Source organism: Sorex araneus, chromosome 2, assembly GCF_027595985.1.
Source record: "Sorex araneus isolate mSorAra2 chromosome 2, mSorAra2.pri, whole genome shotgun sequence".
Taxonomy (NCBI): Eukaryota; Metazoa; Chordata; class Mammalia; order Eulipotyphla; family Soricidae; genus Sorex; species Sorex araneus.
Window position 1 is genome coordinate 55769824 of NC_073303.1, and position 143034 is coordinate 55912857.

Below are 143034 nucleotides of genomic sequence, written 5' to 3' on the forward strand. Positions count from 1 at the left end.
AGTTATTTCAAGACCAGTCCTACCATCCCTCATATCTGCTGAAAATACAATTGCTAGGCAATGTGTTTTGTATTGCTTGTTGTCACTGTCACTGTCACCTCCTTGCTTATCGATTTGCTCCAGTGGGCACCAGTAACGTCTCCATTGTGAGACTAGTTATTACTGTTTTTGGCATATTGAATACGCCACGGGTAGCTTGCCAGTCTCTGCCGTGCGGGTGGGATACTCTCAGTAGCTTGCTGGGCTCTCCGAGAGGGACAGAGGAATCGAACTGGGGTCAGCCACGTGCAAGACAAACACCCTACCTGCTGTGTTATCACTCCAGCCCCTAACAATATCTAAGAACACAATAAATTATAATAATACACTATAACAAAAGCTATACTGAGAGGTTCTCCCTTCCCTTTATTTTTCACCTTCTCTCATAATATCTTATTGTTTGTAGTATTTTCAGGCCCTCACTGAAACTGCAGAAAGAGAATTCCCAGGGGTGAGTGCTGTGTTGCTCTGGCTATGTCTCTCCTATGTCGCCCTCCTTGTTAGCCACGATGAGCTCTGAACCAGTTCTGTATCTTTTTTGTTATTGTTTATTTTGGGTTTTAGGGGGTTATACCAGGGAGTGCTCAGGGAAGCCATTCCAAGCTGTGTTTTTAGGGCCAATACAGGTGGTGCTCTTGGGAGCACTCAATCCGAGGGATCCAAATCAAGCCTCCTGTGTTTTCATCCTGTTGAGCTAATCTCGTGGCAGTGGCTGGGTAGTGGCTCTTCAGTGCCGCCCTCGAGAACATCATGCGATGACTGGAATCGGAAGGAATAGGAGTGAAAATAGACGGTCGGCAAATATACCACCTCCGCTTCGCTGATGACATCGTTCTCATAACACCAAACATTAGCCAAGCGGCACAAATGCTGGCCGACTTCTACCATGAGTGTGGAAAGATCGGACTGCAGCTGAACCTCAACAAGACGATGCTCATGAAAAACGAACTAGTCCCTGAAGCTCCATTTGCTCTCAATGGAACGAACATCTCCGAATGCAGCAGCTATGTGTACCTGGGTCAAGAAATCAACATGAGGAACGACTTGGCGCCAGAACTGCACAGGAGGAAGAGAACAGCGTGGAATGCGTTCAAGAGCGTCAGAGAGGTGGTTAAGAGGATGAAGAACCTCCGACTCTGGGCACATCTTTTCGATTCCACTGTTCTTTCTGCACTAACATATGCCTCAGAGACCTGGGCCCTACGCAAACAGGATGAGAACGCTATTCAGGTATCCCAAAGAGGAATCGAAAGAGCCATGCTAGGAAGGAGTATCACGTCTCACTCAAGTGAGAGAAGGAATCCAGAGTTCTGACCTATGTTGAGGTCAAGAATCAGGGACGCTCTCTCATTTTCCAAGGCATCAAAAATTAGATGGGCTGGTCACTTAGTGTGATTCAGAGACGACCGCTGGACTAGAGCTGTTACCGACTGGATTCCACAGGTCGTCAGAAGACCGCGTGGTCGCCCATTAACTAGATGGTTAAACTTCTTCATCAAATCCCTGAATGAACGATTTGAGGCTCTTCCTGTTCCTGGAGCAAGCAGATATCATTGGGCTGCATTTGTACGTGACAGGGACAAAGGGCAATGTTGCTGGCACCCGCTAGAGCTAATCGAAGATCAACAGAACGACAAGTGATACAAGTGAGCTATTCTCTCTGGTCCTCAAGCTCCACATCTTTCCTACCTACAGATTTCAGTTTAAAGGCAACTCAGCCATTCTGGTGTCCAAAAGACCTAAGTAAAGTCATCAAGGCATTTTATGGGTCCACAACTGTGTTATCTGGTTAAGGTTGTAGCACTGTCATCCTGTTGTTCATCAATTTGCTTGAGTGGGCACCAGAAACGTCTCCATTGTGAGACTCGTTGTTACTGTTTTTGGCATATCGAATACACCACGGAGAGCTTGTCAGGCTCTGCCATGTGGGCGGGATACTCTTGGTAGCTTGCCGGGCTCTCCGAGAGGGACAAAGGTATCAAACCCTGATCGGCCACATGCAAGGCAAATGCCCTAACTGCTGTGCTATCGCTCCAGTCCATCTGGTTAAGGTTAAGTTAAAATTTTTTTTCTAACTTTATTTGAACACTGTGGTTTGCAAAGTTGTTCATAATATAGTTGTTTAGGGCATTAAATGTTCTGACACCAGTCCCACCACCTGTGTGACCCTCCCTCTCCCATAGCTCCAGTTTCCTACCCACCCCTCAAACCTACCCCCTTTAGCAGGTACAAAATACTTTATTTGATATTGCTTATGACAAGAAAATGGTAAGTGAAATAACAAAAAACAAAATTAGTAAAAGAAAATCTGTGAAAATTCTGATATGTCATCATGATGTTATTAAAGTCATTATCTGAGGGTTTCCTGAGCTGTCTGTTGCGATTTGAGTTTTCCACATTGTTTTGCTTTGGTCAACTTGGTGGATCTAAGAAACAGAATAAGAAGGAATAATCACTACATTTATTTAGCACCTATCTCAAGAGGCATTGTACACCCCCGTTCAATCAACTATCTGTCAAGCAGCCCTGTGATGCAGTGATCTTTCAGATGCTGGGCAATTGCCCCTCATATTCCTCCAAACTTTGTAGCAATTGCTGTTCGGGGGGGACTCAGGGACCTGCAAACTGGCAACTTATTTAAAACAAATGCTAAGAAGTGGACATCCCTAGGCCCTGCTGAGCTTTCTAAGGAGTGGGAGGGTCGCTCTGTGCCAGAAGATGGAGAAGAAGGCCAGGAGTGAGGGAGGCCCTCTAAGGAAGAGCAGAGTGCAAAGAGCACTGGAAGCCAGGGAAGTCAGAGAGTTTACTCTGGCAGAGTGTCGAGGCGGAGGAAAGAGGTTGGAAAAGGCATGAAGACTTAGGAAATCTGCATCAGGTGAGGCCCTGACCTTGCATGGGGTTGACGCGGGTTCAATCCCTGGCACCCCATATGGGGTCCCCTACGTACCACCAGAAATGACCCCTGAATACAGAGTCATGATTGTCCCTGAGCATCACCAGGAGTGTGGAAAAAAGATACCTGTGACATCTGGAGTTCTATTTCAGAACAGTGGGAAGTTATGGGAAACTACTAAAACACCATAAAATGGGAAGGAAGGGAAGAAACATATTCCAAATTGTACTTTTGAAAGGTCACTCTGGATATAAAGTAGAACATGAATCCATGAATAAAGGTGGGACCAAGGGAGCTGGGGGGCCCCGCGGTCAAGGGAAGTATGATTTACACAGTGCAGCAGTAAGAACAGATGTGAGGAGGAGGGGAGAATTACAGGTAGGTAAAGGTAAGTCAGACTGGAGCATTCGACATAAAAAGTACCAGAAATGTTGTAGCAAAAAATATCACCGGGTCGAAATTCAGTTTATCTTCACATTAACATTGCAGAAGAGAAATTTGTGCTTCTGCTTATCCCACAAGAAAGCCAAGTCTCAGAAAGAATATTCTGGAAGTCTAAAATCACTCAGCAATTAAGCAACTGGCCACCAAGTCAATACTCCATTTCATCATGCTGAAGTGTCATTTCAGGGCTGACTCGATGTCTCATTGCTTCTGGAGATCTGGGCGTCCGTGAAGGTGCCAGACTCAGCCAGAGTCATGCTCAACTGCTGGAAGACACAAAAGCTCAGCTGCTGGAAAACTTCATGAGTCTGGAGTTGCCTGGCTCCCGGTTATGGCATAGTATCCCTTCAGCACCAGACCTGTTGTGGTTTCCCCAAGTTGGAAGGAAATGACCGTGCCTTCAACTCCAGTCCTGTTCAGTTGAACGACAGAAAGGCAGCCTGTAGGTGAGGCAGCACCCTTGGCAAATGGGCAGTGGTCAAAGAAGCTGACAGATGAAATTTCACAGTCCTTTGAAGCGTCTAGTAGAGCAACTCCTGTTTCCTAATAAGCCTTAGCTTTTATCCACTCTGTCTTTAAGCAGAAGGATTTATCCATTTACATTTAAAGTAATTCTTGATACATTTAGGTTTTTAGTCTGCCAACTTTTTATTGTGTATACTGTTATTTCATATGATTTGTTGCTCCTTCTTTGGCTCACATTTTCATCTGGGTCAATAAAATCATATTTGGTTCACCTTTCTATTTCTTCTATTAACTTCTTGGTTATGTCTTTTAATGGGATGCTTTTTCTAGTAGGGACTTCTAGCCACAAGAAACAATACTATCTAAACTAATAATAGTACCTAAAATTGAAAAATATATATGAAAGAAGTTTTTACATATTGACAATCACCAGTCTATAACACCCAAGAATAGTAGAGATAAGGACCAGGAGGTTTGACCTACGGCTTGGAAGCCTCACATGCTGGAGGAAAAGGGAGCTCAGCCAGAGAAAGGAATACCAGGTAAAGGGTGCTGGGAGGACCCGCTTGGGTTGGGAGCTGCCGAAAATAGACTATAGACCAAACACAATGGTCACTCAATACCTGTATTGAAAACCACAAAACCCAAAAGGAGAGAGAGAACAAAAGGGAATTCTCTTCCACAGAGGCGGGATGGGGAGGGAGAGGGGGAGGGAGGAGGGGGAGGGGTACTGAGATTATTAGTGGTGGAGAATGGGCACTGGTGAAGGGATGGGTAAACCGATCATTGTATGACTGGAACATAAACACGAACAAGTATGTAAAAAAAAATTTTTTAATTTTTTAAAAATTTAAAAATAAGAAGCGGCCAGGCATTCTGGTGAGCAACGTGGCCCGGAAAATGCTCCGGACCCGAATTGGGGCCAACAATACCGGGGAGCCGGAAGGAGGAGGTGCAGCCAGCACACCTTCTCCAGATGGAGCCCTGGCGACACTGAGCAGCAACTAACATGGCTCCAGGATTCGGGACTGGGACACATCCGAGCCGCGGGGGGGCACTGGAGTGGGGCGGCACCAGCCCAAACTCCAAGTGGTCCAGGCCGCCGGAAGTCACGCCCTCGACCCACCCTTGGCACCATCTTGCCACAACCAGCAGTGAAGTGGCCAGGCATTCTGGTGAGCAACGCGGCCCGGAAAATGCTCCGGACCCAAATTGGGGCCAACAACACCGGGGAGCCGGAAGGAGGAGGTGCAGCCAGCACACCTTCTCCAGATAGAGCCCTGGCGACACTGAGCAGCAACTAACACGGCTTCGGGGTTCTGGACTGGGACACATCCGAGCCTTTTCTAAAGCCTGAAAACATACAATCTTTTAATGGAAAACTAATTATCAAATGCTTCCTTAGTAGGGTTATCTTGTTGGGGGTATAACTCCCACAACAATAGTAAGTTTTGTGTTGAAATATGGAACGTAATCAAGGTGAAGAGAAAATGAAGTGAAATTCATCAGTTATACAGTTGGGGTGGGGGGCGGGGGGTATACCGGGGATTTTGGTGGTGGAATATGGGCACTGGTGAAAGGATGGTGTTTGAATATGGTATAACTGAGACATAAACCTGAGAACTTTGTAACTTTCCACATGGTGATAAAATAAAATAAATAAATAAATACAATTTAAAAAAGGAAAAAAAGAAAAAAGTGCTTAAAATGTCTTTAAAGAAAAAAATTAAAAATAAAAAAGTAAACATTGAAAAAAAAAGAAAATCGCTAGTCTATGATACCTATTGTCCAATGTTTTCCAAAATTGTTTGTCTCATGTGTTATATCAAATTTTAGAGAAGTTTAGAGTAAGAGAACAAGTCTCTTCGCTGAATTTTGTTATTAATAATAGCAAATATTGAGCAAGTTTTTGCATGTTTGTTATTTCTCAGTATCTGTTGATTAAATTGACTTGATTGGAGTCACGTGAAGGATAGAATAGCCTCAAGCTTATGGAGAGGCTATGAAGTACCTCTATACCCATGAATAACCTACATTCTTCCAAGTACCTTGTACTCTTCCATCAGCTCCGAGAGCACAGTCAGGTGGTGAAATGGAACTAGCTAGGCATGTTGTCCACCAGTACTGAGTGAGGAAGCGTTCGTGGTCAGTTCCTAGGCCGGCACTCTCCCGTGATGCTCTTGCTCTCTGGCTTCATCCTCCCAACAGCCACAGCGACTTTCAGAAGAGGAGACAATTGGCAACCTGACCAAAGTACCCAAAGTGTTTGATGCAGGTGAGTTTGTCTTCAAATATGGAAAGTATCAAAATAAATGAAAATCAAGTGGATCCTGTCTCTGCTGTGTACTATCTGTTCCAAAGAACTATTTCAATGTAAAACAATTCATAAATAAACAAGTCCACATCTGTGACATAAATGAGACCTTAAAGACTCCGCAGCTACTGCCATTGATGCATCATGAAGGCAAAATGTGCGACAAGAGTGTTTTGCTAAGTCATCTTGTTAATATTGTAAATGGGTAGAGTAAGCCTTCTGATGTCATTTCTTTTTTTCTTTGATTGGTTGTGATCATCCTGCTGATTTAGTGATAGAGATTAAAGTCTAGACAGCAGCTGCAAAACGCACATACACTGCGCACAGGAGAACACCAGGTCTGATTGAGGAAGTAGTCAATATTCATCAACACTTATCATCCTCTTATCACCCTGACGTATCCTAGGAAGACGAGAATTTTACAACCTGCTCTCTCCATATTCATTTTTCTAGAAATTTCTTACTGCGCACACTAACCAAAGACATAGTATAGTAGTGTGGAAGGTCATGCCCGATCTATTAATAACAGGAGGCTGAAAGATTCCCCAATGGGAATAAAAGAAAAATAACCAAGATGAGAGGCTGATGAGTTACTTCTTCTCTGCAAGGTTACTGCAGTTGCTACTTGATGATGGAGTTCTATTTCTTGGCATTTGGGGTGCTTCAACTGGAATGATTATCAGATGCCACTTGGCACTAAGTTTAAAGATGACAGTAAACCTTGATTAACCAGAAATATAAACGCATCTAAAATTTTTTTTATAGCTTATGCCTTGTGAGATAAAGCATTGGGTCATAGGGAAACCAGATTATTTTAAGAGCCATTTAAAAAATTACTGTGCCAGCTATGGTCTGGGGTGATAAGCAGACTTGGCTGTGTTTCCTTTGCATTTTCCAGAAGCCAGGGGGCTGGATACTGTGACTACCTCAGGCAGTAAAACAGCTTTCGTTTTCAAAGAGAGATTCCATTTTGTTCAGAATATCATACTCACTAAATGACTAAAACAGAAGCACCCATTTTGAGCAGACTCTATAGCAACAGAAAAAGTGTGTGGGCTAACCCATTAAGAAATGAGATAATTTCATCAAAACATCTCAGCCTCTCCACAATCTGTCTCCATTATTTCCCAAAAGCAAAGGGAAATTTTTAAATGTCTACATGGATGAGAGATAAACAATTCCGAGTGGGTGAGTGTCCATGATTCACAGAGGACAGGGCTTCTGCTGAGGAACCACCACTCCCTGCCCCCATGATCTTGAAGCCACTGCGGCTGGTTTGCGTGCTCTGATAGAGCTATGTTTATTGTGTGTCATGCGTTTATTTATTTATTATCAGCAAACATGTTTTGAACTGGGATTCTGGAGATAGCTAAATGAGCAAATGAAATGAGATCACAGTCCAATTCGCAGTCTCAATTGATAGACACACTGGCAGGGGCTAGAGCCACGAGCCATATGGACACGATGGTCTCTGCATCTTACCTCCCGGTGCGCGTGGCTGAGAGTAAGGTGTGATGGGACAGCTTCACAGAAGGTCACTGGGGCTGGGTCTTGAATGACAAAAGGAAGGTCTCAGGCTCACAGAAGAGCATCAGGGGTCCCTCTCTGACCCATCTCATCAGGCATTCACCCAGCCCTGTGTCCTGGCCCAGGGGGGTGTCCTAGGCAGAGGCCACACGAGTTGTCATTCTCGATACTAGTTTTACCTCTTGTCCATGGAGTAGGAGGATGAGTGTTCGGAGAAGACCCCTTCAGGCCATAACCTGAAAACACAGCTATTAGTGTGGGTTCTGCCTTTTGTTAGGACCCAGCCTCTGAAGGAGAACCCATGCTGCTCTCTTCCTAAAGCCCCCAAATAAAATCTGTTTTACCTCCCTTGCTGGAGAGACAATACAACAGGGTCGGCATTTGCTTTGTAGGCAGCCAGGCCCAGTTGGGTCCCCAGCACAAACACAAGCACACCCCCAGGAGTTATCCCCGAGTTATGAGTAAGCCCTGGACACAGCTGGGTGTGGTCCAACCCTATCCCAACACACACACACACACACACACACACACACACACACACACACACACACACACGCTCAAAAGGCTTTCCCTGACAACCTGTATTGCCCCATATCCAGAAATTATTTCCTACCCATCTTCCTATTTTGCTATTATTTTACAGTGGTAATGATTTTTAGAGGATGAGTTACTTCTGGTGATTAAAGATGTCTAAGGGCAGATACTTGGCTCATCACCTCCATCACTAAGCATACAGTACCTAGTGTTTATCACTAAGCACACAGTTCCTACTGTCCTTCACTAAGCACACAGTACCTAGTGCCCATCGCTAAGCACACAGTACCTAGTGCCCATCACTAAGCACATAGTACCTAGTGTCCTTCACTAAACACACACAGTACCCTGTCTGGCACATTGCAAGGCCATTGAGCCCTATGCACAGCCCTTGCTCAAGGGCAGGGAGACTCGAGTGCAGAAGGTAAGGGAGTTTCTGGGGTCCCCTTTCAAGCATTGTGGGACTGTCCCTGCTGGTGAGGGCAAATTTCATACCTGAATTTTTGTCCCAAAGCTTACTCAATTCTTCACTTGAGTTCTTCTTCTGCTCTGAAAAAGAGGCTCCCCCAACCTATCCAGGAGAAGCACTGTGAGGCATCGTTCCAACTGACTGTCAAAGCAGTGAGGCCCCGTCTAGCTCATTTCATTTCCACGGGGTGCTGACTGCTTGGTGTACCGTTGTATTTCTGTAGAACATCTGAAGATGACCTGGGTTTGCCACGTACAATATAAACACAAAATTGCTTTAGACAAATCGAAAGGATGGGAGGATTACTGTAATTTAAGAACCGCGATAAAATAAGACGAACATGGTATTACAGTGCTGCGACAGAAGTTATTGGAGAGAGAACACTGCTGGCACTAATGGAGGTTAAACTTTAATTCTGTTAGACTCTACTTTTGAGGCCGTGAAACAAACGCTTATCTGTGAATGCACAGATTTGCCAGGGCTATTGAAATCGGTGTTAAACAGCCCTTCCTTGAAGAAAATCCAGGTTCCAGCCTAATCTTTAAAAGAGGAACTTGTAGAGTTTTCTTTCACTCAGCCTCATGTTTGTTGCGTGTGCTTGATTCCTACTTAGAGAAGTGAGAGTTATACGTGTCTATCCCGAGGATGTAGGAGTCTCTGTGTTTCATCTTTCTGCATCCCTTGCTCTGAAGTTGTCTTTTTTGGATGTTCACTCTGCAAGGAATTTGGCAGGTTGAGGCGAAGGGGAAACATCATATTCAGCTGATTCTTCAGCTTGGAAGTGATTAAGTGGATTGAAACTAATTCAGGGCTCTACTTTACTTTTTTTTTTTTTGGCAAACGAGCAAAAATGCAGATTTGTACCAGACAGATGTGTCAGCCAGTTAGCCCCATTCCAGAAGCTGAGGTTCACTGAGCAGTGCTCCAATTAGTGAGAACATCCTAACAAGTATATAATTATTCTGGAACCTGTTGAGTATTCATCTGCTCTCAATTTCATTTCATTTAGCCCAATTCAGGCTGAACTTGCAGCGAACTCTATCATTTGAAATGGAGATCTTTAGATTGGCACAGTTATGTATTTGATAGACACTTTGGGGTGGTGGTCAGAAAATTGCCATGGCAACGCTCATGATTTGTATTCTAATGGTGTCTCTGAGTGATTAGACAGATGTATTGGCACTGTAATCATGGTATTTGCAGTATTCTTTAATAGCATCATAGTAAAATGCTTCAATTAAAAAAAATCCTAACTCTAAAGGAAAAGGAGTAAGTAGCCCAATAGATCCTTGATTTATCCAACATGTTCATTCATCCGTTCATGCAGCAGTAACCTGTCAATCAAAATTCAGGAGGCATTGGAGGCTGAGGGAGGAATGTTAAAGAGTTTTTGAATGGAAGAAGACACAACCCTCCACAATGCGGTGGGCATTAGAAAAGAATAAACTGGATAATACAAGAGCACTGAAAATTTACCAACCAACTCATGGGAGAAGGTTGGGAACTTTTTCCAGAGAAGGTGTATTTAAGCAGTCCTGAAGTTTCACTTCACTTGTATCACTTGTCATCCTGTTGATCTTCTATTTGCTCGAATGGGTGCCAGTAATTTCTCCATTCATCCCTGTCACGTGCTAGTGTAGTGCAATGGTATCTGCTTGCTCCAGGAACACAAAGAGCTTCAAAACATTCATTCAGGATTTTGACGAAAAAGTCTGACTATCTCGTAGGTAGACGGCCACGAGATCTTTGAGATCTTTTGACATCCTGTGGAATCCAGTCAGTCACAGCTCTAGTCCAGCAGTCGTCTCTGAATCGCATTACATGTCCAGCCTTTCTGATTTTCGGTGCCTTAGCAAACGAGACAGCGTCCCTGATTCTTGATAGTCGATGGAGGTCGGAACTCTGGATTTCTTCTCTCACTTGAGTGAGATGTAATACTCCATGCATAGCTCTTTCGATTCCTCTTTGGGATACCCAAATAGCGTTCTCATCCTGTTTGTGTAGGGCCCAGGTCTCTGAGGCATGTGTTAGTGCAGGAAGAACAGTGAAGTCAAAAAAATGTGCCCAGAGTCGGAGGTTCTTCATTCTCTTAACCACTTCTTTGATGCTCTTGAAGGCATTCCACGCTGCTCTCTTCCTCCTGCGTAGTTCTGATGCCAAATCGTTCCTCATTTTGAGTTCTCGACCCAGGTACACATAGCTGCTACATTCGGAGATGTTTATTCCATTGAGAGCGAATGGAATGCCAGGAACTAGTTTGTTTTTAATGAACATTGTTTTGGTGAGATTCAGCTGCAGTCCGACCTTTCCACACTCTCGGTCGAAGTCGGCCAGCATTCGTGCCACTTGGCTAATGTTTGGTGTTATGAGAACGATGTCATAAGCGAAGCAGAGGTGGTGTAGTTGCCGACTGTCTATCTTCACTCCCATTCCTTCCCATTCCAGTTATCACATGACGTTCTTGAGGGTGGCACTGAAAAGTTTTGGTGAAATGGTATCACCCTGCCGAACCCCTCTATTTACATCAATGATCACTTCCTTGTAGAATGGTGAGATCCTGGTGGTGAATATGTAATACAGCTCACAGAGTTATTGAGCTTGAAAGCCCTGTTTAGCTAGGACTTCGATGTCCACTTCAGTCTCAACAGAATCGAAGGCCTTCTTTAAATCGATGAACGTTAGACAGAACGACATTTTGAACTCTAGCGAAACTTCAGTGAGTTTGGTCACCGTGTGAATATGGTCGATCATGCTGAATCCCCTTCGGAACCTGACTTGCTTGCATGGTTGTCCTTCATCTAGTGTTCTGCCTATTCTATTCAGGATGACTCGAGTGAACAACTTGTACAGGCAGATTGGGCGATAGTTATCGATGTTGTGGATGGTTAAAAAAAGTCCTTAAGGTTAAAAAAAAAGTGTCCAGGGCAAATACTCCAAATGTTATGAGAGGGGTATGGATCCAAGTTTTAAAGATGCAAAAACAGAAACTCATGAGAGGGTGGAATGTGCATGATTGCATGCGTTGCTGCGAGCATGCGTGTGTGCAAGCGTGCATGCTTGTGTGTTTATGTGTGTGTGGGGGGGGGGGGTTGTCACCTCCACATCTCAGACCGTCTGCTTCCCATCCAACTGTCCAGGCCACCTCAGTATCTTCTGAACCACACGACCAGACAGTCATCCCACCTCACATTGCTCAGACTATACCTCCAGCCACTGTAAACGGGCGGGGAAGGGAAGAGCAGCCCCCAGCCTCATCCCTCAGGGGCTTCCATCGGGCTAACGACAGAGTTTTGCCCTCAGCATAGCAGGGACACAGCCAACCCAGGAGGGGAAGCATGAAGAAGCCCACCAGGCTCAGCGAATGAAAATAATCACACAGAAACCTATCGACCAGCTCTGTAAATTCTCCAAAGGCTTCCGTGACCCCATCGTGAGGCGGTCTAATGAGTTCAAAGAAATGGTGACGCAGATGTCACTGAAGCACAATAAAGCATGTGAGTGTAAATAAAAAATTAAATCAGAGCACTGGAAATAAAGGGGGTGGTAGGAGAGATCAATAGCACCCTTGCACGTGGCTGACCAGGATGCAGCCCCTGCCTCCCACATGACCCCCCTCGCATGACTGGGCATGATTCATGGGTGCAGAGCCATGAAATGCCTGAGCATTGCCTGGTGTAGCCCCCAAAACCAAAAATAAATTAAATTTAAAAATGAGAGGGTGGGGGGAGGAGAGAGAGAAAGAAGACAAGTGCCAAGTGACTGCCATAGAGGTGGGGGGAGGGGAGCCCGTAGCGGGAAGGAGGGAAACTGGGAACACTGGTGGAGGGAAATGTACACTGGTGAAGGGACCATGGGTGTTGTAACATTGTATGACTGAAACCCAGTTCTGAGCAACTTTGCAACTGCGTGTTTCATTGTGATCCAATTTAAAAAATAACAAAAACTCAATAGAGACCCACATCCCATAGCTATTGCCCTGTAAACAACAGCCCAGCTTCACAGTGTCACAACTAATCTCAGAAGAGATACAAGCCAAACTGCTGAAATTCACACACACACACACACACACACACACACACACACACACACACATACACACAAATCATCAGGGACAAGAGAGATAGAACAGTGAGTTAGACACTTGCCTTGCACGTGTCCAAACCAAATTCTATCCTATTATGGTCCCCCGAGCATCTCCAGAGGGATTCCTAAGTGCAGAGGCAGAAGTAACCCCTGAGCATCACCAGGTGTGTTCCCCGCCCTAAAAAAGAACCACCAGAGTCTCTGAAGAACAGGAAGAAAAATTTGATGAAAAAACATTAAAGATATTCTAGATAAGAATTTCCCAGAGTTGAGTGATGCAGGCACCTAGATCCAAAAGGTCCAAAAGATGCCAGCAAAAATAGACCCAAACAGAGAACCTCTGAGACATATTATACTCATCATGGCAAAAGCCACACACAGAGACCAAATATTGAAAGTCGAATGACCAAAACAAGGGCCTGGCCCTCTCTCAGAGCCACTGCACTCTTGCAGTTCTCTGAGCGCCGTAAAGTCAGCCTTGGGGCAAGCAAATGTTGGCTGGGCACTGGTGACCCTGGCCTCCCTGAGGAGAAGTGATTACACCTGGCAAGGAGAACCCAAGAAGCCACGAGGCCAAGTGTCATCCTGGGCATTCTTCGTGCAAATTTGGAGGGAGAAGCACAAGGACGCGCCCAGACTCGCCCATCAACTTTTCAGAGTCTTCTAAGAAGTGCTCAGAAAGGCAAAAGCCCACGACGGCGAGAGAGAAAGAAGGATTGGAAGACGTGGCCCAGCCGGCAAGGCCCATTATGAAAAAAAAATGAAAAATTATATCCCTCCTGTGGGAGAAACAAACACAGGAGCGCACGAAGCCCAGTCAGCCCATGGGCCTCCTTCGGCCCTTCACTTGCTCTGCGTGGAGTCTTGCCCCGAATCAAGGAGAACATCCCGGCCCGGCTACTGGTGACGCTGCAGAGAAACTTGGCGGGGTGTGGGACGACAAAGACTGCTGCAGGCAACAGGCAGCCTTAGGGAAAGGAGCTGCTAAGGGGAAGGAAAGACTCGAGAGGGAGATTGCTGCGGACTGAGCTAGAGGAAAAATCAACGTGGCCAAGAAGGGAGTTGTTAAAGCTGAAAAAAGAAAAGGAGAAAAAGAAGGAGGAGGAGAACGAGGAGGAGGAGGAGGAGGAGGGGGAGGAGGAGGAGGAAGAGGAGGAAGAAGAGGAGGAAGAGAGGGAAGAGGAAGAAGAAGAAAGAGGAGGAAGATGAAAGAGGAGGAAGATGAAGAGGATGAAGAGTAGGATAGAGAAGAGGATGAAGAAGACAAAGATGAAGAAGACAATGATGATGCTAACTCAGTCCTAGACCAGGTTTTTTTTTTCTTTGTCAAAAAGCATTTTGACACCCTGTACACAATTCACTCCTTTTAAAGACAAAAATTGAGATGTACGAATGTGTAGGATTTGTTTTTATACTGTACTTTTTTATATGTCAAGCGCGGGGACGAGAGGCTCTTTTTTTATATAGCTCCTGCACTGCAGAATGTGTCTCTGGATAGCCCTGTCCCGGGGGTGTTTTCCATAGCCACTAGCCCTGTCTGGTACTGTGCGGGGGTTGTAAATTGCCATGGAAATTTAAAGCAGGTTCTTGTTGGCACACCACACAAATTAGTTCTACATGGGGATGGTAGTTTTTTTTACAATTTCAATTGTCTTTGATGCAGCTTATATGAAATAAATGTTGTTCTATTAACTGAATACAACTCTGTAATTACAAAAGAAAATTTGCAAGTGTTCTGTTGATATTCTGTTTCTAAATATATTGTCATTTTAAAAAAAAGAACTTTCAATAATTTGAGTTCATTGACATATTACAAAAATAAATATAAACAAATGGGTCTACGTGCAATTAAAAAAGTTTATATGACAAAAGAAAATAAGACTAACATTAAAAGATACCTATCTAATTGAAGAAAATATTTGCATGCAAACATCAGAAAACATGGATATTATTTTAAATATATAAAACACAGAGTTCAGTAGCAACAAAACTAATAGTGCCATCAAAAAGTAGAGAGAAGAAATGAACAGTCACCTCCATGAAGAAGATATATGGATGGATGGCTAGTAGGCATATTAAAAAGTGTTCATTATCAACCATTACCATAATCAGAAACAATAAGGAGACATTACCTATCTCTGATGGCATATATGAAAAAAAGATTGGAGTGTCCAGAAAATAGCTTAGGAGATAAGGCACTTATCTTGCATGTAGCCAACCTCATTTTGATCTCTGGCATTGCATGTGATCACCAGAGTATTACCAGGTATGATCCAACCCTCCTCCCTCAAAAGAAAAAAAAAGACTGGAAACCACCAATGTTGGCGCAGATGTGGTGGAAAAGAAACCCTCGTTCACTGCTAATGGGAATAGCCTCAAGTGTAGCCTCTAGGGAAAACAGTCCCCAAAAGTCGAGAATTGTGCTTCCATCTGATGAGCAATTCTGCCTCTTGTCCTATAACCCCCAAAACAAAAACATTCATTCAAGAAATTTCAGGAGCTGGAGCAAGAACTGAGTTTGCTTTGCAAATTGCTGTCCAGGTTCTATCCCTGGCTCCCGTATTTTTCTTTGGGCACTGCTAGGAGTGATTTCTCTTAGAGCCAGGAGTAACCCCTGAGTATCACAGGGGTGGCTCAAAAACAAAAAAAAGGAAGAAAGAAAATATAAGCACACCTATGTTTTTGCAGTACTTAATATAGAGTATAGAAACAACCCAAATGCCCAGCTACAGATGAGTGAATAAAGGAGCTATAGCTTATGTGCCCAGGGGAATACTATGCACCCAGAAAAAATATAAAATCCTGCAGTTTGTTATAATTTGGATGAAACTCACATTTAAAAACATAATTCACAGGAAGATATCAAATCCAGATGATCTCACACATCTGTGCTATATAGGGAAATGAAACTAGGGAATTGATTGCGTCATACGATGACAACTCCTTGGCCCTAGATTACAGAACTGAGAATGCCAGCTTAGATGGTGAGTGGAAGAGGAATGGAAATGGAGAGGACTGGAACTAACAGAAGAATATGCTGGAGGATTATTATTAATCTTATTATTATTATTATTATGCTTGAGTGGTGGTGAAGTGAGCTGTGTACACCCAATTCATAAACTACAGTAAGACTGTGACTTAAACTATAATAATTGGACCTTTTTTGGTAATTAAACAAGATTTTAATTTTTATTTCTTAGAAGGAGAAAAATCCATAACTTTTGAAATTCTAAAGTGCTAATATGACTCAACTAAAGAGAAAGATTTAGTAACATTTTCTTTTTTTTATTATTATTGATTATTAGATGGGGTTCAAATATGGTGTGAACCATATGAACATCTTTAAGGTCAATTAGAGGCCTCCCTAAAAGCCTCCATCCCTCTTGGAGAGCCCGACAAGCTAACGAGAGTATCCTGCCTGCATGGCAGAGCCTGGCAAACTACCTGTGGTGAATGGGCCTTATTCCCCTGACGCTGAAAGAGCCCCCCAGTACGGCAGCATTAAGAAGGATGAGCAAGGAGAGGCTGATAAAACCTCAGGGATGAACTAGACTGCCAAAACAAAGAAGGACTAAAATGACTGTACTTTCAATGCACGTACGCTGGCATTGGAAGCATCCATCAAGGACCTGATGGTGCAAGCACAGAAGATCAAGTACAACATCATTGGTCTGACCAAGGAGAGGAGGTATTGATTACATCATGCTATTTTTGACACTGGAGAAGAATTTTTCTTCAGAACATGTGAAAATAGAGGCGTCGGTGGTGTCAGTGTTCTTGTCAACATGAACTTAGCCATGAGCATTGATTCGTTCAAATGCCTAACAACCTGAATCAGACACTTACGTTTGAATAGATGTGGCTCATTGCTGGCAGTTTCTATCTTCATCATCTATGCACCAACGTCCAACTATGATGAAGAAGAAATTGAGAAGTTCTACATGGAGCTGGTGAAGTTCTATAAAGAAGACCACACCTTCTACAAGATCATTGTCAGTGATTTTAATGCCAAGATAGGACTGAGAGGGTCTCCCAAAGAACTCCACATCAGGACCCATGGCCTAGAATGGAATGAACAAGATGAAAGACTGTCTGAGTTCATCATGTCGACCAAGACCATTCATGAAGGTCTTGAAGGCTGAATCTAAATGTTGGAGATGGGAGTCTCTTGATGGACAGTTCCACAACAAAATTGACCACATCATATTCAATCGACTGTTTTGCCTGACCGATGTCGCTGTTGTCCCAAAATTCCAAATGGGATTGGACCACCGTCTCCTTTGTGCAAAATTCTACTTTACAGAACAGGGAGAAAGGACTGCAAAGTTTAAGTTTAAGGAGAGAACTCCCAGAATGACCACCAACTAGGAGCTCTTTGGCACTATTGTGGCAACGTGGGAAGATGCCGTCATTGACAACATCAATGAGGAATACAATCGACTGGTTCAGCACCTCCATGACTACACGAGGAATGCTGAGAGTGGGAAAGCCACAAACAGACACTTGTTTCAGAAATTCTTGAGCTCATTCGCCAACGCGGTTGGCACGAGTCTCAGGCAATCACAAGCTAACGTCCGAGCTCGCAAAGCTGTGCAGATAAAGGAAGTGATAAAGGAAGGCCTCAAAGAGAGAAGACAAGCAGTGTTGGCCGATGCAGCAGAAGCCAGGAAAAGTATTCACAATGCCCACCTGTCCTTTGCCAACTACAAGACCAAGGTGACTGCCTTCCGATGTCCTGATGGATCTATCACATCTTCCAGAAGGGCATTAGAGAGGATTATCCATGACTTCTACTCAGATCTCTTTGATAGTCACATTCACCTGCCCACATACCAAATTCCACAGGATGGATATGTCGTTCCCAACGTTCTACCTTCCAAAATCCGACATGCCATTTAGTCAGTAAAGATGCATACAGCACCCAGTCCAGACAAGGTCAGACCCGAACACCTGAAGAATCTGCCACCAGTACTCATCAATACACTGGCTCGACTCTTCACACGTTACCTGTTCGAATGCAAAGTTTCATCCCAATGGAAAACCAGCAGGATTGTCCTATTGTACAAGAAGGGAGACATCCACGACATTGGCAACTATTGCCTGATCTGCCTGTTATCCATCATCTACAAATTATTCACTTGAGTCATTCTGAATAGAATAGGCAGAACACTAGACGAAGGACAACCATGCAGGCAAGTCAGGTTCCGAAAAGGATTCAACACAATCGACCATATCCACACAATGATCAAGCTCATTGAGGTCTTGAGAGAGTTCAAGATGCTGCTCTGTCTAATGTTCATCAATTTAAAGAAGGCCTTTGATTCTGTTGAGACTGAAGTGGTCATTGAAGCCCTAGCCAAACTGGGTGTTAAAACTCAGTACATCAAGATCCTCTGCGAGCTGTATTATGCATTCGCCACCAGGATCTCACCATTCTACAAGGAAATGATCATTGACGTAAAGAGAGGGGTTCAGCAGAGCAACACCATTTCACCAAAACTCTTCAGTGCCACCCTCGAGAACGTCATGCAATGACTGGAATGGGAAGGAATGGGAGTGAAGATAGACGGTCGGCAACTACACCACCTCTGCTTTGCTGATGACATCGTTTTCATAACACCAAACATTAGCCAAGTGGCACGAATGCTGGCCGACTTAGACTGAGAGTGTGGAAAGGTCGGACTGCAGCTGAATTTCATCAAGACAATGTTCATGAGAAACGAACTAGTGCCTGATGTTCAATTTGCCCTCAACGGAATGAACATCTCTGAATGTAACAGTTATGTATACCTGGGTCGAGAACCCAACATGACCAATGACCTGGCACCTGAACTGCTCAGAAGGAAGAGAACAGCGTGGAATGCCTTCAAGAGTATCGAAGTAGTTAAGAGAACGAAGAACTTCTGGCTCTGGGCACATCTTTTCAACTCCACCATTCTTCCTGCACTAACATACGCCTCAGAGACCTGGGCCCTATGCAAACAGGATGAGAATGCTATTTGGGTATCCCAAAGAGGAATTGAAAGAGCTATTCTTGGAGTATCATGTTTTACTCAAGTGAGAGTAGGAATCCGGAGTTCCAACCTCCATCGATGTCAAGAATCAGGGACGCTGTCTCGTTTACCAAGGCATCGAAAATCAGATGGGCCAGACATCTGCCCATCAGATACAACTCTGTAATGCAATTCAGAGACAACCACTGGAATAGAGCTGTTACTGACTGGATTCCACAAGATGTCAAAAGACCGCATGGCCACCCACATACGAGATGGTCTGACTTTTTCACCAACACTCTGAATAAATGTTTTGAGGCTCTTCCTATTCCTGGAGCAAGCAGACGCCTTTGGACTACACTAGCATGTGCCAGGGATGAATGGAGACGTTACTGGCACCCACTCGAGAAAATTGATGAATAATGGGATGACAAATGAAGTAATACAAGTGATGAGATATAAACTACACCCAAGGGAGAGAGAGACAGACAGCATCCTCTGTTCAGGTCAAATCCTATGTGCAAGACAAGGAGTTTTTCTCTCTCTTTTTTCTTTTTGGGTATCTCATGGTGATTGAGAAGAAAAATTTTATTACAAATATTTCTCAATAAAAAACATCTTTATTCCCCAGATGGTGCAATAAAACATCTAAAATATCAAGGAATTAAGCAACTATTTCAAGAAAGTAGAGAATGAGGAGTAGGGTACTCGAGTCCTTATTTTAGGAACTTTTGGGGGTTGGATGGGTGTTTGGACTATGCACCGGTGGTAGATCACTTCCCGCTACCATTGTCATCGTGATCCCTTCTCTGACCTAACCACCCTCGAACCACTGTGGCTAGCTTTCTGCTAAGGATCAGTCCCCCTGGCCTTTGTTTCTATTATCTTTATGTGTTTTTCTCCTACTGTTTCTTTATATGTTGCAAATATGTGTGATCATTCCATGGCTGCCCCGCTCTGACTCATTTTCCTCAGCAGGAGACTCTCCACATATACCCATGGGTCAGCAAAGCTCATGATTTAATGGCTGCACTGTATTTCATTGAGTAGATATAACATAACTTCTTTATCTACACATCTCTTCTTGGGAACTTGTGTTTCCAGATTTTGGCTATTATAATTACTGATACAATGAATTTAGGAGTGCAAATGCCTTTTCTGCATTGTTTCTTGGGTTTGTATGGGTATATTCCCAGGAATGGAATTGCAGGGTCATATGGAAGCTCGATTCCTAGTTTTTTGAGCAATGTCTATATTGTTTTTCAAAAAGGCTGGGACAGTCAGCATTCCCACCAGCAGTGAATGAGGGTCCCTTTTTCCCTGCGCCCAGGACAACACTAGCTGTTTTTGTTCTTTGTGATGAGTGCCAGTCTCTTTGGTAGGAGGTGGCATCTCGTTGTTGTTTTGATTTGTATTTTCCTGGTGGTTTTTAATATAGACTGTTTTGGACTTTTGCTTTGAGGCAGTTTCTGTTTATCTCTTCTTTACATTTTGTGATGGGATTCGATTTCTTTTTCCTTGTAAAGTTCTATATCTATTTGTCTCTTGGATATGAATCCATATCAGATAAGCAATGGGCAAATAATTTCTCCCAGTCTGTGAGCTATCTTTGTATCCTGCTCTTTGTTTCCTTTGAGGTGTAGAAGCTTCTTACTTAATATCATCCCATTTGTTTATGTTTGCTTTACTTGCTTGGTCAGTGGCATTTCATCTTTAAAGATGCCTCTAGTTTCAATGTCATGGGGAGGACTGCCCATGTACTTATGGGTTCTATTCTGATGTTGAGGTCTTTAATCCATTTTATTATTTGACTTTTGTGCATGGCATCTTGTAACACATTTTAATTTTCAAATAGTAACTATAGTTAAGAAGAGAAAAACTAAGAAATAAATAAAGGTCAGTATACGTAAAGCATAATTGACGACAGTGACACACAGTATTGAAGGAGGGTCATAGGCCATCCTCACCTCTCCCCTTTCCTGTCACATATGGAGAATAGAGTCTTCCCCAGCAAAACAGAGCGAGACCCTCCAAATGGATGTGGGGATGTTAGTACTAGGACATTAGTAACTGTGCAAGACAATCTACAGAGTATAATAGGAAATAGCAGTCCTTCATTTATTTACCCTTATGTTTCTCTGATCTTGTGCTAATATTTATATTTTACCCTTAAATTTAGATCTCTCTTTGTCCTCTGCTCTAGAAATTTATTAAAATGTAACCCATGTGTATGTTTGGAATTATTTTTATTATGTATCTTCAATTACCCTAAATGAATAAAAGATTGAACTTGGAGTTGTTCTTTCCTATGATTCAAAAGCCTTTCATTTTCATTTTATTTCTAAATCATGTGAACTAAATTATGATTATATTTATTAGTAATGTACCACTATGGGAAATTATCAAATATACTATATTGATAAGTAGCAGAAATTTGTCAATATTCATCTTCAAAGAGTTTATACAGCTCTGGGGCTGGAGTGATAGCCCAGCAGGTAGGGCATTTGCCTTGAACACGGCTGACCCGGGTTTAATTCCCAGTATCCCATGGTTCCCCGAGGATCGCCAGAAGTAATTCCTGAATGCATGAGCCAGGAGTGACCCCTGTGCATCGCTGACTATGACTCAAGAAGAAAAAAAAATTATACAGCTCTTTTTCCAATGAGTCTTTATATTTAGATGACAACTTTGTTAAAATGACGTAGAACGAAACAAAAAATAAAATAAAATAAAAATGACATAGAAAAACACTGATTCTATCCTGACTCCTTTTTAACAAAGGAAAATCCTGAGAGTCATACTCAACTATGAATATAGGTATGAAGAGTAGAGTAACATCAGTCAGCTGCTAAATCTCTGAGTTACATTTCCCCAAATACAGCATTGTTATGTATCCTTAAAAATGCATTTTTAAATGATGTATCAACTGACAACTCAATTTCTTCAACATTTTGTAAGCCAAGAATTGGAAACTGTCTGACTTTAAAAGGAGGAGTTTACTCATTAGAGTCTATCACTTTGTTAAACTAATGTCATATTTCACAATATTTCCAATGATCTCTTTGTGCCAAAATTTAACATTCCAGAGTAAACCAGTATACACTGTCATACAGTATAGTGGATCAATGTACTACCGAGACATAAAACTTCCTCTGTAAGGCAGGAAAGGGCGCCTGCCGGGTAGGGAGGTAAGTTAATTGAGGCAGGTGGCTGGAGAGATGGTACAGCAGAGAAGGCATTTGCACTGCACATGGCCAATGAAGTTCAGTCCTTGGCATCCGTATAGTCACCCAGGCCCACCATGAGTGATCCCTGAGTGCAGAGCCGGGAGTAAGTCCTGAGCACCACCAGTAGTGGCCCAAAAGCTAAGACAAAACCAAAAAAACAAACCCATGAACTATAGGGCCTCTCAGGCAGGGCTAGCGTTCTGCTGTGGATGATTTTTTAATTATTGTATAAAAGATTTTTTATTTCTATATTTTATACCTGTTATAAATAACTTGCCCACATAGGATGATATTTAAAAATGTTTTTAAGTTTATTTTTAGAGCATTACAAAGGCATATATGATTGGGTTTCAGTCATACAGTGTTCCAACACCCATCCCTCCACCAGTGCACATCTCCCAGCACCAGTGCCCCAGGTTCCCTCCCATCACCCCCACCTCCATTCCATGCCTGCCTCTGCTTTTCTTCTCTCTCTCTACTTCTCTCTCTCTTTCTCTCTCTCTCTCTCTCTCTCTCTCTCTCTCTCTCTCTCTCTCTCTCTCTCTCTCTCTCTCCCTACATACACTTTTGAGCATCATTGTGGTTTGCAATATTGATACTGAAAGGTTATCAAGAATATCCCTTACCTACTTTTAACCCTCAGATGTTGGGATGACTGTATCACTGTATCACTGTCATCTTGTTGTTCGTCGATTTACTTGAGTGGGCACCAGTAACGTCTCTATTACTCTCAGCCCTGAGATTTTAGCAGCCTCTCCTTACTTGTCTTTCCCAACAATTGGAGACTTTTTCAGGGTCAGGGGAATGAGACCTATTGTTACTGTTTTTGGCATATCGAATACGCCACGGGGAGCTTGCCAGGCTCTGCTGTGCAGGAGGAATACTCTCGGTGGCTTGCTGGGCTCTCTGAGAGGTATGTATATATGTATGTTGGGATGACAATTTTTTTAATTTTATTTAAACACTGTGGTTTACTAAATTGTCCATAATACATTTGTTATAGGCATTCAGTGTTTCAACACCAATCCCACCACCAGTGTCCCAGTTTCCCATCCAACCCTCAAGTCTGACCTACAGGCACACACACAAAATATTTTATTTGTTATCACTTGGCTGGCACGATAGCACAGCGGTTGGGCATTCACCTTTCACGCAGCCGACCCGAGTTCAATTCCTCCGCCCCTCTTGAAGAGCCTGGCAAGCTACTGAGAGTATCGAGCCCGCACGGCAGAGCCTGGCAAGCTACCCATGTGTATTGGATATGCCAAAAACAGTAACAATAAGTCTCTCAATGAGAGACATTACTGGTGCCCGCTCGAACAAATCAATGAGTAACGGGATGACAGTGACAGTGACAGTGATGTCAATCACTTGTTACAACTAAATGAATAATGGCATTATCCAAAAAATGCATCAGTAAAGGAAAACTTGTGAAAATGGCTCTATGTCACCATGGGATGCTTACGTCCTTGTCTGAGGGGTTATTAGACTAGCTCTAGTTGAGCCTTCTGTGTTATTGTTTTTGCTTATCGAGCTTCTTGGGCTTCCATTCTACTCTTCCATCTAGTTGGCATGCTTTTGCTGGGACGTCAGTGCTGTGGAGTCTGGAGGTGCCATGATGTAGTGTAAGTGCCCACTCCCAGAACCTCAGGGGCTAATGAGTTTCCATGGCAATGGCTGTGGGACACAGGTGTGGTTCTGTTGGTGATCTTTAAAGGGATCACATGAGCACTCCACGTGCTCGCAGCATAACACCTCCCGTACCTCCAACACTCTGGGTTGCACAGCTGCCAGGTGGGGGGATAGGAGAGGAAATGAATCACAAACCTGACACAGTTAGACGAGGTGGCAAATGAGAAACCTCTCCCAGAGAAAGATCTAGAGAAGGCTTCGAGTCAGACGGTCCAACGGCCCATGCTACCTGGTTCAGCTCTGCCTGTAGATTTTGTATCTGTGCGGCAACCACCAACGCTTCCTCCGATCCGCCGTGCACAAGTGCTTTACAATAGAGGCTGGCGAAAACAAATCAGAAATTGCACTTACCTCGATCTCGGAAATGCCGAGAAGAGATGAAGGGGAGAAGCAGGGAGAAATTCCAGAGCCCCACAGAGCCAGAACTTCGGGCCAGCACTGCCGGTGCGGGACCAGCCCCCATGACTTCTGGAGATCCTGGAGGAAGATGTTATGTTTAATCCACTTCATGAAGCAAGAGCTTTTGTTAATCTTGCCTTGGTCTCAGAGAACAGAACAGCCTGTTAAAGCTCACTTCCTTCTGCAATCAAAGCCCCCAGCCTGGGTGCTTACGACCAACTCCTGAACTAAAGACTTGCCTATCAGGCGTGCCTTAGAAAACTTTCTGCTCTGCCACTTAACCTCAGTGACCTGTGAACAGCATTGTCCTCTCCACGGTTGGGCGCCGTAATATGGGTTATTCTTAGTATCTGTATTCTTAGCTCATTCATTCTTTCCGAAGGTTAAGTAAGGTCAGATCCATGGTACAGGGCTTGCAATTGCTGTCGACTATTATTATCATTATTAACTAGAGGGTCTATTTTTGTATTCCTTGCTAAAATATCATATGTGCATATTTTTCTTACATACTTTTATGGCTCATTCATTCAGCAATATCAAGTGTACTTTGGGCAAGAGCACAATGAGAATAAATATTAAGCTGCATGTATTATTTTATTGATGGATTGATAGAGCTTTATCTCGAAATAATTTGAATAGTAAAAACGTGTATCATATATTAAAGATTTACACTGCAGATTTAAAAGTCATGGCAAAAACAGAATTTGTGTAACATACAAGATACAAAATAGGAACTATTGGGTCCAGATAGAGAATCCAGTGGGGAAGACATTTGCTCTGCAAAATTGTGACTGGCCCAGGTTCTATTCCCAGTACTGCACGTGGTCCCCAAGCCCTGTCAGGAATGATTTTTGAACACAGAGCCAGGAGTGAGCCTTGAGTACATGTGGATATGTCCCCCAAATAAAACAAAACAAAAAAAAATAATAAAATTTTAAAAATAAGAGTCAAGGCGAGAACAGGAATGAGGCTATTTAACTTACTTACTTTACCTGCCTATTTAACTCACTTGCTTTACTTGCCTACATAGCACCAACACTCAGAAGGAAATCAAAGAAAGAGCATGAAGCACACAAAGATCAACCTTGAACCACGTTACTAATATCTGATAGAAGGGCTTCACGGCTCCTGAGTGAAATACAACAAGCTTCACACACTTTGCTCTAGGAAACCTTCTTTGAATTATTTTTAGAGGATTATTCATAAAAAGCAATACAAAATAAATTATTTCAGTTCTGCTTAGGGGACAGGTTTGGGGCTCGGGATGGAAACATTCAAAATATGGTGGTGGGAAGGTGTCATGGCGGTAGGGTTGGCTGTTTCAGAAGTTTCAGAGTTTCAGTTTAGACTGATATTAAAGCTCTGCAAATGGTTGCAAGTGAGGCAACTCAACAGTGTGAAAGCTCTTAGTGTCCCTGACTTATACCGATGGCATATTTTATATCATAACTATTTCACCCTTTTTTTTTCCAATAAAAGGGCTGGAGCGATAGCACAGCAGGTAGGGCGTTTGCCTTGCATGCGGCCGACACAGGTTCGATTCCTCAGTCCTTCTCAGAGAGCCTGGCAAGCTACTGAGAGTATTCCGCCCATATGGCAGAGCCTGGCAAGTTACCCATGGCGTATTTGATATGCCAAAAACAGTAACAACAAGTCTCACAATGGAGATGTTACTGGTGCCCACTCGAGTGAATCAATGAACAACAGGACAACAGTGCTACAGTGCTATTTTTTCAATACTGGGATCAAATCCAGGGGATCACCCTGAGCTATATATATCCCAGCCTAATTTTTTAAACTCTAAAAAATTATAGGCTAAAATAAACTAAAAATTTTAAAGTCTAAAATGTTCTAGGCTGGGGGCCAGAGTGAGCACAGAGCGTAAGGCTCTCGCCTTGCATGCAGCCAACCCAGGTTCAATCTCCAACACCCCAGATGGCCCCCTGGGTCCTGCCAGGGGTGATCCCTGAGCACAGAGCCTGGAGTAAGCCCTCAGTATCCCTGGGTGTAGCCCCCACCCCCCCAAAAAATAAACCAATTTCCTCCTCCTCATTAAACTTTTACCCTTTAGAAGTCATCGCCAACGATATATGAATCACTTCCTACCCTAATGGTTGCCAAATGGTGTGGCCTATAATTGGGGGTGGGGGGGGCACAGCCAGGGGAGCTCAGGAGTGGAAAGAGAGACGGACACCTCCAGAATCATTGACCAAAGCGAACCTGCTCAGAGAGGACTGCCCAAGAAGAAACCCACAGCAATGCATTTCAGCACGCCAGCCACATTCTTATTATGAGGAAGGTCACAGTGAAAAATATCACACACACACACACACACACACACAGAGCTATCATAGATCACTAGCTCACAACAGCAACAACAGCTCCTTCTCTTACCATATGGTCAGACAGGTCCACATTGAGATAGTTTAGCACTTCATCATTTTTTCCCTTCCTGCCCATTTTTCACTCCGCCATCTTTATCCTGTCAGGGTAGGCCCCTGGAGCTTTAATGAAAGCAGCCGCGTTTTCTGGATTGTGGCCGAACAGAACAGGTGAGGGAGACAAAGAACTTACACTCTTTGTGACATTAATCGGTTTTCTAGAGTCCCTCAATGCCGTGCCCCTCATGGGTCTTTGAGCTAAGCTGGGTCCCATGCAGTCAGTTCCCTCAGCCAGTGTCTGGACAGGAGGGATTCCCATCAGCAAGCAGCTCTCTGGCAGTGCAGTGGGGCGGGTGTTCGGCCCAACTAAAGTGGTTCTTCATCAAGGAAGAGATAGGGATGAACAGTGACATACAGCTACCACGGAGAGTTGGAGCGTGCGTGTACCTGAACACAGTGTGGGGAAGAAGCAGCAACGAACACATAAGAGCTGTTATGCTGGGGCATGAACCTGAAAAAGTGTCTGGCTTCTGTTTTCCTTTGGGGAAATGGGCAAATTAAAAAATGGTCACACAGAGCAATGTGAAGAATACACAGAAACTTGAATTAAAGAAACTCTGGTACATCTACACAATGGAATACTATGTAGCTGTCAGAAAACATGAAGTTATGAAATTTGCATAGAAGTGGATCAACATGGAGAGTGTCATGTTGAGTGAAATGAGTCAGAAAGAAAGAGACAAACATAGAAAGGTTGCACTCATATGTGGAATATAAAGTAGCTGAGAGGTACAAGCTTGCAATGATGCAATTTCTGGCAGATATTTCTCTGGACTTAGTTACTAAGATACTAAAATAAAGAAATCCAAAAATGTGTGACTGCTAGTGTGGCCGCTTGACCTCATATCTCTTCATTCTCAGCAATGGAAAACAAATTATCAAATGCTTCCTTTTCAGCAGGTCCGACTTTAGGGGGGAGAAACTCCAAACAATAATAGTGAGTTTTTTGTTGAAATATTGAATGTAATCAAAGTAAAGTGAAAGTAAAGTGAAATTTATCAGTTACACAGGCGGGGTGGAGGGCTGGGAAGGTGGGGGGGAGGGGGGAGGTATACTGTGATTCTTGGTGGTGGAATATATGCACTGGTGAAGGGATGGGTGTTCGAGCATTGTATAACTGGGACTTAAACCTGAAAGCTTTGTAACTTTCCACATGGTGATTCAATAAAAGAATAAATTAAAAATAAATAAATAAAATAAAATAAAACAAAATAGAATTTAAAAAAATAAAGAAGTGCCTCTCAAACTTCAAAGACAAAAATTATACAGGAACTTGTACCAATCTTTTCTACGAAAGCAACCGCATCTACATTAGTGAGTAGGAAGGCTGAGAGAACACAAACTCAATAATAGATTTCAGGGAATGAAGGCCAAGACAAAGCTTTCCAGGAGAAAATGAATAGGATGTGTCTTTTTATAATTTTATCTACTCCCTTTTTAACACTTGAATTCACAACCTTCCTTTCTAGCCTGCATTAGCACTTCATCACCTTGAAGTTCAAGAAACTTAATCAATACCACTCTTGCCCAAACTCAAGGTCAATTCTTTTTCAGTCCTAAACATGCATGAAATATAATTGCTTCTTTACAAAACTTCTTCCACACATATTTCATAAAATTGATTTAATTGTATCTCGAAACACTGAAATGATGACTCCTAATAGCATTTCAAGATGGCAGTACCAATCAATAAAAATGAACAGTTCTTACACTCAATTTGGTAGAAGGCTCAATACATTTTAGAGAGATATCACTTTGTTATGTCTACATTCTAGACTCGGTATAGTATTGAACATCGATCTCTAGGGAAACCAAGTTATTTTGATCTATCAATAGAGAAGGGAGAATCTCCTGCCCCCGCACCAGGCTGTCTTCACTGAGGCCTCCTCAGAAGGGGGGCGGGTTGAATTTCCCTCCCCACCCCAAGCAGAGCCCCAGCAGCCAAAACCTCCATCCGCAGCCATACTCAAGGCCACTCTCCACACACTCGGACGAGCCTTACCCATGAAGGAACTGACAGAGGAAGCCAGGTATGCGGGACCCATGGCTGAGATCTCCAAGCCTGCTCGGATTAGGACTGGGCTTCCTCCACCCAGATCCCCAGTTTTCCAGTAGCTTGGCAGTCACACCCGCAAACTCCCTCTGGTGCTGTGTAATCTCATCAAGAGCAAAGATATCCTGCCCACATGGCAGAGGCTGGCAAGCTACCTGTGACATATTTAATATGCCAAAAAATAGTAACAGTAAAAACAACGTGCTCTTCATGTTCCTGGGGCAAGCAGACGCCATTGGGCTACATTGGGACAAAAAGATATTACTGGTGGCTGCTCGAGCAAATTGATGAACAATGGGATGACAGTGACAGTGACCAATAGAGAAAAGTCTTTTGAACTAATTCTAATTTCTTATTTATTTGTTTTTGTTTGGGAGCCACACTGTGGGTACTCAGGGGTCACTCTGCCTCTGCATCCAGGAATCACTTCTGGCAGTACAGGAGGAACATATGAGATGCTCAGAACAGAAGCCAGGTTGGCTGCACAAAAGGCAAGTGCTGTACCCCCCAAATTATCTCTCTAGCTCCTAAGTTATCTCTCTAAGTTCTAGTACGAGAGAGATCGTGCTGTGTCCATTCCTCTCCTGACTCGGCATGATAACTCTCCAGGTTCATCCACATAGTGGTAAAGAGACTGATTTAACCTTCTCTTACACCTGGTTAGTATCACGTCACGCATATGTGCCACAGCTCGCAGTTCAGTCTTTTCTCTGATATTGGACCCTCGGGTTGTATCCACACTTGGGCTACTGTGAACAGCGCTGTGTATTTGTTTTTACATCATCTGTCTATTCAGGGGCTAATATGTCCCTATCTCCAACTCACAGGTAGGGAAACCAAGATTTAAAGACTGGTGTGAGTTGCCCAAAGTATTTTATTCCATCAGGAAGTGGGTTGGGGGCTGGAGTGATAGCACAGTGGGTAGGGCGTTTGCCTTGCACACGGCTGACCCGGGTTCGATTCCCAGCATCCCATATGGTCCCCTGAGCACCGCCAGGAGTAATTCCTGAGTGCAGAGTCAGGAGTGACCCTGAGCATTGCTGGGTGAGACCCAAAAAGCAAAAAAAGAAAGAAAGAAAGAGAGAAAGAAAGAAAGAAAGAAAGAAAGAAAGAAAGAAAGAAAGAAAGAAAGAAAGAAAGAAAGAAAGAAAGAAAGAAAGAAAGAAAGAAAGAAAGAAAGAAAGAAAGAAAGAAAGAAAGAAAGAAAGAAAGAAAGAAAGAAAGAAAAGAAAGAAAAAAAATGGGAGAGCAGAGGAAGAAGTTCGCTTCTTATGAGGAGTTGCAGGCAGGTCCCTGACTCAGGAACCAAGAGCCTCCAATAGCCTTTGGAGGGTCACCCTCTCCTCCCTGAGGACAGCAAAGAAGCTTCTGTCTGGCCAACAGAGAGGCCTGTACACTGGTGGTTTACACTTGAACAGGTGTGTTTACGGGCCCTTGGCCACAGGCGAATAAAGGGGTGTATCCTTTTCACTGGCTCCTTTACTGTGAGGAGAGTTTGGAAAAGGGTTTAAATCCGAAAGAAGCTCTCCCATTCCCACCTATTCAAAAAGCACGTGCGTGTTTTCTGCTTTATGAACCAAATTTTGACTTACAATCTGTCGCAGGGCATGGCCCCAGCAGTAGCAGTGGCGCTCAGAATAATGTCCCACTGACCTTTGCAGCCCAGCTCATTTCCCTGTGTCAAAAGATTGGGTGTAGGTGTGGCATTCGGGGGAGGCTGGTGTTTGGGCTATGTCTGGTTGTGCTCAGGGTTCACTCCTGGCTCTGTACTCAGGGGTCATTGCTGGTGGTGCTCAGGGGCCTTGTGTCGTGCTGGGGATCGAGCCAGGGTGGGCGGCAGACAAGGCAAAGGGCATGTGCTATCCTTGCTGCGTTGTCTCTCCAGGCCAAAAGGTCTGTGTTCTGAGGCATCTGAATTAGTAGGTTCCTGCTATAGCAAAATTAATAGTATAAAGAGTTATACCCAGCCAGGGCAAAGGGCACAGTGCACCAGCAACTGATGGTAGTTGAGGCAAAATGTGGATTTCCAACCAAGGCTGAGCAGTAGCACAGCAGGTAGGGCATTTGCTTTGCACTCGGCCGACCCAGGTTCAATTCCTCCGCCCCTCTCGGAGAGCCTGGCTAGCTACTGAGAGTATCCCGCCCACATGGCAGAGACTGGCAAGCTACCAGGCATGGCATATTCGATATGCCAAAAACAGTAGCAATAAGTCTCACAATGGAGATGTTACTGGTGCCCGCTCGAGCAAATCGATGAGCAATGGGATGACAGTGCTCCAGTGACAGTGAAAGAGTTAGGAGCCACTTTTTGTTTTTTGTTTTTTTTTAAGTTCATTTTTTATTTTATTATCTTCTATTAATTTTTTTTAATTTATTTATTTTTAATTAGAGAATCACCGTGAGGGTACAGTTACAGATTTATACACTTTTGTGCTTATACTTCCCTCATACAAAGTTTGGGAACCCATCCCTTCACCAGTGCCCATTCTCCACCACCCGTAAACCCAGTGTCCCTCCCACCCTCCCCAATCCCATCTCCCCCCCACCCCACCCTGCCACTGTGGCAAGGCATTCCCTTCTGTTTTCTCTCTCTAATTAGCTGTTGTGGTTTGCAATAAAGGTGTTGAGTGGCCGCTGTGCTCAGTCTCTAGCCCTCATTCAGCCCGCAACTCCCTTCCCCCACATGGCCTTCGACTACAATGTAGTTGGTGATCCCTTCTCTGAGTTGACCTTTCCCCGGAACGTGAGGCCAGCCTCGAAGCCATGGAGTCAACCTCCTGGTACTTATTTCTACAGTTCTTGGGTGTTAGTCTCCCACTCTGTTATTCTATATACCATAGATGAGTGCAATCTTTCTATGTCTGTCTCTCTCTTTCTGACTCATTTCACTCAGCATGAAACTTTTCATGCCCATCCACTTAACTACAAAATTCTTGACCTCCTTTTTTCTAACAGCTGCATAGTATTCCATTGTATAGATGTACCAAAGTTTCCTCAACCAGTCATCCGTTCTGGGGCATTCGGGTTTTTTCCAGATTCTGGCTATTGTAAACAGTGCTGCGATGAACATACATGTGCAGATGCCATTTCGATTGTACTTTTTTGCCTCTCTGGGATATATTCCCAGCAGTGGTATTGCTGGGTCAAATGGGAATTCAATATCTAATTTTTTGAGAGTCGTCCAAATTGTTTTCCAGAAGGGCTGAACCAGTCGGCATTCCCACCAGCAGTGAAGAAGGGTCCCTTTCTCCCCACATCCTCTCCAACAGCGGTTGCTTTTGTTCTTTTGGATGTGTGCTAGTCTCTGTGGTGTGAGGTGGTATCTCATGGTTGTTTTGATCTGCATCTCTCTGATGATTAGTGATGTAGAGCACTTTTTCATGTGCCTTTTGGCCATTCGTATTTCTTCCTTGGTAAAGTTTCTGTTCATTTCTTTGCCCCATTTTTTGATGGGGTTGGATGTTTTCTTCTTGTAGAGCTCAACCAGTGCTTTATATACCATTGATATCAACCCCTTATCTGATGGGTATTGTGTAAATATCCTTTCCCATTCTGTGGATAGTCTTTGTATTCTGGTCACTGTATCTCTTGCGGTGCAGAAGCTTTTTAGTTTAATGTAGTCCCATTTGTTGATCTCTGTTTTTACTAGATTGCTTAGTTCCGTGTCACCTTTGAAGATACCTTTATCTTCAATATCGTGGAGGGTTTCGCCGACCTTGTCTTCAATGTACCTTATGGTTTGTGGTCTAATGTTGAGGTCTTTAATCCATTTTGATCTGACTTTTGTGCATGGTGTCAGGTCAAGGTCTAAACCCATTTTTTTGCATGTGGTTGTCCAGTTGTGCCAGCACCATTTGTTAAAGAGGCTTTCCTTGCTCCACTTCACATCTCTTGAGGAGCCACTTTTTGACCACTGCGCTAACCATTCGTGAACACTCCTGTTAGCGCTGCTGGTTCTTGCAGTCACCGAGGGCTTCTCTGTCCCCAGAGCAAGCCCCTCTCCAGAACTGCAGCCCTTTCCCTCCATTCGGCAGGTGTAGCTCTGTCTTGTTTATGTTCTTGTCGCTGTTTTTGTTTTTTTGTTTTCTGGTGGTGCCAGGGATCAAACCCGGGGCCTCACACATGGAAGGCAACAGCTCTACTGCTCTCCACGCCCAGTCATGCCACTCCTTTTGCTTTTTGCTTGTTTATTTGAGCTCCACACTAGGAGGTGCTCAGGTGCTCAGTACCCCTTACTCTGCTCGCAGGGATCACACCCAGTGGTGCTCAAGGAACCATATGGTGTGCCAGGGATCAGACCTGAGTCCACTGCATGCAAGGCAAGTGCCGTACCCACTGTACTATCACTCCAGCCCCAACCACTCTTTCTTCCTTTACTCATGAGAAAGCTTGCCCTTGGTCAACTTAAAATATTCATAAGTTGCTCAGTAGAAATGACATCTGCACCTGTATGTTCATTGCAGCCCTGTTCTCAATAGCCAGAATCTGGAAACAACCCGAATGCCTGAGAACAGACGACTGGTTAAAGAAAATTTGGTACATCTACACAATGGAATGACTGGAGCGATAGCACAGTGGGTAGGGCATTTGCCTTGCAAGTGATCAACCCAGGTTTGATTCCTCCGCCCCTCTCGGAGAGCCTGGCAAGCACTGAGTTAATGATGGCTGGAGGGATCACTCAGGCTGGGATATGTGTGCTAAAAGAAGATAAAGGACCAAAGGTGATGGCCTCTCAGTATCTGTATTCCAAACCATAATGCCCAAAAGCAGAGAGAGAGTATGGGGGAAATTGTCTGCCATGAAGGCAGGGGGAGGGTTGGGGTTGGGGTACTGGGGACATTGGTGGTGGAAAGTGTGCACTGGTGGAGGGATGGGTGTTTGATTAGTGTATGACTAAAATGCAAACATGAACATTTTGTAACTGCATCTCACGGTGATTCAATTAAAAAAATTGATAAGTTGTGGGAGGGGAAGGGATCATAAACAAACCGTGATGATTTGATGATGATGCCTTCATGCTCTATTGACATTCTTCCAATTTTCAGTCACACTTGAGCTAAACTGCATTAATGAAACACAGAATTGGACATCTATATTAGAAAATGGTGAGAACATAAAGTAAAACACACGGAACACTTGAAAACTATCCAACAGGTGTTAGCTGTTTTTAAGTCGGGCTCCTCATTTATTTACAGTGTTTAAGATGAAGCCCTGTGAGCGTCCTCGGGCCTTGGAATAGCACCTGCACTTCAGCAGCAGATTGAGCAGCTGCTTGCTGTGTGGCTCGCTTTGCTGAAGGGAGACAGTTATGAATGAGCGTCATTAGGAGAGCTGGCCGTGCCTGGACCATGGCCGAGTTGCACAGAGCCAAGATGAAGAGTCTTAGGCTCTGACAGGACCCGTCGTGTCCTACTAGTTAAATTCAGGTTATATGAATTTCTATCCTGGAGGTCTCAATTTTAGATGAGATCCTTTTCCTCTAGAATTTCCATACAGGTGTAAGGCACAGAATTGTCATTTTGAAGTCAGTGGACTCCCACAGGTGACTTATGTGAGGCCACCTCGGGGGAGGAGACAGACAGTCACTTTCTCCTGATCCACCTCTGCCAACCTGGGATCAGCTGGGAAAGCTGGGACCGAGAAAGTCTGGAAAATCTTAGGCCTGACCCAAGGCTTCCAGGTTCGTGCAAAAAGAAATTTTAGGAGTAGATGATCAGTGAAGTAAAACAGATTTAATTTGGAGGCTTAGGAAGGGGAAAGAGGGAGAGAAAGAATAATGCGCTCAAGACAGAACCCGGCCTTCTCCAAAGGGAGGAAGAGCCCTTCACACACCCCGGCATTAGCCATGAAAGCATGAAAATCCACATCTCAAGAGGGGAGATGCCGTCGACACGTGTTCTCACCGCTACATGCTCTCCACAACATGGGCACAAGCAGTTCATGGACTTGGACAGTAGATGCACTGTTCCTTTGTTCACGGTGGCTTTTGTAGATCATCGTTGCCATGGGAGTAGAGTATGGCTGGAGAGCAGAAGTTAGAACAGAGTTGGGAGTGGTCAATGGTCTTTGGAATTCCTTTCCTGGCCTCTTGTTCCTGCTGGAGCTTCTTCCATAGGGGTCCAGCCTTCTCTGGGCCTGTTACTGGTGCCAGGAAGATCTTATCTTACTTTCCTGGAAGATTGATTTGGGAATGCAGTTGTCCTCTTTGGCATTTGGTAAAATTCTTTGTTTTAAATTTTAGTTTTTGGTTTGGGGCCCACCCCATGCCGTGATCAGGACTTACTCCTGGCTCTGTGCTCAAATATCATTCCTCGAAGTTCTTGGGGGACTGTATGTGGTGCAAGAGATGGAACCCAGGTTGACCGTCTGGAAGAGAAGTGTCCTACCCATTGGATTATTATTGCTCCAGTCCCATACATTTGAAAAATTTTACGAGTTCAAAATTTTAGAACAGTGATACACCCTCATATAATTGATGCGTACCCTTTGATGTGCTCAGGAGAGGGAAGGGCCCCTCCCAAGGCACTGGCAGAAGTTGGCCTTGCCGAAAACAGGAAAAAACAGGAACTACAGCCAGAGAAGACCCTCACCTACCTACAGCAACAGACCCCAAGAAGCTCCTGCAGAAAGAAAAGGCCAGGAAAGGAATTTCAAAGAAGACCATCACCACTCCCCACCCCTCCTTAGCAGCGTGATCTAGGTAGAAGCCCCACGTGGGGGCAGTTTGGAGAAACCTTATCAAGGCCCCTTGAACAAAGGAAGGGCGTATGCTGCCTCAGCCCATGTGCTGCTTGTGCCCATGTGGCCGAGCACATGTGTTACTCACATCTCCGCTCCTGAGATGTGGACTTTCACGCTTTCCCATCTAATGCTGGGATGTGTGTAGGGCTCTCTCCGCCCTTGGAGAAGCCTGAGTTCTCTTGAGCACGTCACTCTCCACCCTCTCTCTCTCACTTTCTCTCCCTCCGTCCCTTCAAAACCTCCAATTAAAAACTGTGTAATTTCACTGCTCGTCTACTCCTGAAATTCTTTTCTGCAAGGCAAGACAAGAGCCCAGTAATCCTGGGTCCCAGGTGACAGAGGCGGATGGGGAGAAAGTGACCGTTTCTCTCCTCCCCACTTCACATGAGCCACTCGTGGGGCCTCTGACACCACCTTTAATGATTTGATGGGATTTTTTTCCTTCTTGGGCCCTCAACAGAGTAGCGGGTCCTACTATCACTCCCAAACAAAAGAGGTATAAGGTATGTTTAGCAGCTTTGGTGTAGTAACTTAGTACTTAAATTTCTCTGCAAGCCAATTTTTGTAAAAAAGATAATCTGCCATAGTTGATTATTGCATACGTTCCTGGATGCCACCAGTATAAATATGGCTTAAGTAATAAAAGGTATTTCTGTTATGGAATATTCTGTATCATTTTTTTAAGATAAATTGCATTGATATTCATTTTGAAGCGTGTTCAAGTACTTTTAGCCAGTTTCAAGCTCATGTTTCCTGGCCTTTTGTTCCTGCTGGAGCAAATCCAGTAGGAAGAAAATCAGATCCGTTTTTGCAAACACACACTCACAAAGGATAAAGTATGTACATATATCTGTGTTCCTATTCAATACATTGGATCATGAGGATGGGCAGATACTCATTGCAGACCAGGTGACAGTGCATACTCTGAGTTTCCACGACGGAGGGCAGGGAGGAGGGTAATCTATTGTGTCTTTATACACAGTCACTCAAATCCATTCATTACTAGGAATAAGCTTTTACTCCTGCGTGTTTAAAATCTACTCAATTGGATTTAAATGGAGAATTATTCTAACTAAAACCCAAACAGAACCCTCCATTATACCTCCATTTCTAAATTTAAAATGCATCTGATAAGTACCACTTTATTTGTATACTAGAATAGGGTATTTTGAGCACCCAAGTGGTGCTCGGGGGATAGGGCTGCCCCCCCCACCCCCGGGACTCTCAGCCAATCAAGCCCATAGGCCAAGGCAAGGACTAAAACACGAGGTGTTGCCTGTGTTCTGCAGTGGTCCTGGGGGTTAGCCGTCCTGGGTAACCCAGGACGTGTTTGGGACCATGAGACCCAGGGACCAAACGGTGTTGGCCGCAGGCAAAGCATGCACCTTAGCTTCTATATGCGCTCCCCAGACCCTTTGGTTTTGTTTTTATTTTATCATTCATATATAAACGATGAGTAAAGAGAGGCTTCTAAAATCTCAGGGCTAGGACGAATGGAAACATTACTGAGACCGCTCGAGAAATTCAATGATCAACGGGATGATGATGATGATGATGATGATGATGATGATGATGATGATGAATTTAAAAATAAAACAATTTGCAAGATGCTACGAAGAAAACTTTGGGTCAAAGCACCGAAGGGGTGCTGGGTCTCATTCCACTGACCCTGAAAGAGCCTCCAATGCGGCATCGTTGGGAAGGACGAGAAAGGAGAGGTTTCTAAAATCTCAGGGCTAGGACGAATGGAGATCTTACCTTAATTTTGTAAATGGAAACCAAATCAAGGGGCCAGATACAAGGCAAGGCCAGAAGTGACCCCTGAGCACAGAGGCAAAAGCACTTTTGTATGTGGCACCCTGCCCCCCCCCCAAAAAAAAGGCTAAAACAAAAAAACCTGATATATTTGGAGACTGGAGCGATAGCATAGCGGGTAGGGCGTTTGCCTTGCATGCAGCCGACCCAGGTTCAATTACTCCGCCCTTCTCAGAGAGCCCAGCAAGCTACCGAGAGTATCCCGCCTGCAAGGGAGAGCCTGGCAAGCTCCCCGTGGCGTATTCGATGTGCCAAAAACAGTAACAACAAGTCTCACAATGGAGACGTTACTGGTGCCCACTCAAACAAATCGATGCGCAATGGGACAGTGCTACAGTGCAGTGCATATTTGGAGAGAGGAATGTCTATGAGCTTTGTGAACAGAGTTCATTGTTTTCTCCAGAGTCCCATTATTCTTCACGCAGCTCCTCAGGCTAGACCAGGGGTCTTCGCCCACCAGTCCACAGGCCTGTGTCAGCTGAGGTGCAGACAGGTGGGAAACCACTGGTCTACCCTTTGTTCCAGCCGCTGGCCTGTGGACTAGGGTTCAGGGTAGGGGCTAGTTGGTAGTGCGGAAAGGTTACAGAACACTGGTCTAACAGCACAGGACTTGCATGCAGTTTATCACAGAGACCTGTGTTGTTGCTGCTTTGCTGACACCCACGGTCTGTGAAGACCACCGTAACTTTATCTTCCTGAGACTAGAATGGAGAGTGGGTCTAAACACCTAACCCCACCGTGCCTGGGAATGCTCCTTTCCTCTACGTGCCTATGTACCTGTCTGGAAGAACAAGAACCTACAGATCATGACCAGAACATGTCCCCACAGTGGGACAATGGACGAGACATCTGGGAAGTGTCAACTAAAGAACTAAATACTAAATGAGAACAGTATTCGGAATGGCCTGCCTTGATTGTAAGAGCAACACCACAGGTTCTCTGCTTCGTTGTCCTCTGATAAGTCTAAGAGTTCTACATGGTGCCTTTGGCATGCTACTTTTTAAGTTACTTTTTTAGTTGTGTTACTTTTAAAGTTATGCTTTAAAAATGTTTTAAGGCAAGCTACCGAGAGTATCTCGCCAGAGGGCAGAGCCTGACAAGCTCCCCGTGGCGTATTCGACATGTCAAAAACAGTAACAACAAGTCTCACAGTGGAGACGTTACTGGTGCCCGCTCGAACAAATCGATGAGCAACGGGATGACAGTGATACGTGATAAAGAAGTTTATTTTTATAAAGTTGTTCATGATTTATTACATTCAGTATTCCAACACCAATCCCACCACCATTCCACCTTCCCACCACCATTATTTTCAATTTTCCCAAACAAAACCCAAGCCTGTCCCAATAGCAGGAACTAAGTAATTTATTTTCCATTGTTTATTATTAATAATTCACTAAAAATGATAAAAAATATTTCCTTAAAAGAAAGTGTGTAAAGATTGTTGTCTCTCACCTTGGAGCCAACAATGAGCCCTTGTATAAGAGATTACGAACATGTTGTTACAGGTTAAGCCTGTGTGCTAATATTTTCTAAATTGAGATTGGTTGCCTTCTACTTTACACGCCGTTCAATGTGGTGTGCTACTCCTGGTATATCAGTGGTGCAGAATTTGAGAGGTCGCATGGCTGCAAATATAGCCAAGCACTCCAAAAATTCTAAACTTTTGAATGAGATGATACAGCTGGAGTCAAATTTATAACAAGGTGGTGACTTTGGAGTATAGCGGCGTCTCTGCAGCTTGTTGATCTCTTTTGAGATTTATTTATGATTCTCTGGATGATGCCCAATGAATGAGCTTCTGTGGCGCCAGAGGCAGTTCAGAACATGACTGCCAGGCTCCCAGAACAGGGAGATGGGGGGAAGTCACCCATCCCCGACTCTGTACAAGCCTGGAGATTTTATTTTTTATTTATTTATTTATTTTTGTTTTGTTTTTTGGGTCACACCTGGCGATGCACAGGGGTTACTCCTGGCTCTGCACTCAGGAATTACTCCTGGCGGTGCTCAGGGGACCATATGGGATGCTGGAATTTGAACCCGGGTCGGCCGCGTGCAAGGCAAATGCCCTCCCCGCTGTGCTATGGCTCCAGCCCCAAGCCTGGAGATTTTAGTCACTGAACCTTCACACCTGAGTGTTTCAGCTGATTCACTCATAGATGAGGCTCATCTGAGCCTGTGGAAATTTGGCCCCGAGCATAACGGTGACTGAGTTCTGGAGATTTCTGGCTGCCGGGGCTTGGTAGGGGCAGGTGAGGGGACTCACCGAGCACTCTGGGGTGCCCCGGATATAAGACTGAGCCTGGCACGGGATTAAGAGGCATCTATGCAGCATGTTGATCTTTTCAAGACTTTTTAAGTCATGCTAACTGAGCATTCTGCAGCACTGTGACTGCTAGTTCCATTGCTTCTAGAAAGCTTTTTCTCATGATGCAATGACATAAATTTGTTTAAAATGAAAAACAATAAATACATAAAAAGAATACTCTGAAAAATGATCATTGTAGAACTGGGCACAAGGGCATCAGGTAATCAAATATATCACTGAAGCACTCATTGAAGTTTCACCTCAGAAAGATCATTGAAGAACAAAGATATATTCTTTTCATTTTCTTTAATGTCACCAACCAGAAATATGTACTGAAGGATAGTTTGTATGAGATATGCTAGGATAGAACTTTGCTTTAGAAAGTAGTTTGGGGGGCTTGAGAGAATGTACAGGGGTCAAGGTTCTTGCCTTGAGGGCAGTGGCATCTGTTCCAATTCTGGCATGGTATATGGTCCCCTGAGCACCAAGGGAGTGATTCCTGACACACATAAAGTGGGGAGCAAGCCCTGAGCACAGCTGGCAGTGGGCAAAACAAACAAACAAAAAAACAGGAAAGAAATAGCTCTTACTCTGAAGGCATTATCAACTTAGAGAAAACAAATATAAAATACAATACAAATATGGCATTTTGACAAGCTGAAGCAAACACAATATCAAAATTGGTTTTTGATTTATTTTTTACTTTCCCTATACATTTTATAGCTCTTTCCTTTTTATCTAAAAGATACTTGGTGTATTTGAATAAAAGGAGCTCAGAAGCCATAGAACTAATACAACATAGATAGTCTCCCAGAGCACTGCCAGGAGTGAGCACAGAGCCAGGAGTAAGCCCTGATTACTGCCAGATAGGGTCCCAAAACAAAAAAAAATAATAATAATTTTTTTAAATGAAAAAATAAAATAAGGAGCTGGAGCAATAGCACAGTGGGTAGGGCATTTGCTTTACACGTGGCTGACCTGGGTTCGATTCTCAGCCTCCCATATGGTCCCCTGAGCACCACCAGGAGTAATTCCTGAGTGCAGAGCCAGGAGTGACCCCTGAGCATCGCCAGGTGTGACCCAAAAGCCAAAAAACAAGTAAAAACACAAGTAAACCAAAATAAAAATAAAATAAGATCTCAAAAACAAAAACAAAAAATAAAATAAAAAATAAAAAAATAACGAGTTCTCCAGAGGAACAGAGTCGAGAGAGATAGTACAGCGGATGGGGCTCCTGCCCCGAACACAGGGAGTGAGAAGTCCCCAGGAAACCTAGGACTCAGGGCCAAGACAATAAATCCAGTGAGGAGACAGGATCACGTGCATTAGCAGGAGAAAGCGGATTCCCCAAGCTTCCTTGCCCTCACCTTCTCTCCCTCTCCCTCTAGGTCCAAGTAAACAAATCAAGGTCAAGCCATTATTTGTAGATCAGTTAGGCGACTTCTGGAATTACAAGTCGGGTCAGCACCCACGGAGACACAGACTCCCAAAGAAAAGGGTCTGAAGAAAACCGGGTTCTGTTAGGAATAAAAAAGGACTTTCAGGAATAAATTTAAAAAAAAAACAATTGCATGGGAGTCAGCAGGGGGAGGCACAGAAGCCCAGAGCACGTGGGAGCTCCAGTTTCCGTCCCTAGTACCGCACGGTCCTCCAGGAGTTTCGTCTCTCCAAATATGTCTTGTCTTTAGGCCTCTGTCTTCAGGTCCAGCCCCCAGCTGGACTCGCAGCGTCCCGCCCCGGACAGCCCTGGTCCTGCACACGGAGTCTTCTCAGACAGCTGAGCGCCTCTGCTTCCTTGCAGCCGACCCATCCCACCCCCGCAGCGCCCTGGGGACTCCCCCCCCACACTCCCTACCTTCCTCATCCTCCTTCCCGGGGCCCAGCGTCCCCCCACAGGGTCCAGATGGGGAAGGCCCGAGGGGAGAAAGCAGCCGCAACACGAGGGCGGGCAGAGGTTGTGCGCGCTGTTTCCTGCTCACTCCTGGCCCTCCCGGCTACCAGCATCCCGTTTCGGGCCTTGGGCATCCGCACTGACAGGGCCTGGGTCTCGGGGTCCCCTTCCCCTTCCTTCTCCCGACTTTGCCCATGGCTCCGTGGCCGGTCCCTGTGGGAGAGAGAAAGTCTCCTTTGCCGTGGTCACACCCGGCTCTGCACCATGTGGCCCAGAGACAAAGGTCCTTCCGTCCCTCCGGGATGGGTGAAAGGGGCCCGGGGAAAGGCCCTCGTCAGGGAGTCCCGCCAAGGAGAGCAACTGCAGAGTCCGGGATGGCTCAGGATCAAGAAGAAAGCCTTAGCCTGACACCCCATGGTCGGGTCCGAGGACAAATGGGGGGAGGGCTCCCCTGCACGAGGCCCACCCGGTTAGAGCCCCAGCACCCCGTGCTGAGTGGGGTCTCGGAACAGAAGAGACCCAAGTGAGGGCCTGGGAAAATAAAAGCACCCACAGCTAGAACGCCCAGCGAGTCGGGTCCTGGGTTGATTCTGGGAATCCCATACGGTTCCCCAGACCCTCAAGGAACGGCCTTGGAACGCACAGCCGGGAGGAAGCCTGAGCACTGGTGGGATTAAACAACCAAGACCTACACGTGAGGCCTGTAACTGCGAGACGCGCACCACAGCCTGTTCTAGAAGCATCCTTTCCCTCCCCGCCTGCTCCTTTCTGGCGCTGCTGTGGAGACAAAGCTCACACACCGGCCCGGCTGACGGGCACACACAGGCCGCGGGCTCTGCATGCCTTCCCCACGCATGTGCAGGTGTGGCCACGGGGTTCAAGGGGCTGCATGAGCTCCTGGCCACAGGGCTCGCACACAGAAATTGCGTGTGTGTGTGTGTGTGTGTGGTGGGGGTTGCTGGCACTTTGGCACTTACCTGGCTGCGCCGAGCCTTGTGAGCCCTGGAGAGGACACTGCATGGGGAGGAGGCGGGCCCTGGCAGGGCGAGAGGGGCGGGGGGGGGGGGGGGGGGAGCCCAGAGTTCACCCATCAGGGCCTCCAGGGCCTGCAGGTGCACCAGGGACTAAATCTGCAAGACAAGGGCCCCTGCCACTGAGCCACCCGGCCCCTGCGCTTTCTCTTCAGTTTTAAGATATTGGATTAATTTAACACTGAAATGCTACGCACTTGTCCCTTTATTTAACAAGGTATTGAGTAAGTATTGCGTCCTACGTTTTTGGAAATGATCTCAGTGACCAGTTTCCCTGTTGTGAACGTCACACTTCCCTATGCACGTGACACTTCCCTATGCACGTTTTAAAAACATCATGGTTAAGTTAGGGGCTGGAGCAATAGCACAGCGGGGAGGGCATTTGCCTTGCACACGGCCAGCCGACCCGGGTTCGATTCTCAGCATCCCTTATGGTCCCCTGAGCACTGCCAGGAGTAGTTCCTGAGTGCATGAGCCAGGAGTAACCCCTGTGCATTGACAGGTGTGACCCAAAAAGCAAAATTAAAATAGAATAAAAACATCACAGTTAGAAGCAAGTCATCTCCACTGGAGCAAGGACGGGAGGGGGCGTGAGAGCGAGGGTCAAGGCACTTACTTGCCTTGTTCGTGGCCGACCCAGGCTCCTTCCCTGGCACCACTGATGGTTGTCTGAGACCAGGAGAGATCCCTGAGCACAGAGCCAGGAGCTAAGCCCTGGAACTGCTGGGTGTGGCCCCCAAAAACAACAAAAAAAGAAAGAAATAAAAACAAAGGATTTGGGCTGGGCTGGAAATGAAAAGGCCCAGCTCAGACTGGCGGCTTTTGATTCAGGGTTTAAAACTCAGGACTCTTGATTCTGCAATTTTTGCAATGTTAAGCTGTATACATGTGATGAAAGTAATGTCTCTGTTTTTTTTTTTAAAAAAAATTAAGGATTCTTGATTATTTTATTGAAATTGCCTTTACTCTTTAAAGCACAGCGATCTTATAGAGGCAGGCAGGGGCGGGGGATGGGGTGATGGGAGGGAACCCAGGGACACTGGTCTGGGAAATGTACACTGGTGGAGGGACGGGTGTTGGAACACTGCACGACTGAAAACAATCATGAACAGCATTATGAGGGTCTATCTCACGGTGATTCAATTAAAAAGTTAAAAAAAAAAATAAAGTACACGGATCTTGAAACCCTTCCTTTCTGTTGTAGTCCCAGTATCCCATCTGTGCCTGAAATAGGTTAATATGGTTGAGAATGGAAATGTATAAACAGAAAAGCAAATAAAATATTCTAAATGATAAAGATCACACAATTTCACAAGATGAATTGCAGCTCAGCTCTACTTTTATTTTTATGCGATTTAGCTTTATATACATTACTTATGCATACATACCTAGTTATGATACAAAAACTTATACAAAATTCCCAGTAATTTAACATCTGAAAAAGGAAAGGAAGATACTGCATCTGATTTCTGGTATAATTCTGTTTCAATACTTTTAAAATTCGATACCGATGTGACAATTCAGGGCCAGAGAGACAGTACCGCGGGGAGGGCACGCGCCTTGCTGTGGCTGACCCAGGTTCCATCCCCGGCACCCATGTGGTCCCCGAGTGTCACTGGGAGTAATTCCTGAGTGCAGAGCCAAGAGTAAGCCCTGAGCACTGCGGGTGTGACCCCCCAAAACCAAAAAAGAAAAAATCCTGAATCAAAGCCATTAATTTTCCAGAAACTTTTGTTCACATGAATTAATCATTAAATGTATTTTTCTGAAACAGCCATATGACTAAGTCATGAAATTGGGCAAGATACAAGGTTTCAACATTCTGTTTCCATCAGCCTGGATTCACTTTTTAGCATAAGAAACAGAGAACACAGCGATTTTAACCTCATATTAACCTCATAATTAACCTTCGTGCCATATGCTAACAGTGCACAAGATACACTATATTCTTTGTCTATAGTTTCATTAGAAAAATACTTATAATAATAATCATTAGAAAATTCTGCTTTACCGAGTTGTTAAGTTCAGTTTGATAAACAGTACATCTTTACATTGTGCTTGGCAACTGGACGTCATACTGCAGGAATAATTTAAACATTCGGTGGACAAAATATGTACATAAACTTTAAAAGATCTTGGAGTTATTTAATTATGACTTATGTCCTACAGCTATAAATTACAGTAATTACTTTAAAATAAGATCCTTCACCATATTAACATGTTTTTGAAAAGAGAATTGCTGAGGCACCAAAACACAACATGATTAGCCTAGGATCACAAAAGGAATGGCAGACGGTAAACAAGCATTTCTCTCTAAGAGTCTGTACTAAGATAGGTTAGTTCACCTCACAGAATTAGCTCACTGCAACAGAAACAAGATGCATTAATTCGGAATGTTGTTTTAACCTAAATTGCTTTTATTAATAATCTTAACTTTAGGAATCTATATGGCTTATCACGCATGATTAAGAATTTATAAGAAAACACAAGTTTTTAAATTATTCAGCATGTAATGAGTTATTGTTTACATTTGACACATTGATTGCAAAACCAAATTAATACAATTTTAAACAAAGTTCATTGAAAAATTCTACCAGCATGATTGTTCAAAAAAATACTATAGGGCCTATAAAATTCAGAAGACAGTACTAGAGACACAAACCCATTATTATAAATGTATTAAATCATCTCCTAGTTGATCTTTTGCTTTTTATGAAAACGTTCTAACAATGCGCTCATGATATTTCCTGGTATTCTTTGGTGCTTATCAATCAAAGCTTGAACAGCATTTTTTGTCTATGAAGAAAACAAAAGAAAAGCAATTATTCTTTTACTTCTCAACATATCATTAACAATTATTTCAGTACTACCACTCTAAAGATTCCTTCCTGATTTAGCTCCTAGCTCTGTTCAGAAATAACCAGTTCCTTCTCAGCACACATAGTATCTTTTGTTAGGCTTTCTTAAAAAGTTAGTGAAAATTAAAACGATAGTTTAAGTAATATGGTCACAAATACTGTTAGGGTTTATGGTATTGCTGGCACTCCAGAACCCCAGAACCAAACCCAAAAGATAAAGTCTGTAAGATCAGAATGTGTCCCAAAATCTCTGGTCTTTGCTTACTAGACACCACTTCCCACCTCTCTCGCTCTCCTGTCTGTCTATCTAAAAATGTCTCCAGACCCTGACCAATGACCCTGGGTGAACTCACTCTGGATCATGAACAGTCTAGCACAGGAAGTGGATAAATAAAATTCTGATATAGTAATTAAGCCAGAAAAGATGTCCTCAGCTAAGAATGAATAGCTGAGAGCCCCGTGCCTCACCCCTGCCTTACCAACAAGCCCAACTCCACATCTTGTGACCCCTGGCCCCGTTGGCAGCCGTGCAACTACTGTCCTAACAGTGACACTTCCTGTTCCCAGGTGAAGAAGGGCAGGACGGAGACGAGCGACTCCTGGTCTCGTCCCCCAGGCTCCCAGGAGGGCTAACTAGGAAGATTCACAGCAGGACACAGCAGGCGCAAGGGACAACATGTGCAGAAGCCTACCACGTTCAGGGGGTGGAAACAGTTAACACAAAGGCTTGACCAGCAGGAACCAGCTGTCAATTTCAGAGTGACTTTGGTGATACCACGGTGAGGATACTTAATGAGCTCAAAGAAATAGCAGCACAGGTAGTTGGCAAAGAACAAGAAAGTATGAGGGCTGCAACGGGGAAACTATAGTCAGAAAGACAGAGATGAAGAGGACGGGAGGTGATAACAAAACTCAACTCAACAGGAGGGTTGAGCAGGGCAGAAAACAGCAGCTGAGGAGCCTGAAGATTCTAGATGAAATTTGGGAAATCTCTAAAAATCTCTGTGAGGATGGAAAAAAGTCTGAAAAATATGAGCAGCACGCCCGAGAACCATGGAGGCAGTCAAGAAGCAGCAGCTAAGGATCATGAGAGCCCCGAAGAGCAGGAAGGCAGGTGTGGCGAAGATACCCGGTAAAGACGCCACAGTGCAGGACTGCGCACTGGAGACTGCAGGGGTCAGCGCCCAGTCAAGGACGCCACAGAGCAGGACTTCCCACTGGAGACTGCAGGGGCCAGCCCCAAGAGACCTGAAAGGTCAGTAACAACAGACCCAGACCGAAAATCTAAGACACACTGTACTCAGAATGGCAAAAGTCAAAGACAGAGACAGAATAATGAAAGCAGCAAGATCAAAAAGGGAATTTACATACAAATGAAAGCCTCTAAGGCTCACAGCAGATCTGCCACAGGAGAGGGAAGTGAACTCTGGCACTGGTGTGGTGACTGGTGTGGGGCGATTTAAGCATGAAAAAAGCAGTTGACAGTATTGTAAATCCTGTACCTCAACAAAAATGGTTATAAGACTAGCAACAGTCCAACAGGCAGTTACAGGACTGAAAGGTTAGGCTGTAGCAACAGTCCAGCAGGCAGTTACAGGGCTGAAAGGTTAGACTGTAGCAACAGGCCAGCAGGCAGTTACAGGACTGAAAGGTTAGACTGTAGCAACAGTCCAGAAGGCAGCTACAGGACTGTACAGTTAGACTGTAGCAACAGTCCAGCAGGCAGCTACAGGGCTGAAAGGTTAGGCTGTAGCAACAGTCCAGCAGGCAGCTACAGGGCTGAAAGGTTAGGCTGTAGCAACAGTCCAGTAGGCAGTTATAGGGCTGAAAGGTCAGACTGTAGCAACAGTCCAGCAGGCAGCTACAGGACTGTAAGGTTAGATTGTAGCAACAGTCCAGCAGGCAGCTACAGGGCTGAAAAGTTAGACTGTAGCAACAGTCCAGAAGGCAGCTACAGGACTGTACAGTTAGACTGTAGCAACAGTCCAGCAGGCAGTTATAGGGCTGAAAGGTTAGACTGTAGCAACAGTCCAGCAGGCAGCTACAGGGCTGACAGGTTAGACTGTAGCAACAGTCCAGCAGGCAGTTACAGGGCTGAAAGGTTAGACTGTAGCAACAGTCCAACAGTCAGTTACAGGGCTGAAAGGTTTGACTGTAGCAACAGTCCAGCAGGCAGTTATAGGGCTGAAAGGTTAGACTATAGCAACAGTCCAGCAGGCAGTTACAGGGCTGAAAGGTTAGACTGTAGCAACAGTCCAGCAGGCAGTTACAGGGCTGAAAGGTTTGACTGTAGCAACAGTCCAGCAGGCAGTTACAGGGCTGAAAGGTCAGGCTGTAGCAACAGTCTAGCAGGCAGTTACAGGACAGAAAGGTTAGACTGTAGCAACAGTCCAGCAGGCAGTTATAGGGCTGAAAGGTTAGACTATAGCAACAGTCCAGCAGGCAGTTACAGGGCTGAAAGGTTAGACTGTAGCAACAGTCCAGCAGGTAGGATGCTTGGCTTGTGTGCGACTGATCAAGGTTCAATCCCCAGCACCACCTATGGTCCCGAGTCCTGCCAGGAGAGATGTCTGAGCACAGAGCACAGTCAGGAGTAAGCCCTGGGCACTGCTGGGTGTGGCCCCAAATTCAAAGGACAAGAACAAAACAACTATCTAACTTACCTTTTCAGCTAATTCTTCTGCAGTCACCTTTGGGTCGTATGGAATGGGGTCACCTAAGTAAGTGCGTAGCTTCACTGGAAAGCCTCCATACATAGGAGCAAACGGATAGCGGAACTTCTCATAGAGCCACCTAAATAACCCTGCAGAGTAAATAAAATCACTATAGTTGATACTTTCATCATGCAATTATAAACATCCAAATTAATAATCACAAAAATGTGACAAATAGTTTCACATCCTGGCAATGAGCATAATGTTTTTAAAGTTCAGCCTTTCATCAACTGTAGCAAGTCCAAGCACTACTGCAGGATGGTGACGGGGGAGGGGAAGGTGGTGAGGGGGTCTCTGTACTCTCTGTGCCCTCTGCTCATTTCTTCTGTAAATATAAATGCACTGACAAACAGGTCTCGGGAGCAACAGGACGGTAGCAGGGAAGAAAAACTTTCCAATAGAAACATATTAGTTCTAGGTATCCAAGGACAGGTGACCGAACAACGAGGAAGCGGCATGTAATCACACATGGAGCACCATGCAAGCTGCAAGGAAGGGCGGGATCGTGCGGTTTCCTGCACCTGGATGGCCCTGGAGGGAACCCCGGTAAGTGAGCAGGAAGAGACGAGCACCAGATGTTCTCACTGATCTGTGGTATGCCGAGTAACAGGACAAGGAAACGGAGAGTACCAAGCGCGGGCTAGCCCCAGCCCTAGATTACAGGAACAAAACCCCAAGGAGAAACGGAAGGAGGGAAGCCAGGGGGGAAGGAGGGGGAGGTCTCGCCTGTGGTGTGAGGGCAGGGATCTAACCCGACACTGTGAGTCTGGGTCATCACCTCCCATATGTCCCTCAAGATCTGTCACCTGAGGAGGGGGAAAGCGGTGACAGGGGCTGGGATTGGAGGAGGAGGCACTGCACTCCCCAAGCCCTACCAGAAACAACATTTTAAATCACAGTGTCTACTATATAAGGGCTCTGATTCAAAAACAGAAGAGGAAAAAAGAGGTGAACCAAAGCAACAGCTAGGTCTTTAGTTGCATTTCTTGACTAACATCACAATGTCATCCATATTTTACGGCTCTAACCTCTTCAGAGTGAGTCAGAAGACAGTGTGGTAACCTGGGAGCTGTTCTGACCCTCCACACTGTGTCTATCACGGTGAATTACCCAACTCATTCCGCAACTCCTAAAAATTCTGTTATGACTAAGCTTTAATTTGTATATGAGATCCTTGAAAGAATCTAAGACACATAAAAACTGCCTTTATTTAGAACCAAATAGCATTCAGACTTTAAATTGAAAAACAACAAAGTAACAAACCCAATATATCTATTACCTAAAGCAGTAATTGAGAAAAATTTTATATAGGGTATAAAGTCCCAATATTTAAAAATTATTCTAAATAGTACAATACAACTAGAAAAAAACTTATGAATCAGAACTTACTTGTTCCTCCAAGTGATCTAAAGCCTTCTCGAATATTTTGCGTAAACATAGGAATAATGGGCTAAAGAGAGAATTCGAATTAAAAAGCAAATAAATTAATCCATTTAATATCTCCATTGAGTTATTAAAGAAAACTTAGAGGGCCTGCTTAAAATTATAAAAATAAGGTATTTTTTAAAATAAAGGTAAACTTGATGACAGTTTATCAATTCAAATTCAGTTTGTTCATCTGTGAAAATATAAATTGGAAACACTACCCTCTAGTGGTAATACATCATATTTCATTTTCTGAACCCTCAAACCTTTGAATATTTCATTTAATAAAATATATGTGGCAAATTAAATTGGTTTTTGTGGGCTCAAACTAGTATTTTTATCTCCACAGAAGAAAAAGCTATAAGATAATTATTCTCTTTACAGGGAAATTTCTTTTAAATTAAAATGACAGATTTCGGTAAGCTGCTGTAGAGGAAAAAGAGGAAGAGCATTTTGTGTGAGTTGAAAAAAAATCTAAAAATCAACTCAATGAAAAGCATAAAATCCACTGTGGGAAAAAAAGGAAAAGCATACATAATAAAGAATTATTTATATTTGTTTCACTTGATACAATTATTTGTATCATTAGAGAATTTCTACTTAAAAATTCAGTTTCTCTTTTTCCATATTAATAATTAAATATACATTTTTTGAAGTGGAGACCCTTAGCCATCTCAAAATAATGGATCAAGTAATGACACACATACTCGAGGTTGTACCACTGTAAAACTAGATTTTTTAAAGAAATGAAACACTTAAGTAGACAAAAAACATCCTGCATCAAGTATTTCTGAATGGGGTCCCTGGAAGGAGATGAGTATCGCTTTATTTCTAAGTCTACACAGTATCACCGAGTACAAAACTACCTGTCTACATGAGCAGGGTTTGAGGTCTTGAAATAAACTGACATTTACAAAGCCACATTCCTATTTTAGTTTTGGGGAACAGTGAAAACTGGTGAACTGAAGGCCAAAGATTACGGGTGTGGGTTTTTTTCCTTAGAATTCCTCTTGGATCACTAGGGGCTGTGCGTTTACTGGATCTCTTCTGCACATCAGGAGAAGTTACGACAGGGACATTTGGTTTGTCACAGGCTCCCCAACACCAGGGCACAGCCTCAGGTGGGCCAGGAGCTGGCAGGGTGAGGGGTGAACCAGAGAAGGACCAAGTGAGCAGAACAGAGCAGCAGTGCTCTGAATAAACTCATTCACAGTCCCTCAATACTATTATTCTATCAGAAAAAGCAGTCACCATAAAAGCAATTAGGAAAAAACAGAACTAAGATAAAAGCAGTTCGATGAATTTCAAATTTGATAGTGAGTTGGCAAAGCCAACAAAGAAGACCAAGCAGCCTGGTTCTGCGGTGAGGACGGACCGCACTCTGGGAAACCCCTCCCTCCCCCCCTGTTCTGTAAGATGGAGCTAATGGCCAGAGTCCTGATAATGTCTTCATCAGCCATAAGACGTCCTAGGAACTGAGAACTTAAAATGCCCAAGGAAAATTCAACTTACATGCATGTGAATGGGTCTCTGTGCATATGCGTGTATGTGCACGAACATGTGCCAAAGAATGTGCATTTTAATGTTACCCTTAGAGAATCAACACAATCTCGGAGTCTCGACTCTGCCACTGAACAAGAGCAACAGGGGCCGGAGTGACAGCACAGCAGGGAGGGCGCCAGCCTAGAGGGCAGCATCCCACACGCCCGCCAGAGCACCGCCAGGAGGAACTCCCGAGTGCAGAGCCTGGAGGAAGCCCTGGGCACTGCTGGGTGTGAGAAAAGAAAGAGAAAGAGAGAGAGAAAGAAAGAAAGAGAGAGAAAGAAAGAAAGAAAGAAAGAAAGAAAGAAAGAAAGAAAGAAAGAAAGAAAGAAAGAAAGAAAGAAAGAAAGAAAGAAAGAAAGAAAGAAAGAAAGAAAGAGGGAGGGAGGGAGGGAGGGAGGGAGGGAGGGAGGGAGGGAGGAAAGAAGGAAGGAAGGAAGAAGGAAGGAAGAAGGAAAGAAAGAGAAAGAAAGGAAGGAAAGAAAGAGAAAGAAAGGAAGAAGGAAAGAAAGAGAAAGAAACGCAGGCCACATCTATGGGTTTCACTTACGTAAAATGGGAATAAGACTATCAATGCTCTCAAAGTTTTTAATAGATTAAGATAATCCACATGAACCAGTCTGTTAAGCAAGAGCTATCTGCCTTAGATGCGGAGTCTTCCAATTAGAGCTCATGGGGGGCTCTGAAGTGACAGGAAACCCCCATCCCCGTGCCTCTGTGTCTCCGGGACGCACTCAGTGCCTCGACCCATGATCTCTGGGTGGCCCGAGGTCTTTCCCGAGGGGGACATCCTCCCTCCATACTTGGGCCATGGCGCAAGAGCCTCTAGCGCCAGTGGCCCTGGCCCCTGTGCTGGTGGGTGCCTGGCTGGGACCCCATCCTGCCTCCCTGCTCCTTCCCCCACTCCGCTCATGGCCCGAGTCTGCCCATCTGCAGCACGGGACAGCCACTTGTGTCCCCCGCTCAGGACGCCGGGCTGTGCACAGCCAGCCCCAGGCTGCCGCACACGGGCAGGGCAAGACCCCTGCTCTTCCATTACCCCCCTTGTTGGGTCGCACCCTGCGATGCTCAGGGGTACTCCTGGCTCGGCACTCAGGAATTACTCCCGGCAGTGCTTGGGGGATGGAACCTGGTCGGCAAATGTCCTACCTGCTGTGCTATCGCTCCGGCCCCAGGACCTCTGCTTTTCAACTGGTGAAAGAGCTGGTACGCTTTCTCAAGCTCTGGACGGAAACACGGACTAAATCACGCAGTTGGGGGGAAAGGGGGACAGAAGGCCAGGCACGGCATTCGCCTTGCATGACGGTCACTCAGGCCCCATCCCTGGCACCACTTACGGTCCCCCGAGCTGGCCAGGAGTGCTCCCTGAGCACGGGGCCCGGAGAAAGCCCTGCGAACCGCCCAGTGTGGCCCCAAACCCAAAATGATATAAATCAATTCCACGGGCTTGTTTAACTGGTTATCCAGCCCTCCGCCGGGCTGAAGAGTTCCATCTCTATGCCATCTCTTCCGGGTCTTCTCGGGGTCACGTTCTTAAAACCACACTCGAGGATTACGGTAGGGGGGCAGGAGGGAAGGAGGTAGTGCCCAGGGAGGGCAGCGCTGGCCCGGCTCCATATGGCACCCCGAGTCCCCCAGGAGTAAGCCCCGAGTGGGGGCCGGAAATAAGCCCTGAGGAGCATCACATGTGCGGCCCCCACGCCAAAAAAAAAAAAAAAAAGGAAATAACTAAAGATGATGAATTAGAATTCCATGATCAAATTCTGTGATTCCGAGTTTACTCCTGTCAGAGCCGGAGCAGTGATGCAGTGGCAAGGCCTCAGACACGGCCAACCCGGGTTCCAGACGCGAGTCCATCAGGAGGGAGCCCTGGGCACTCAGGCAGGGGTAAGCTCTAATACTGCTGGACGGAGTCCAAAAGCAAACGAGCAAACAAACCCCCAAATTTATTCCTGTCATTTTTATTCTAAGCTGTTGAAGAAATGATTTTTCTAAGATCTAGGCCTGATCATCAGATTGTCTTTGATAGTGACATAGCTTTAATATACATTCACATGAACTACCCTTGATTTTTATATAATTTTAACGATGTAAATAATAACCATCTCTGAAATGGCAATTCAATCATACCAATTCAGATGACGTAGAACTGGGTGATCACACACTAAAAAATCTATAAACACAGGACTATAAAGTGCACAGATCAGATGAAAAGAAGCCATATTTTGAAATGTAGAACAAAAACTGTACGATCTTTGTTAAACTTTTTAAGATTTACTTTCTGAAGATGGCTCCTCATGAACAAAGAAATTTCTTGATTATTATCCTTAGGATTAAAAATATAAGATTTTATTGACTATATTATTGAATCACTGTGAGAAGTACCCTTACAAAGCTCCTATTCAGGATTAGAGCAGTATTTCAAGTTATGCCACAAAATGATCCCGTCTTATCTATGCTGCATCTCCGTGAGCATGCACTTTTTTGGGGGGGGGGTCACACCTGGCGATGCCCAGGAATTACTCCCGGCTCAGGGGTTACTCCTGGCTTTGCACTCAGGAATTACTCCCGGCGGTACCCAGGGGACGATATGGGATGCTGGGAATCGAACCCAGGTTGGCCGCGTGCAAGGCAAACGCCCCACCTGCTGTGCTCTCGCTCCAGCCCCAGTGAGCATGCATTCTCAACGTCTCCTCAGCCTAGCCTCAGGGACACCCAACTCACCACTTGGGCATCTATGGCCACCTGCGCAAAGCCCCTGCGGCTGCCCCAGACGATGCCGTAGGTCTCATCACTGAGGAGAGCTTCTCGGACTCCGCCGGGCGAAATAGCCAACAGGTGGCCACTCTGCAGAATCTCAACACACTTTTCTCTTGGTCCATGGAGGGCACAAAACACATCAAGCAATAAACTAAACCCTGTAGGAAACAGCAGCATGAAGCAGAGTTAAGTCTTTTTGTCCGATTCTACAAGAAGAAAAATCTTCCCAGCCTAAACCATTTAGTCTCTCTACAACTGCAACCAGCATATCTTTCATTAAAAAAGCGAAAAACAAAAACCTGTAATACTTAAGAGATGCATAATACTATGAAGAAACAAATACTACTGAACACCTATTCATCACCAACTGACTGATCCTCTACCGCTTTAGCTATGCTGCAAATTCAAACTCACAAAATCCTTGGGAGACAAAGAGGCTTAGCCCCATTTCACAGATGAGCAAAGATGAGAGGAAAACTCAGCTTGCTCAGTCCAGCCCCTAGCAACTGTCCAAACACAGACACCCACCTAGCCAGATGTCTCGCCAGAGCTCCTCCCACCTGTTCATCACTAACTACTATACTTGTTAGGGTCATTAGAAATACAATCCTGCCAACAACAACAAATCAAATCTTTCTTTAATCCAGTCAGACAGAACAAGAGTCACTCAGGAGAAGTGAATCTTACTAGACTTGGTCCAACCTGTCAAAACTGGCAGGTCATAATCAAATCTGACACTGTCACTGTCATCCCGTTGCTCATCGATTTGCTCGAGCAGGCACCAGTAACATCTCCATCGTGAGACTTGTTACTGTTTTTGGCATATCGAATTCACCACAGGTAGCTTGCCAGGTTCTGCCATGCGAGCGGGATACTCTTGGTAGCTTGCCGGGCTCTCCGAGAGGGGCGGAGGAATTGAACCCAGGTTGGCCACATGCAAGGCGACCGCCCTACCCGCTGCAATATCGCTCCAGCCCATAATCAAATCTGTGAAAGTCAAAAGTTAAATGATGCTTTTAAAAAAACCTTGAGAGTTGGGCCAGAGAGAAAGTACAGTGGGTAGGGCATTTGCCTTGCACATGGCAGAACCAGATTCTAACCCTGGCATCCCATGTGGACCCCCAAGACAGTCAAGACTGATTCCTGAGCGAAGAGCCAGGAGTAACCCCTGAGCACAATTGGGTGTGGCCCAAAATAACTAACTCAGCAACAAAATCATTGATTTAAAAAAAAAAAAGCTGGGGCCAGAGGATGGTACAGTCGGTAGGGCCTTACATGCAGCATACCCAGGTTCAATCCCTAGAATCCCATAGGATCCCCCGAACATCACCAGGGGTAATTCCTGAGTGCAGAACCAGGAATAACCCCTGAGCATCACTGGGTATCACCCAAAAAAAGCCAAAAAAACAAACAAACTAGGTATTTGACTCCGGAATAGCTATTTCCAGATCTTAATGCTATATCGCTATTCAAATTATAAAGCAACAATATCTTATCAGCAAGTAAATTCTTTTCATCCAATTCTAAACTAGAAAATTCAGAGAACTAATGTTAAACACTTTTCCCTGCAGTTGGGAAATCCAGGAAGAGGTCATGAAAACTATACAGGTTAATCAAACTTAGCAAAGGTTTAAGGATATGAAGATTATAAACATTAACATTGAAATATTTTTTACCTTACATTAAAAGTATGCTTATTTAACTAGATGTTCTACTTGAATAAATAAAAGAACAGGGAACTTTTTATAAATTATAAGATCATAAAGATCATTAAAAAGGGGAGTTTAAAAAAATCCAAATACTCGGTAAACAGAGTTAACATTCTAGAGCTGGAGAGGCAGTTGGTGGGTAGGGCGTGTGTCATACACGGCTGACCAGGTCCATCCTGGAATCCCATGATCCCCAAGCTCTGCAGGAGTAATCCCTGAGTGCAGCCAGGAGTAAGCGCTAAGCACAGCCAGATGTGCCCCCCAACACCCCCCAGTCACTTTTTTTTTAAAAAGCAGCAACCTAACTTTACATAAGTTACATAAACATCTTAGTCACATGTGAAAACTGCTCCTCACAGAATATGACAGTGTAATAAATTTTTTAAAAAATTTAAGTCTGTATATGTGAACATATACAAATTTTAAAAAGATAAATAAATCCCTTTCATCACCAATTTAACCTACAAGAAAGTACAAAAGGCTGTGTCGTTTTAATGAAATGGACACAAGGAAACCCAAAGCACCCATGAGATTTATGAAGGGCACTGAACAGATTATTTCGTTCATGCTGGTGTTTATTTAATCAATAGGTGGCTTTTGCGTTTAGTATTACAGTGAACAGACTATAAACTGTCTTGGCTTGTTTCTGTAATTTTATTTCAGAACCAACACCAATACCACCATTTAGTTAATCCCTTAAAAAGGAAAAAAGCTTTGAACAAAGATTACAAATATAGTCCCTAATCTTAAAAGAGTTTACTAGGCAAAGGCACCACACATTTACATGCCAGGAGCATGTTAACACTCCTACGGCCATGTTAACCTTAACTATAATTTGTGTGTGCTTTAGGGTTTCTATTGGATTCTGGTTTTTTTTTTTTTTTTTTGGTCCTTTTGATTTTGGTTTTGGGGCCACACCCAGGGGTGCTCAGGGGTCAGTTCTGGCGGGCTCAGGCAACCATACGGGACACCAGAGATCGAACCCAGTTGGACACGTCGTGCAAAGCAAATGCCCTACTGCTCTATTATTGCTTCCGCCCCTCAGCTATCATTTTTTTAACGTTTACTGGGTAAGTATAATGAGACATAATAGGCTTCTCGAGATACGATTTCTGAGGCAGGATTATACTAAGACATGAAGTCAAAATGTACCCTAGCTAATCCTTTTACTAATTTTGGTTTGCTCTCAAACAGCTATTAGTCACACTAATTACAATAAACTCCCCAAACTTGCATTTCATGGAAGTATTCATCATATGAAAAATCAATTGGGGCTGGAGCGATAGCACAGCGGGTAGGGCATTTGCCTTGCATGCGGCCAACCCGGGTCGAATCCCAGCATCCCATCTGGTCCCCTGAGTGCCGCCAGGACTAATTCCTGAGTGCAGAGCCAAGAGTAACCCCTATGCATTGCCAGATGTGACCCAAAAAGAAAAAAAAAGAAAAAAGAAAAATCAATCACCCTAATTGCAAAACAGAAATTACTTGGCAAAGTTACAGTTATTCCTACAAAACAGAAGTTCAAGATTTAGCCTGGAAAAACAGTAACTGAAAGCCTCTTACTAAGAAATTTGAGTTTTGACCATGTTTTCCTATTTAAACACACTACTAAGTAAGATGATCCAACACTTCCAAACTGGGTTGACAAGTTTACCTTCCTAAAAAGGTAAAGAAGCTTTTTCCCAAGAACACTGGGGAACTCAGAGTGAAAAGCTCTCAGCTACTTGGACCATACTCACTAAATATAACAATTATCTCCAGTTAGGGTTTACCTGGAATTTTAAAGACAAAGTGATCAGCTACTACACGGCAAGTTCTGCCTTTATGAATAAAAATTTTAGCCATGAAGTAGTAAAAATCTATGGGAATAGCTCCATGATAAAATATAATAAGTGCTGGTCCTTCTTGAGGTATTTTTTCCATCCCATGAACTTCATAACCTGTTGGAAAGACAAAATTCAGATACTTAATATATATTTATTAGCCAATTTACACAAACGGATGGTTATTACAGCAGAAAGTCTGAAAATGTTCTCCCAGTGATGCTCAGCCAGCCATTCCCAGGGAGAGATTTGAAACAGAAACCTGAGACCCGAAATGTTTATTTCCCCTCCAATTGGCTAAGAAACTAGAATCAGACTGGGGGTCTGACGAGGGACACAGCAGGGCTGGAGGCCGCCTTGCGCTCCGCTGACCCTGCTTCCAGCCCAGCACCCCACAGGACCCATGACCCCCACCGGGATCTCAGAGTCAGGATAAGCCCCCAGCTCTATGGGTGTGGCCCCAAACCCAGGGAGGGAGGGAGGGAGGGATGGAGGGAGGGGGGAGAGAACAAAAATCAGAACAATGAAGGCTTCAGACTAAACTTTCGATTCATTAGAAATAAACTTTAATTCACTTTTGAAGCCGTTTATATCTTCGCCAAGCCTGTGATCAGACCACGGGGCCGGAGCCACGGCGAGGTGGGCAGGGAGTTGACCTTGCATGTTGCAGACCTGGGTCAACCCACAGCATCCTACAGGGTCCCCACCACAGAGGTCAATTCCAAGTGCAGAGCCAGGAGTGACCCCTGAGCATCGAAGACTGTGGCCCCCAAACCCCCTCTACCTTCCAAAATCCCAAACCAGGCTATTTGGTAGTTGATCACATACAATGGTTAAGGAACAAATCACTTGTATTTCATGTGGACCCAAGAGAATGTTCTTAAACACTGAATTTAACCCTATTTCTTAGGTGTTTTATTTTATATGCATCTACACTTAAAACTTTCCTTCTAACTGCCTCATTCTAAATCATGCAGTTTACAAAAAGCTCTAGGAAACACTCATACACTGCCACCATGACTATCCAAAGAATTAAGTCCCATCAGATACATTTTCTGAAAAATTAAAAATACTTCCTGAGGGGATTCTGTACAGCATAGCCCTGAAGTTCTGAGTTCCAAACCCAAAAAGAGAAGGGGGAAAAAGAAAGAATCAGCCCAGGGATGTGGCTCCAGGGCTTAGCATGCAGAAGACCAGGGTTCAATGGCCACATTTCATAAAAATAAACCATACAGTTAATACCAAAGGACCTGGTTGAAAGCAGGAAGGTTCAGTCCCCCGCCCACAAAGTCTAGAGCCCCGCTGAAGCCCAGCCATCAGCTCGCCCCGCCCAGAAAGGTCAGGGATTATCACTCTAGTTCATGCCTTCAACTGGCACGAGTGACATTCCTCAGACTCCTTCATGCTCGAAGTGAACAATGCCTCCCTGTGTTCGGACACTTTCTCCCGGGGGCTTTCTGTCTCTGTCCTGTGTTCTCCAATGGGCAGATCAAAAATCCTGAGGCACCCTAATTTCGTTTCCCTAGGACTCTGAGTTTTGTGCACTCTTACCTCCAAGCTCTGAAATCTGTATCACTCCTGTCCCCCTGCCAATGTGTGGGCTGCCACCTCCTGACTCAAACTCCAGGACAAAGGTGGAGTGTACAACACACGACACACACTGTAGCACAGGGGTGGGGAGGTCAGTTAAACAACAGCCGCTCAGAGAAAGCAACTGCAAAGGCAACTACTGCCCTGTCCCCCGGCCAGAGGGGACACTCCAGATACAAGTACGCTAAGTAGTTTGGGTCCCGATAAGAGTATTTCTATTTGTGATCAATACAGCTCTCTTGTAACAAGTCATCAAATAAATACCTACCTGGGGCTGGAGCGACAGCACAGCGGGGAGGGTGCTTGCCCTGTATGCAGCAGGTCTGGGTTCGATACCTGGCATCCCCTATGGTCCCCTGAGCACTGCCAAGAGTAACTCCTGAGCACAAAGCCAGGAGTAACCCTCAAGCTTTGCCGGATGTGAACCAAACTTCCCTGCAACACCCCACCCCCCAAATCTACCCATTCTGCTCTGACTCCATGCTTAGCAAAATCACTGGCCCCAGTACTCTGAGGCTGACTGCCTCAAAGGAGGGAATCTGGGTCTCCAGGAGCTTAAGTAACTGCATCTCCATGGTGATGGTTTATTATGTAAATGAGTTAACTGCCTTCAGGCTTTAAAAAACCAGTAACAGGGTTTCAGTCATGATAATCTGAGATAGATTCCTTCTAAATCTGTCACCAAAAAGTTGAAACCTACAGACTTAACACATCCTGGGAGACGTACATGTCGGCAAGCTCACCCTTTTGTGCCTCCTCCCAGAGTCAGGCGGAACTGAGCCACCACGAGGGATAATGACCAAAGTCTGGAGCCGAACACACACGAGTCACAAAACGCTTTCCGGATGCCTTTCCGAGCTCCTCCCCACGAGTGGGCAGTCTCCTGATTACCCGCCACTTCAATCACGTGTGTGCATCCTGGTAACAACTATGACCGGCTATGACTGTGGTTAGAAATCTTAACATTTCCTGCTATCCTGAAGACTTATCCCTCATAGGAGGAAGAGGAATAAAATTTATTTTAGTAGCTGTAGCCTAAAAAGAACTAGTCCCTGACGCTCCATTTGCTCTCAACAGAACCAACATCTCCGAATGCAGCAGCTCTGTGTACCTGGGTCGAGAACTCAGCATGAGGAACGACTTGGCACCAGAACTGCACAGGAGGAAAAGAGCAGCGTGGAGCGCCTTCAAGAGGATCGAAGAAGAGGTTAAGAGGACAAAGAACTTCCAGCTCTGGGCACATCTTTTCGACTCCACCATTCTTCCTGCACTAACATACGCCTCAGAGACCTGGGCCTACGCAAACAGGATAAGAATGCTATTCTGGTATCCCAAAGAGGAATCGAAAGAGCTATGCTAGGAGTATCCCGTTTCACTCAAGTGAGAGATGGAACCTGGAGTTCCAACCTCTGTCGATGGTCAAGAATCAGGGACGGAGCTGGAGCAATAGTACAGCAGGGAGGGCATTTGCCTTGCATGCGGCCAACAGGGGTTCGATTCCCAGCATCCCATATGGTCCCCAGGGACCCGCCAGGGGTAAATCCTGAGTGCAGAGCCAGGAGTAACCCCTGTGCATCACCGGGTATGACCCAAAAAGAAAAAAAAAAAAAGAATCGGGGACGCTGTCTCATTTGCCAAGGCGTCAAAAATGAGATGGGCCAGCCACGTAATGCAGTTCAGAGATGACCGCTGAACTAGAGCTGTTACCGACTGGATTCCACAGGACGTCAAAAGACCGCATGGCTGTCCACCTACGAGATGGTCAGACTTCTTTGTCAAAACCCTGAATGAACGGTTTGAGGCTCTTAGTGTTCCTGGAGCGAGCAGACACCATTGGGCTACACTAGCATGAGACAGAGACAAATGGAGACGTTACTGGCGCCCGCTCAAGCAAATCAAAGATCAACGGGAAGACAAGTGATACAAGCTGTAGCCTACTATTTAAAAAATTTTTTCTTGCAATTTGGTCAGGCTGGGGGCTGGGGATGGAAAGAAAAAAAAAATGCCTCTTGGTTGACTAGCCGTTTCCCTACGCACAGACAACTGGACGGCTCTCAGTCCCCTACAAGGACCACTGCAGTGAGCACTGGCTTCTCTCTCCGTACCCTTCTGCACTGGGCACGCATGACTACCCCTAACATGAAAATGTGAAAAAGAGCATATTTATGTATGTGTGGGGATCAAACCCAGGGTCACACACAAGCAGGCAATTCTACTACTGAACTACAATGAACCACTCGAGCCTACAATGAACATTTTTATTATGTAATAAATTCCTAGGAAGAGTCCTTAAGATACCATGAAACCATCATATCAATGGCACCGCTGTATGATAAATTAAGACTGACCTCACACAGAAGTGCTAACAGTTTAACACATCATTCATAACCAAGGTAAAAAAAAAAATCACTTTTAAAAGTATCAGTGGAGGCGAATTCTTCCAAACATTTAAAGAAGACCTATTGCCTGTTTTCCTCAAACTTTTCCAGGAAATTGAAAAAACAGGAACTCTCCCAAACAGTTTCTATGAAGCACATATCTCCCTAATACCAAAAGCAAACAAAGACACCACTAAGAAAGAAAATTACAGACCAATTTCCCTGATGAACACCGATGCGAAGATCCTCAACAAAATACTAGCAAATAGGATCCAACAACTCATCAAAAAGATCATACACCACGACCAAGTGGGATTCATCCCAGGGATGCAAGGATGGTTTAACATTCGGAAATCAATCAACATAATCCAGCATATCAACAAAAGGAAAGATAAAAACCATATGATCATATCAATAGATGCAGAGAAAGCATTTGACAAGATCCAACATCATTTCATGATGAAAACCCTCGCCAAAATGGGGTTTGGAGGAACTTTCCTCAAGATAGTCGAAGCCATCTATCACAAGCCTACGGCAAGCATTATCCTCAACGGGGAAAAACTAAGGGCCTTTCCTCTGAGATCAGGCACAAGACAAGGATGCCCACTCTCACCACTCCTCTTCAATATAGTACTGGAAGTACTTGCGACAGCTATTAGACAAGAAAAAGAGATTAAGGGCATCCAGATAGGAAGGGAAGAAATCAAACTCTCACTATTTGCAGACGACATGATACTATATCTAGAGAAGCCTAAAACCTCTACTAAGAAACTCTTAGAAACAATAGACTTATACAGTAAAGTTGCAGGCTACAAAATCAATACCCAAAAATCCATGGCCTTCATATATGCAAACAATGAGGCAGAGGAAAGGGACATGAAAAAAGCAATCCCATTCACAATCGTGCCCCAGAAAATCAGGTACCTCGGAATCAGCTTAACCAAGGAAGTAAAAGACCTTTACAAAGAAAACTACATAACGCTACTCCATGAACTCAAAGAGGACATGAGGAAATGGAAACATATACCCTGCTCGTGGATAGGGAGAATCAATGTTGTCAAAATGGCAATACTCCCTAAAGCATTATACAGATTCAATGCGATCCCTATAAATATACCCATGACATTCTTCAAAGAAATGGATCAAGCAATCCTAAAATTCATATGGAATAACAAACGTCCAAGGATAGCTAAAACAATTCTTGGGAAAAAGATGATGGGAGGCATCACCATCCCCAACCTCAAACTTTACTACAAAGCAGTAACAATTAAAACAGCATGGTACTGGAACAAAGGCAGAGCCATAGACCAATGGAACAGGGTGGAATATCCCTACACACAACCCCAAATGTATGACCATCTAATCTTTGATAAGGGAGCAAGAGAAGTGAAGTGGAGCAAGGAAAGCCTCTTTAACAAATGGTGCTGGCACAACTGGACAACCACATGCAAAAAAATGGGTTTAGACCTTGACCTGACACCATGCACAAAAGTCAGATCAAAATGGATTAAAGACCTCAACATTAGACCACAAACCATAAGGTACATTGAAGACAAGGTCGGCGAAACCCTCCACGATATTGAAGATAAGGGTATCTTCAAAGGTGACACGGAACTAAGCAATCTAGTAAAAACAGAGATCAACAAATGGGACTACATTAAACTAAAAAGCTTCTGCACCGCAAGAGATACAGTGACCAGAATACAAAGACTATCCACAGAATGGGAAAGGATATTTACACAATACCCATCAGATAAGGGGTTGATATCAATGGTATATAAAGCACTGGTTGAGCTCTACAAGAAGAAAACATCCAACCCCATCAAAAAATGGGGCAAAGAAATGAACAGAAACTTTACCAAGGAAGAAATACGAATGGCCAAAAGGCACATGAAAAAGTGTTCTACATCACTAATCATCAGAGAGATGCAGATCAAAACAACCATGAGATACCACCTCACACCACAGAGACTAGCACACATCCAAAAGAACAAAAGCAACCGCTGTTGGAGAGGATGTGGGGAGAAAGGGACCCTTCTTCACTGCTGGTGGGAATGCCGACTGGTTCAGCCCTTCTGGAAAACAATTTGGACGACTCTCAAAAAATTAGATATTGAATTCCCATTTGACCCAGCAATACCACTGCTGGGAATATATCCCAGAGAGGCAAAAAAGTACAATCGAAACAACATCTGCACATGTATGTTCATCGCAGCACTGTTTACAATAGCCAGAATCTGGAAAAAACCCGAATGCCCCAGAGCGGATGACTGGTTGAGGAAACTTTGGTACATCTATACAATGGAATACTATGCAGCTGTTAGAAAAAAGGAGGTCAAGAATTTTGTAGTTAAGTGGATGGGCATGAAAAGTTTCATGCTGAGTGAAATGAGTCAGATAGAGAGAGACAGACATAGAAAGATTGCACTCATCTATGGTATATAGAATAACAGAGTGGGAGACTAACACCCAAGAACTGTAGAAATAAGTACCAGGAGGTTGACTCCATGGCTTCGAGGCTGGCCTCACGTTCCGGGGAAAGGTCAACTCAGAGAAGCGATCACCAACTACATTGTAGTCGAAGGCCATGTGGGGGAAGAGAGTTGCGGGCTGAATGAGGGCTAGAGACTGAGCACAGCGGCCACTCAACACCTTTATTGCAAACCACAACAGCTAATTAGAGAGAGAAAACAGAAGGGAATGCCTTGCCACAGTGGCAGGGTGGGGTGGGGGGGAGATGGGATTGGGGAGGGTGGGAGGGACACTGGGTCTACGGGTGGTGGAAAATGGGCACTGGTGAAGGGATGGGTTCCCGAACTTTGTATGAGGGAAATATAAGCACAAAAGTGTATAAATCTGTAACTGTACCCTCACGGTGATTCTCTAATTAAAAATAAATAAATTTAAAAAAAAAAAATAAAAAAAATAAAAGTATCAGTGGAGGACCAGAGAGACAGAACAACAGGCATGCGGCAAGCTAGGGTTTGGTCCCCAGCACCCCATATAGTCCTGCAAGCTAGCGAAGAGTGACCCTAAGCGTAGAGCCAGGAGTAAACCTGAGCTCACTCCTCCTGCGTTCCCCTCCTCCTACAAAAAAACAAAACAAACCACTGGGGTTAGGGATGTGGCCGTACATATCTCAGTGTGTGGTTCCGTCCTAGTCACTGGGGAAAACAGTATCACTGATTCTAATAAAATACTGTTGCTAAATAATCATAAACACCAAAATGCGACCCCCCCCAAAAAAAAAACCCCTCTGTGCTTAACTAACTCAAAGTCATTTAAAAATATGTCAAAATTATAAAGCCCGGTACAAGTAAGTTTAGGGCAAGAATGGGGGTGGGTCTCTGCTCCCGCAGAACCATGCAGAAGGGTTCACACAACCTTCAGAGCAGAGGACAGTAGCAGCTGACTCAGACGCCACGGCTCAGGCACGCGTCGTAGTCTGCTGAAGTGTCCCGGGCCCCAGGGGAGACCCTAGTGACTGTAGGGATGTTATTAGCCTTAGATGTCTACCAATAATTCAGCACCTCAGGGGCCAGAGTCAGCACAGTGGGGAGGATGCTCGCCTCGAACGCGGCCAACATGGGTTCAATCCCCAGCATCCCACACAGTCCCCCAAGCCAGGAGTAAGCCCTGAGTACAACGGGTTGTGGCCCCAAAATAAAGAAACAAAAACAGAATTTATCACACCTAGGAAATGGGTGATAATATCTACATACCATACATTGACAAAAGACTAATAATATCCAAGATATACGAAGCACAGAAGCAACACACACACACACACACACACACACACACACACACACACAGACACATCCATTAAACCCATGAAGAAGCAGGCAGGACCAGCTGGGAGATGGGGCTAAAGAGCACCATCAATTTCTCCTGCAGGAGCCGGGGGCTTATCCAGCCTCCCAAGCAAAATTCAAAAAAAACTAAGGAGTGAGGCAAAACATACGCTTCCTCCATAAAGACATATACGCGAATGACAAAGATACGGCAAGGGGTTCAAGCGCTAAACACCACAGAAATGTGACTCAAAGGACCAGGGGACAGGCCTCAGCTCCAGCAAGGAGAAGGCGCGATACCGATCAGCCCGGAGCAGCTGAGGTAGAAAAGGAATCTGCTCCACGGCTGCTGCGACTGTCGCCTGGAGAAGCACTGGGAGACGTCTCAGCAGAGATGAGTCCCCGTGACCCAGCAGTTTCAGCTCTCGGTCTCTAACCCCCAAACATGGACACGTCCCCTCAAAAGGAGAGATGCCCCCCTCTGCTCACTGCAACCCCACGAGCCACCGCCAAGGGCTGCGAACGACCCATGTGCCAGACCCTGGCGAACACACACACGGAGAACGGCTCAGGACACTCGCGGCCCTTCTTGGCTATCAACGTGGCGCCGGCCAGGGGTGTCGTGCGCCGCAAAGCTGAGCCCAGAGAGGACCAAGGCCAGACCATCTCCCTTATGTGTGATATACGGAGAAACAAAAACAGGTCATGGAAACGGGCAAGGGAAAATGAAAAGACACCTTGGACTTCAAAAGCCGAGCTGAGGTGACTGGGGATAGGAGGAAGGGGCATGAGGCTGACCAGAGTCAGAAGACTGGAGGTCACGGCTCTGTCCAGTGCGGTTGTGGGTGTGCACACCTCCGCACACCGGTACATAAAAATTAACACCACCGTAAAGACATATAGAAAGTGTCTTTCTCTCAAATGAGATCAACAAGCTGCAGAGATGCCTCCAGATCCCTCGCCAGGCTGGGGCACTCTGGAGTGGGGGTAGGTGGGCCCACTACCCACCCAAACAGAGACCCAGCAGCTGAAACCTCCACTCCAATCACCACCATACTCACAGCCGGATTCCACAGGCTCAGTTATGTGGGTTTTGCGACCGAAATCTCCAGGCTCTCAGAGTTGGGGACGGGCGACTTCCCCCATCTCCCTGTTCCTCTAGGAGCCTGGCAGTCACGCCCACAAACTGCCCCGGGCACATAGAAGCTCATTAACTGGCCATGATCCAGAGACTCAAACAAATCTCGAAAGAACAACAAGCTGCAGGGCTGTCTTCAGACCCCAAAGTCACCACTCAGTTAAAAATTTAACTCCAGCTCTATCACCCCATTCAAAATATTTGAATTACTGAAGCGACCATGCAACATCTCAAATTCTACACCACTGATATACCAGGAGTAGCACACAACATTGGACGGGACGTAAATCTTAATTAAGAAAATATTAGCACGCAAGACTTAACCTGTAACAACATGTTAATTAATAATCTCTTATACAAGGGCTTAACAGCTTCAGGGTGAGATACAACAATCCTCACCACACTTTCTTCTAGTAAGATCTTTTTAGATCATTTTCAGCAAATTATTCATAACAAGCAATAGAAAATAAAATTATTTAGGGTCTGCAACTGGGGAAGGCTTAGGTGGGGGCTGGTAACACTGAAAATAATAGTGCTGGGAAGGTATAATGGTATTGGAATACTGAATGTATTAGACCATTGTGAATGACTTTATAAAAAAATATAAAAAGACATATGAACATCCATGTTTATATCATCACTTTCAGTAATATCTGCCTTGCTCTATAGTTGTCTTTCATTTCATGGGGGGGTGGGGGATGAAGACACACCCAGGGGTGCTCAGGGCTTACTCCTGGCTCCGTATTCAGTGATCACTCCTGATGGTGTTCAGGGACCACCTGGGAAGTCAGGGATGGAACCCAGGTCGACTGTAAGGCAAGCCCCCTCCCTGCTGTATATCACTCCAGCCCCAGTAGTTGTCTTTTTACTAGAAACTAATGTCTACAGAAAAGCCTTTAAGAAAGACACACACGTGTGTGTGCGTGATGCAGGGAAACAGGGAGGAGGAAGTTACATCCATCTCTCTTCCGCTGTCATTTTCAGCATCTTTGACAACACAAGGGGATGGGAACAGTTTCAGTGGCACGCCGGAGTGCACACATGCACCTACACGCGGGCACACACCCACTCAGACACACAGACACAAGTAAGTGCACATGAAGGCTGTTCAGAGGGACAGGGCCATCACGCTTACCATGCCACACGGCTGCGTGGCCGTCCCATAACGTCGCCACGGTCTTCCGTGCACCATCCCATAAGTTATGAGAGTAAGCTTCTTTCAGCACATTCTTCCTCTTATAAATGTGCAAAAATATAATAGTAAGGTAGAGCAGGAAGATGGTAAAGTAGGGGAGTATTAAAAGTATGAGTGGTGTAAAAACCCACAACAGATAGTTTGCAAAGTTCAGGTAGTCCTCTAGGTGGTCCACACCAAACCACTCCTCGAAGACGTGAATCAGACACGTCAGATAGGGGAGCGAGTCCTGCCCCACACCACAGGTTTGGTTTTTGTCTATCATTTTCCTTTAGGGGAAAAGGATCAATTCAGTCTCTTTCTTCATTGCCGCCACAATTCTATAATCATGTCACTAGAAAGGGAAAAAAAAAAGACGTTATTATCTGTGCAGTTTTAGAATACATCAAAACTACATACAGTCATTGCTTACAATGGAAAATGAGTAAGTTGTGAATTGTTACCGTTGTTGCTGATTTAAGGTCAAAAAGGATAAAGTTTCATTTGCCCCTCATGAAGTATGTGAGGGTTAGCTTCTGAATTAGTTCCCAAGCTGTAATTAGGCGATGAAAATAAAGCGATAGAATGCAAGTTCAGGTTTACTTTAATAATCCAACAAGAACTTAAGCGGCTCAGAGTGAACAAGTAAATCTTAATCTAGGCTACGTTGCAGAAACTGTTCACATGGATAAAAATCTCAAGATCCAATTCAATGAAAATAACCCAATTCTTTAGGAAATGAGTTATATTTTTGAATATTGTCTTTAATACACAGGTTACCAAAAAGCTCTTTGTTCTTTTGGCATTATGTTATTGCCATCAGTAGGAGTCTATGTTAGAGTTTCAAAACTTAAAACTTTTAAATGACCAAAAGGCATATCATTTTATCATGAAGTTTCCCGCTAAACCAACTGCTTGACTTACCAGAAATTAGGTAACTCTCTTGCCCCAAGCTTCATTCTTGCATGTTCTGCAAAACAGTATGCAAATGAAAGGAAATGGTATCAAAATCATCTATGGAGTTAGACTTTCCGCAAAATAAACAGTAAGCGACACACACAGCCCAAGGCTTCCAGAAACCAGACTGATACTCTGTAACCTCAACTGTGGCTTTAGAGAATTCAGAGCTGGAAAAAAAAGTTTGCTTAGGAGAAAAAGTTAAGGTGTGTAATTATGTATCTGCTTGGTACTCAGAGAATACACTGACAGTGACACGACACTGGACACAAGAGTTCCATTAGCCCTTGATTCATACTTCCCTACCAGGATCGAGGCTATCTCCTTTCGTTCCTCTGGTTCTAGTCCTAGATTATCATGTAATCTGAATCAAAATTGACCTCAGATCCTTTGTGGATGAGGCAGGAGGGAAAAAAATGTTGGCGAGAAAGATATTCAAGAGCAATATATATTGTCTTAAGCCAGCATCACCTTGCCAGTTGCCTTACGGGTAAGCAATGCACTTAGCCTTAAACTGCCAGGACGAAGGATTTAGTTTTATTTCCTAAACACCAACAAAGCACCCTTGCCATACTTACCGTAACTTCCCAATTGATCTAGTTCTGCACCACCAAACCTCATCCATGAAACAATCTCATAAGCTTCAAGACAACTAGCCTGACCTGCAAATTCCTCACTCTCGGAATGACTGCTGAGAGCTTAGTTTCTTGACCTCCCCATTCCCTGGGATGACCCTCGGCCAGATGATGTTGAAGGGAACAGACCGGCTCAGTCTGCGGAACCCTGCGACAGGAGGGCGAGGAGAGCACCTGGGCACGAGATGCTGCCGGGTGCTGCAGACAAACAGGGCCAGGCTCAGGCCGGGACCACGGGGTGGGGGAGCAGAGAAGGCGGGAACAGGCGCTGTGCCAAAGAGATGGGGGCGTGTGGGGACGTCTCTCTTCGCTGTCTGCCGAGCAGGCAGCTGCAGGCTCCGGGCAAGTAAGACGCAGGAGCAATCTGGAAGAGAATGCACGGCTCTGGCAGTTCCTTCCGAACGGCCATCATCATACGTGCCCTCGCCACCCTGGGTCGCTTTAGTCTCTGACTCACTGGGCAGGTGTGCCACGGACGCCACCGATTCAAAGAAAGAATCAGGGAGTGGCAAGGTAACTCTCCCCTGTGCAGCCCTAATGAAGCCTTGATGACCGGTTGTCGTGAGGAAGCCTTGCCCCTCAAACCATCAATAAAGCTCACTTCAGAACTAGTTCAGGGGCCGGGGCCATAGGACAGCGGGTAGGGCCTTTGCCTTGCACGCATCTGACCCGGGTTTGATCCTGCATCCCACAGGGTCCCTCAAGCACCGCCAGGACTAATTCCTGAGTGCAGGGCCAGGAGTAACCCCTGAGCATCGCTGGGTGTGACCCAAAAAGCAAATAATAACAATAATAATAAAGAACTAGTTGGGTGAAGGCAGCGGACAAAGCCAACCATTTCACCCTGCAAAACACACCACTCCACGAAGCGCAGACTTTGTGTTTTTGATGTGCATTCGCTTGCCAGCTCGTGTGGGTATAAGCCCCCTCACCCACTGCCACCCCCTTCCCTTGCCAGGTCCGTGCGGAGGGCTAAGCCTCCCTCTGCCAGCCCCGGCCCAGAGGCTTTGGGGCTGAGCCCCTGCACCCGCACCCTCAGCACCCCGCTGCAAAGGAACGCCGCGCCCAGGCGCAGGTGCGTGGGGCCCAGCGGCGTGGCCAGCCCTGGCCCGGAGTCCCCCGCGGCGTGGGACACGGAGGGCGCGCGCTGCCGGGACAGCAGCTGCCCGTGCCCGGGGGCCGCGGGGGCCGGAGGGTGTCGGCGGCGTCCAGCCTGGAAACGCCCGCGCCCCCGCGTGCACGGCGCGCGCCGAGCCCCGCACACCCGCCCCCGGCGCTGCACACCTGCACCCGGTGCCCCGGCCCTGCCCCTCGGAACGGGCAGCCCGCGCCCGCGCCGGCCGCTGCAGGGTGCCCGGGGCCGGCCCGCGCCCCCGCTGCAGGGGCTGGCGGGGCTGGGGGGGAGCGGGCGAGCCGGCGAGGCCCCGCGCGCATCCCCAGGTGCGTCCGGCGCCGGTACCTGGAGCGTCCCGCGCGCCCGCAGCCGCAGAGCCGGGCCCGGGGCCGCCGCGGAAGCGCGTCCGGCGGGAAGCCGCGCCCCGGGGACCCCGACACGCCGCGCCCCGCACGTGCCCCCGCGCCCGCGACCCCACGCACCGACGGCGGCGGCCAGACGCGAGCGGGTGGCGGGGGGCGCTGGGCGGCGCGCGGGAGCCGAGGGCGTCGGGCGGCGGCAGCAGTGACAAGGCGCGGGGAAGGCGCGGAACCCACGGCCCGGAACAGCGACCACCCGAACCCCGCGCGCGGCGACACCGCCCGGCCCCGCCCCTTCCGGCGGTGGCACTTCCCGCCCCGCCCCGCCCCGCGCGGCCCCGCCTCCCCGGGCCGCGCACGCGCACAGAGGCGCCATGGGTTGCGGGCGCTGGCAGCGCGTGGCCGAGATGCTCCTATGCGTGCGGGGCCCGGAGGATGCGGCCACCATCCGCTGCCTCTGCTCCAGGGCCTTCGTGGAGTGAGTACGGGCGCGCGGGGGGCCGGGCTCCGCGGCCCGGGCAGGGCGTGCGCAGGGCCCACCCAGGCGCCGCGCGCCGTCCCCGAGCCCCGCCGGGAGGGACCCTGAGTGCAGGCGGGAGGGACCTGAGTGCAGCCGGGAGGGACCCCGAGTGCAGCACCAGGGGTCAACCCCGAGTGCAGAGCGGGGAAGGAGCCATGAATGCAGAACCAGGAGTGAGCACAGAGCCAGGAGTCATCCCGGAATGCAGAGCCAGGAATAAGCCTTGAGCACAGCCAGGAGTGAGCACAGAGTCAGGAGTGAGCCCTGAGCATAGGGACAGGAGTCAGCCCTGAATGCGAAGCCTGCAGTCATCCCTGAGCACAGAGCCAGGAGAGAGTCCTGAGCACAGAGCCAGGAGTCATCCCTGAGCACAGCCAGGAGAGAGTCCTGAGCACAGAGCCAGGAGTCATCCCTGAGCACAGGGCCAGGAGTCAGCCCTGAATGCAGAGCCTGCAGTCAGCCCTGAGCACAGAGAAAGGAGTCATCCCTTGCTAGGAAGCAAGCCCTCTGCTGAGTGTGGCCTGAAACCCAGAAGGGCGAGGGAAGGTGAAGACGCCCAGGATCTCTGTTGCCCATGGAGGCAGGTGTCCAGCGTGTGGATGGAGGGCCCGTTAGAGATGTCAGGTGAACTGCACAGCGGACCGTTTCGAGCATGTTGCATCACGTGGGGAGGGTGGAAGACGCCCCGTGCGCGACTTGTTCTCCAGTGAGCCTCCTTCTGAGAGGACAGAGAGGAGCCGCTGTTAGGAAGGAGATCTGGGCTCAGGGACTGGCATCAACTTAATTGCATACATTTTTGGCCTTTAAAAATAACATTTGAATCAAAACGTCCTTGGATGAAAAACGAGTGGCGAGGGGCAGAAGCCCGGTGAAAGCCAGGTCCCAGGGGCCGGAGCCACGGGGCGGTGGGTCAGGGGCTTGTCTTAGGCTGACCAATCTCATCAAATCTGGCCGACCCCCGCCGAGTGTGGCCCAGAAAAACAAACAAACAGGAAGATCCAGATTCCAAGGGAGAGTCCTGCTAATCTCAGCTCATTAGAGCCAGAGCACCCACCCTGGTGACCCACGCTCCCGGCTGCATATGTAGTTTATAGGAATATTACCATGACGTACCAGAATTGGGGACTTTTCCCGTAGTGAGCCTGGAGGGGGCGAGCAGCTTTGGGGAAGCACTGCAGTTACCATGTAGCTTAGCAGCTGCGCTGAGCTCAGCCCTCTGGGACTAAGACATCCTTTTCAGGACTGTTGTACTTCAGACATAAAAGCTCCACCGTCAGGAGTCCCGGTCTGCTTTGAGCAGTGAAGTTCAAAGTCAGTGGAGACTTGACTCTTTCCTTGAGCTCAGTTGATGCAAAATTAAGACCCCTTAGAGCAGCGGGGGCGCAGCAGTACCGTGCCGGCAATCACCAGGACCCCAGCACTCAGCCGCGCAGGGGTGTTGTGTCGCCCCGGCTTTCCCGGGGCTGGGGGGAGGACTCTGGTTCAGTCTCCAGAGCCAACCTGGAGACTCGGGACCATGAAGCAGAAAGCACAGGAAAAGGAGCTTTAGGAACCGGCGACTGATTCTGGTCCAGGGTTGCTGGGCTCTCTCCCCCCGAGGAGACAGGGCGGGAGGACTTGGCGTTAGAACGTGGCCCCTGGGTTTTTTCCTGTTGTCTTAGGAACGGGGTAGTCAGAGCGATCACTGCACCTGCTTCCCGCGGTCAGTCCCCATACATCGCTGCATCGAGGGGGAGTGAGCATCAGGGGGCCCTTTGGAGTCATCGCTGCAGGGACGGCAAGAGGGCAGAGTGGGGGGAGCTGACACCATGGCCTTGGGTTGCTCTGGGCAGTGCAGGGCTGGGGCGGGGGGGGGGGGCAGGGGAGTCCACCCGACCCCCCTCCATGCAAGCAAATGTGCAGAAGGTTCTTCATTTACATGTCATCCAACAAATACGTGTCTTCGCCCAACATCCACAATTACCACTTAGCAGACAATTAATAGATACCACGTTAAAAGCTGACCCTGCTGAGTAAGCGAAATAGTTTATGTCGGCATCAATCCTGGTGGCCACCCCGGGAGAGGTGTGTTCTTCCCGCCGTAGCTCAGAAGAGGGAAATGTTTTCATCACGCTTGGCCTTCCTCGCCCTTGTGCCTCTCACTTTCACTCCTCAGACTACCTTGAACTTTTCCTTTTTTTCCTCTAAATGATAGTTTGGTTTTCAATATTGTCTGTCTCCTTTGCACCACAGAGATCGCAAACTCTACAACCTGGGCTTGAAAGGCTACTACGTCAGAGGCAACAATGAAGGTAAGTATGAAACGCGTCAGCCCCTCCCGCTGAGACGGAGCGTGTGCCTGCTAACTGAGTGTTGCTGTAGGGTGCTGGGCTGGCCACAGCCTCACGGGCACGGCGTCGCAGGTACTGGTGGTGGGCGGCAGCCCTGGGCTTTTCATTTTAATTTTGTGTTTGTTTGTTTGTTTGTTTGTTTGTTTGTTTGTTTGTGGACCACATCCAGCAGTGCCAGGGCCTGCTCCTGGCTCTGAGCTTGGGGGTCAGTCCTGTGGGCCTGGGGAATCCTGTGTGGTGCCAGGCCAGGCCCTCCCTGCTGTCCTGCCGCTCTTTCCAGCCCCTGTTCTGTGGCGCACAGCTCTGGCCCATCAGAGTTGAGCTCTGGTACAGCTTGGGGGGTGGGGGTCTTGTGTTTTTTTGTTTGTTTGTTTGTTTGTTTTGGTTTTGGGGTCACACCCGGCGATGCACAGGGGTTACTCCTGGCTCTGCACTCAGGAATTACCCCTGGCGGTGCTCAGGGGACCATATGGGATGCTGGGATTAGAACCCAGGTTGGCCACGTGCAAGGCAAACACCCTCCCCGCTGTGCTATCACTCCAGCCCCCATGGGGGGGTGGTCTTATGTTTGTTTGCTAAGTAAGGTAGATTCCCGGGCAACACTGAGTCCCCCCCCCTCAGCAGGGAAAATGTGTTTAGGACCCACAGAAGTCGTTTATTTAATTGCTAAGGTGACACCAGGCAGATAACGCACAGCTTGTTTCTGTTGTCAAGCCTAAACTCAGGGCCACTGGAAGGATCTTGCAGGTGAGGGGTTCTGGACTTGCCTCGCTCAGCCCGCCCACAGAAGAAGCGGGGTGCCAAGCCGAGTTGTGGGCTCAGTGCCCCTGAGGGGCCTGGAGTGGGGCTTCTGTCACTCCATAGATCATTCCCTTGTGGGTCTTTGGTTTCCTCTCAGAGATGCTCAGGGGTCACTCCTGGCTCCGCAGTCGGGAAGGGCTTTGGTGGTGCTCGGGGAACCATACGGGATGGCTCCAAGCCCATCGGTACATTGGCAGATGAGGAATATGAATATGCATTTCCCCTCTGGGTGCTTGGCGCCTTCCTCCCTCTCATCCTCAGTGCTCTGCCCCAGCCCCCTACAAAAACGGCTCAGGAAGCGAAGTGGAGTGGGCTGCTGGCGCCGCGGACCAACCCTGGGGCTGGCGTCGCGGGCTAACCCTGGTCTGGCGCCGCGGACCAACCCTGGGGCTCACTCGGGCTTTCGCACGAGCCGTCTCGTTCAGCGTCGTGTCCCCGCTGTGTCTGCAGGAGACCCGGCCAGCGCGGGGGAGGAAGACGCCCCTCCCCGTGGCAGCAGGGACGTGCGCCGGCAGCTGGACCCCGCGGAGAGCGAGCTGGACTCGGAGGCCGAGCTCATGCAGAGCCTGGGGCTGCCCCTTCAGTTCGGCGGGGGCGCTGCGCAGAGGAATGCGGAGGTTGGTGCTTCCGTCCCGCTGCTGCCCTTGTCTCTTTGTTTCGGTTTGTTTCTAGTGGCGCCTGGTGGTGCACAGGGCACGCACACTCCTGGCTCAGTGCTCAGGGACCACCTGATGGTGCCCGGGGGACCACGGGGAATGCTGAGGGTTAAGCCTTGTCGCCACTGATGAAGTAAATGCCTCACCTGCTGTACTGTCTGTCCCCTCTTTTTAAAACAGTTTTTTTTTTTAATTAATTATCCCATGGACTTTTGTTACCCCAAGTCAGATGTTCTCCTGAGTTAGAATACACAACCTCTTTTACAGTGTGTAGGTTCATAAATTAACCAAAACTGAAAATGGTGATGTCTCACATGGGACGCATGTATATGTCGTGCACACACACACACACACACACACACACACACACACACACACAGTCACACTGTCACACACTGTCATCCCATTGTTAATCAATTTGCTCAAGCGGGCACCAGTAACGTCTCTATTGTGAGACTTGTTACTGTTTTTGGCATATTGAATACGCCACAGTTAGCTTGCCAGGCTCTGCTGGGTGGGTGGGATACTCTCATAGCTTGCGGAGCTCTCTGAGAGGGATGGAGGAATAGAACCCGGGTCAGCTGCGTGCAGGGCAAATGCCCTACCCGCTGGGCTATCACTCCAGTCTGTCCCCGCCACCCCCCACACACGCACAGAACACACATTAAATGTTTGTATGTTTGTTTTGGGGGAAACCCACACTCACCAGGGGTTACTACTGGCTCTGCACCCAGGAATTACTCCTGGTGGTGCTCGGGAAACCATATGGAATTCCAGGGATCGAACCCAGCTTGGCTGCCTGAAAGGCAAATACCCTCCCCGCTGTATTATCACTTGGGCCCCTGTTTTGTTTTCTCCTCCTGAAAACTTGGTACTGAGATTGAGTTCAGTAAAAGCAGATCATTTCTGGTGTCATGCTTTGTGCCAGAGTAAACTTGGATCCTGGGCCCGAGAGACAGCAGCGGGCAGGGGTCACTGGCCATCCACTCAGCCGGCCCAGGTCCAGTCCCTTTAGACACCAGCAGGAGTAAGCCCTGAGAACACCCGGTGAGCCACTCGGGAGTTTCGCCTCTCCGTGCCCATGGGATGGTGGCAGGTGACACGCCCTCCCTGCTGTCCTACATATCGCTCCGGTCCGCCGGGAGTCATTCCTGAGACAGAGCCAGGAGTAGCCCCTGAGCATCGCTGTGTGTGGCTCAAAACCAAAAATAAAAAGGATAGACTTGGGTTTTCCTTTCTCCTATAGCTTACGAGGTGCACTGTGTGTTCAAATTATCTCTCTTCCGTAGGTGGCTCTGAATGCGCGAAATAAAGTCAAAAGAAAAAAGAAAAAGAAAAAACATTCAAAGAAATTCTTGGATGAAATTAGGAGGGAATCTTGGAGACAAGACTCTGAAGATGACTTTTCGGCCTCTGATGACCCCACTGTGGAAGACGAGCAGGAGCCGCCGGGGCCCAATGTCCCGCAGACTGACCTGCACACCAACCCGCACGCGGCACCTGACACGGCACCCGACACGGTACCCAACACAGTACTCGACACGGTACCTGACACGGTACCCGACACAGTACTCGACACGGCACCTGACACGGTACCCGACACAGTACTCGACACGGCACCTGACACGGCGCCTGACACAGTACTCGACACGGAACCTGACACGGCACCCGACACAGCACCCAACACGGCACCCGAAACAGCACCCGACGGGGCCCCCGAGGCTCCTCCCGAAGGCGCTGGTGACGCAGTGGCCCCGCGGCTGGAGGTGACGGCGCGCTGGGAGCGGTACTGGCGCGAGCACGGCCCGGAGCTGCTGTGGCAGGGCTGGCAGGAGGCGCACCCGGGCCGGGACTGCGCCGAGCCCTGGGCCGAGCCCGACATGCGTGCCGACTGGGAGCAGCTCTACGGGCAGCTGTACTGGCACTACCTGCAGCAGTTCCAGTACTGGGAGGCCCAGGGCTGGACCTACGACGCCGCGGAGGAGGAGGAGCCAGGCAGCGAGCCCAGCGCAGGGACCGCCCAGAGTGAGGGCGCCCCTGCCCGCCCCGCAGCCCACACGGAAGTGCTGGACGGCATCGGCCGCCTGAGCCTGGATCCGCAGGCCACAGAGCAGCACCCGGGAGGGGCCTCTGGGAGTGGTGGACCGAGGGAAGGCCACGGCCCAAGGGAGTGCCCGGCTTCTGGCCACCGCGAGCCTTGCAATGGAGCAGCCCCCAAAGGCGGCCCGTCGGGCAGCGGGAGCGCTGGCCCGCCTTCCCCAGGTGAGGGGGACCAAGACCCGCCCTGCTCGGGAGGGAACAGGATTGCTTCACTTAGTGCAGCGGGTAGGGCATTTGCTTTGCACGCGGCCATCCAGGTTCTATTCCTCCATCCCTCTCGGAGAGCCCGGCAAGCTACCGAGAGTATCCCGCCCGCACGGCAGAGCCTGGCAAGCTACCCGTGGGGTATTCGATATCCCAAAAACAGTAACAACAAGTCTCACTTGAAGACGTTACTTGTGCCTGCTGGAGCAAATTGATGAGCAATGGGATGACAGTGACAGTGACAGCCAACGGGCGTTAGGCCTCAGTGGCAAAGTCAAACGCTGGCTGCCTGCATTTTACACCCAGCGATGCTCAGGGGTTACTCCTGGCTCTGCACTCAGGAACTACTCCTGGTGGTGCTTGGGGGACCGTATGGGATGCCGGAGGTCAAACCCGGGTCAGTAGCGTGGGAGGCAAACGCCCTCCCTGCTGTACTATCGCTCCAGCCCCACATTTTACACTTCAGTGGTGAAACAATTTTACGCCATCGTTTTTTTTCTTTCTGCCCGTCTGTCTGCCTCTTGTTCGCCTTCCTCTCGCGGGAATGACAGCCTCCCTGCAGAGGGTTCTCAGTCGTGTCGCTGCTGTCTCGTGCTTTGGTGGCCGGTGAACTCACACTAGGAACATTCTGGGGACGCTCATCTGCCGTGAGTTGGAGCTCCCAAGTTGCCTCAGGAGCAGGCGACCTTGTGGGGGTCAGATGAGAGGCTGAGAACACGTCAGACTTTGGGCGGGGTGGATTATGGATCATGTCCGGGTCGAGGTGCGGTGTAGTGCTGTCTGCTCCCCGGAGAAGTGCAGGCCGGCCGGACACTTGCCTCGCGCACGGCCAGCCCAGGCTCAGTCCCTGGCACACACATGGTCCCCGAAGGCCGCCGCGACTGACCTCTACAAGCCCCCAGTGTCGCCAGGGGGGACCCAAAAGCCAGAGAGAGAATCCCAGCTGGGCGAGCACTTCTAGCAGGCCTCCTGGCTTATGGGTCTCAGAAAATACCTGGCGTCAGCCCTGCTGTGGCGTGTGCCCGGCTGATCAGGGACCCCGGGGTGCAGGCGAGGGCCGCAGTCAGGACTGGCCAGCCAGTGAGGCCGCCCAGCCCAGCTGCATGCTGAGAGTCCGTCTGCTGCTTTTGGTGTGTTTCGGGGCCACACCCGGCGGTGCTCACGGGTCTCTCCTGGCGGGCTCAGGGGCCAGATGCAGTGCTCGGGATCAAGCCTGGGTCAGCCGGGCACCACATGCAAGGCAAATGCCCTGCCCACTGTCCTAGCTCCAGCCCCAAGAGGCTTATTTACTCTCAACTTTCTCTCTCCTCTGTGCTCCTACAGTGGACCTCAGTGGAGGATGGTATTCTCCTTCTTTTCTGTCTTGTTTCCTCATTTTGTACGTGATTGTTTATTTATATTTTGTTTGGGGCCACACCCAGCATGCTCAGGCTTTGCACTCCTGGCTCTGCACTCGGGGATCAGCCCTGCAGGGCTCAGGGGCCCTGTGGTGCCAGGGAGTGAGCCTAGGCCGGCTGCGTTCGGAGCAAGAGCTGTATCCCTGTCCTGTCCAGTGCACGTTTGTTTCCGGGTGGGTGGTGCCCGGGGTCAGGGTTGGTGGGGGCCTGCTGCTGTGTATGGACACCTGCGTCTGTGGGCTGTTTTCTTTTCTTTTTTTTTTTTTTTTTGCTTTTTGGGTCACACCCGGCGATGCACAGGGGTCACTCCTGGCTCTGCACTCAGGAATTACCCCTGGCGGAGCTCAGGGGACCCTATGGGATGCTGGGAATTGAACCCAGGTTGGTCACGTGCAAGGCAAATGCCCTACCCACTGAACTATTGCTCCAGCCCCTATGGCCTGTTTTCTTTGTCATGTTGGAAATTTCCCCCAGCGGGACTGCTGTGAGGATGAGTTTAAAGATAAGCTTTAAACAAAAGTTTTGTTTGTTTTTGTTTGGGAGCCACACCCAGTGGTGCTCAGGGCTTACTCCCAGCCCTGTGCTCAGGGGTCACTCCTGGCATGCTCAGGGGACCATATCAGATGCCGGGGATTGAGCCAGGCTGGCCACATTCAAGGCACGTGCCCTAACTATTGTACTATTGCTCCGGCCTCATTTTATTTATTTCTTTTTGATGTAGTTTTTGGGGTCACACCCAGTAGTGCTCTGGATTTACTCCTGGCTCTGTGCTCAGGCATCACTCTGGTGCTCGGGGAACCATATGGGGTGCCAGGGATCGAACCCAGGTTGGCTGTATGCCAGGCAGACACCCCACCCCCTGTACACTGTCACCCTAAACAGATTCTGGTTTGTCTGGCTCCTTGAGGTCAGACAGGAGATCCGTAAATGTGTTTGGTGTTGGCTGACCGTGGCCATTCGGGAATTGTCTGCCGCTGCTCAGAGCCTGTCCCACTCCGAGCTCCTTTCCACTCATTTCACCCACCCATTTCCTTACTCTGGAGAAACGAGAACAGATCAGACAGGTACTTCCTTCCATTGCAACCACTACACATTAAAGACACTTTTTGTTTTGTTTGGGGCCACACCTGGTGGTGCTCAGGGCTTACTCCTGGGTCTGTGCTCAGGAACCACTCCTGGTGGTGCTCGGGGAGCATGTGGAAGGGCAGGCACCCTGTCCCCTTTACCATTGCTCAGCCCCATTGTTAAAGAGCTATGTCAGAAGCAGATGATTGTTTCTAAGTAAGGAAAACTTAGTCTATGTTCACGTGCTGTCTCTGAGGTTATTTAGATTAAAATTCCATCAGAGGTGGCTGGAGCAGTAGCATAGCGGGTAGGGCGTTTGCCTTGCACTCGGCCAACCCGGGTTTGATTCCCAGCATCCCAAATGGGCCCCTGAGCACCCAGGAATAGTTCCTGAGTGCAGAGCCAGGAGTAACCCCTGTGCATCGCCGGGTGTGACCAAAAAGAAAAAAAAAATTCTATCAGAATGTGATAACACCACAGAGGTGACCAGATTAACTTGCTTAGATTTGGATGGCTGGGGGGAAAGTTTGTTTGCTTTTTAAGTGATTGGACCAAGGAAAGTTTGAAACCGAGAGACAGCCTGTAATTTTAATGCTCAGATTCGCAAGTAGCCGCATGCAGTGGATAGAAGTAGTTGAACGCTTTACTGGTACGCGTGTACAGTTCATGAAAGGCGTCACTGAAATACTTGGGTCGCTTTTGCAAACTGCAGGCTGGGGGAGCACAGGAGCGTGCCGTGTAATACCTCTGCCCCTTCAGGTTCCCAGGACGCCTCCGGAGCGAACACAGTCAGAGAAGGGTCCCGCCGCAGCGGGAGTGATGGAGGTGACAGTGAGGACGACCCACCTGAGCAGAAGCCGAGCAAACTCAAGAGGAGGCAAGTCAGGCGTTCCCTCGTCAGGGAGTGTCTGCGAGTGGCCCTGTCTGGGGGACGGGTCACGCGTTCCCTCCAGAAAAGTGTGGGTGTGCGGGTGTGCGTGGTCCTGTGGGGGGCGGGCAGGCGACACGGGACCTCTCCTGTCCAGGGTCCCAGATGGCAGCTCTCGCCTTCCCCTCCTCCGAGACTGCGTCAGCGTGCCTGCTTCTGTCCAGCTGTGCTTGTCAGGTTACGGCCCAAGGGGAGCACTGAGACACAGCAAGACCCAGGGCTGAGGCAGGCCAAGCCCAGGCCTACCTCGTGTCCTGCAGTTTCTTGTTGCCCGAGAACACGGACGCCTTCTGTGTGTCTCTGGGAAGTAGAATTGGCTTGTAAGAAATCTCGCAGTGCCTGATCTTTGTTGGGGCGGGGGGGGGGGGGGCCATCGGGCACGGCTTGCCCCAGGCTCTGTACTCAGGGAACCAGATTTGGTGCCCTAGATCCTGCAAAGGCAAGCCCCCGACCCCCGTCCTAACTCTGCAGCCCCTCCTTGCTCGCTCTTAAAGAAAAGCTGTCTCCCTGGCGTTCTGGCACCCTGAACCAAGGCGGACAGCCTTCGGGCCTCGTGGGTGCGCGTGGGAACTGTGGGCTGGCTGAGTGACCCCCCGGCTTACCACTCTCTCCTCCTGATTCATTTAGCCATGAACTGGACGTGGAGGAGAGCCCAGATTCAGACCTCGATGATGATGGTTCGCTCCTGGGATTCATGCACGGTTCCGGACAAAAGTAATGAGATGAGAGATAAATAATGGTTTTCATCCACAATCCCCCCCCCCCAAGCTCACCAATACGCAGATGACTGTGAATGATTGTGAACCTGGTGGCATGTTAGTTGGTGCAGTGGCCACACCCCTCTCCTCGTGCTGGTGGCTGTGGACAGCTCGGCCCGGTGTGTCTGAGAAGGGTGTTGCCGAGCCCCCCGGGGTATTCCCGCCTTTACGGTTGTGACTTGGTGCAGACATACCGCTTCTCGGGAGAGGGGATTTGGGCCCACCTCCTGACGCTTCAGCTCAGTCCTGTCACCTTCTGTGCGTGTCTGAAACGCCGGGCGCATATGCCACGAGGAGTTCCAATCTGCAGTGCCCTTTTTCCTTCCTTGGTTGTAGAATTAGCAAAACACAGTTGCTCACTAGATAACAGAAGGAGACTCTTTCCTTCAGATCATGCCCGGTCAGAGCCGTGCCTGGCCCGGAGCCCTCTCACCTCTGTCCGCGTGTTTTCATGTGATGGTCATAGACACACAGGCCTCCCCTTCTGCCCTCAGACAACACACACTGACCGCCCCCAGTGCGCACATGCATCCCCCGGGTCCTTTCAGGGGACCGTGCTTCTCGGACAGCATTGCACGTGCACCGAACCTCAGTTTCCTGGCGTGGTTCTGCAGCCCTCCACGCCCTGCGGGTTGCGGTGTGTACAACCAGTGCTTTCGCTGTATGGCTCGACCATGGTTTAATCCTGCATCCTTTGAAGGTCAGAGTGTGTGTGTGTGTGTGTGTGTGTGTGTGTCTCTAAGTACCTCTTGAAAGTATTCTATTAGAACTAAAACTGTCTGAGCATTCATGCCTGAGAGATAAAATTCTCTCTGGGATTAAATGCCCAGACAGTCCGTGAAAGTCAAGGGCTTACTGCATTCACCGTGCAGACTAAGCTGAGGCATGAAAGCACCGAAAGCCCATTGGCTTCCACTTGTCCCAGTGATGAGATTTGTGCTCCACGACTTGGCCGTCTCCCAGCCTTGCACCTAGTGATTTAAGTCAAGATCAAGGTCTGACCTTCCTGAGGGCTGAGACTTACTTTGTTCATAGTTCAGTTTAGTGGATCGCCTACGTAGCAGCCAGCATGAAAGGCTGTGGAGCTTAGGGTTGACTGACGGGTAGGGTTCGTGGGCTGAAGCTGTGACTCGACAATTGATCTTAGGCCGGGCTGGGGTGAGGCCCTGACTTAACTCCCCAGCTTTGCGGATATGCCGTCATCAAGTCAGAGACAAGTAGCTTGGAGAACTACATGTTCAAAATTATAGTGCTGTTCTAATAGTTTTCTGTCCCATGGTATTTCAAAGTGATGAGAGTTCATGTAATTGTTTCAAGGTTAAAGTACGCAGAGATTGTTACTGTAGAAGGTTTTCCTAATACTGCCATGTTTAAATTCCTAGCAGAATTTATTTCTGTGCTCGTCATTTTATTGCAAAGTTACCCAGTGACTCTTGGTAGTCTCCACTTAGAGATATTCTGAAATTGAACTTAGCTATTATTTAATTTTATTTGTTTATTTATTTTGTTCTTGGGGGCCACACCCAGCGATACACAGGGCTTACTCCTGGCTCTGCACTCAGGAATTACCCCCTGGTGGTGCTCAGGGACCATATGGGATGCCGGAGATTGAACCAGGGTAGGCCACATGCAAGGCAAACGCCCTCCCCGCTGTGCTATCACTCCAACCCTTAACTATTCATTTAGTTAGAGCACCCTGGAGAGAAGACAACGCTTTGTATAAAGTTTGTGATATGGCTAAACACTTCTATGGTATGACTGGCTAAGTTTTACGTTATGCTCCCGAGTATCTAAAAGTGCGTAGGAGCGGCGGTGAGATGAGACTTGATATGGTCAAAGAAGGCTTCCGAGCAGGCGGTAGCCTTGAGGGCTGGCAGGATTCCCAAGGAGAGCTCCGCACACGTTCCTCATCTTTCTGACAATAGGGAAAGTTCTCAGATTGACTTGCCGTGAGAGTTTCCATGCCAGAGAGACAGGGCGGCAGGCTGGGTGCTTCCCTTGCTTTCGGAGCGGAGCACTGCCCAGTACTGCACAGGGTTCCCGAGGAGTGAGCCCTGGGCACCGGGCTTGGAGTAGGCCCCGAGTACTGCTAGGTGAGGCCCAGTCCCACCTGCCCCCCGCCCCCACCCAAAGAAAATTTAGTGATTCCATTGGAGTAGTTTAAATTTACCCCTGTCTGTATAAAGTGTTGGTATCGCCCTGACCACAAGAAAAATGGTACTTTCTCAGCATGCAACGGGTTATACTGTTTGCTGTTTTTCAAATTTTGCTTTGTAATTTCTGCTTTCAATCGGTTGTTATTTCTGTCTTTGCTGTTCCACGTTCACTTGAGAATGAACAACCAAGCCCGTCCTCAGTGTTCTGCACCTGGAACTTTATTCCCTCGTGTTTGCAGTTTAGAAAACCAAAATGAGACTGCTAATAGAAAAATGGCAAAACTTGTTTTATTCTCTTCCTACAAAGAAACAAGCTCATCAGACTTAAGATATCCTTCATCTTTTGGTTGGGTCACAGGTACGGTGGAATTTCAAATTTCAGCCGTCGGAAGGTCCGATACCTACAGAAGAACGTGAAGTACAAGTCAAAGTTCTTGGACATGCGGAGACAAATCAACATGAAAAACACACACATCTTCTTTGCCGAAGAGTCCGAAAGAGCGGGTTTGAGGAAAAGCAAGACTGTGAGTAAGGTGCGTGTCAGTGTGTTCTTTCTGGGTAGAGTCCTGAGCCCGGGTGTCTGCAGAGAGCAACGCTGTTCCCCAGAAGGCTTTGGGAAAGTCTTCCCTGCTTCCTGAAGGCAGTGTCCTGGGAGCTGTCGTCAGAAAGGGTGGGCTGGGGCTGAGCAGCTGCAGGGTGGCAGCGTCTCTACCAGGGGAGGATTCGCCTCATTAGCTGGAATGTTCTCCAGCCCGGGCGCTCGGCTGTGCCTGGCAGCCAGGGGGCAGGGGCGGGGGCGGAGGACTTGAAACTTGGCTGGTTTGACCGAGTTCTCCCGCCCTGTTATCGGGAAAGCATCCCTTTGCGTGACCTCAGGGCTGCTTTTGGGCTGTTGAACAGAACCTCAGGCTCCAGACCTGAGTGAGGGCTTAGCGGGCTGAAACCACACGGTAGACTCAGGTTCAAGACCGCGCAGCCCGTGACCCCTAGCCCTGCCAGGCGTGACCCCAAGATGCCTGTCCCCTGGGAAGAGGTGTTTCCCTGGGCGCACGCGCCCTCCTGACGTCGCGTCCTTCAGCCCATGCTGCGGGCATGTAGCCGGCGCTGGTTTCGCTCTCCTTTGGAGTGGCTCCGTTTTGGCGGTTAAGTGTAGCAGCCACACGCTTCCTGCATGCTAGTAGTAGGCACAGGCTGTAGGCTGATGAGTATCTTAGTGCCCCTGCTCGTGTCTGAGGCACCGATCCCAGTGGGGAACCAGGAGTGCAGGATTCTTAGAATCCGTTGCATCGCCCTGTTTTTCTCTGCGAAGTGCTGAGGGCCCCGACGTCTGGCGTCCAGGCACAGGCCTGGCAGCGGAACGTTCTAGGTTACTGTCCTCTGTCCGCCTTTCTTACTCTGCTCCACTGGCCTCTGGAATGTGGAAATACTCTCGTTAAGGGAAATGCAGGGACGTAAGCGTCCTGACTGAGCCTTGGGGAAGCACCGAAGCTCAAGTTCTTGCAGTTGACACTCAGCCTGTCAGAGTTCCTCGTTGGTGCCAAGCACCGTGTCACACACGCTGAACCTGCCGTGGTAGAAAGTTCCCTGTCTGACTTGAAAATCAAAAACCAACAGTTCACCAATGAATAGGGACTTTTTTTTTTTGGTATAATATGTATTGAATCACTGTGAGATACAGTTACACGCTTTCATGTTTGAGTTTCAGTCATACAGTGATTGAACACCCATCCCTCCACCAGTGCCCATTCCCCACCACCATGTCCCCGGTATATCCCCGTCATCCCACCCCCCCCACCCCCGCCTCCATGGCAGACAATTTCCTCCATACTCTCTCTCTACTCTGGGGCATTATGGTTTGTAATACAGATATTGAGAGGCCATCACGCTTTGTCCTTTATCTACTTTCAGCACACACCTCCCTTCCCGAGCATCCCTCCAGCCATCACTGACTTAGTGGTCCCTTCTCTTTAATAAGGACACTTCAGGATACTGCACATACGACTATAGTGTTACGAGCTGATACAAAGAGTGCTTCTGCTTTATACTGCTCATGTGAATTGATGACAGGAAGTTATTATATGTTACATTAAAACATAATGTGTGGGGGCCGGAGCGATAGCACAGCGGGTAGGGCGTTTGCCTTGCACGCGGTGGACCTGGGTTTGATCCCCGGCATTTCATATGGTCTCCCCAGCACCGCCAGGAGTAATTCCTGAGTGCATGAGCCAGGAGTGACCCCTGTGCATCGCCGGGTGTGACCCAAAAAGAAAAAAGGAAAAAAGCATAATGTATGTTGATTAGATTTTTTCCCCTTTAAATGCATTTTGATGCATTACACCCTGGAACCACCCACGTCCATCCCTGGCACCATACTTCATCTCCTGAGCACCGCCTAGAGAGCACCTGAGCACGGCCGTGTTCCTCCTCGTGTGTCACTCTTTTACTCAGGAGGCTCCTTTTCTCTCTTTACTTCTCACACTTCCTGCTTAGCACTGTTACACTCCCATTTCCACCTCATCCCCCCCAAAGAGGAAAGTTTCTTTTGTTTTTGTACGAGGGAGGCCACACCCAGCAGTGCTCCGGGAGCACTCCCAGCAGTGGTCAGGAAACCCAGGGTAGTGCGGGGGGGTAAACCGGAGTCAGCCGTGTGCACGGCCAGCTCCTACCTCTGCTTTCTCCAGCCTCCCTCCCAGCAGTCTCTCCCCCGAAGCCACGGTGTGCAGGGGAGAGGAGGGGGTGTCTGTCCAACGCCCTGGCGCGGGCCAGCTGGAGGGATGTTGTCAGAGCTGGTGAGCGTGGTCCAGCCTGTCGTTTAGCTGCAGTGGGAGCACTGGGGGAAACGCCGTCATGCGGAATTGGCTCACGTGCGTTCTACACTTCCAGGTGGAGAAATTCCTCAAACGGGTCAGCGAGCCCCCGGACACAGAGCCGTCACCGGGGTCAGACTCTCGGGACAATATGCAGGACGCTGGCTCGAGCAGCGACTCCGAAGAGCAGAAAGCGACCGTCCCGGGGGGTGAGGGCCCGGTGGACACAAGCAGCCCGGAGACGCAGGAGAGCTGCACCCTCGCCCCAGCGGGCAGCCCTGGGGCAGAGAGCACTGGAGCAGGGAGCGGGGTGGCGGCTGGCACGGACGCTCCGGCTTGCAGTGCTCAGGACGCGCCAGACCCCCCGCAGGTGGGAGCAGAAGGTAAGGCTGAGTGCACCCACGGCCCCATCCTCCTGCCCGCCCCTCTCCCGCCTCAGGGCTCGAGTCACTGGCCACCTGACCTGGGATCTTAAGCTGTTGCTGTTGTTTTTGGGTCACACCCAGCGGTGCACAGGGGTGACTCCTGGCTCTGCACTCAGAAATCAGTCCTGGTGGTGCTTGGGGGACCATGTGGCACCATAGGGTCCCCCAATCGTGAATCGAACCCGAGTTGGCCGTGAGCAGGGAAAACGCCCTACGGCTGTGCTGTCGTTCTGGGCCCCTGGGGTCTTAAGTGTCTGAGCCGGGCCCTCGGCCACGGGGCCACATCCTAGCCCCTTGCCCTGGTCTTTCTTTTTGATGATTACTTGGGTTTTTCCTTAGCGGGAGTAGGAAGGCGTGTTTTGGGGTCACCCCTGTGATGCTTGAGTTACTCCCTTGGGGGCGACCATGTGGGCTTGTCGGGGGTGGGACCCTGCTCGGCCACATGCCCCTACCTGCTTTGCTCTGGCTCCAGCCCCCGGGGGTTCTTCTTTCCCGTGCTGGTGGTTCGGTTTGGGGGCTGGGGGAGGAGAGGGCAAGTCAGGAGACCCCGGGGCCCACTCCCAGAGGTCTGCGATGGAGCGTCCGCTGTGTCCGCTGCCTGCTGGGTGTGGTCACGGCTAAGGACCCTGCGCTGCGGGCTCGGACCCACGCAGGCCTACCTACGGGAATGTGCCTTCAGCCCCTGCAACTCTCCAGCCTTCCTAGCAAAAAAAAAATTTTTGTTTGTGTTTTGGGTCCCACCCAGCAGTACTCAGGACAAACCTCTGGCTGTGCTCAGGGTTGGGGAAGCATTGGGGTGCCGAGAATCAAACCTAGATGACCTTGTGCAAGGCAGACAAGGGACCCGCTGTGCTGTCGCTCCTGCCCACCTGTGGGAACTAATTCAGGACCCGGAGAGATAAGACGGTGGGTGGGGAGGGCGTTTGCCTTGCACGCAGCTGGCCTGGGTTTGATCCCCAGCATCCCATATGGTCCTCTGAGCACTGCCAGGAGTGACTCCTGAGTGCAGAGCCAGGAGGAACCCTCAAGCACCACCTGTGTGGCCCAAAAACTAATTTTAAAAAAATAGTTTTCATTTGTATCTAATGAAACATTGGCTCTTCTGGCTCTTTCATATGGTGAAAATATGTGTATTTTTTTCTTTTTGGGTCACTCCTGGCTCTGCACTCAGGAATTACTCCTGGTGGTGCTCAGGGGACCCTATGGGATGCTGGGAATTGAACCCATGTCAGCCACAGGCAAGGCAAACGCCCTCCTCCCCGCTGTGCTATCACTCCAGCCCCTATGGTAAAAATATTTTATCTGACACAGTATTCCATGTTATTGAATTGTTTCACTGAACATTTTCTAATGAAATCATTATAAGTTATTAGGATCCGTCGTAGTTTCTTAACTCATTCATGGAGGAAAGTGCCTTATTTGTACCTTGATTTTGTTGGTTTGTTCGTTTTGATTTGGGCCCCCCCCCCCGTCAATGCTCTCCCCGGCAAAGCAGACTGCACACTGCACACCCCTTGCTCCTGCCCGCGCTGGCGTCTGTGTATGCTTGTCGGCCTGTGGGCTTCCTGCCCGTGCTCGCTCACTGCCCATCTAGGGAGCGTCCATGGTACTCATCTGCCCAGTAGCCCCGCTCAGATCGTGGAGTTTCCCGTGTGCCGCAGAGATAGGGACACTCGGGGAAATCACGGAGTCTGCCCTTGGCCTCTAGGTGGCCTGGGCACAGGTTATCAACGTCTTGGGTGCTCCGTTTCCTCGGGCGAGATAGGAAGGTGTCAGTCTTCAGAAGGATCCGGGGGACGCGAGCATTCGGTATTCGGGACTGTCAAATGCCCTTCGGTGCCGGGGAGTTCTTCTCTCACCCGTGGGAGACCGTGCGAGGCCCGGAGAAGCGTCTGCTGCTCCGCGCGCCTTGTTGGGTGCAGTACCGGGGCCGGGATCTCCCTGCTGCAGACACTTGGATTTTCCCTTTCATCCCAGAGCACTGTGCTGTAAGACTGGCCGCCATCCCGAGGGACACCCCCGTGTGTCCCCAGCCCTTTCCTTGGGGCCGCTCCGCTGGTTCCCTAGGTCAGTGTCAGCTCTTGCCCTGACTCTTGGACCAGCGGGACAGCCGTCTGCTCGGAGCAGAGGGCAGACCCCCAGCTGACAGCGGCCTTGCCGGGGTGAAAGCCCCGGGCGCCCCTTGTGAGGGCCCTTCCTGGGGTCTGGCCCGAGCGACCTGTTTCAGCTCCCAAGCGTGGCTTTGTGGTCCCACTCAGTCTGACCCGGCTCAGAGGGCCGCCGCGACCCCTGGAGCTTCCCCTGTTCTCCGGGGAGGTGGTCTGAGAAAGGGGGTGTGGGGAGCGTCTGAATGGTCTTTATCATCGGTCCCAGGGTGCAGTGCTCCGTCGGGCCCCGGGACCTCGCAGAGTGACACTTTTCTTTTTTTCTATATATCCCCGTGTACTGTAGCTGAGACGAAGAAGAAAAAGAAGAAGAAAAGCAGAAACAAGAAGGCCAGAGGCATGCCCGCCGAGGTCGCCAGTGTGCCCGAGCTGGCCAAGTACTGGGCCCAGCGCTACCGGCTCTTCTCGCGTTTCGATGACGGGATTAAACTGGACCGTGGTAAGGTGTATACGCGGTTTTGATTGGCTTGTGGGGGGCCACCCCCAGCGGTGCTCAGGGCTCACTCCCGGCTCTGTGCTCAGGGCTGACTCCCGGCTCCGTGCTCAGGGCTCGCTCCCGGCTCTGTGCTCAGGGCTCGCTCCCGACTGTGCTCAGGGCTCACTCCCAACTGTGCTCAGGGCTGACTCCCAGCTCCGTGCTCAGGGCTCACTCCCGGCTCTGTGCTCAGGGGTCACTCCCGGCTCCTGGCACTGCTTGCCAGGGATTGGACCCAGGCTGGTCACATGCCGGAAGTGGGCTTTCACTCTGGCCCATTTAGTTGTATTTTTAAATGATCCAGCTTACAAAATTACAAGATACCCGCCTTACCTAGAGTCAGCTGTTTTCAACATTTTATAGCTTTCACTTTACTCTGTCTGTATAAATGAGAGTAGTTGGGTGGTTTCGTTGGTTTCATTTGTTTGTTTGTTTATTTGTTTTCCTGATTCCATTTCCTCTGCCCCTTACAGTTTTAGTGTTCATTTCCAAGGAATTAAGTGTGTTTTTCTGTAACAGTAATAAAGTTGTAAACTTAACACTTAACAATATTGTAATCCAAAGCTCTTATTCCACTTTGACAAATTTCAAGTTCTTTATAAGATCTTTTAAGTGGTTTTTATTTTTTGTTTTTTGGGAGTTTTTTGGTTTTGTTTTTTGTTTTTTGTTTTTGTTTTTGTTTTATTTCAGGTCACACTCAGTGGCTTACCCCTGGTTCTGCACTCAGGAATTGCTCCTGGCAGGGCTCATTCCAGGGATATGGGATTCCGGGAACCCGGATTGGCTCTATGTAAGGCAGTTGCCCTCCCCACTGTCCCATTGCTCCAGCCCTTAAATATTTTTACTAAAGGAGCACAGCTTGCATTCTTGTGTTTCTTCACTTCCTCAGATTTTTCTTTTTTTTCTTTTTTTTTTTTCAGTATTTTATACTTTTGATATTTTCTTTGTTAATGAACAAACAGCCAATATTTGTATGGGGTTTCCAATTTGGGCATATAAGTATCTTTTAAGTTTCAGCCTCAAGTTTAATTACTTAGTAGAAATAATTGATAAGATCAGGAAAGAGAGAATTTAGGCTGAAGTAGTACAGTGGGTAGGAAGGCAGGCAGGGCTCTTGCCTTGCACGCTACTGACCTGGGTTCGACCCCTGGCATTCCATAATGCCCCAGCACTGCCAGGAGAAACCCCTGGCCGTCACGGGGTGTGACCTGAGAGAGAGGAAGAGAGAAAGAGAGAGGGAGAGGGAGAGGGAGGGGGAGGGGGGGAGAGAGAGAGAGAGAGAGAGAGAGAGAGAGAGAGAGAGAGAGATGTGAAAGATCCGGTTAAGGAGTCTGTATGGGTAACGCTGAGTTCTCTCGCCCTCCCCAGCCGTGGCCCAGCTTGCTCCGTGCAGGCTGCGCGTTCGTTCCGAGACCAGACGGGGATGCTTCCTAACTCTGGGTCTTCTCTTCTTTAAAGGGAGCGGGGGAGGCACAGCGGGTAGGGCATTTGCTTTGCACGTGGCCGACCGGGTTCGATTCCAGCATCCCATATGCCCCCGCCCCCACCCCCCAGCACTGCCAGGAGGAATTCCTGAGTGCAAGCCGGGAGTAACCCCTGTGCATTGCCAGGTGTGACCCAAAAAGCAAATAAATAAATCACTAATAAAAAAATAAAGGAAGCAAGGGAGCAAATCTTCCAGCATGGCTGCAGAGGCCTGGGCCCTCTCCTGGACGTCTCAGCACAGCCTGGTGGAGCCCGGGACCTCCGGGTCATACCAGGTCTTGCTGTGGGCCGAGTGTTGCCAGGGATGGAACCGGGTTCGGTGGCGTGGTTCGGCCTCTCTGTGGGACTTCAGGGATTCCATGAAACTTAGCATCATTTCCACAGTCATGTGGGCGAGCAGAAATTAGACTGGAAAACTCCTGCTTCTATATCAGGCATTTCTAGCTTTTAGTTCTGGCAACGAGGAGTTGCTTAGATTTTTGATAAAATGCAGGGAAACTGGTGCATCGTCATGTTCTGACATACTTTTGAAAAACAGGAATTTTTCCCAAATTGTGAAAGGAAGACAGTATCTTCTTTCCTCTGTAGTGGGCCTGGAACCGAGTTTCTGAAAATGGGAGAGTTCTGGGCTTCCTAATGCACTTTCTTGGATCTCCAGTTTCTTGTTCTTCGGACCCTTAGGAAATGTAAAATATTTTAGAAGTTTAGAAAATATTTTAGAAGGTGCGAGTGTACTTCACGGCTTCCCCATGAGGAGCGAGATTATTAAGAAGACTGGAGTGTTGGCAATGTTCCGTTTTCCAAAAAACTCATTTCTGCCTCTCAGAAAAATTAAAATTCTCCTCATTTGTTGGAAGCGTGTCCAAGACTGGGGCAAAAGTCAAACCTCTGAGGAAGTTCTCAGAAGAGGAGAAAACTTCTCTTTCTGAGGAAGTTAGGAATGAGACTTCTTTTCGTAAAGTTAGGAAGAACTTCTCTTTGAAATGAGGTGATTCTTTCTGTTTTTTCTTTTCTTTTTTTGGAAACACCCGGTGATGCACCCAGTGATGCACTCCTGGCTCTGCACTCAGGAATCACCCCTGGCGGTACTCGGGGGACCATACGGGATGCTGGAAATCAAATCCAGGTCGGCCGCGTGCAAGGCAAACCCCTCCCCGCTGTGCTATTGCTCTAGGCCCAGAGTTTTCTTTGAAGTACAGGAAAAGTAGCCGAGGGCATCGTGTTTGCGCCCGGCGTGGCCTCATTGGCTGTCTTCCTTGCAGAGGGCTGGTTCTCGGTGACTCCTGAGAAGATCGCAGAGCACATCGCCGGCCGTGTCAGCGAGTCCTTCGAGTGTGACGTCGTCGTTGATGCCTTCTGTGGAGTTGGGGGCAACACCATCCAGTTCGCCCTGACGGGAAAGAAAGGTAACCGGCTGGTGACGAGAAATGCCTGTTGGATCTTACGCTCAGCTTGGCCGTAAACACTTCCTCTCTTGCATGAGATTCAGTATATATAATTAATAACTTAATACCAACAATGAAAGTAACAGTAGTCAGCGTATCTTTAAAAATGCTTCTTTCTGGAGGGGACACATCCAGCAGTGCTCAGGGCTGACTCCTGGCTCTGCACTCTGGGATCAGTCCTGGCAGTGCTCAGGGTATGTCACAGGATGCGGGGATCGAACCGGGGTCAGCCGTGTGCACAGCCAGCCGCTGCCCACTGTTCCTTCTCTCCAGCCTCGTCATGGTTTAAGCATGTCTTTTGCATCATGCATTGTTGAAGTGTCGGGGTTTACTTAGCAACCTTTCATGGTCTCTCTTTCACAGGTAGCACTGCAGCACTGTCGTCCCGTTGTCCATCGATTGGCTCGAGCGGGCACCAGTAACATCTCCATGTCAGACTTGTTGTTACTGCTTCTGGCATATCGAATATGCCACGGGGAGCTTGCCAGGCTCTGCCGTGTAGGCGGGATACTCTGGGTTGCTTGCCAGGCTCTCTGAGAGGGACAGAAGAATCGAACCCAGGTCGGTGCCCTGAGCACCGACCGCCAGGAGTAAGCCTTGAGCACAGAGCTAGGCGTGAGCCCCACTAAGTGTGGCCCCCAAACAAAAACAATAAAAGGAATTTGGGGGCTGGAGAAGTAGTACAGCAGGTGAGGACACTTGCCTTGGGCCTGGCCGATCGGCTTCCGTCCCCGTGCCCGTGTGGTCCTCGGAGTTGCACCAGGAGTGATCCGTGAGCACAGAGCCAGGAGTAAGCCTGAGCGTAGTCAGGTGTGGCCCTAAAACACAGACGAGGAGCAGGGCACGGGCACCCAGCTGTACCATTCTCTACCTTTCTGACCTGGCCTCACTTCACCTTGATCAGATCAGAGGAGACATTAGGGGCCAAAGAGGTAGTCCCGTGGCGAAGGCATTTGCACACAGCCGACTTGGCTTTTGTCCCCGGGACCCCAAGTGGTCCCCCGAGTACCACCAGGAGTCATTCCCGAGCACAGCCAGGAATAAGCCCTGAGCATTGCCAGGTGTGGCCCGAAAGCCCAATAAACAAGTAAAATTCAAAAACTAAATAGATAAAGGAGACTCTGAGTTGAAATAGCTTCTGCTGCCTTAGAACTCAGTAATCATCGTACTTTGGGCAGCCCAGCTGGCATGGCGATGTCTTGCTCTCTGACTTAGGGACCGTGAGGAAGGAAGGCCCGCATTACTGTACTGACACTGGCGCGTCGAGGTGTGCACGTGTGGATTGAAAACAAAGTTATATTGGAAACGTTCTGCTCAAGTTGATATACTTGAAGTCATGAAGCCAGAATTATTTACTGGGGTTTTGTTTTGAGGTTTTTGAGGGGGGACTTTGGTGGTTGTTTTTGTTTTTGGGGGGGTTTGTTTTTTTGTATCCCTGTTCTTTCTGAATTCTTGTAAAATTCCGAGATTTTTAGGATAATAATTGTTTAAATCATTCAGAAGATGCTTTTTTAAAACCTATAGTAAACATATCAGTGATAACTTTGAGTTCAGCTGAATCTTATTTACTCATTTAAAGTTCCTAATGTTAACTCAGGAAACATATGACTCCGAAAAGTATAATAATAAAGCTAGAAAATGATGAAATTGGATTTAGCCTTGATTTTAAGAGCAGTGTTGGGCGACTATGCTACCAGAATGGTTATTTTCTTGTTTTTCCTGAGTTCACTTATTTACTATTCAAGTTCTTCTTTGTCTTCGCCAGCCAAGTCGTTTCTATAAGCTCAAAATGATTTTTCCCTCAGAAATGATGAAAGCTATTTTAATTCTGACAGACAGACCTGCCCTCTGATGAGGTGGCAGACAGGCCAGGAAGGCCCCTCGGAACATGCTGTCTGTTCTGTTCCTACAAATACACGGCATCGCCGGCGCGTTCAGCGGCACGGGGGCCGGGCAGGCTGTGGGCAGCTGTGTGTCCGAGGGTCCTGCCGTGCCCTGCTGCCCGGGAAACCGACCCACGAGTGCCGCAGCTGCTTCCTGCCGCCTCTGTCCCTCCAGTGCGTCCAAGGGGGTACTGTGTCTGCCCAGAGCACGGTCGCAGCCCCCACAGCCGTGAGACGAGCTCCTGGTGCCCTCCTGGTTGTTTTGGCTGAGGAGCTGGCAGTGATGGTGGGAGGAGTCTACACGGCTTATAATGAACCCTCTGTGTGTGTGTGTTTCTGTACATACATGTGTATGGTTACTTCTTAAGCTGCATGTATGCATTTAGTTACATTTTTTTTAAAACAATGTAGGAGTACTGCTATTTGATACAGTTATGTCTTGAATTATGTCTTCAATTGGACTGGAGCCATAGCACAGCAGGTAGGGCATTTGCCTTGCACGCGGCTAACCCAGATTTGATTCCTCCATCCCTCCAGAGCCCAGCAAGCTACCGAGAGTATCCCGCCCGCACGGCAGAGCCTGGCAAGCTACCCATGGTGTATTTGATATGCCAAAAACAGTAACAACAAGTCTCCCAGTGGAGACGTTACGGGTGCCCGCTAGAGCAAATTGATGAGCAACAGGACAACAGTGATACAGAGACAGTAATATGTCTTGAATTAAGTTTCCACACATACATAGGTAACTGTATCAATCGATGAGAAAACAGCAGTGTGGAATGACCACACAGCTAGTTACTATCATATGCCCAGGCACGGGGTGGAGAATCCAAACAGGTTCTGCAGTTTGCTCCACTGGCACTAGGGTGTCACTGCCGCCCGCCAAGCTGTCCCTGGTGTAAGGTTCTCGGTCGGGGCTGTGCGGTGTTTGGGGCACAAGCCCAGGCAGCTCTGAGCCGTCCAGCATGGGGCGCGGTGGCTGCGTTTCCTCCTGCTCACTCACTCGAACCCGTGTGAAGGTAACAGCCACGGGCGCTTGTTGGTTCCCTGACGGGCAGTTTCCATGCGGTGTCGCCCAGTGTCATCAGCATGTCATTGGTCTGACGGGTTGACAGACCTGAAAGCAGAGTCGGCCTCCGAGAGAAAAGCCGGTGAAACGAAGACTGGCTGAGTGTGTTCCACGTGGAAACTCGTGTCTCTCTTTGCGTTTTTGGCATTGTCGGCAAATATTTGATATTTTCCATCTGTGTAAATGTAGTGGATTGAGCGGCTTTTTTTTCCTTTTTTAATCGAAAGGTATGTTTGTTTTGAACAGGAAAAGAGCATGTGGATTCATGATTTTGCAACATGTTAATTGATGCTCGTATTCATTGTTCAACTGATTTATTTAGGGCGTTATTTCTCAGAAGTGTTCACAAATTTTGGAACTAGCATTTCCTGTAAAATAGTTGTTTCCATGACAACAGTTTTCTATGCATTCTGTGTCCTTCCAGACAGAAAATCTTGCGCTTACAGTCTGGTGAACATATAGATATGCTTGAGTGATGTCCTATAGGACAAGAGTCAGCTAGAATGGGGCTTGCATTACTAATCCTAAAATTGCCGTAAATTCAGTGATACTCCTTTAAGAGTATACGTGATGCTGTCTTATCCCTCTACCTAAATGCCTCGTTAAACATTGGTTTAATATTTCTTCTTCAGATGCTGATGATAGTTTTTCAGACTTGACTTAGATGCCTTTCCAGGCATTCATGGTGCTCAGGGAGGTAGTGTTATTTGACTCAGTAGCAAATGTCGCTCTGGCTGTAGTAAAGCTAGTTGTGTTAAGAAAACTTTTGTTTTTATTTTGGTTTGGTTTCCTGTTATTTTGGGGGGCCATAGCCAGCAGTGTTTAGAGCTTACTCCTGGCCTGCACTCAGGGTCACTCCTGGGTCAGCAGCATGCAAGGCAGGTGCCCAACCCACTATATTGTCGCTCTGACCCCAGTAACAGGAGCCCTGGAAGAACTTTCCTGTAAGAGTACAAGTCGGTGTTTTGCTTTTTGGGGGATCGGGCATGCCGAGCAGTGCTCAGGGATGACTCCTGGCTCTGCATTCAGGGACCGCTCCTGGCAGCCTTGTGGGGAATCGAACCCAGGTCAGCTGTGTGTAAGGTACGCACCTTACCCCCAGTGCCATCCCTGGCTCCCAGGCAACTTTCGAAAGCACGTCCTTCATGCCCCCTTTCCTTTTGCAGCACAGGTGAACCTTCACATAAAAACTCTAGTGTGAGGCTTTCGCTGGCGTGTGTGACAGTCTCTCTCCAGCGACTGGCATCCTTGCGCGGCACGTGAGCAGAAGGCCCGGCAGATGGGCTCCGGGGGGACCGACGTCCGCGTCACCCAACTCCTCTTGCCTCTTTGCCCCTTCCAGTGATTGCTATTGACATTGACCCCGTGAAGATCGACCTTGCTCGGAACAACGCGGAAGTGTACGGGGTAGCGGACAAGATCGAGTTCATCTGCGGAGACTTCCTGCTGCTGGCGCCTGGGCTGAAGGCTGACGTGGTGTTCCTCAGCCCCCCGTGGGGGGGGCCCGACTATGCCACCGCGGAGATCTTCGACATCAGGACCATGATGTCCCCGGACGGATATCCTTGGAGGGCTGAGCGTTCTGTGGGCAGCTGCAGGGGAGGGGGCGAGCGGTGGGTTTTGGAGAAGAAGAAAAGTGGGGAGAGGGTAAGTGGGGAGAAGAGTTTTTTTTTAGCAGTAAAAACATATTGAAAAATGAAGCAGGGGGCTGGAGCGATGATAGCACAGCAGGTAGGGCGTTTGCCTTGCATGAGGCCGACCCGGGTTCAAATCCCAGCATCCCATATGGTCCCCTGAGCACCGCCAGGAGTAATTCCTGAGTGCAGAGCCAGGAGTAACCCCTAGGTGTGACCCAAAAATCAAAAAAAAAAAAAAGCAGAGACTGGAGTGATAGTGTAGTGGGTAGGGTGTTTGCCTTGCACACGGTCGACCCAGGTTCGATTTCCAGCATCCCATATGGTCCCCCGAGCACCGCCAGGAGCAATTTCTGAGTGCAGAGCCAGGAGTAACCCCTGTGCATCGCCGGGTGTGACCAAAGAGCAAAAAAAAAAAAAGAAGAAGCAGAGATTGCCCTCAAAAGTAGTGGTCCGTTTGGGTTCCTGTGGGGTTTTCTTGAAACAAGAATTAGAAAGTACTCGTTGTTTGGAATGACTGTCTGGCAGTAATGAATTCCCCTAGACTCAAGGAGACTGTTCGAAATCCCTACCTGATGCTCACTGCTGCTTCTCCAAGTGGTTCAAGTCTTCCTTGCTCCTCTCCCCAGATCCAGTCGCAGCAGACATGCGCTGTTGGCTCACTCCCGAAGAGTCGGGTTTGGCTGGGAAGGGAAGCGTTTCTAAATCGGGGTCTGAGATGTTAAATGCGAAGTTCAGGGGCCAGAGTTGTTCGTCTTCGAGCTTCCCTGGGAAGGTGACGTTCTGCTCACCTCTTCTTCCCGCTTCCACAGTAGTCAGGAGACCGCTGAGACAGAAGTCTGTTCAGTCTGTTCCGACGCCCCAGCACGCAGCTGGCAGGGTGGGTTTCACTTGAGTTCTCACCTGTCCGGGCCAGCGTGAGGCTGGGTTTGCCCCGCCCAGACCCCCCTGGATTCCAGCAGGGGGCCTGAGGGTGTCCCTTGCCGTTCGAAGACACAGCCAGGTGCAAAGGCATCAGTAGTAGGCCCATCTGAAATTCACCCCCATTTTTTGTGACTTTTCCTTAATTGCTCTTCACCTTTGAAGTTTTTAGGCTTTCCCAGAAGATCACCAATAATATTGTTTATTTTCTTCCAAGAAATGCTGATATTGACCAGGTAAGCCAGCGCGGGGGAAGTCTTAGCCTGTGGGAGCAGAGGGGACGCAGGGCCTTCCCTCCGTGGGATGTTGGGGACCGGTCCCGACACAGCGGTACGTGGACACGCTCCACCTCTGGTTGGGTCTCGGGAGGGTCGTTAAAGCCGCCCACGCTACCACACTCTGCCCTTAGAAAACGTCCTGAGGAAGGCAGGTTTGGGATACCCTTAAAGACAGTGTCAGAAACAGAAATAGACGAAACCTTAACTGCTCACCGGGTTCCCTCTCCAGCCCGTACGCCCGGGATCCAGTCGTTTGTTTTCCTTAGGGTGTTAGGTCTGCTGCAGAAACTGCCTCGGGAAGCCGTGTTGCCTTCACGCTTCCGCTGATGTCTCTGCAAACCCTCGGTGTCTGCTTCATGCCGAGACGACTGCTGGAACCTCTCTCCTATTCTGAGTTTGGCTCTGATTTCGAAAACGCCTTTTCCTTTCTGCCTGGGGCCCTTGAGATTTGGCTCCTTCCGTTTAGAGCTTTGCCATCAGGTTTTCTTTTTTGTTTCTTAAGAGGATTTTTCTGTGTTATTCCAACTGCCTTCTCATCTTTTGTCCTCTTCCCGGGACATAGTGTTACGTGGTTGTCAGTCCTCTGTCACACGTTTTGGGGTATTTTGTCTTTTCCCTGTTGTCTGGGAGCTCACCGCAATCTGGATTTCCAGCGGGTTTGTTTCTCGGGTTAGACTCTTTCCTGCTTCTCGGTCTCTGGTGGCATGTGTTGTTAGGGGTCTCGGCCCTCGGTTGCGAGGGCAGCTCCTGGTGCCGTCACCAGGGCCTGTGTGTCCCGGAGTTTGAGCCGGGCCCCGTGTCTGTGCAGAGTGTGCTCCAGCCCTGAGCCCCGCCAGCCCAGTAGATACACTCTTAGTAAAAAATGTCCGAGTTGGTTTTTCTTTTCTTTTTTTAAGTTTTTTGGGGCACACCCAGTGCTCCTGGGTTACTCCTGGCGGTGTTCAGGGACCATAAGGAGAACCTGGGACAGAACCCAGGTGGGCCGGGTCCAAGGCAGACGCCCTCTCCGCTGTGCCGTCGCTCCGGGGCCCTGTTTCCTTTCCTCCTCTCACGTGGGATACGGAGAGGTCTGAGCCCTTCTGCCCGCCTCTCTCTGCATCTGGATTGTCCCCTTTCAGTCCGGTTGGTTTTTCGTTGGCGACGTATCTGTGGTCCTCGGAGGTTTCGACTCACTGGAGGTTTTCGTCTCTTACCAAGTAGTGGGAAAGGAGGAAGGCCTGGCCATGCTCGAGAGCCTGGCGCCCCCAAGCCCGCCCGCGGAGGAGCAGACCACCTGGCGCCGGAGGGCACCTTGGGGCCTGCCCATGTGCAGCCGTGGCGACGGGGCTGACCCCTCCGTGATCCCCAAACCCCGTCCCGGGCACAGCCGGGCACGGTGGCAGGGCAGGGCTGTCCTGGTGCCTGCAGCAGAGTCCCACGTGCTGGGCGGGGGGGGGGGGGGTCCGTGGGGCGGGGGGGGGAGGAGGAGGCAGGTGGGTGGAACACAGGTCTGTCCCACTGGCTCTTCTCCCCCATGGACGTTGCCGGGGTCTGGACCCTTTTCCAGCTTCTTCAGTCAGCAGCACTTTCTTCTTATTTCTTGACATTTTCTTTTCTTTTTCATTGTTATGACTAAGTCGAGTTTGCCGTGCGGGGCTGCAGGAGCGACCCCACTGGCCCCTCCCGCCCCCACCTGCCGGCCCCAGGCCCCGCTCTGGGCCGTCCTCCCCGGGTTGCTCCTCATCTGTCTCCCCCTCCCCCCGCGCTTTCCTTCTGTCCCTGCACCCTGGGCCCGGGTGCAGGACACGGCGTGCCCCTCCAGCTGTCCTGAACACCACGGGGAGGGTGTCGCCCCCTGTCCATCCCCCTCCAGCCGTCACTGCCATGCCCTTGCACCCGGGCCCCAGCAGCTAAGCGGCACAGCTGTGCTCCAGAACAGAGCTGGGAGGGGAGCACGGGCGGAGCCGGGTTAGCCACTCACACAGCCCTCCTCGCGCCCTGAGCCGGGGCACGGGGTCTGTCCCACTCCCTGGGAAAGTGCTCGGGCCCACGGGGCAGGGGGCTAGAGGACTGTATAGCGCTGGGCATTGAACCCAGGTCCTCCCCCAGAGTGCACCATCTTGATGAGGTCAAATTAGCAGCTCTGGCTCTCTCTCCCCTACCTCCCTCCCCCTACCTCCCTCCTTCCTTCCTCCCTCCCCCTACCTCCCTCCCTCCCCAACCTCTCTCTCTCCCCCCACCCATATCTCCCCTGCCTTCTTGGAATCATGCAAGGAATCATTTTAAAGGGCCCTAACTGATCGTAATAGTCTACCAGAGTTGAGATTATTGGGGTTGAAACAAGAGAAAATAAAATTGACAAGCCCGAGTCATTTCTTCACATGTGAAAAGTAAGAATTGGATTCTGTTCCGTATCGTGAGCACTTTTGACCAACTAAATGTTGCGTGGTATACTGTTAAAAGAACTCTAGACCCTCACTTTATGCATTTTTAAATCAGATTTGATAATAAACCTAATATCTGCTGCTAATGTGAAACTTTCCATCCTAGACTTGTAAGATTCATAAACTTCCTGCGTCTCGTAAGACATGATCCATTAATAAATTTTAAGTGGGCTTTCTGGGACTTGCGTAATAGTACGAAGTTCAGTTACTCTGAAAGTTAGAATGAGTAGAGTTTTACTGGCTACATTGGAGGAAGTCAAGTTTTAATACACATGTTGCATATACTTTAAAGCCCTTTCAGAAGTATAGTATGCCATTCACACTTTCTTCCTCTAGAGGGAGTAATGGCATAGAAAATAAAGGGGAAAAAAAGGGAAGGAAATTTTTAAAAATAGTCGTTTGAAGTTAGATCAGATGATAGTGGGAAATAAACTTTTATTTTTATTTTTTTATTTTCATTGAATCACTGTGAGATAATTACAAAGCTTTCATGTTTGAGTTCCAGTCACCCATCCCTCCATCAGGGCACATTCTCTACCACCAGTGTCCCTCCCGTCCCACCCTCCCCCTGCCTCTGGCAGACAGTTTCCCCCATACTCTCTCTCTACTTTTGGGCATTGTGGTTTGCAATACAGATACTGAGAGGCCATCATGTTTGGTTCCTTACTACTTTCAGCACACATCTCCCATCCTGAGTGATCCCTCCAACCATCATTGACTCAGTGACCCCCTTCTCCATCCCAGCTGCCTTCTCCTGCAGCTCATGAGGCAGGCTGCCAAATATGGGGCAATATTCCTAGCCCTTGTCAGTCTCATACTATGTTACTTTATATTCCACAAATGAGTGCATTCATTCTATGTCTGTCCCTCTCTTTCTGACTCATCTCACTTAGTATGATACTCTCCATGACCATCCACTTATAAGCAAATCTCATGGCTTCATCTTTCCTAGCAGGTGCATAGTATTCCATTGTGTAGATGGACCAAGGGCTGGAGCGATAGCACAGCGGGTAGGATGTTTGCCTTGCACACGGCCAACCCGGGTTCGATTCCTCTCTCCCTCTTGGAGAGCCCGGCAGGCTACCCAGAGTATTCTGCCCGAATGGCAGAGCATGGCAAGCTCCCCGTGGCATATTCGATATGCCAAAAACAGTAACAAGTCTCCCAATGGAGACGTTAGTGGTGCCCGCTCGAGCAAATCGATGAACAGCGGGACAACAGTGCAACAGATGTACCAAAGTTTCTTTAACCATTGTCTGTTCTCGGGCACTCGGGTTTGTCCCAGATTCTGGCTGTTGTGAGCAGTGCTACAATGAACATACGGGTACAGATGTCATTTTGCACCCTCAGAATATATTCCCAGAAGTGGTATTGCGGGGTCACATGGGAGCTCAATTTCTAGTTTTTGAAGGAATGTCCATATTGTTTTCCAAAAAGGCCTTGCCAGTCACCATTCCCACAGCAGTGAAGGAGAGTCCCTTTCTCGCCACATCCGCACCAGCACTGGTTGTTCTTGTTCTTTTTGATGTGTGCCAGTCTCTGTGGTGTGAGATGATATCTCGTTTTGATTTGCATCTCCCTGATGACTAGCAGTGTGGAGCATTTTTTCATGTGCTTTTTGACCATTTGTATTTCTTTCTTGAGGCAGCTTCTGTTCATTTCTTCTCCCCATTTTTTGATGGGGTTGGAGGTTTTTTCCTTGTGCAATTCTACTAGGGACTTGTATATCCTGGATATTAGCCCCTTATCAGGTGGGTATTGGGTAAATATTCCTTCTAATTCTGTGGGCTCTCTCTGTATTTTGGTCACTGTTTCTTTCAAGGTGCAGAAGCTTCTTAGTTTAAACTTTCCTTTCTAAAAATGAAGGCCTTATGTCGGATGCTTTTCAGTAAAGGCAGACAGGTCTTGATCTCCCGGTTTCAGAGAAAGCAATTGCAAAGAAGTCGACCTTGGGTTAAGGAACACTTAGGATGGCTTATGAATCCGCTATTTGAGATTCCGACAGTAATTTTCCGTAGAAATATCTGTAAAGAACTGTTCGTTTCTGCTTTGAGTGGATTCTGTCAAGTACACCTTGTAATCTTCCCATTCCGCAGATGAGGGCCGATTGTTTTCTGTGTCTGGGAAGTCCGTTTTTGTGGGACTCCTTATGCCTTGCTTCCGTTTCTCTCTCCCTTTTTTCCTGGGGCAGGTAACCCTCATTTTCTAGATTCTTGCTCTACAGTTAAAGCAGCGTGTTTTTACGAGTGCGCTCACTCTGGAATCGTTCTGGAAACGGGAGACTGGTCACTGGTCGGCTGCAGAGCCCGGCGTCCACTTGTTTTATCCGCTTCGCTCTCGCATCTCGTGGTTTCTCTGGCAGGCACCGAGCTGTCATAGCCCCTCCTGCCTGAGCCTGCAGCCACGGTCCTCCTGAGTCGGCAGCAGACGCAGGGAAGGCGGTTCCCTCCCGTGCAGGCACCGCCCTGAAGGGAACGCCTCGAGGAGCATCCCTGGCGGGGCCGGGGGCCGGGAGCACCTCTGGGCTCGGGGGTTTCCTGTGGTGCTGCCGCCTCTTGGCTCAGTTCCAGACTCTCCTCTCGTGGCTCGCCCGGGAGAAGGTGCCACGCCCGTGCTTGGCGAGACTGTGCTTTGCCTCTCCTTCCAGTGTGTCCGTGCCCGGACGGGGGCCGGACCTCCCCCCTCAGTGCTCAGTGACCCAGGAGCTCTCGATGGAGCAGTGTCTGGCTTTTGTCTCGCAGACGCACCCCTGACATCAAGATAACATTCGGTCAGGCTCTCACTTCCTGATAGGACAGGAAAATATTTACAAATGCGCCTGATACCATAGGTAAAACGTATCCTGTGATTGTTCAGGCTGTGTCTTTAAATATAGAAATTGATGTTAGGTTTGATTAAGAGATCTTTCTGGAGTTAACAGCTTCTTGCGGCTCCCTCTTTTTCCTTTAATTATTACTAGTTCAGCAGCATCAAAGAAGGGAGATGTCCCTGGAAGCAACAGTTATCACGTTTCTAGTATTAGGGAGGGAGGGAATTCCTTGTAAGTGAGAGCAGTTATTTATAGGTAACATTTCTAAAACTTGCCATACACAAGACATTTTCTTTTGGAATAATTAAAACTATAAATTTCAAGACTGCCAGAGAGCACTGTAATTGGGAAATATTTTAATAGTACGGTTTTTGAATAAATACACTAAAAAATTTACCGCTGATTTCTTTTTTTCTCTCTTTTTCTTTTTCTTTCTGGGGGGCTTCCTCCTGGCTCATTGCACTCAGGAATTACTCCTGGCGGTACTCGGGGGATCATACGGGATGCTGGGAATCGAACCTGGGTCAGCTGCGTGCAAGGCAAATGCCCTCCCTGCTGTGCTGTCGCTCCAGCCCCTGCAACTGCTCCCTTTGCCAGTAGTTCTGAGTTATGGTGCCTGCTGTGCTTATTCCGTGGGAAATTGGCCCTTGCTGTTTCCAGATACTCGGGTCGGTTAGAGCACTGTCAGATCTGTGGCGGTACCGACACAGCTAGAGCCGTATCTGTGGGGGACCCTAAAGTCAGCCCGCAGCGACAGTGCCAGATGCAGGCGGGTCCGAGGAGTGGCCCAAGGACTCAGAACTTGATTGGATCCGGTCGTGTCGGAGTAACACCCCTCAGAGCTGCTCACCCCGACACGGCCTGGTCTTGCCTTGAAGCCCTGGGGGTTGTGAGGAGCACAGTGCGCTGAGCAGTGGGACCTGTGTCCATCCCCAGCACGGTGTCCTGGGGCCCCCGGGGGGCGTGTCCCACTGGAGGGACGTTGCCCTGTTTGTACCCAACTCAGAGGCTCGGCCGGGCTCTTGTGGGACAGGCGTGTACTTGGTGCTTGTAGGGCTTCCCGCCTTCCTGTCTGGTCCTCACAGCACCCCCGGGGTGAGCAGGCCAGGTTGTCGGCCCAGGGGAAGGTCTGGGACCTGCCTCCTCCCTCGGCTCCTGGGGCAGGCAGGGCCTTGCCGCTCTGCCGAGACACCAGCAAAGGACCGGAGTGCTCCGACCGATGTGCCGGGCGGAGATGGAAATCAGGGTAAAGGGACTGAAGCGGAAAGACCGGGCCCAAGACATAGTTCAGCAGGGAGGGCGTTTGCCTTGCACGCAGTGGACCCGGGTTCGATCCCCGGCATCCCATAGGGTCCCCTGAGCACCACCAGGAGTGATTCCTGAGTGCAGAGCCAGGAGTCAGCCCTGAGCACCACTGGGTTTGGCCCAAAAACAACAAAAAGAAGCATAAAGACGTCTCGCGAGGTCGCTTCCGTTCCTGATCGGTCAGGAAAACAGCGGTAGGCGGCACCTGCCGGGTGCAGACACGTCGTACTGGGCTGAGTCCGTCGTACGGGGGTCGGATCACCGTCCTGCAGGAACGGCACTGGTGTCACCAGGCCATCCCCAGACTCGGCTCTGGGGGTTCATTTTTAACTCATTACTTTTGTAGAGCGTCGGGCCTCACGTTCGCGTCCACGCCCAGCGATGGTCAGGACTTCCTCCCACCCTGCACTCGGGGGTCAGTCCTGGCAGACCCAGGGACGCTGTGGGGTGCCGGGGATTGAACCCCAGTCAGCCGCATGCAAGGCAAGTGCCCTGCTTGCCAGCCCCCAAGTATCATTGTCTCCACTCCCCCTTAGTGCCAGGACAGCCTGGCCCCACCCCCTCCGGCTCTCACATCCCAGCTGCAGTTGCCTTGTCTCGGGATTTGCCTCCCTGGGCTGGTCAGCTCCTCGGTTTCCCGTACTCTGCACTCAAGTGAGGTCATCTGGCCTTGAGCTTTCTTCTGTTTTTTTCCTAACTCACTTCACTTTGCCTGGCATGCTTCCCGCCCTGTCCATGGCGCAGCCAGCTGTAGAAGCCCACCCTTTTTCTTTGCTGCGTAGTATTCCGTCCTGCCTGCTGCCCCCATGTCTCCATCTGCTCCTGTGTCCTTGGGTCCTTGCGTGGTTCCAGACCTGGACTGTGGAAGAAGCTGCTATGTGGGTCATGGGGGGGTGTGGGTACAGTCACACCCGTGTCCTTGTGCTCTGGGGTAGATGCCCCGGAGTAGAGCTGCAGAGAGTCCTAGGAAAGCTCAGGACGTTTGGAGACATCTCCAGAGCGCCTGACCCCAGCAGCCCCCGCCCACGTGAGGGAAAGTCGAGTCTTCGCCACCTCCCCGCCAGCACTAATTGTTTCCAGGCTTTCTGCTGTAGACGCCCTCCCTGGTGTGAGGTGGAATCTCACTGTTTTGGTTCGGTTTGGTTTGTTTTTTTGCATATCCCTGGTAATCAGTGATGATAAACATTTTTCCCTGTGCCTGTTTTCCGTCTCCGTGTCATCCCTGAGGAAGTTGGCGCCCGTTGAACTTGTGTCCCTTTTTATTTTTATGCTCCTCCGCCCTCCCCTCTACAGTACAGGTATTTTCTTCCATTCAGGATGGTGCCCTTTCATTTTAGCCCAGGTTTCTTTTGCCCTGTGAAAACTTCTCAGTTTGCTGTATTTCTGTTTGTTTATTTTGGTTTTTGTTATCTTTGCCAGTGGAGTTAAATCATCGAAGACACATCTGGGGCCCATATCCTGGAGAATTCTGCCTATGTTTTGTGTAATGTATTTTATGGGTTCTGGTCTAATCTCAAGGTCTTTAATCTACTTTGAATTAACTTTTGTGGATGATGTCAAGATATAGATCTAGTTTTATTTCTTTGCGTGCGTCTGTCCAGTTTTCCCAGCAGCGTTTGTTGAAATTCTGCGCCCGGCGCTTTGTCAGAGATCAGCTGTCTGTAAATCTGACGGTTCAGCTCTGAGCTCTCCATTCTGCCTCACTGATCCAGCTCCGTTCCTGGAGGACACACTTCACAGCTTTTCTCTTCTCTTGTATCAAGGTGTTGCAGGGCTGGAATCGTTGTTTTGTAATTGCCGAGCAGCGCTCCACCCTTTGTCTCCTCCCCTGGCCCATCACTGCACATTTTTGAAGGTCTTTGCACTCGGGATATTGGTCTGAAATTTTCTTTTTCACTGTGTCACTGTCGGGCTGAAGCAATAGCACAGCAGTAGGGCGTTCGCCTTTCACACAGCCAATCTGAGTTCGATTCCTCCGCCCCTCTCGGAGAGCCCAGCAAGCTACCGAGTATCGAGCTCTCACGGCAGAGCCTGGCAAGCTACCTGTGGTATATTGCATATGCCAAAAACAGTAACGATAAGTCTCATAATGAGAGCCGTTACTAGTGCCAGCTTGAACAAATAGATGAGCAACGGGGTGACAGTGACTGTGTCACTATCAGCTTCTGATGTCAAGGTGCTGATCTCATAGAAACTGATTGGGAAAATTCTAGTTCCTTCTATTTTCTGGAATATTCTCGGAAAATTTTCTAGTGTTGTCATATTCTCAGCAAGTTTTGACTGTTGAGTTGGGACCATTGAAGAGCTTGAGAAGGATGGAAGAAAGATCCTTCTTGAAAGTTCTGGAATACTCATTGGTGAACCTCCATCTTTTCTCCCCCCTTCGCCCCCATCCCCACACACTAGTCTTTTAGGGGGTAGAGGTTATTTATAACTCAGCTTCTCTCCTTTCTCCTGTCAAGAAGTTATAGGGCTCTAGAATTTTATCTACCTGCCTCTTAGGTTATTTCTAAGATGTCTGTTGTTATTTTTCCCCTTTCATTTCTGAGCTGATTCATCAGATGTTTTCTCCTTTTTCCTTTGTGAGTGTTACCCCGGAGGTGTCAATATTAATCATTTCACTCTTTTAAAAACCCAGCTCTTGGGGTCAGAAGCTCGTACAACTGTCTTTTTTTTTTTTTTTTTTTTTTTTGGTTTTTGGGTCACACCCGATGATGCTCAGGGCTGACTCCTGGCTCTACACTCAGGCAGTGCTCAGGGGACCTTATGGGATGCTGGGAATCGAACCCGGGTCGGCCGCGTGCAAGGCAAACACCCTCCCCGCTGTACTATTGCTCCAGCCCCACTCGTACACCTGTCTTGCATGCAGTAGACTCTCATTTGGTCCCCAGCACCCCATAGGGTACCCCAACCACCTCTGCGTGTGACCCAAAAACTAAGCCACACAAAATGTCGCTCTTGTTTCACTGATTTTTTTTCCATATTGTTAATTTCTACTTGATTTATTATTATTATTATTTCCCTCCTTCTTTGGGCTTCGTTTGTTGTTTTATCCTAGATTCCTCTGTTGTGAGATTAGGTTGTCTGTTTGCCCTGTTCTCATTTCCTGTTGAGTACCTGTGTGCCCTGACTCCTCTTGGTCCAGCCCGGCTATCCCATCAGTTCTGGTATGTTGTGACTTCATTCTCACTTTATCTGGGAATCTTGCATTTCTTCTTCGACTTCCCTTTGACCCCGGGGTTGCTCAGTAGTTCCTGTTCCGCTTCCAGGCGCGTGAGTGTTCCCCCAGCTTTTCGCCTGTGGTTTGTCCCTCTCTCGAGCGTGTCATGCTGAGAGTGTACTTGAGGTGCTCCCGTTCCCTTGGTTTCGTGAGACTCTTTAGTCCCACTGCATGTGGTCCTTCCCTGCTCTGGTCCTTTGCCAGGTAGACGGGAGTGAGTGTCAAGTGTCCATCAGTAGATCATTTGACCGCTGCATAATGTCCATCTTTTATTCATTATCTTTAATTGTTTGGGGGGGGCCTCTCTGTTGGGGGTGCTTTGTTTGTTTGTTTCTGCAGCAGAGGGTGTGCACCTGTTGCTCTCGGCTCGTGCCAGGGATGGAACTGGGTTGGCTGTGCAGGCACGCGCCTTGTTCGCTGCACTGTCTCTCTGTTCTTCGTTACTTTCTGTATAAAAATAAAAAGAAAAGGCGCGGGCGAGGGAAGGGACGCCTCACCACACCGAGCCAGGCACAGGGCCTAGGGCAGCGGCGCTGTTTCTCCGGCCTCCGGCCGCTTCCCCCACCCCAGGGAGGTTGATGGCGATAATGTGGCAGGCGAAGGAAGGAACAGAGCCAAGATAGTTGGTCTCACTTGCAGTTTATTCCAGTCTTCCCTCTATACACTCTCCGTCCTCTATACACTTTCCTCGCGCCCCTCACCTTCTCTCCGAACCCCTTTTATTGATCATGGCACTTCCAAAGGGCGCAATACATTGACTTCACCAAAGGCACCAAAAGATCTTACAGGAAGAACATTGAGGCAACATAATTTTCTTGTATTGGCAGGCCGTTAATCTAGGCCCCCCCCCCACCCCAAAGAAGATACAAAACCAAAACCGAAGCCTTCCTTGGGCTGAAAGCACTCGGATTTACATCCCAAAGATTGGGCTGGGCTGCAGCAAGAAATCCACATGTCAATTACAAACTAGACAGCACCTGAAATTTACATCCCAAAGACTAGGCTGGGCCAGAGCCTGGAATCTACAATGTCAAGTCAAGCCTGGCTAGCACCTAAGTACTTCGGGTCAAAGATCAGCTAGGTTTCTGTGACAAAACTCCAGAAGGCAGCTGGAAAAGGGGAAATATTCCAACACTTTCTTTTAGACTCTAGTTTGTCTGACGTAGGTTTTCTAGCCTCGAGTTTGCTTAGTGACTGTCTCCTAGCCTTTCCTTTGCGCTCGCGATGACCATGGCAGTTCAGGCAGCAGCAGGCTGGGTCAGTTCCCACCTCACTCCATCCCGTCATATAGACTTTGAATTGTTGGGTTCAGACCACTGCGGTTCAGCAGACCTTTGCGTGTGCCTTCGGAATGTTGCTGAAGTTCGTCTCTCTGAGGGGGACGTTCATGCCTCCGGCAGCATCTCAGCACTGGATTGGCGGTGTGCTTCTTTGGCTGTTGCTCTGTCTGTGATGTTCGTGCTGCGTGCTGCATCTTGGAGTTTTAATGAGGACACAGCTGGATGAAATACTGTTGTTCAGAGGCTTCCCCCTCGGGGGAGGGTTTCGTTGGAGAAGGTGTGCTGAGACTCGTACGGAGGCTCCGTAGTAAGTAGATGTTTTGGGTTTGCCAGCTGCGTTCTGTTTCTGACCCTTGCCATTTTAATTGCACCGTGTCGTCTTGGTTTTTGCTTGGGTCTGTTCTAATCAGATCTCTGCGTTTCCTGCCTCTGGGAGACCAAAGGGCTTCAACTGAGGAAGTTTTCGGCTGTAGTTTTCTGCATTAACACTTCTTCCCCTGTCTCTGTCTCCTTCTAGGCCCCTATTTCTAGCGTTGTCTTATTTTTCTTTATTCTTGTTTTTCTTTTGTTCTTGGCTGCTAGAACACTGGTTTGTTCCTCTGCTGCTTTCATTCTGCTTTTTCCTCTATTATGTAATTTCAGTTCTATGCACTTCTGTTCATTGATTTCTTTTTCATTTAATTTAATTGGTGACTTATTTTTACTTTCTATTTCATTTATTTTGATTTCTAATAGGGGTTTTCTCATGGTTTTATTTCCTTGTTGGAGCTTTCCTCTATTGTTTTCTTTCCCCCTTTTTTTGCAGGGAGAGGGGGACACACACCCTATGGTTCTCGGGGTCTACTGCACTCAGGGATTACTTCTGGCAGGACTCAGGGGACCCTGTGGGGTGCTGGAGCTCGACCCATGTTGGCCGTCTGTCAAAGGCCTTACACCCTGTGCTGCCTCAGCGTCCTCCTTGTGTCCAGTCCTTCAGCTGCCCCCGGGTTGGGGGTGCTCGGGAGAGAGACAGAGGGGTTCCTCAGTGCAGGCAGCATTTGGGGGATCCGATGTATAGGAATCAGGTTGGGCTGGCAGTGCTCAGGGGACCCTCGGGGTGCAGGGGAGAGACCCCAGGTCAGCTGCAGGCAGGCGGGCAAGCCTCCCGTACACTGTCTCCACTGCAGTACTTTTTTTTTTTTTAACCCCAGGAGTCGGGGGGTTGAAACTGTATGTGTCAGCCTTCTCGTCACGTGCTTACTTTCCATAGAAACCAGCAGAAGGAAGGGGGGCTGCTAGGTGCTCCCCCAAACGTCTCCCCTCGAAGATAAAACACAGCAGGAGACACCTTAATCACTCTCCCAACCTCTGGGAGATTCTAAGAATTTGGGCAGCTGTGGGCCACTCACTGGATGAAAACCAAATATGGGTCCTAGAGATATATGTGCACTTCCTGTGCTTGGGCTTGGTGTGGGGCCACCAGCAGCTTCATTTAAAACAGGGACCTCTTGAGACCAGATGCTCTCTGGAGGGCTAGAGCGATAGCACAGCGGTGAGGGTGTTTGCCTTGCACGCGGCCGACCCAGGTTTGATTCCCAGCATCCCATATGGTCACCCAAACACCGCCAGGAGTGATTCCTGAGTGCAGAGCCAGGAGTAACCCCTGAGCATCGCCGGGTGTGACCCAAAAAGAAAAAAAACAAGGGGGCTGGAGCGATAGCACAGCGGGTAGGGCGTTTGCCTTGCACGCGGCCGACCCAGGTTCGATTCCCAGCACCCCATATGGTCCCCTGAGCATCACAAGGGGTAATTCCTGAGTGCAGAGCCAGGAGTAATCCCTGTGCATTGCCAGGTGTGACCCAAAAAAGCAAAAAAAAAAGAAAGAAAAAAAACAAAACAGGGACCACTTCATTTAAAACAGTGGCGCAGATAGACCAAAGCCCGAGGCAGGAGAACTAACTCAGTGGGCGTTGGGTGCGTTGAGCCCCGGCTCCTGTAGGGGGTAGCCCCAGACTCAGAATGCCCCTGTTGCCGACAGCCCCACCCCGACTGGCCTGGCGGGACACTGACTTCCCAGCGTGACTCCGAGCCCCCCCCCCCTCACTAGCACACGGTGGCACTGACCTCAGCTGCCGCTTCTACGGCTCTGGGTTCGTCCTTATCGCTTCCTTTTGGAAGAAGGGGGGGGCGGCGCGGGGCGGCTTTGAGGATGTTGCCATGGTTACGGGGGGGGCGCTGCTTTTTTTTTCCTTTCCAGAGTGAACCTTGACGTGACCTCTGTACTTCCCTATTTCTGTGACTGTGACTTTTTTCCTAAGAGGAAGTTGAGTTACTGTAAAATGTCTCTCCCCAGTGAAGCACTGTGAACTTGAACCCCCGCCGGGCCGGCCCAGAGGCTCTGACCTTTAACCCGGCCAGGCCAACAGCCCCTCTGCAGAACACACAAGCAGGGTCCTGCCTGCGCAGAGAGGAGCCTCTGGCGGCCACTGTCACTGCTCCCTGTCCCCGCTGCCTGGCCGTCCCGCCCTGCCCTGCCCGAGGCCTCCTCACTGCTGTCTTCGGGGCTGACCCCTGGGAAGTGACCGGGCGTTGGGGCAGCTCCCGAGCAGGCCTGAGAAGTTGGGTGGGGGATTGTGGAGTCCCAGCAGAGCTTCTCCGGGGAGCTCACGCGCCTTTGGGGGCTCCCGCTGCAGCCGCTACTGCGCCTTTGGGGGCTCCCTGCTCACGAGGCAGCGTTGGGGCTGTCGGAAAGGCCGGGAGGACCCGACTATGAAAGCATGAGCTCGCTCGTCCACTCCGGGCTCTCTGGCTTGTCTCTTCTTGGCTTTGGTTTTTCCCTCTCCCCCTTCATATCTTTTAAGGACATCCGAGAAAAACTCTGTAGATGGTCCAAGTCGAAGACCAGAAAAACACCCATCGGGTCCGGGGGGAGAGAGAGAGAGAGAGAGAGAGAGAGAGAGAGAGAGAGAGAGAGAGAGAGACTTTAGAGACGTTAGAGAGAGAGATGTTTCAGCCTAAGTTTTTAGAAAAGGGAGTTCATCTTTCTAGCTTAATGAATAAACCTGCTTTATTGGGGGGGAAAGGGGGGGGTTGCCAATGGTCAGGGCTTACTCCTAGCTCTGTGCTCAGGAATTCATCCTGGCGGCACACCGAAGACCGTACAGGATGCCAGGGATCAAACCCAAGGCATTCGGTTGCAGAACAAGCACAGTACCCACCGTCCTGTCTCTCCGGCCCCCCTGCTGACCGTTTCATATGACATTTTTGGGCCTGGAGGGATAGTGCAATGGGGAGGGCATTTGCCTCGCTCGGCGGACCCAGTGCAGGTCCAACCCAGCACCCCGTAGGATCCCCCGGATCCCTCCGGGAGTGACTCCTTAGCACCGCCAGTGTGGTCCCAAGACCAAAAGTAGCAACTAAATAGGCGGTCTCCTCTCTCACTCTGAGTCCTCTGCTGCCCTCCTGATGAGTCCGGGACCCAGCGCCGCGGGGTCCACCGTGTATCCGGTGGCTGAGGTGGCAAGTGTTCCCGCCACGCGAGTCAGCGGTTTCTCACCTGGAGAGTAGATGGGGATGCTGAGCGCCTGGTTCTTTGAGGGACGTAAGCGAAAGCCAGACTCTTCTGTGTCGTACGTATGAAGGAAATGGCTCATCATGAAGATCACGTGTGGTTTCTCTCTGTTCTTTGAAGGTGGCCTCCTTGGCTGGGCTTGGAGGGCAAGTGGAGATAGAGCAGAACTTCCTTAATAATAAGCTGAAGACCATCACTGCTTATTTCGGTGGCCTCATCCGGAGACCAGCCTCTGAAGCAGCCGGGACGCAGACCCGGGGCGTGGAGTAGAGTACTTGCACCCGAGGAGACACTGGGGATCGCTCTGGTCGCTGCCCTACACACTTGGTCCTAAGTCACCAGTGAAGAGACAGGGTTCCGACTGTCAGTGAAGTGCGAATGTCAGTGAAGTGCGTCTGCTGCTCGGGATTAACTGTCCGTAAGCCTAAATTCTGATGTGGAAGAGGCTCCGCCCTCCGCCCTCCGGTGCTTCGGGTCCTGTCTGCTATGTCAGCCTTGAGCGCGGGTGCTAAGTCCTTCTGCTTTCCTGATAGCGAGTCCAAGAACGCCAGGGCTGGGTCAGTCTGATTCTCCGCCATGCGGCCCCTACTGAAACAATGGTCCTTACTTAAGAAACATAAAACATACAAATTAGTGCTGGACTGGAGCTCGCCCGCTGCCTCCCTCTCCTTTGCACGACGGCCTCAGGTATGAGAAGTTACGGTTTCTGGGAAGGACTGGCGGGAAGGACTGCGGTGGACCCTAAAGTCCTGTCCTCCACCAGTCGAGCCTTCCAGCCCTTTTCTTTATTTCTAAGTGCATGTTTACAGGCATACATTTTCATTTCTTTGATTTTGTTTGTTTGTTTGGGGCCTGCAGTGCCCAGGGGTCACTCCTGGCCATCTCAGATGACCACATGGGGTGCCGGGGTTCAACCTGGGCCAGCCGTGTGCCAGGCGGCCTCCTACCCACCGTGCTATGGCTCCGGCACCTACATTTTCACTCGGGTCTCGGGAGCCCGTTTCCTGTCGGCGGCTGCATGCGTGCACGTGCCCCTTGCCCCTGAAAGGCCAGCCCCGGGCACATGCCCCTCGCCCCGCTTCCTTAGCAGGGAGCTGCTTTCAAGTATTTTTGTCCCCTTGTTTGGTTTTGTGCTCCTCAGCTGCTGTTTATTGGGACTGGCGCACGCGCCCCTCTCCTGATCTGGGCCTCGTCCGGCAGTTTAATTTTTGTCATCTTGTGAGGAGAAACTGAATCCTATTTTTGTACGTATTCCCCAATTATGAATGAAATTCGAGCACATGTGCAAGCGTTTTACTCCTTTTAAAATCGTTCTCTCTTTTAAAAAGTTACTCCTAATCGTGACTCTTTGGATTATCTTTTTCTTAATAATACGTACAGACATCCGTAAGTTAAAGACCCTTGGGGCCAGAGGAGTAGGACAGTGAGTAGGGCGCGTGCCTTGCCCACGGCCCACCCTGGTTCCATCCCCAGAACCCCATAATCTCCAAGAGGAGTGATTCCTGAGCACAGAGCCAGGAGTAAACCCTGAGCGTCCCCAGGTGTGCCCCAAAAACTCAAAACAAAAGAAACCTTCATGTTAGCAGGAAGTACAACTATATCCAATGTGTAATTCATCTTTAGAATTACTTTGTGATTTTTAGATTTTTTTCGGCCATATGTAAGTTTTAAATTTTTGTGTCATTAGACCTATCGGGTTTTTTTTTTCCCCTGTTGCTGGATTACATCCTTTCAAAAGGTCTGATCTCCATTTGTAGTTTGTGAATACATCTATCCTTTTATAAAGTTCATGTTTTTTAATTTTCAGTGTAAAAAGCAATATGTATATTTTGTAATCTAGGCATTTGTAATCTTTCTAATAAAATGTCAGCTAAAGATAAAAATGTATTGCTTAATCATTCATCTGCACAGGTTGTTCACACCTTTTCTCAAGCGGTACATAATAGGGACAGAAGGAGGGACATGAGTCTGCCACTGGGGACTGGGCCATTTATCCTTTAGTAGCATGAGCTATTAAATAGTGAATTTAGGGGCTGGAGCGCTAGCACAAAGGGTTTGATCCCCAGCACACGTATGGTCCCTGAGGCTGCCTGGAGTGATCTCTGAATGGAGAGCCAGGAGTAAGCCCTGAGCACAGCTGGGTGTGGCCCCAAAAACAAAATAAATAATTTTTTTTTCCTTTTGGGTCACACCCGGCAATGCACAGGGGTTACCTCCTGGCTTTGTACTCAGGAGTTACTCCTGGCGGTGCTCAGGAGACCATATGGGATGCTAGGAATCGAACCCGGGTCGGCCATGTGCAAGACAAACGCCCTACCCTCTGCTATTGCTCCAGCCCCGAAAATAAAGAAAGAATTTCATGTCAAATGACAAATTGCCAGTGGAGCCCCCAGGGAGTCCCAACAGAAGGGGGAGGGGGCTTCTGTAATATGGAGAAGCGGTTCTCTCCCTCGACTACAGGAAGGTGGAGCCCACCAGCCAAGGTTATGTTATTTAAATGAACTTATATTATCTGTCAGCGTGCTCCACTTTTATACTTCACGTAGCTTTATATGTGTGTGTAGATAGATACAAGCTTAGTGGAGGCCTTGGTCATAAACTACTTGTTGGCCCCACAGCATGTTACTTAGCCACTTGCAGTGAGGGGGGGAGAAGTAAAAGCACTGTAGCACTGTCATCCCGTTGTTCATCGATTTGCTCGAGCAGGCACCAGTCACATCTCCACTGGGAGAGTTGTTACTGTTTTTGGCATATGGATTACGCCACGGGTAACTTGCCAGGCTCTGCCGTGCAGGCGGAATTTTCTCAGTAGCTTGCCAGGCTCTCCGAGAGGTATGAAGGAACCGAACCCGGGTCGGCCGTGTGCAAAGCAAACACCCTCCCTGCTGTGCTATCACTCCAGTCCGGAGAAGTAAAAGCAAATCACTTAGCCTTTAGTTCATCTACTTATTTCCATGTTACATGCTCTTGCTAGCATACTGTTTATATTACAGTCACTTTGTCTTCCCGAATACCCAGAACCTTGCATAAGTGGAGTAGGAGGCTTAGGACTGGAATATTCCCGCCCACTAACTGCTTCCATGTAACTGATTTCTTCGGGCTTGGGGGCCACACCCAGCCGTCTCCGGCCTTCCCCCTGGTCTGTGCTCCAGGATCATTTCTGACAGGGCTCAGGGGACCTGATACGGTGCCAGGGATTGAACGAGGTCAGCTGTGCACATGGACTTAGCCCCTCTACTAACTAACTCTTTGGCCCATATAGAACTGATTTATAGACTCATTTATAAATTGTTACGTTCAGAAGAATTTTAGAAATGTTCTAGTCTTGTTTTCTGACCTCAGTTCAAATAAATTCTTACTGAGAACTCAGACATTGAAGCTATTTGTATAAAATAGAAGGAAGGAAGGACAAAAGCCCATGTTTTGGTCCAATTTTTTTTTTTACTGTCAAGTTCAGCTTGTATAAAATTTAAATGCCTAAGTACATACTTTAAAATTTTGAATCTAAATGAGCTCAAAGAATGAGCACACACACACACACCCCATTCCAGTCTCCCAGATTTCCTTATTCTTGGCAAAGTCAACCACAGCTGAGTAAGTTATTTTACATCATTTTCCTTTACAGTTAAAGTTCGTGGGCTGGGAGGTAGCTCAAGATTGGAGCACATGAAAGCGGGTAAATGACCGACATAACGGAAAGAGAGAGAAGAAAAGTGCCATAGAAGCAGGCTGGGATCGGGGAGGGAGGCGGGTGGCAAGACGATACCGGGGATATTGGTGCTGGGAAATGTGCACTGGTGGAGGGATGGGTGTTGGAACATTGTATGACTGAAACAACCGTGAAAGCTTTTTAACTATCTCACAGTGATTCAATGGAAAAGGAAAGAAAAAAGGGAGGGAGGGAGGGAGGGAGGGAGGGAGGGAGGGAGGGAGGAAGGAAGGAAGGAAGGAAGGAAGGTTTTTAAAAAACTAGCCAGGGGCCGGAGCGATAGCACAGCGGGTAGGGCGTTTGCCTTGCACACGGCCGACCCAGGTTCGATCCCCGGCATCTCATATGGTCCCCCAAGCACCGCCAGGAGTAATTCCTGAGTGCAAAGCCAGGACTAACCCCTGAGCATCGCTGGGTGTGACCCAAAAAGCAAAAAAAAAAAAAAAAAAAAACTATATAGCCAGAGGAAATATAAATAAAAATAAATAAAACAGCCTACCAAAAGGGAGAAAGTATTTGACTCTATAAATCTGGTGACATTAATACCTAAGGTCTATATAAAAAAAATTAATAAAAACAACAAAAACAGGAGCTGGAGAGATAGCACAGCGGGGAGGGCGTTTCCCTTGTACACAGCCGACCCAGTTCAATTCCCAGCATCCCATATGGTCTCCCAAGCTCTGAGTGCAGAGCCAGGAGTTACCCCTGTGTATTGCTGGGTGTGACCCAAAAAGCAAAAATAATAATAATAGTAATAGTAATAATAATAATAATAATAATAAAAAAGTCCAACAAGTCTCACAATGGAGACGTTACTGGTGCCCACTCGAGCAAATGGATGAACAACGGGACAACAGTGCAGTGCAGTAATTAAAAAGTCGAAGCATTTCCCTAAAAAGAACATACTGTTAGTCCATAGGCATAAGAAAAAATTCTCATCATCACTGATAATCAGGGAAATGCAAGTAAATGCAATCCAGTTAAAAAGCCCTTAGTAATCAAATCTTTTATCACCCAAAAAGGTTAAGTTGGGACTAGAGAGAGTACAGGGATTAAAGCACTTGCCTTAATTATACCACTTGCATGAGCCAACTTGGGTCTGATGCTGCATCACATCTGGTTCCCTGAGCACCAACCATCAGGAGTGACTCCTGAGCACAGAGTCAGGAGTCAGCCCCGGGCCTACTGGGTGTGGCCCCAAAACTAAATAAATAGTTAAGTCATCTTTTTCCTTTACACATTCCTTGAAAGGTGACAATATTCTTGCAAATTACACCATTTGTTAAAACAACACATAGCAAGTGTCTGTAGTCATCCAGTGTTTTAGCTCAGAGAAAAACGAGATCAGTCCACAATAAAGTCATCAATTTCAAAATCAGCAACAGTGTATACAACTCTTGAATCTGTCTCTGCCCAGAAGTGTTGGGACACTTCCTCCTTTTACAGTCTTGTTCATTGATTTTTCTTCTGTCAGTGAGAAAGATAATAGCGACCCAGCATTACAAAACACTACTTCTGTCACAAATACCTTCTGGCCAGGAAATGTGGCACGAATAGCTCACCATATCTGAAGAGTTAACATCCAACAGAGCTCTTCAACATAAATTTACTCTCCCTGTTCAAATGATGGGGAAAATAATTTTTTTTAAAAAAATTTTTTTTTTAATGAGTTTTCCACATCACCCTGGAGCATATATTAAAGTAGAGCTATAGGGCTGGAGAGAGTCCAGGTTAAGGCGTTTGCCTAGCATACTACTGACACTGACCCAATACCCGACACCACGTGGACCCTGAGCACAAAGCCAAAAGCAGCTGTTAAGGAGCACCATTTGGACCCAGAAAAACACTGTAGCACAGTCACTGTCCTCCCGTTGTTCATCGATTTGCTCAAGCAGGCACCAGTAATGTCTCCGTTTGGGAGACTTATTACTGTTTTTAGTATATTGAATACGCCACGGGGAGCTTGCCCGGCTCTGCCGTGCGGGCGGGATAGTCTCGGTAGCTTGCCGGGCTCTCAGAGAGGGACTGTATGTGGGGCTGGAGCAATAGCACAGCGGGTGGGGCATTTGCCTTGCACGCGGCTGACCTGGGTTTGATTCGCAGCATCCCATATGGTCCCCTGAGCACCGCCAGGGGTAATTCCTGAGTGCAGAGGCAGGAGTGACCCCTGTGTATCACCAGATGTGACCCCCCCCCCCAAAAAAAAAAGAAAAAAAAAAAGACGGACTGTATGCAAAGTATAAGCTTAGTCCATTGGGCTGTCTTTCTGGCCCCCACTCCCCAGCCGGAAAAGCAGAGACCAGAGCAGGGAGGTAGGCTAAAAGAAAACAAGGCAAAGAAAACCTCATAAGGTGACAGCTATAAAACCACTTGCTGGGGCTGGAGCGATAGCACAGTGGGTAGGGCATTTGCCTTGCACTCGACCAACTGGGTTTGATTCCCAGCATCCCATATGGTCCCCCGAGCACCGCCAGGAGTAATTCCTGAGTGCAGAGCCAGGAATAACCCCTGTGCATCGCTGGGTGTGACCCAAAATACAAAACAAAACAAGAATAAACCACTTTCTACATTTGCTCTGTCAGCTTTCAAATTGTTCGCATATGAAGGGAGAATTTGAAAGGCCACTACTAGTATTTACTACTTTTCAAATGATTATGAAGTTTAAATTTTTTAAATTATGTTTTAAACTTCTTTTTGGAGTATTTATTTTGATGCTTCGCCTGGTGGTTCTCAGGCTTACTGCTGACTCTGCTCGGGGATATTTCCTGGCACGGCTCAGGGGACCATATGCAATGCCGGGGAATGAACCCCATCTGGCTGTGTGCAAGGCAAGTTTCTTCAGCAATATCCCACAACTTATGCTCCCCCAACCCCTTTCCAGACTGACCCATGAGTACAGAGCTAGGGGTAATCCCTGAGTGCCTGCGTGTAAAAAATAATAATTATTATTACCATGCCAATAATAATTGGGAGTCATAAGGACCACAGTGTTGGGAAGAGGGTCGCAGTATGAGGGATTAAACTCAAGGCTTTGCACATAGGAAGTCCTAGTCAGAGCAATTAGGCAAGAAGGGGAAGCAAAAGGGATCCAAGTCAGAAAGAAAAAGAAGTGAAACTATCTAAATTTGTAGCTAGAATAGCATTACATATAGAAAACCCCGAAGACGCCACCAAAAACAAAAAACAAAAACAACCACCAACAACCTATTCAGACTAATAAATGCATTCAGTAAAGTTGCAGTAATTCCTGTGTGCAGAGCCAGGAGTTACCCCTGAGCATCCCTGGGCATGACTCCCCCAAAGGGATGAACGTAAGTCCTGAAATCACAAAACTGCTAGAAGAAAATGTAGGGGGTAAGCTTCTTGGCAATTTTCGTTTGTTTTAAGTTGACATCAAATGCCAAAATTATTAAGTGAAACCACAGCAAACTAAAGTGCTTTTATACAGCAGAAAAAATACCTCCAAAATTAGAAGGCAACCTGTGGAATGGAATAGCTTATTTTCAAATCATGTATCAGGTTGGGGATATATATATATGTATATATATGTATATATATACATATATGTATATGTATCAGTTTTATTAAACATAAAGACAAGTCAGAAACATCTTCTTGGACTTAAAGAACAAAATGGTGGTCACCAGAGGGGAAAGATAACGCAGAAGAGAGGGACTGAAGTAAAGGGATTGACTGTGTGACACAGGATGAGGATGGAAGTGGATCGGCCAGAACGATGCGGGGGTAGGGCGTTTGCCTTGCACACAGCCGACCCGGGTTCTGTCGCTGGCATCCCATATGGTTCCTTGAGCACCGCCAGGACTAATTCCTGAGTTCAGAGCCTGGAGTAACCCCTGTGCATTACAAAAAGGGGGGGGGCGGGCTGGAGTGACAGCACAGCGGGTAGGGCGTTTGCCTTGCACTCGGCCGACCCGGGTTTGATTCCCAGTAAACCATATGGTCCCCTGAGCACTGCCAGGGGTGATCCCTGAGCATCACCGGGTGTGACCCAAAAAGCAAAAAAAAAAAAAGGATGGAAGTGCTCATTTAATCACAGAAGTCATGTGGTGCGTTATACACACACAGAGGTTGGTTCATCATGTTGTACGACTATGTAGTGTTAAAAAAAAAAAAAACATGTTAGGACTCACAAATGAATCTCAGAAGAAAGCAGCACACTGCAGAGATGTCTCCCCGCCCCGCACCAGGCTCACTTCACCAGGGTACCTCGGTGGGCGGCTCTCCACCTGCCCCAAGTGAACCCGGCACCGCAACCCTCCAGAACCCAATCGCCGCCACACTCCCGGCCGAGCTGCACGGGCTCGCCCCGAGCACCCACGCGTGAGAACGAATCCCCTGGAAACCCAGGTATGTGGGACCTGTAGAAACTTTTTTAAAGGGAAAAGGAAAAGAGAAAGCATTTTCCCTACGCCAATATCTAAATAGCCAAGAGGTACAGAACAGAGCTGGAGAGACAGAGCAGAGGTAGGACGTCTGTTTTGTGAGCCCCAGCCGGGTCCAGTCCCTGGCCCCACGGGTGGTTTCCTGAGTTCCAACAGGAGTAGCCCCTGAGAGCAGAATCAGGAGTAAGCCCTGAACACTGGGTGTGACCCAAAAACAAAACAAAACAAAGTCAATTAAGTAAAGAAGGTCCGAGGTTCCCAATGCCAGCCGTCATCATGGACATGCACATGAAAACCACATGGAAAAACCTCTCACACCTTATGGAATGACTCCTACGCAAAGCCAGAACCCGGGGCTGGAGCAATCACAGGTAGGCACCTCCCTTGCAAGCCGCCAAGCTAGGCTCTGCCCCAGTACAGGTGGTCCCCTGAGGACTGGCATGAGTCATGCCTGAGCACAGCTAGGAGTAAGCCCTGGGCACCTTCGGGAATAGCCCCCCAAAACAACACAAAATAGGGCTGGAGCGATAGCACAGCAGGTCGGGTGCCTGCCCTGTATGTGGCTGACCTGGGTTCAATCCCCAGCATCCCTTACGGTCCCCTAAGTACTGCTGGAAGTAATTTCTGAGTGCAGAGCCAGGAGTAACTCCTGAATACCGCTGGGTGTGAACCCAAAACTTAAATATATGTAAATTAAAGATATACAAATTAAAGATGGGACAGTCCTATTCTCGCCTTCCCACCTCTGAGTATTTAGGCAAAAAAAAAAAAAAAAGATAAAAATCCAAATTCCCCAAATACATTCACAGACCCAGACTCATTGCAATATTTTTTATACCAGCCACAACATGGAAACAAGCCGTGTCTGTCAATAGATAAAGAAAACGTGGTGGGGCTGGAGCGATAGCACCGCGGGGAGGGTGTTTGCCTTGCACGCGGCCAACCCGGGTTCGATTCCCAGCATCCCGTATGGTCCCCCGAGCACCGCCAGGAGTAATTCCTGAGTGCAGAGCCAGGAGTAACCCCTGAGCATGACCGGGTGTGACCTGACAAGAAAAAGGGAAAAAGAAAGCGTGTGCTGTGTGTGACTCGTCGTTCACAGAAGGACAGTCCTGCCGTTTCCCGCTTCAGGGCCGTCGGGCAGAGTCTGGCGGAGCTCCCCTGGTCTCTCCAGCAGTGGCCTCTGAGAAGGAAGACTCAGGCACAAAGGGCAGATGAGGGTCTGCTGGAGGGGGGGTGGGCAGACTCAAGGGCTGACGGTGGTGGCAGTGAATGCGCTGCTGCGCCTCAGTTTCCCCACCGGAAGCGCCTGCTGGGCTGCAAAGGCCGCATTGGCTATGCTTTCTGCCTCGGGGTCTGCGGTGCTTTGCAGCAGGTGTTTCTCATTCAAAACAAGTTGTGGTCGCTGAGCACCGAGGCAGCGGCCCGCGGGCACCACCAGCGGCCTCACGGCCGGGAGCAGAGTCACCCTGCCTTCTCGGCTGCTCTCCCTGGCCCCAACGAAGCTTCGGCTCTTTTCTTTTTCTTTTTTTTTTTGCTTTTTGGGGTCACACCCAGTGATGCTCAGGGGCTCCTACTGGCTCTGCACTCAGGTGCTTGGGGGACTGTACGGGATGCCAGGGACTGAACCTGGGTCAGCCACATGCAAGGCCGACGCCCGCACCCCCCTGCTGTACTACCTCCCTCTCTGACCTAGGTTCAGCTCTTCCAAGCAGAAGCACAGCCAGGAGTGTTTGCAGGTTCTCCTCTTCTAGGCCAGAGGCCAGCAGATGGGAGCCAGGCGTCCACCCCGGCCCCTGTCAGCTCAGCGCGGGGAGTTCAGCAGGTGATTTATAAATCACTCTCGACAATAGAAGTTTTAATTTCATAAAAGTGAAACAACACTCAAGCGTTCACTTCTATAGATAAAGTTTTATTGGAACACACTTCCTTCATTTACATACCGCCTCTAGTTGCTTTCGCTGACAGAAGTTGTTTCACTATTATTTGCAAGTCTTCAAGTTGCAGATGGAATGAACCTTGATCAACAAACATAAATGGATAAACAAAGAAGACTCTGATTTTACAGGGGTGCTACGTATGTGAAAAGTTATTTTTACATTTCGTAGATATTTAGGAATCCACCCAAAGGGGAAAACCATAGCCAAAAGTACTGTATTTCATCTTTATTCTGTAAATCAAGTGCCAAAGAGGTACTTTGAATCCCATATTGGTCTCCAAAATACTTGGTCAAAATGGAAATGTAACTATTGCTTCAGAAGATGAAATACACTGGCATTGATATTGTAGAAAAAAATCAGAGGTTCAATTTTCAACAATTTTAATTTCATATTTTAGCAGGAGTTGTTGAAAGTTTTTCCTTAATTTTCTAGCTTACTTTGGTACCAGAAGAGGCTATACCATGGATTGGATAAACCCTACCTGGAACCTAAAGCCTTTTCTTTATGAGATCCCCCAAATCACAAAATTTCCTCAATTACTTCAAGATCCATGGATGGATTTTGATTGTGCTGCTTCTTCCTTCTTCCTTGTGACTCCCTACAAAGAAAATCAGCCAGGAAAAGGGGATGGAAGAGATAGAGAGGGAGAAGGATTTGAGAGAGAGAAAAAGAGAGAGAGAGAGAGAGAGAGAGAGAGAGAGAGGTTTCTAATAAAAACCTGAAAAAAGTCAGACGACAGGAGAGCAAATATGAGTAGATAAATAAAACAAGTAAAATAAAACTAATAACGTAAACGTTCGGTGCAGAGCTTCCTTGAATTGTCCTAAGCAGCCGAGGGCCAAAGCTCTTGTCCTGCCCGTAGTCAACCAGGGTTCGATCCCCAGCACCACACTGGGTCCCCAAACACCCCCCGGAGTGATCCCTGAGCCCAGAGCTACAATCCATTTCACTGACCAGTTTAAGGACCAGGACCTTTATTTATTTATTTTTTTAACATTTTTTTAGGGGTCTTGTTTTCGGGCCACACCTGGCAGTGCTCAGGGCTTCCTCCTGGCTCTGTGCTCAGCCGTCTCTCCTGTGAGGGCTCGGGGGGATCATATGGGGTGCTGGGAATCGAACCCGGGTTGGCCATGTGCAAGACCAGCACCCAGCCCGCTGTCCTCTGGCTCAGTCCTGCCTTCTTTGGCCATTCGAGGATCTCCCTGGGCCTTGGGGAGGCGGAAGAGAAGAGCAAAGCATTTGCCTTGCATGCTGCTGGTCCGGGTTCAATCCTTGGCACCCCATCTGGTCCCCTGAGCCCTTCCAGTTTTGATCCCTGAGCACAGAGCCTGGAGTAAGACCTGAGCACTGCTAGGAGGGGTCCCAGAGCAAAACAAAGAATAAAAGCCGAAGAGTGAGGTCCCAGGAGAGACTGCCAGCATCTCCGTCTTGGGCTGTTGGGCACAGGACGATTCATTTCTGTCCTTGAAAAGACACTTGGGAGAGAAGAGGCTAGGCATTCTGGTGAGCAACGCGGCTGGAGAAATGCTCCGGACCCGAAACCGGGCCAGCAACACCAGGGATCTGGATGGAGGAGGTACAGCCGGTACACCTTCTCCAGATGGAGCCCTGGTGACACTGAGCAGCAACTAACACGGCTCCGGGTTGCGGGACTGGAACACATCCGAACCGCGCGGCCGCATTAGCAGCCGCACGACCTTTTCTAAAAACTGAAAACATGCAATCTTTTAATGGAAAACCAATTATCAAATGCTTCCTTAGTAGGGCTGTCTTTCTTGGGGGGAAACTCCAACAACAATAGTGAGTTTTGTTTTGCAATATGGAACGTAATCAAGGTAAAGAGAAAATGAAGTGAAATTCATCAGTTATACAGTTGGGGGTGGGGGGCGGGGGCGGGGGGTATACTGGGGATTTTGGTGGTGGAATATGGGCACTGGTGAAGGGATGGGTGTTTGAATATTGTATAACTGAGACATAAACCTGAGAACTTTGTAACTTTCCACATGGTGATATAATAAAAATTAAAAAAAAAAAAAAAAGAAAAGACTCTTGGTCGGGGTGGGGGGGGTGTCTTATCACGGCTGCCCTCCCAGACGAGCACAGGAATTCATCCCGAACCGGGGGGAGAACTTTCCTACGGTTCCTTTAGCAGACACAAGAAATTTGGAGTTTTCCGACACATGTCTTTTTCCCAAGCAGTTGCAGGGGTTTTGAAGCTGGCCCAGCCCGAGCCCAGCTGACACGGCCCCCACCTCTCTCCTTGGGGAGCGTGGTCGGCTAAACAGAAGAAGGAAACATCACTTGGTCTTTAAAAAAAAAAAAAGGAGAAGTGAGAGAAGAGAAGAGAGGGGAAAGTTAGTTTGGGGGAAGACCCTGGGGCCAGCGTTTCTGAGTGAGTGACTCTCTGAGCTAGTAGTTAACCGGGGTTGGAACAGACTGCCTTCAGGCCTTACAAAGTCATCTGGGGGGCCGCATCTTCACTTTTTCTTTGGTTTGGGCTTGGGGCCGCACCCAGTGGAGCTGAGGGCTGACTCCTGGGTCTGCACTCAAGGATCACACCCTACCGGGCTCGGGGTGCCGAGAATCAAGCCCGGGTTGGCCACGTGCCAGGCAAAAGACTGCCGCCCCCTCCCCTACCTCCAGCCCAGCTTATTTACTCTTCCCGAGGGCTGAGGATGCTGCCCCTGGCGGCACTTGGCCGATGAGACAGCTGAGCTCAGAGCCCCCGTGTGACATGTGATGGGCAGTGACAACTGAGGGAGCCTCCGCCAAAGTGTGAACACGGAAGCGCCACAGGCCGAAGAGCCAGCCCAGCAAGCAGGGCGCTGGCCTGGCGCACAGCAGACAGCGCACAGTTCATCCTTGGCACCCCGGAGCCTCCCGGAGCGAGCTGGGGTCTCTGTCACATGGGGGCTCCAAACAAGCAAACAGAAAGAGAAGCCCTGGGCTGCAGCCGCCTGGGCAGCTGGGCCAGCTCCGGGAGGCCGGGGAGGAGGGCACGGCTGTGACCCCAGGCCCAGAGGCACTGCCGCCATGCTGCGTTTCTCAGGACGCTTCTGTCCTGGAACACTGGCGGTTTCCGGCCACGGCCGGGCTGGCAGCGAGCTGAGTTACTTCCCACTGCTCCGTCCCCTGCTTCTTCCCGGGCCACCCACAGCCGGCCACCGGCTGGCTGGGCACAGAGAAGCTCTCCCGGCTCCCCCGCCAAGGGCACCTTTCTCTCTTTCTTTCCTTCTCTTTCTTTCTTCCTCTCTTCCTTCCTTCCTCTCTTCCTTCCTTCCTTCCTCTCTTCCTTCCTTCCTCTCTTTCTTTCTTCCTGCCTTCCTCTTTTCCTTCCTTCCTTCCTTCCTTCCTTCCTTCCTTTCTTTTTTTCTGTCTTTCTTTCTTTATCTCTTTCTTTCATTATCTCTTTCTCCTTCCTTCTTTCTTTCTCCTTCATCCCTTCCTCTCTTTCTTTATCTCTTTCTTTCTTTATCTCTTTCTCCTTCCTTCCTTCCTTCCTTCCTTCCTTCTTTCTTTCTTTCTCCTTCATCCCTTCCTCTTTCTTTCTTTCTTTCTTTCTTTCTTTCTTTCCTTCTGTCTTTCTTTCTTTATCTCTTTCTTTCATTATCTTTCTCCTTCCTTCCTTCCTTCCTTCCTTCCTTCCTTCTTTCTTTCTTTCTCCTTCATCCCTTCCTCTCTTTCTTTATCTCTTTCTTTCTTTATCTCTTTCTCCTTCCTTCCTTCTTTCTTTCTTTCTCCTTCATCCCTTCCTCTCTTTCTTTATCTCTTTCTTTCTTTATCTCTTTCTCCTTCCTTCCTTCTTTCTTTCTTTCTCCTTCATCCCTTCCTCTCTTTCTTTATCTCTTTCTTTATCTCTTTCTCCTTTCTTCCTTCTTTCTTTCTCCTTCATCCCTTCCTCTCTTTCTTTCTTTCTTTCTTTCTTTCTTTCTTTCTTTCTTTCTTTCTTTATCTCTTTCTTTCATTATCTCTTTCTCCTTCCTTCCTTCCTTCTTTCTTTCTTTCTTTCTTTCTCCTTCATCCCTTCCTCTCTTTCTTTCTTCCTTCCTTCCTCTTTTTCTTCCTTCCTTCCTTCCTTTTCTTTCTTTCTTTCTCTCTTTCTTCCTTTCTTTCTTTCTTTCTGTCTTTTTTCTTTCTGTCTTTCTTTATCTTTCTTTCTTTATCTCTTTCTCCTTCCTTCCTTCTTTCTTTCTTTCTTTCTTTCTCCATCATCCCTTCCTTTTTTCTTTCTTCCTTTCTTTCTTTCTCTCTCTCTTTCTTTCTTTCTTTCTTCCTTCCTTCCTTCCTTTCTTCCTTTCTTATTATTTTATTTTTATGAAGGAGTACTGCTATTTATTCAGCCACTGATCAAGCTGATTGAATTGGACATGAACTCCACATTACTTTTTAAAATTTTTTTTAAACTTTTAAAACCTGGATATCCATGGGATAGACCATTACAAAGCTGTTCACAATTGGGTTTCGGTCATGCAACCATCCAGCACCCCTCCGTGCAGCAGTGCACATTTCCCACCACCAACGTCCCCCATTTTCCTCCCCCCAGCCCCGCCCCCACCCCCTGTCTGTGGGAGGCTCTTTCCCTCTGAGCACCTTCCTTTGAGGCCCTCTCCGCAGCCGGGAGCCTTCGCTGGCGCGAGGAAGGTGGGATTTGCTAGCGGAGGTTTCCCCTCTCCGGTGAGTTAGTTAAATATTTGAGCATTGGACGAATTCGACGTCTGCCATGAGCCAGGGCCAAAGCAGGGGAGAATCCGCCGGACACTGAGGGGCTACAGGGCCCCCACGCCCGGTCACCCGGTGTGCAGGCTCAGGCCAGCGCCGAGGGGCTCTGGCTGTGCTGAGGGTGACGTGGGCTTCCCTGCCCCTGCCCCGCTCTGTTCTGCTGGCTCTGGCTCCTGGCGGGAACGACGCCCCTCGTTTGACCTGAGACCCATCTCTTCATCAGAGAGGCCTTGAGCACCTGATGTTAAGGACCATGCTCCTTTCTCTTGTCTGGGTTTGCTTTGCGGGCACACCTAGCAGTGCTCAGGGCTGACTCCCGGCTCTGTGCTCAGGGCTAACTCCCGGCTCTGTGCTCAGGGCTGACTCCTGGCTTTGTGCTCAGGGCACACTCGTGGCTCTGTGCTCAGGGCTCACTCCCAGCTCTGTGCTCAGGCTCACTCCTGGCTCTGTGCTCAGGGCTGACTCCCAGCTCTGTGCTCAGGGCTCACTCCTGGCTCTGTGCTCAGGGTTCACTCCTGGCTCTGTGCTCAGGCTCACTCCTGGCTCTGTGCTCAGGGTTCACTCCCGGCTCTGTGCTCAGGGCTCACTCCTGGCTCTGTGCTCAGGGCTCACTCCCGGCTCTGTGCTCAGGGCTCACTCCCGGCTCTGTGCTCAGGGCTCACTCCCAGCTCTGTGCTCAGGGCTCACTCCCGGCTCTGTACTCAGGGCTCATTCCTGGCTCTGTGCTCAGGGCTCACTCCTGACTCTGTGCTCAGGCTCACTCCCGGATCTGTGCTCAGGGCTCACTCCCAGGTCTGTGCTCAGGGCTCACTCCCGGCTCTGTGCTCAGGCTCACTCCTGGCTCTGTGCTCAGGGCTCACTCCTGGCTCTGTGTTCAGGGATCACTCCTGGTTCTGTGCTCAGGGCTCACTCCCGGCTCTGTGCTCAGGGCTCACTCCCGGCTCTGTGCTCAGGACTCACTCCCGGCTCTGTGCTCAGGGCTCACCCCTGGCTCTGTGCTCAGGACTCACTCCTGACTCTGTGCTCAGGGCTGACTCCCGGCTCTGTGCTCAGGGCTCACTCCTGACTCTGTGCTCAGGGCTAACTCCCGGCTCTGTGCTCAGGGCTCACTCCCGACTGTGCTCAGGACTCACTCCCGACTCTGTGCTCAGGGCTTGCTCCCGGCTCTGTGCTCAGGGCTGACTCCCGGCTCTGTGCTCAGGGCTGACCCCCGGTTCTGTGCTCAAGGCTCACTCCCGGCTCTGTGCTCAGGGCCCACTCCTGGCTCTGTGCTCAGGGCCCACTCCTGGCTCTGTGCTCAGGGCTCACTCCTGACAGCCTCACGGACCACATGGGGTGCCGAGGATGGAACCCTGATTGACTGTGTCCTACCCATTATACCATCTTTCTGGCCTTCTGGCCACCCCCCAAAACAGCTAGTTTCTCTTTTTCTCTTTTTCTTTTGTCAAACCAGGTGAGAGCACAGACACAGTCCCCACTGCCACAAATTATGCAGTCGAGTTTCCGTTGGGGAAACTGCAGGGGTCAGCAGGCCAGAGTGCGAAGGGGAAGCGTCCCCTGGGAAAGCCAGCACTGTGACCACGGAGGGTGTGAACGCCCAGGATGCCCTTCAACTCTGAGCTGACACTCTCTAAGCCACAGTTCGCCTCCTACTGTGGTCATCCTGACCGGCCCTCAGCCAAGGCTGGCCACAGGAGCACCCAGGTGTGTCCGCACTGGGGCTCCGACAGCTTCCCTTCCCCCCATCAGCAGTGGGCACGGCTCCCCCGGCCTCCCTGGGACCGTGTCTGAGGGAAGTCCCGCCTCCTGGGCAGGGCGGCAGGGCCTCGACCCGGCAACAGAGCAGGCCCTTGAGAGAGCACGTGTGAGTGTGTGTGTTGGTGTGGGTTTGGTGTAGGAGTGTACGTTGGAGTGTGTGAGTGTTGACGTGTGTGTTGATATTTTGGGGGGTGTTGGTGTCTGTGAATGTGCTGCTATGCGTATGGTTTTTTTTTTTCTTTTTGGGTCACACCCGGCAGTGCACAGGGGTTACTCCTGGCTCTGCACTCAGGAATTACCCCTGGCGGTGTTCAGGGGACCATCTGGGATGCTGGGAATCGAACCCAGGTCAACCACGTGCAAGGCAAACATGCTACCCGCTGTGCTATCACTCCAGCTCCCTATGCGTATGTGTTGATGTGAGTTGTGTTGGTATGTAAGTGTGTGTGGGTGTAAAAGAATGAGCTGTGCTGTGTGTATTGCGGTGTGTACTGGTGTATGTGTCTATGTATGTTGGTGTGAGTGTAGATTGGAGTGTGTGGGGATGTGTTGGTGTGTGGGGATACCCATGGGTGTGTGAGTATGTGTAAATGTTGATGTGTGTGTTGATATATGTGAGTGCATGTTGTTGTGTGGGTATGTGTGTGGGGGATGGATGGATGTGCTAGTGTCTGTGTGTTGGTGTGAGTACTGGTATGTTGGAACTTGTGAGTGCATTGGTGTGTGTTGATGTGTGTTGGTGTATGAGTGTGTGCTGGTGTGTGTGAGTGCATGAGCTGGGTGCATGTGTGTATTTGTATGTGTTGGTGTGCGTGTTGGTGTATGTTGGTTTGTGATGGTGTGTATGAGTGTGAATGTGAGTGTGTATTGGCTTGTGTTGATGTGTTGCTGTGTGTGAGTATGAGCGAGTGTGAGTTGGGGGGTGTGTGTGTGTGCGCGCGTGCTTGGAAAAGCCACTGCTCCGTTGCACACGTATCTCGTGTGTGCAGGTCTCTTGAGGAAGGGCTGATCTCCCAGCTCAGCCGGGGGCCGAGATAAATTGGGGGAGATAGCGGCTTCAACTGCCGCTCTGTGCTCTGCGCGGGCTGCTGAGGGCCGTGCTGGTCTCCGGCCACCTCGCGGGTCCCTGCCTGCGGGAAGGAGGGCGCCAGCTCCCGGCTGCCCTCAGCGCCCTGTGCTTTTCCCCCTGTGCTTTTCCCGCTGTTGCTCCCTGTGCCCGCGGGGAAGGGCCTTCAGATGACCCTTCCCGGGGCCCGGACCAGCGTCCGTGTGTGGGTCTGCCTCGGTGTGCAGACAGGGGCTCTTCCCGCGGGCCAGGACTCGGTCCCCGCCTTGTCTTCCTAAGTCAGATGACCAGGCTACTATTTTGGGGTGGCTGTGGGGGCTGGGCCCGAGGGGCTATTTCTGACTGGGAGGGATCGGGCGAGCCTTCCAGGCCCGGAGAGATAGCTCAGGGGCTGAGCTCCTGCCTGGCCAAGCAACCTCCCCCCCACCACCCTCCCCCAGGGCAGGGGCGGGGGAGGGGAGCACCGGGACCAGCAGCCAAAAGCCCTGCCCTCTGCCTGACTTCCTCCCTGCTTCTTTCTCCCCGCGTGTCTGGCCGACGGGGGGCTGCCCCGGCGCACTGGCCCTGCGGCACGGGCCTGGACAGCTCCTGTGTCGGCTGAGGCCTGGAGGCAGCGGGCCCGGGGCTCGGGCAGGCTTGGCGTCTCCGCGCACTCGGCTCTTCCCCCCTCGGTGCCCGCAGAGCCGCTGGCTCCTGGTGGTGGGCTGTGGGGGCAGGGGCAGGGTCCCCCACAGTGGGCGCCATCCTCCCCCGCCTGGCCCTGCCCCCCGCCCGGCCCACTGCTCCTGACACCAGTGTCAGTGTCTCCGTGGGCGCCACAGCAGAGCTCCCAGGGATAACCCGACAAGCCCAGGTGGGGGCAGCCGCGGATGAGCCGCTCTCAGTGAATGCGGTCACGTCGAGGAGACAACAGCAGGCCCAGTGCGGACAGGGCTGGCCGCTCACGCGCCATCGGGCGCTTCTCTGTTCCTCAGGCCCCAGAGCCCGAGTTGGGGGTGCGAGAGCATTGGCGACGGGGCTGGGGGCCTGCTGCATGCCCGAGGCTAGCCCCGCAGCCGTCTTCTGGGCTTCCTCTCTCGGCTTCTCCGGACCGGTTTGGGGACCCCGGCGCGCCCCACTCAGCAGCACTGGGCCCGGGTGGGACCCTCAGCCACGCGGGCACAGAGGAGCAGCAGTGGGGTCAGGCGAAACGGGGCGGAAAGTCACCCAGTCTCCCGGCCTCCAAGCCAGAGCAACCTAGACTGCGGGGCACTTCCCGTCGTGGTGCTCAGTCCACGGGGGAGAGTTGGCCGTGCGGGCCGTGAAGTGCGTGGCTCGGGCGGGCCCTCGTGCTTCTGAGGTGGCCGTGGGAGCGCCAGCGGTGCCGGGGACGGCTGCGACATATTCCCTGGGGAGAGGCCTGGGGGCCCCCCGGGTCCAGTGTTCCCAGGGTACTCGGTCGCTCAGTCCTCCTCGGCGTGGGGGAGTCTGAGGGCCTCGCCACAGCCCACCAGCGGGCCGTCACGATGCCCCCTCCGTGCGGGTCCACACTCGGGCAGGGGGGCTTGTGTCCTGCAGACCAACCCTTGTACCCAGCACGCCCGTAGGCCGCCCGTTCGGTGCCTGACTCCCCTCCCCCTGCCACGTCTTCCTCACAGAACATGCGGCACCAGGGTGAGCGTCAGGAGCGAGCAGCGCGGGCCCCGTCCTGTGGACCGTGCCCACAGGGAGCCAGCGCAGGCCCTGCGACCCGGTCTCTGACAGAGGAGGTGGCGCGGTCATGGCCACAGAGCCCGGGAAAGGCAAGCCCGCAGCCTGTGCCCACCTGAATCGCTCCCCTCTGGTGCCAGAGCAGGAGGGCGTCGGCCTGGCGTTCCCTGTGGGCCTCTGGGACCGAGACTTTTGCCCCGACCCGCCTCTGCACCGGCATCGCCCCTCCTGGCAGCAAGCACCGCCCTGGCGATGGGGGTCAGGCAGGGGAGCCAGTTACGGCCCGCCAGATCCCGGGGACGCCCCAGCGGGCAGCTCCCTGTGGGCACGCCAGCCTGCGCCCCGGGGAAAGGCCCGTGCTTGCGGCCGTGCGGTGTGAAACGGGACGGTACCAGGAAAAGTCGGAGACTCCTGGGCCGGTTCCAACCCTCGGGAACACAGCACACTTGGGGGCGGGGGAGTTCCTGACCGGAGACAGGAGGGAAAGGCAACCGCGCCCGAGCGCAGGTGGGTCCTACCCACTGACGGGCCAGCAGCGCCATTTCTCGGACCCGGCCCTGAGGTCAGCTGCCTCAGTGCCAGGAAAGTTTTAGTCAGTCTGACACGGACAGCGGCAAAGCCCAGGACCAGAGTGGAGCTGGCACTTTGCCAGAGTCAGGACATATCCCTGGAGGGCACCACGAAGGGAACCTGGGTCTGTGAGCACTGTGGAAGGAGCCTGGTGGCTACCATTTCCGTGAACACTGTGAAGGGGACCTGCATGTCCCCTGGGTTGGTGTGGAGGGCCACCGGGGTGACAAAGCAGGTACCCCCGCAGCCCTGCTTCTTGGGAGCGGGGACACACTGCCACGTGGTGTGTGCTCAGGCCCCGAAGTGTGTGAGAATCAGTCTCTCCCGTCCAGCGAACAGAGCCAGGTCCACTGCACCACGCGAAGCACAGCAGCAACAGTTGCTGTTCTAGAGTTCCTGAGAGAAACGGGCCCTCTCCCCCCTCGGGCCTCCGTGTGAAGCTCCGCCTGGAAGCCCGGGGAGGAGGGCAGGGCTGTCCTCGTCTTCGTCAGCCGTGCTCCCGAGTCACCTGCGGAGTGACTGTGTTCCCGCAGGTTGGAGTGTGTGCGGGCTCACCTGCACCCGCACACACCAGGGGCTCCCGGTCTCGCCCACGTCCTCACCAGCTCCCCCTGTTGGGCGCCCACGCCATGCGTCACCCGGAGCTGCGCGGCAGAGAAGGAGGACTGCAGGTTGAAACAGCCGCGTGAGCGTCTACGTGAAACGCACGTCCCTCTTCCCTTCCGCTCGCTTACTCTCGGCCATCTGGGGCCGTACCCGGTCATGTCCAGTCCTTACTGCTGCCTCTCTGCTCGGGGCCAAGCTCGGGGCCTGGGGACCCAGCCTGGGTCGGCCGCGTGCGGGTCAGCACGGTACCTGCCGGCCAGCATTCCAGCCCGGATCACGGCATGGACCTGGTCAGGTCTGGAATGATTTCGCCTCCCCGCCCCTCCCACACACGCTCCTCCGGGTGCTGCCTTTGGAATAATCCCCTTGGTGGGCTCCTTTAGGATCTCAGTCCCTTGAAACCCATCACTTCCTGGACACTTCATGTGGCTCAGCCCTGCGTGGCCCTTGCTTGGCGAGAAGTCTTCCCATCACACCCCCCGTGTGGACACAGTGCTCATCAGCTTTGACCATTTCTGGCTCGAGAGGCAGCCGACGGCCCCTACAGTGCCGGTGGCCTCTGACGATGTCTCAGTCGCTGCCCTCCCTCATCAGTCACGGCCCAGGGAGGGGGTCCCAACCCGCAGGCCCCCTTTCTCCTGCTCCTCCTCCCCGGCTCCAGATCTCGAAGTCCCTCTTCTTCTCTCACACCACAGGGCCAACCTCAGTGCCAGCCAGGGGTGACGGGGAGGGGAGGGGAAGGGAGGGGAGGGGAGGGGAGGGTCTCCTCTGCATCCTCCAGTCCTTGTCACAGCCTCTCTTGCCTTCCTGTGGCCCACAGTGACCGCCCTATAACCCACTCCAAATTATTTTTTTCCTCCCTCTTATATAATCCCATTAACAGATTTTCCAGAGCATTCTAAATTGTTTCAGGATTGGAGAGATAGCACAGCGTTATGGCACTCTATGCACGTGGCCAATACTAGTCCAAGTCCTGGCAGCACCGACGGTCCCCTAAGCACCACCAGGAGTGACCCCTGAGCACACAGCCAGGAGTAAGCCCTGTCCACCGATGGATGGGTGTGGCTCCAAATCAACAACAGCAACAAAACACACAAAAATTTCGGTTTGAGGGGCTGGAACGATAGCACAGCGGAGAGGGCATTTGCCTTGCACACAGCCTACCTAGGTTCAATCCCCGGCATCCCATATGGTCCCTTGAGCACCGCGAGTAGTAATTTCTGAGTGCAGAGCCAGGAGTGACTCCTGAGGATTGCTGAGTGTGACCCAAAAAGGAAAATAAAATTTTCTGTTTGAGAAAAAAAATTGTTATGACCACTTGTCATTACAGAATATGGGCACTTGTCCTCTACAGAAAACAATGGGTAGCTGATAAATTAGCACATATAAGAATAATTGCGTGGGGGCTGGAGCGATAGCACAGAGGGTAGGGCGTTTGCCTTGCATGCGGCCGACCCGGGTTTGATCCCCGGCATCCCATATGGTCCCCCAAGCACTGCCAGGGGTAATTCCTGAGTGCAAAGCCAGGAGTAACCCCTGAGCATTGCTGGGTGTGACCCAAAAAGCAAAAAAAAAGAATAATTGCGTGTGTTGACATATGCAAATACACATATGTACACACATGTGTGTGTGAGTGTGTGTGAGTGTGTGTATGTGAAATGTCTGTGTGAAAGTGTATGTGTGTGTTAAGGGTCTGAGGACACAGCAGGCTACAGGGGAAGGCAGATACTAAGGCTCTTTCACCTCCCGTTGGCTCCTTCCAGTTGCCGGGGAACTCGAGAGAGCGGCACCCTTGGATCTAGACGTTAAACCGTCTGGGGCACCAAGCCTCGTGGACGGGAGAGCAAAGCGCCATCAGAAGCATCCGAGGCGGCCCCACACCAAGGGCCCGAGCAAGCCCTTGATTTCACTCATCAGGACCTTTACTTTGTCGCTCAAGACTCGGAAACGCTAGTCTGATCTGGACAGCCGTGGAAGGAGAGCGGGTGAGAAACAGCTTCAATCAGGGGAAGCTCAGCACACTTGCAAATCAACTTTCTTTTTTTTTTTTTACATAGTAAAAAGTGTACCACAGTTTTGTGGTTTTGTGTGGGGGCCACAGTTGGCAGTGTTCAGGACTTACTCTTGATTATACTCAGGGATCAGTTGTGGTACCCGGGGGTGGAGGTGAGGGGTGGGGGGTGGGATATGCTTGCCAGGATCTGAACCAGGCTGGCCAGAGGCCAAGCAAACTCCTACCCATTGTCTTATCTGTCTGGTCTGCTGCTCTTCTTCCTCTTCTTCTTTTGTTTTTATTTCAAAGTAAACTGACAGAAAACTCTGCAGGAGAATACGACCATTTTTGCTCCAGTCATTTTACAGTGAGCTGCTGGGCTGCCTCCCATTCGTATTCACCTTACCTTTATTCTCTGTTATTCTGATGCTTTGTCGCCTGTGGCCTTGTTGCCACTCTCAGGGAAAGCCAGTTCCTAGAGTCAGAAGCTGCTTTGCCAGGAGACGTGCTCTCTGGTGCCAGCCAATCACCCCCGAGTGCTCCCTGCCCACCCCTGGCCAGACACCAGGAACCCAAGGCAGCCTTTGTCCCAGACGTCACTGCAAATCTTCCAACCCGTCAACCTCACATCTGCCTGCTCTGCCCAAGCCAGTTTCTTTCCTCAGAGAGGGCAGCGAGGGCTCCCCCGGGTCCTGCCTTCCACATTCGTGTTGCCTCCCGTGATCCCGGTGTCTCTACCTGCCCACAGCAAGCCCTGTGCCTTTTCCTGGGGCCGAAAAATGAGCTGTCTTCAACAACACTTGTCCCTTGACCTATTAGCCCTAATGTGCCTAAATAACAGTATGACCTAGACCAAATCACAAGTACCCAGAGTGCTTCATGCACAATTCCCCATACAACCACAAAGGATTAAAAATTATGACAGGAAGCCAGAGTAAGAGTACAGCAGAAAGGCCACTTGCCTTGGATGTGGCCCAGCCAGGTTCAATCCCCAGCATCCCATATGGTTCGCTGAGCACCGCCAGGAGTGATTCCTGAGTACAGAGCCAGGAATAACCCCTGAGCGTCGCCAGGTGTGACCCAAAAAGCAAACGTACAAACAAGTTTCAGCCATTTGGGGCCATAGAGAGAACCCACCAGGCTGGACTGGGTCTGGTTCTCTGAGCACAACCCAGAGTGACCCCAGAGCACTGAATCGGGATAAGAAGCCCCCGAGCACTGCCAAAAGATTAGAAGTTCACATTGATGCGTAATTACTATCACAGGGTTCAACCCCCTCCTTGAGTTCCGCTAGTTGTCCCAATAACACTCGATTATTTGAGCAGAAAGATCCAAAGTGGAACCCGCTATAGGAACTGGATCTCTTTAGTGTTATTCAAATTGTGACACTCCTTCGGTCTCTACTGGGCGTTCCTGTCCGTGACCCTCTTCAAGGTGAGAGGTGGTCATCTGTAGAAAGCCCTTTGGACCCATCTGACAGTTCTTCTCCGGACCAGGCTCAGGTTCTGCCTCACCAGTGGAATGTCACCAAATTGCTCCTTGGTATGTGTGCCGGAGGTCTCCACGAGGCTCATTCTTGCATCATTACTTCAGTCACTTGATGAGACTGACTTCCGCTCCCTCCTTGAGTTAGTAGTTATTTGTCTTCCCTTTCTCATTAGCAAACGTTTTGTGCACCGGAACTCAGAAGCATGGCAAAGCTCTTCACCAGACTTCCACCTACATACCGTTCTGTACGGTTTCTCTTCTATTTGGCAGGCTGTGATTTGATCCACAACCATAATTTGTTGCTTTCCTTAAATCAGCCGCAAATTAGAAAGGAACTCCTGTAAAGTGGGTTCAAGGCCATTTGGACATGTCCCCTCTTCTCTCTGCTAAAATATGTTTGTTTAGGAGGTGACACACGGTGGTGCAAGGAATCAAGCCCAGGACCTCGCACATGCAAGGCAAACACTCCTCGGAGCCACACTCCCCTCCCCATCGTTCTTAAAAGGACTTTTGCTTTAAGGCTTTTTAGTAACAGCCTTTCCTGCTGTTTGCCTGCCACAGCCAGGGACTGCGACATCCCATCAGAGAGGAACGACATTCAGAAGTCAAGATGGAGGCGATGGGATGTTCACTTTCAGGGCTTGTCATTGTTCCCAGTGTGGGCAGAATGGGGCTCTTCGTGAGCAGAACGGGGCTGTAAGCATATGCTCACACGCATGTGCCTGCCTGTGCATGGAGATGCTCACGGAAAGACAGACACACAGGAAGGCATGGCACATGTAGTCTTCATTTACTATCTCTAGCGCCCTGCTGTGATGGTCTCTTTGGAGAAGGAGCATGGCGCCACTAGGTGTGGAGTCCTGAAATCTCATCATTTCCTGTGTTTTGCCTCTTGGTTGATTGGTTGGTTGGTCAGTCACTTGGCATATTAGGTGACGAGAGCTAGCATGGAAAAAAAGAAATATTAGCAACTGGGTATCCTAAGCATCAGACACTCATTTTCTGCAAGTTGTAGATGCCAAAGTGTGTGGTCCTGGTGTCAGCAGGGCTGACAGACTCTGCCCAGCAGGTGGGCGCATGTCCCTGCTGGGGCGCCCCAGCTCTCTCCTTTGGGGGGTTTGTCCTAATCATTGGTTTGCAGGGTTGCATAAGGCGTGACAAGGTGAGCACAGGTGCTTGTCTCAGAGCCCTGCCCATTCCAGATCAGGCCCCGTGGGTGACTTTACCTTATTCTAACTTCTCCTCAGCCCCCTGTGCCCAAACACTGTCACATTCGGAGACAGTGAAAGTTAAGGCTCTATGTACACATGGGGTGGGACGATGCAGTGAGCCACTCAGAGATGAACAGCTGAGAGAATCAACACAGGACCTGGCAAGGGTCTGTGGGATCGAAGTCAGGCAAACGCAGGCTTATGCCTAACAGCAGCATAGAGTGGAATGTTCCTGGAGGGGGTGCTTCTCTCCACAGCGCTTGGGGGCTGCTCTCACTGTGGTGACGGAACTTGGAGCTCCTGCGTGCACAGCATGGGGTCCAGCCTTCTGAACCATCCCTATGTCCAAATAAATATTCAGAAAATCAAACACTATCATAATGCCGACCCCCCTCCCCCATACTTTCTGCTCATTGTCCTTCTTCTCCTTTCTTGCCCTTCAGGCCTCTGGTTGCGAGGGCTTGGTCTTCCCATCTGTATGTGAGTCTTGTCAACGGGTAATTTTAATTTTCCTTGTCAATACCCGAAAATGCCCTTTTAGGATTTGTTCATTTATTTATTTAAAAGCCATCACAAAAAACTGACACTCAAAAATACTGGGGAATTTTTATCCCTCCAAAGTTTTATTTTGGGGACTAGCAAGAGAGTGACATAGGTAAGGCATTTATTCACCTTGTGTGCAGCCGGCCCAGGCTTGAATGCCTGGCCAAGCGTATGTCCCAGGAGAGCCACCAGATGTGATCCCTGGATGCAGGGCCACGAGTAACTCCTGAGCACTGCAAAAAAACAAAAATAAACAAAAATTCTTCTATTTTGTTTCACAGTTCAAAAATTTCAATCAAAAGTTTTTGCTTTTCTCTTAGTGTCCACACTGAATGGAATCAAACAAATTTCTTCTTTATTAATTTCCTTCTCATTTTCTTTAACAAATTAATATTCTGTAAGCTGAGTTTGCCACCAAGGTCAACATCAATAGAAAGATATTTTTAGGAAAACATGCAGTTCCATCTTCTTTTTTTTTTTTAATTTTTAGCTTTTTTTGGGAAAGACTTTATTGAGTTATGGACTGAACTTCAGTTCAGCAATATTCAGTAATGATTCAATCTCCTTTTTTTTTTTTCTTTTTGGGTCGCACCTGGCGATGCACAGGGATTACTCCTGGCTGTGCACTCAGGAACCACCACTGGCAGTGCTCAGGGGACCCTATGGGATGCTGGGATTCAAACCCGGGTCGGCTGCGTGCAAGGCAAATGGCAAACGCTCTACCCGCTGTGCTATCACTCCAGCCCCAACAGTTCCATCTTCTAATGAATATTAAACTCAATGTTTTTTCTTAACTGCATATTTGCTTCCTTTTCTTTCTTAGTCTCTATTTTTTCAACCATTTTTATGGAGACATAGGGATTTACAGTAGTGCTACTCATTCTTTCCATGAAAACATCATTCCCACCAAACGCCCAGCAATAGAGAGTCCTTTCGTCCACCAGTGTCCAGCCACTCCTCCTTCCCTGTAAACTCTTTTCTTTTCTTTTTGCTTTTTTGGTCACACCCAGTGATGCTCAGGGGCTACTCCTGGCTCTGCACTCAGTAATTACTCCTGGGGGTGCTCGGGGGACCATATGGGATGCTGGGGATTGAACCCATGTTGGCCGCCTGCAAGGCAAAGGCCCTACCCTTTGTACTATCACTCCAGCCCCACTGTAAGCTCTTATACAGACATAATCTCCAGTTATGAAGCTAGTCTTCATTAGGTGTCAAATGTTTGAAAAAGAGTATCTATTAGTGCAGGAGCAATAGCACAGTGGGTAGGGCATTTACCTTGCACAAGGCCAGCCCAGGTTTGATTCCCAGCATCCTATATGGTCCCCTGAGCACCACCAGGAGTAATTCCTGAGTGCAGAGCCAGGAGTAACCCCTGTGCATTGCTGGGTGTGATCCAAAAAGCAGAGAAAGAGAGAGAGAGAGAGAGAGAGAGAGAGAGAGAGAGAGAGAGAGAGAGAGAGAGAGAGAGAGAGAGGGAGGGAGAGGGAGAGGGAGAGGGAGAGAGAGGAGAGACAGAGGAGAGAGAAAGGAGAGAGAGAGGAGAGAAAGAGGAGAGAGAGAGGAGAGAGAGAGGAGAGAGGAGAGAGAGGGAGAGAGAGAGGGAGAGAGAGAAGAGAGGAGAGAGAGAGCATCTATAATCCCTCCTACCTGTATTTCAGAGTTCAAACAGGGGTTGCCTGGGACTGACAGTTTTTGCAACAACAGCTTTATACTGAAACACGATAATGAAAAAGAGAAAAATGTGTGCGAATACCTGAGTCATTTGCTTGTAAGACACCAAGCATTGTGCAGCAAGACTTGTTACCCCAGGAGAAGAATCTAGAAAAAGTAAGTAGTAAAAACAAGAGCTAAGTACATGTTTCAGGTTGAACTATTTCTATTTAAAGATATGCAGGACAAAGGACCAAGTCACTGACAGCAGGCCATGGTCAACATGAGAGGAAACATACCCCGTTTCCTGCAGACGACCATCCCGTCTTGATACGCTAGATTCTGCCCACAGTCATACTTCCCTTTGATTCCGGTTTGGACACCGGCTTTTAAAAAGCCAGCTGTTCATCTTGGCTGTGTTTCTGTGGCTCCTCCTAGCTCCCCGCGTGCTGTCCCCCCTAGCAGGAGGGATCACTCTTAGGGGGAGCTGGGGGCCCATAAGTGGCCTGCTTGGGGGCATATCTGGAAGCAAGGCAGGCTCGTGGCCCTTGGGGACAGCACACAAGCTCACCCGCGGACGCTCAGCAGCTCCCACTGCTCGCCATCCGCTCTCAGCCCTGGAAATCCAAACCTCTATCCAGCCACCCACACACTCCGGCACACACACACACACTGTCTTACACACACACCTCTCCTAGCTGGCGCTCCTGACACAACCCCAAACAGCTCTTAAATGCACCCTCGCACACAACTGCACTCAAGTACATACTTGAGCTGCACACCTCTGCACTCAGATACATACGAAATCTACACAATCTGCACTTCCAAACACACACAACCTGCATACATCCTCACTCACCTAACTCTCGATCTACACACACCTGCACTCACGGCCATACCTGAGCTGCACACACCCGCACTCATGACCATACCTGAGCTACACACAGCTGCACCCATGGCCATACCTGAGCTACACACACCAGCACCCATGGCCATACCTGAGCTACACACACCAGCACCCATGGCCATACCTGAGCTATACACACCTGCACCCATGGCCATACCTGAGCTACACACACCTGCACTCATGACAATACCTGAGCTGCACACACCTGCACTCATGGCCATACCTGAGCCACACACACCTGCACTCATGACCATACCTGAGCCGCACACACCTGCACTCATGACCATACCTGAGCCGCACACACCTGCACTCATGACCATACCTGAGCCGCACACACCTGCACTCATGACCATACCTGAGCCGCACACACCTGCACTCATGGCCATACCTGAGCTACACACACCTGCACTCATAACCATACCTGAGCTACACACACCTGCACTCATGGCCATACCTGGGCTGCACACACCTGCACTCATGACCATACCTGAGCTACACACACCTGCACTCATGACCATACCTGAGCTGCACACACCTGCACTCATGGTCATACCTGAGCTATACACACCTGCACTCATGGCCATACCTGAGCGACACACACCTGCACTCATGGCCATACCTGGGCTGCACACACCTGCACTCATGACCATACCTGAGCTACACACACCTGCACTCATGACCATACCTGAGCTGCACACACCTGCACCCATGGCCATACCTGAGCTATACACACCTGCACCCATGGCCATACCTGAGCTACACACACCTGCACTCATGACAATACCTGAGCTACACACACCTGCACTCATGACAATACCTGAGCTGCACACACCTGCGTTCATGGTCATACCTGAGCGACACACACCTGCACTCATGACCATACCTGAGCTGCACACACCTGCACTCATGACCATACCTGAGCTACACACACCTGCACTCATGACCATACCTGAGCTGCACACACCTGCATTCATGGCCATACCTGAGCTGCACACACCTGCATTCATGGCCATACCTGAGCTACACACACCTGCACTCATGGCCATACCTGGGCTGCACACACCTGCACTCATGACCATACCTGAGCTGCACACACCTGCACCCATGGCCATACCTGAGCTATACACACCTGCACCCATGGCCATACCTGAGCTACACACACCTGCACTCATGACAATACCTGAGCTGCACACACCTGCATTCATGGTCATACCTGAGCTATACACACCTGCACTCATGGCCATACCTGAGCGACACACACCTGCACTCATGACCATACCTGAGCTGCACACACCTGCACTCATGACCATACCTGAGCTATACACACCTGCACTCATGACCATACCTGAGCTGCACACACCTGCATTCATGGCCATACCTGAGCTACACACACCTGCACTCATGACCATACCTGAGCCACACACACCTGCACTCATGGCCATACCTGAGCTACACACACCTGCACTCATGGCCATACCTGGGCTGCACACACCCGCACTCATGACCATACCGGAGCTATACACACCTGCACTCATGGCCATACCTGAGCTGCACACACCCGCACCCATGACCATACCTGAGCTATACACACCTGCACTCATGAATATACCTGAGGTGGAAACACCTGCACTCATGGCCATACCTGAGCTGCACACACCTGCACTCATGACCATACCTGGGCTATACACACCTGCACTCATGGCCATACCTGAGCTGCACACACCTGTACTCATGACCATACCTGAGCTATGCACACACCTGCACTCGCTGTCATACCTGGGCTGCACACACCTGCACTCACTGTCATACCTGAGGTGCATTTGCCTGCACGCACATACATCCTCCAGCTGTACATGTCTGCACTCACATACATTCCTGAGGTGTATGTCTGCATGCACACACACACACACACACGTGTACAATGCAAACATTGTCTGAACACGGATGAAAAGTGCTAGAGCCCAGGGCTACAGTTGATCATTGACCAGTCCAATGAAGAGAGTGGAGGGAGATTTCCTGTTTTAGTTCATTTTTTGTATAGTTTTGAAAGGCGTGATTTGGCCATAAATATACTACACTGACGGGAGAGAGATCTGTGGGGGGATGGGATCATCTCCAAAGCAGTGCTCAGAGGAGCCCGGGGATGCACCACCCTACAGTGGGGCCCGATAGCTCAGTGATCGGCACAGTGATGTCTCTGCTCAGACTGACAGCTCTGAGGGACACAGTACCCGTACATACACCTGCAGTACTCGGGGTGGGGTGGGGGTGCAGTGATGAGGATTGAACAGAGGCCAAGTGCGTGCACGAAAGGCACACACTCCCACCTGGGGAGCTATTTCCCTGCCTCTTGGAGGGAGGTAA

At 49.1% G+C, this 143034-nt stretch overlaps 2 protein-coding genes across 8 annotated transcripts; one reads left to right on the top strand and one right to left on the bottom strand.

Moving 5' to 3' along the window:
• Window positions 1-43676: 43676 nt before the first annotated feature.
• On the bottom strand, window positions 43677-70595 carry TMEM68 (transmembrane protein 68). 7 transcript variants are annotated; one of them, XM_055128279.1, is made up of 9 exons: window positions 70453-70583; window positions 68800-69220; window positions 68189-68234; window positions 67226-67619; window positions 57140-57307; window positions 53623-53816; window positions 49321-49381; window positions 47881-48020; window positions 43677-45155 (listed from the first exon to the last, which is right to left on the bottom strand). In XM_055128279.1, the coding sequence occupies exons 4-9, from the start codon at window positions 67548-67550 to the stop codon at window positions 45051-45053; spliced, it is 993 nt and encodes a 330-aa protein (XP_054984254.1). In that variant the 5' UTR covers window positions 67551-67619; window positions 68189-68234; window positions 68800-69220; window positions 70453-70583; the 3' UTR covers window positions 43677-45050. The 7 variants fall into 7 exon arrangements, with proteins under 7 accessions (XP_054984254.1, XP_054984253.1, XP_054984255.1 ...); XM_055128278.1 differs by lacking the exon at window positions 70453-70583 and adding an exon at window positions 70316-70393; XM_055128280.1 differs by lacking the exon at window positions 70453-70583 and adding an exon at window positions 70141-70244.
• Window positions 70596-70684: 89 nt separating this feature from the next.
• Window positions 70685-114295, top strand: TGS1 (trimethylguanosine synthase 1). The gene is made up of 13 exons (XM_004602528.2): window positions 70685-70807; window positions 73082-73140; window positions 74431-74597; window positions 75926-76898; window positions 80162-80279; window positions 80958-81044; window positions 83603-83777; window positions 86128-86434; window positions 88928-89080; window positions 91864-92007; window positions 96341-96557; window positions 97711-97789; window positions 112539-114295. Exons 1-13 carry the CDS (start codon window positions 70704-70706, stop codon window positions 112686-112688), a joined length of 2733 nt encoding a protein of 910 aa, XP_004602585.2. The 5' UTR covers window positions 70685-70703; the 3' UTR covers window positions 112689-114295.
• The last annotated feature ends 28739 nt before the right edge of the window (window positions 114296-143034 follow it).

What these genes read in the sequence shown, in the direction of transcription:
- TMEM68 (XM_055128277.1), bottom strand. Translation starts at nt 67,550, where the DNA reads ATGATAGACAAAAACCAAACCTGTGGTGTGGGGCAGGACTCGCTCCCC. An exon ending in CTTTGTCTTTAAAATTCCAG is followed by an intron (nt 53,817 to 57,139) that starts GTAAACCCTAAC and finishes TGTTTCCTACAG; the next exon opens with GGTTTAGTTTATTGCTTGAT. An exon ending in CAGAAGAATTAGCTGAAAAG is followed by an intron (nt 45,156 to 47,880) that starts GTAAGTTAGATA and finishes TTTTCTTCATAG; the next exon opens with ACAAAAAATGCTGTTCAAGC.
- TGS1 (XM_004602528.2), top strand. Translation starts at nt 70,704, where the DNA reads ATGGGTTGCGGGCGCTGGCAGCGCGTGGCCGAGATGCTCCTATGCGTG. An exon ending in CGGGATTAAACTGGACCGTG is followed by an intron (nt 89,081 to 91,863) that starts GTAAGGTGTATA and finishes TCTTCCTTGCAG; the next exon opens with AGGGCTGGTTCTCGGTGACT. An exon ending in ACCATGATGTCCCCGGACGG is followed by an intron (nt 96,558 to 97,710) that starts ATATCCTTGGAG and finishes ATTGCTCTTCAC; the next exon opens with CTTTGAAGTTTTTAGGCTTT.